The 128246-nt window shown below is 40.6% G+C and overlaps 1 protein-coding gene across 2 annotated transcripts; it reads left to right on the plus strand.

The window, feature by feature from the left end:
• Positions 1-28089: 28089 nt before the first annotated feature.
• On the plus strand, positions 28090-117729 carry JAM2 (junctional adhesion molecule 2). Of its 2 annotated transcripts, none has more exons than XM_066259100.1 (11): positions 28090-28440; positions 28681-28819; positions 89466-89528; positions 97988-98095; positions 99836-99988; positions 101885-102087; positions 105324-105423; positions 109879-109986; positions 112243-112258; positions 115011-115053; positions 117093-117729. In XM_066259100.1, the coding sequence occupies exons 2-11, from the start codon at positions 28753-28755 to the stop codon at positions 117123-117125; spliced, it is 894 nt and encodes a 297-aa protein (XP_066115197.1). In that variant the 5' UTR covers positions 28090-28440; positions 28681-28752; the 3' UTR covers positions 117126-117729. The 2 variants fall into 2 exon arrangements, with proteins under 2 accessions (XP_066115197.1, XP_066115198.1); XM_066259101.1 differs by having other exon boundaries at positions 28213-28361; positions 117093-117286.
• Positions 117730-128246: the final 10517 nt, after the last annotated feature.

Below are 128246 nucleotides of genomic sequence, written 5' to 3' on the forward strand. Positions count from 1 at the left end.
TCCCATGTGGCAGCAGCCACACCAAATCCGTCATTTCATAGTTTTGTGAACAGTGCAAGAATTCCCCTCCCATTTGCTCAGGGTTTCAAAGATGCTAATCCCTCAAACACATGTTAATATTGGATGTTCTTTGATGAAAAGAGACAGATATTCTTCAGCTTCTCCTTCAGCCTCCCGCCCCACTATTTCACAGCAAGAAAGCCTTTTAGACCACTTACAAGCTCCCTGAAGTTCTTATAGAGTGGGGTTTCATGGTTCCTGGGAATGGGATGAGAAAAGTAATGCTCTTTTTGTGAAACAAAATACTTTCCTCCACTTTATACGTAACATTTTTCTCATTTTATTTATTGATTTTAGAGATGGAGGGAGGAGTAGGAAGCATCAGTTCATAGTAGTTGCTTCTCATATGTGACTTGACCAGGCAAGCCCAGGGTTTTGAACCAGCAACCTCAGCATGCCAGGTCAACACTTGACCCACTGTGCCACCAGAGGTCAGGTAGGTTTTTTTCCCACTTTAAACACCTGAGTTCTCCTGTCTTATTCTTTACCCCTTGGCTATGAGATTTGCCTGTCCTCACTCCTCTCCCCACCTTCCAACCTTGACCTCCCTGGAGAATATACAGGCTGAGTCCTGATCACCCAAAAGCCACCCACATCCACTAACTCATGGAATGAATGCAGTATGGTGAGGGAATCAGGCCTAAGTTAGTTCCCAAATCTACTTCGTAACCCCATGACCTCATACAGGTTGAACCATGTTTACGTAACCATACTTTCGTTGATATATGCTTAAGATATTTGAAATATTTTCCTGTGGTAAACATCTGTCTATCTAAAATCTGTGCACTGATAATTATTTCTTCAGAAGGGGTTCCCAGCAGTGGAACTGTTCTATGAAGGTTATATGCATTTGAAACATTGATAGGTGCTGCCTGAGTGCCCATCAAAGCCATTAACATACAAGACAAAAGCAGCTCTATATTCATGCTGGATGGTGGTGGCAAATATTACCATAATGGTGAAGGACTACACTTTTCACACATCTTTGAATGTGTGACTGCGGTCCAAGGTCACAATCTCTATTTCACCTCTCTTTCTTCTTTCCCAGAAATACCTTTCTTGTCTTACATGCAAAGGGTTTTTTACTGTGGGCTGGCATTTATTTACCTGTTGGAGTCATCAGAAAAAATTCAAATTCAAGGCCAGTCATTTCAACTTCTTATCAATCTTTGGTTCAAAGGGCCAGATTTCATCTCTAAATCCAGTTGCGTATCTTCAGTTGGAATGAGTTGATCTAAATGAGTTGGGAAGAGCCTTATTCCCAATGCTTTTCTTTAGTTTTTTTTTTAAGACTTTATTTATTTATTTTAAAGAGAAGAGAGAGAGAGAGAAGGGGGGAGGAGCAGGAAGCATCAACTTCCATATGTGCCTTGACCAGGCGTGACCAGGGTTTTGAATCTGCAACCTCAGTATTCCAGATTGATGCTTTATTCACTGTACCACCACAAGTCAGACTCAGTGCTTTTCTTTAGATTTCTTCTCTCTTAACTGATTTTACATTCTTGGTCATTTTGTGTCGCACAGACCACAGTCTCTCTGGAAAAGTTCAGACATCGCAAACATGTAAAGAGTAAAGTATGAAAGTCATCTTTTCTATGCTTGCTGCATTCTGTGTCTATAGCTCTATAGCTCTATCTCAAATATTCTTATTTTTCAACACATTATTTACTACCTAACTTCTCCAATCTAACATTAGTTGGGTTATTAGGATAAATCTGCACATATAAGTGCCCAGGCTGTGAAATATAGGAACAACAGGTATAAAGAAATGGTAACTCCCTGAACAGTTCCCTCTGTGACAACTGTGGGAGTATTTTGATAACTGTTGGCAGCAGGACACTGCACATGATGTGGGGAAAGAAACCTTGGCATTCAAACAAGCAAATGGTTTGGCAACAGTTTATTAAATTTCTGCCATACTTGCAAATGCCAGTAACAATTTCTCAGACTGCAGAATTACTAGACATGACAGGTTTGAGAATGTGTCACAATTGTCATCAAATAAATCTGCCTTCAAAATTAAAAAGTGTATGAACTCTGAATATTTGTCACTATTAAAGCAGAAGTTCTCCTGGAGTTTATGAATTTAACTTGTGCATACTGAATGTTGCCTGGTCACAGAATTAGAGGTGAAGTAAAGGCATCTAAGTAAAATTATAATACAGTCCTACTGTTGAGTTTCTATTAGATTATTAAATCTTCTTTTGGCCAAAGATAATCCCCATTTCTTCTTAAATTTATAGCTGTAAATTCCCACATTAAAAAACATTTTAAATCAATAGCTACCTTTACACATTAAAGTACTAGAATAAGAAAAACAAACTAAAACCAAAGTTAGCATAAGCAAATAATAAAGATTAGATCAATTAAATAGAGAATAGAAAAATAAAAGATAAAAATTAATGAAACCAAAATTTGTTGATTTGAAAAGATAAATGGAACTGACAAACTTTTAGGTAGACTGGCCTAAAAAGAGAATACATAACTTACTAAAATCAGGAAGGAAATAAACTACTTTACTACCAACCTTATAGAAATAAAAAGGATTATAAGGAAAACTATGAGCAACTATATACCAAGAAATTAGATAACTTAGATGAAATGGGCCAATTCCTAGAAAGAGACAAACTACTCAAGAAAAAACAAAAAAATCTGAATGAGCCCATAAAAATTGAACAGGTAAAATTAGTCATTTTAAAACTTCCCACAAATAAAAAACCAGGTTCAGATGACCTTATTGTTGAAGTCTGCCAAACATTTGAAGGAGAATGAATAGTAATGCTTTACAAGCTCTTACAAAAGATAGGAGAAACAGGAACACTTTCCAACTCTAAATAAGGCTAAAATTACCTTGATGTCAAAAAACAGACAAAGACAAGAAGATAGGTAGAAAAATTAACAAAATATTTATTAATGGTGTGCCACAAGAGGCATACTGGTGTGATACAAAAGTTCTTAAAACCTGTACACCTGACTAGTCAGGGGTAATGACCTCTCTTCCCTTAAATTGTCAAATTAAATAATAATAATATTAACAGCCAACACAACAATAGCCATTCAGTGTAAATAAATTAAATCATTTACTTATTTTTTGTCAGATTGGCAAAAAATGTAACATTGTTTGGTGTGCCACAGAATTTAAGTGATTAACTTATATGTGCCATGAAATGAAAAGGGTTAAAAATTGCTGCACTGTATTAGAATAAAGAACAAAATAACAACATGGTAATCTCAACAGATGCAGAAAAACCAGCTGAAAAATTCCAACACCCTTTTTTAATTCAAAAAATAAAAAAACATAAACTAGAATTGAAGGGGACTTCCTCAACGTGATAAAGGGCATGAATAAAAATGCACAACTAATACACATGATGGTGAAAGACTGAATACTTTCACTTAAATCAAGAACAAGAAAGAATGTTCACTCCACTAATATTTAACATTGTACTGGAGGTTACATCCAGGGCAATCAGTCAATAAAAAGAAATAAAATCATGTAGATTGGAAAGAAATAAGTAAAACTATTTCTGTTTGCAGATAACGTGGTCTTGTATATAGAAAATCCAAAGTATTAGAACTAATAGAAGAGGACACAAAGGTTGCAAGAATCAAAGTCAGTATACAAAAATCAACTGTGTTTCTTATACTAGCAATGAAAATCCTGAAAATAAGATTAAATAAAATATTTCATTTGTAATCCATCAAAAAGAATAAGTAATTGAGCTACAAGTTTAGCAAAAGAAGTGTAAGACTTATACTCTGAAAACTACAAAGCCTTGTTGAAATAAAGAATTAAATAAATGGAAAGACATCCTATCTTCACAGAGCAGAAGACTTAATACTGTTAAGCTGGCACTATTATGCAAATTGATTCAAAGATGTAATATCTTCTCTATGAAAGTCCAACTGACTTTTAAAGAAATTGACAAGCTGATCCTAAAATTCTTGCAAGGAACCCAGAGTAGCAAAACCATCCTAAAAATAAAGAATGAAGTTGGAACACTCATATGTTGTGATCTCAAAATTTTCTACAAAGCTACAGTAATCAAGACAATGAGGTAATGGCATGAGAAGAGACATATAGAATAATGGAATAAATTGAGTCCAGCCTGACCAGGTGTTGGCACAGTGGATAGAGCATTGGACTGGGACATGGAGAACCGAGGTTCAAAACCCCGAGGTCACAGGCTTGAACGCAGGCTCATCCAGCTTGGGCATGGGCTCAGCAGCCTGAGTGCTGGTCCCTGGCTTGAGCATGGGATCATAGACATGATCCCATGGTTGCTAGCTTAAGCCCAAGGTCACTGGCTTCAGCAAGGGGTCACTCGCTCTGCAGTTAAGGCACATATGAGAAAGCAATCAATGAACAATTAAGATGCCACAACAAAGAACTGATGCTTCTCATCTCTCTCCTTTCCTGTCTGTCCCTCGCTGACACTCTGTCTGTCTCTATAAAAAAAAAGAAAAAAAAATTAAGGGTCCAGAAATAAACTCTTACATTTATGGCCAATTGATTTTTACAAATGTGCCATGACACAGTGAAGAAAGAATAATTTTTACAATAAATGGTGTTGGGATAACTGGATACCTACATGTAAAGAATGGAGTTATTGCCTGACCTGTGGTGGTGCAATGGTTAGAGCTTCAACCTGTAACTCTGAGGTTCCTAGTTCGAGGCCCTGGGCTTGCCTGGTTGAGAGACATACAATAAACAATCAGTGAACAACTAAAGTGAAGCAACTACAATCTCACTCCTCTCTCTCTTCCTCTCTCTCTAAAATCAATAAATAAAATATTTTTTTTAAATGGAGTTATTTATTGAGATAATTCCCATACCAGACATCAACACAAAAATTATACTTCTACTTCACAACATATGCAAAATTTAACTCCAAATGAATTATAAAACTAAATGTAAGAGCTAAAACTATAAAAATTCTTAGGAGAAACTATAGGAGCAAATCTTTTTTTTTTTTTTTTTCTTTCACTTTTCGGAAGCTGGAAACGGGGAGGCAGTCAGACAGACTCCCGCGTGCGCCTGACTGGGATCCACCCGGCATGCCATTCAGAGCCATTCCAACGCCTGAGGCAGAGGCCACAGAGCCATCCCCAGCGCCTGGGCCATCTCCGCTCCAATGGAGCCTCGGCTGCGGGAGGGGAAGAGAGAGACAGAGAGGAAGGAGAGGCGGAGGGGTGGAGAAGCAAATGGGCGCTTCTCCTGTGTGCCCTGGCCGGGAATCAAACCCGGGACTCCTGCACGCCAGGCTGACGCTCCACCGCTGAGCCAACCGGCCAGGGCCAGGAGCAAATCTTTTTGATCCTGAGTTAGGCAGTAATTCATTAAATAAGACTCCATAAGCACAAGTAACAAAAGAAAAAATAAATTGGACTACATCAAATAAATCTTGGTGCTGCAAGTCATCAAGAAAGTCAAAAGGCACCCATAGAATAGAAAAAAAAATTTTAAGTCATATACCTAACACAGACTTGTATGCAGAATACATTAAAAACACAATAACAAAAATGACAAAGTTCAATTTTAAAACAGCCAAATAATTTGAATAGCCTTTTCTCTAAAGAAGACATACAAATACCCAACAAGTTCCAGATCAGGCAGTGGCACAGTGGATAGAGCATTGGACTGGGACACAGATGACCCAGGTTCAAAACCCCGAGGTCACCGGCTTGAGCAGGGGCTCATCTGGTTTAAACAAGGCTCACCAGCTCACTGGCTTGAGGTAGGCGTCACTAGGTCTGCTGTAGCCCCCTGGTCAAGACACATATGAGAAAGCAATCAATGAACAACTAAGGTGCCACAGCGAAAAATTGATGCTTCTCATCTCTTTCCCATCCTGTCTGTCTGTCCCTATCTGTCCCTCTCTGTCTCTCTATGTCTCTGTCAAAAAAAAAGAAAAAAATATCCAACAAGCATGAAAAGCAATGAAAAGATACTCAACATTGTTAAACATCAGAGAAATGCACATCCAACCCAAATAAGGTATTACCCCACACCCATTAGGTTGGCTGTAAGTTAAAAGACAGATTTAACAAGTGTTGGTAAGGCCCAACTAGGTGGTTGCCTGGGACATGAGATCAACAGCTTGAGTGTGGGATCATAGACATGACCCCATGGTCACTGGCTTGAGCCTAAAGCACACTCAGTAAGGTCAGTTATTGTCATTGGGAGCGGCATCTACATGCCTTGAACTTCCTTGGACTGGGTGATTTCTCACTATTTCATGTGGAGGTGACCAATGTATATGATAAAATGTGGGTGAGCAATCTCCTTCAAATGCTGCTTGCTCTTTCTGCAGCTTGTTCTTGTCGGTAGCAGGAAAGGAGGCAACTATTCAATTACTTTGGACTATCGCCTTGTTCTTTGTTGTGGTCCTCTAATCGGCAGCACCACCAATCATTGGGGAGCCTGTTAGAAATGCAGGCACTCTGCCTCCCCGCAGACCCACTGGGTCAGAATGTGCATTTTAACAAGTTCCTCTGTTTATCCAGGTGCCTGGTAGAGTCTGAGAAGCACAGGTGCACAGTAGAATGCCCAATCCCACCCTCTGTTGGGAAATACTAAGATAATGTGTGCATGGGAAAAATATATGTAGACCCTAAAAACAGTTAAGTCCCCCACCCATTACTCTCAAGTCCACAGGTTTCTTTCTTAAAAGTCATCAATATTATTTTTTTAACTTAGAACTGGGTATCATTTATCTATTTGTATTTTGAGAAAGGTTTATTTTATTTACTTCCCCTCAGCAGGTGAAATCCCCATGAAGTTGTGTCCAGCTGTCTCGCCTCTCATCTGTTTCTTTGCTTTGCTCTTTTTCTCTCCCAAAGCAGGGGTGTTACAATTAGTCAGAAAGAGCAAGATAAAAACAATAAAGAGAAAGTTCAGCTTTTCTTCCCCCAATAAATTGGCCTCCCCACTCTCAGTCAAGCCTCTGTAAAATTAAACATATTTGGATAGTGATCATTTCCCTTGGAGCCAGTAACATAGTAAAGAGTTTTTTGTTAGGTTTTTTTTAAATCTATTTTACTGTTTTTCAAAGCCAGCAAGTTAGTATGGGGGAGAGAATACCAAATTAATTTGATACATTTTAGTTCTTTATTTATGAAGATGAGGTTCATTTTTTATTAACTTTGTTACATATTTGAAATTTTGAAATGTTCATGAAACATTTCAGCCATACAGAAAAGAAGAAAAAAATAACATACCAAATGTCATTTACCCACCTCCTAGGTTAACCCTTTGCCACATTTTCTCCTGTATTTTCCAAAGTATTTTAATAGAAGTTACAGATATTATGACATTTTTATAACCTCTATTTTGTCTGTGAATCTTTTTTTAAAAATGAAATTTTCTGACATAAAAATATGAATTATACTTAACTAAAACTTTTGAGGTTAAAACTGGAGAGATTTTGAATACCACAAAGCTTCCATTATTATTCTCATCACTTTTTCCCTACCAGCAGGGTACAAGGGGAAAGAACTTGGCCCTGTTGAATTGGTCCTGATACCAGCTGAGATGTTGTTTTTTGATGTTTCCAAAAGGGTTTTGACAACGGAAAGTAAAATTCTCTCTAATTCTAAGCTATTAGCAAAGACTCTGGTCAAGTTAGTCCAAAAGCCAAACCTCTCCTCATGGAAAAATGCTGCAGAAAGATTTGGCTATATACCAGTAGCTTTTTCTTAATCAAGAATTGCAGTCCACATATTAAAGATTTTGCATGCAGAAAGGAAAGGGGAGTAGAAAAGAGAAAAGTGATGTTAAGAGGGAGGTCACAAGAAAGAAAAAGAAAAAGAGAACACAGGTGGCCTTAAAACTTTAATTCAGCCTGACCAGACGGTGGCACAGTGGATAGAGCATTGGACTGGGACGCAGAGGACCCAGGTTTGAAACCCTGAGGTCGCTGGCTTTAGCACGGGCTCATCTGGTTTGAGCAAGGCTCACCAGCTTGAGCCCAAGGTCACTGGCTTGAGCAAGGGGCACTCAGTCTGCTGTAGCCTCCCACCCCCGCCTGGTCAAGACACATATGAGAAAGCAATCAATGAACTAAGGTGCCACAATGAAGAATTGATGTGTCTCATCTCTCTCCCTTCCTATCTGTCTGTTCCTATCTGTCCCTCTCTCTGTCTCTCTCTATCTCTGTCACACACACACACACCTCTTTCTTCTAGCTTCCTAGTTCCCTTTCTATTCTAACATGCTTGACTGACTAGGATAAAATTAAGTATGTCCTAAATGAGTTGTAAGAGAGAGTCAATGTGTGTGTGTGTTTTCAGTGGAGAAAGAAGAAAATCTACAATACCTGACCTGAGTACACGCTGCTTATTATATTGACAACTTTTCCGGCAGCGATACAATACGGTATTGTCATTAGACGATTTGCTTATTTTTCATTTCTGAACTTGAAGACTTAACCAGAAGAGTAGTCTCGTTGTGTCATTGAAAATGCCTTAAATGACATACTTGAGCTCGTTTTGTATTTGAGGAACCAATGTTCCGGAGGTGGCTTCTCTGGGGAAAAAGTGTTGTTTTGAGAATGACCCATGTATCTCCACTTCTGATTTTTAGTACTCCAGAATGTTTAGTCCCTATTCCAGGAAGGACTGACAAGGATGATCATTTCCACCAGGGCCTCTAACAACATCCCCCTATGAGGCATTTCCAAAGTCTCCCCATTCCCCATGATTGTGTTCACTGGCTGCAAGCCAGCAGATGAGCATTTGAACTTCTGTCCCCAGGAGGATTCCTAGCACTTCAGGGAACCACAGCTTGGCCGGCTTTATAATATTACACTTCCACACACACACAAAAAAAATATATATATATATTTTATATTATATTATATTATATTATATTATATTATATTATATTATATTATATTTATTATATTATATTATACATCACTAAGCAAGCCTTAAAATTTAGTGAAACATTGAGAGGATTTTAAAGGCTAACATATGAAAAAGGAAAAAAAAAGACTTCTCCAGAACAAAACATCAGTTTTGGCCTGTGTGGCGCACAGAATGTTGTCACTTTCTTTTCGGTTGTGAAACTAGTTGTGAATCTTCTCTTGCTCTTCCAGTTGGCTATTTGTCCTCAAGGCTAAAAAAGAACATTCTAGAAACTCTAAAACTATCACTTGGCTTAAAGGAGACAGATCCAGGAACACAGTGGAATTCCTAAGTCTTTGGAAGTGAAAAGGTATTATTCTGCTCCTTGTTCCTCCCACCTAATTTTTGCTGTAGCAAGGTAAAGCAAATTTATTCATGGTATCCAACCCCTTCCCAAAGATGGTCAGGATGAAAGAATGCAGTTGAGATGATGCTAAAAAAGTTATTATAGGTATACATTTGAAACCATGTCAATACATTAAAAATGTTTTAAGTTGTTTTAGGTATAGAATTTCATCAGTGTTAAGAATTTGATTATACAGCTTGGCCTGTGGTGGCACAGTGGATAAAGCATCAACCTGGAACACTGAGGTTGCTGGTTCGAAACCTTGGGTTTGTCTGGTCAAGGCTCATATAAGAATTGATACTTCCTGCTCCTCCCCTGTCTCTCTTTCTCTCTCTCTCTTTCTTTCTCTCTCTCTCCCTCTCTCTCTCTCTCCTCTACTAAAATGAATAAATAAAGTAAAATAAAATAAAAAAATAATTTGATGATGCAATCGCTTCTTGGCCTTTTGTCTGAGATCAAGTGAAAAATTCAATTCTGTAAGAAAATTAAAGGTTTGTGCAGATATATCAGAGAAAAATGTGTTCAGGATTCATGGTAAACAACAAATGAATGATAAGAAGCCTGTTTTTGCTATGTTTTCCTATTTATCTGCTTTCAGTGGGAGCACATACTGAATTCTGTACTTCAAAAGAATGTCTGAGGACTAGGCCCAAATAAAAAGGGCTACCATGGAGTCCATCTTGTTTTCTGTATCCCAAAACACATTAACCAAAGTGCAGAAACTGTTTTTAATTATGTATTTCTTTGTTGGCACAATGGAAGAAATATTCTCTTGGCAAACAGGTGGGGAATAGGATTCACCGCTCCAGACTCAAGTATTCCTGTTGCCAATTTGGCCATTTGAATTGAAAACTTCAAAAATGGCCCAACATTTTCACTCATCAACTATCCTGAGGAATAATCAGACAAGAATACAAATATATTAAAATGTGCACCACAGATGTCTTATTTTAAAATTCAATTTGCTGGAATAACATCGTCTAATAACATTATTTACATTTTAGGTATACAAGATTGTAATAATACAATATTGTTATTCACTCACCACTCGAAGTCTAGTCTCCTTCCATCACCATGTATTTGACCCTTCTACCCTCTTCATCTTTCCCCTCACCTCCCTTCCCTTCTAGTAACCACCATATTGTATCTATGAGTTTGGTTTTTGTTTGTTTGTTTTGTTTCTTGCTTTCTGTTTTATACCCCACATATGAGTAAAATCATATGATTCTTCTCCTTTTCCACTTGACTGATTCCACTATAATACTCTCAAGATCCACCCATGTTGTTGCAAATGACAATATTTCATCTTTTTAATGGCTGAGTGGTATTCCACTGTATATATGTACCACTTCTTTATCCAATGATTCATCAAAGTACACTTGTCTTGGATATTGTCAATAATTCTTCAATAAACATAATGTTACACATATCTTTATGAATAAATGTTTTCAAATTTGGGGGATAGATAGCCAGAAGACAGATTGTTGGGTCATATGGTAACTCTATTCTTATGTTTTGAGAAAATTCCATACTATTATTTTTGTATTTTTCCGAAGTGAGAAGTCGGGGACTGAGGGGGGACAGATTCCCACATACACCCAACTGGGATCCACCCAGCATGCCCACCAGGGGGCGATGCTTAGCCCCTCTGGGGTGTTGCTCTGTTGCAACTGGAACCATTCTAGCACCTGAGGTGGAGGCCATGGATACATCCTCAGTGCCCAGGCCAACTTTGCTCCAATGGAGCCTCGGCTGCGGGAGGGGAAGAGAGAGACAGAGAGGAAGGAGAGGGGGAGGGGTGGAGAAGCAGATGGGTGCTTCTCCTGTGTGCCCTGGCCGGGAATCAAACCCAGAACTTCCACACGCCAGGCCTACACTCTACTGCTAAGCCAACCAGCCAGGGCCTCTATACTATTTTCTATAGTGGCTAGGCCAATTTACATTCTTACCAGCACTGTGAGGACATTTTCTCCAACATTTGTTGTTTCTTGTCTTATTGATAAGAGTCATTCCAACAGGTGTGAGGTGGTATCTCATTGTTGTTTTGATTTTCACTCTCTTACAACTAATGATGTTAAGTGTTTTTTCATATATTCATTGGTCATCTGTATGTCTTCCTTGGAAAAGGTCCTCTCCCCATTTTTTTTTTTTCTGAAGCTGGAAACGGGGAGAGACAGTCAGACAGACTCCCGCATGCGCCTGACCGGGATACACCTGGCACGCCCACCAGGGGCGACCTCTGCCCACCAGGGGGCGATGCTCTGCCCCTCCGGGGCATCGCTCTGCCGCGACCAGAGCCACTCTAGCGCCTGGGGCAGAGGCCAAGGAGCCATCCCCAGCGCCCGGGCCATCTTTGCTCCAATGGAGCCTTGGCTGCGGGAGGGGAAGAGAGAGACAGAGAGGAAGGGGGGGTGGAGAAGCAAATGGGCGCTTCTCCTATGTGCCCTGGCCGGGAATCGAACCCGGGTCCCCCGCACGCCAGGCCGACACTCTACCGCTGAGCCAACCAGCCAGGGTCCCCATTTTTTAATTGTATTGTTTGTTTTTTAGTTGTTGAGTTGTATGAGTTCAGTGGATTGACTGACTTAGAAAGATGGTTAGAGGAGTGGTGGTAACATGGTCGTGTTGCAGAGTAAAGGCTTTAGATATACACAGAGCTGGAATCATGTCTTGTTCTGGGAATTGACTGGACCTCGTTGTAACTCATTTCCTTCATATGAAGAATCAAAGGAGCCTGACTAGGTAGTGGCACAGTGGATAGAGTGTCGGACTGGGATGCAGAGGACCCAGGTTCAAGACCCCGAGGTTGCCAGCTTGAGCGTGGACTCATCTGGTTTGAGCAAAGCTCATCAGCTTGGACGCCAGCTCGAGCAAGGAGTCACTCAGTCTGCTGAAGGCCCACGGTCAAGGCACATATGAGAAAGCAATCAATGAATAACTAAGGTGTCGCAATGAAAAAGTAATGATTGATACTTCTCATCTCTCTCCGTTCCTGTCTGTTCCTATCTATCCCTCTCTCTGACTCTTGCTCTGTCTCTGTAAAAAAAAAAAAAAAAAAAAAAATCAAAGGAGATAATGAAAATAGAGCCTTGGTGATGAGATATCCCTAAAGAGATATTTAAGCTTAAAAAATCATTAATTTTAAAAAGACATCATTGAGTGTTATAGACAGAATGTGTCCCCTCAAAATTCATATGTTGAAATCTTAATCTCAGTGTGATTATATTTGAGGAATGATTAGATCATGAAGGTTGAGCCCTCATGAATGGGATTAGTGCCCTAGCTACTCTCTTCCTGCCCTGTGAGGATACAGTGAGGAGCTGGTTTTCTGCAACTAGAAGAGGGCACTCATGGGAACTCAATCATGCCAGCAACCTGATCTTACACGTCTAGCCTCCACTCTATGAGAAATAAATTGCTATTATTTATACGTCACCCAACCTTTGTTATGGCAACTTGAACTAAGACATAAAGTTAGAAAACATACAGAACAATCATACCCTTGTCAAAGATAACAGATCTATATACATTCATCCAGTAGCCAAATATTTATTGAACATTGACTAATGATAAGCACTTTGTTAGGCAAAGAAAATAGAATGAGCCCAAAATTAGATGGATCCTGCCTGCTTGGAGTCCACAGTCTATGGCTGGTTACTGGTCAGTTGAGTGTAACTTGCCAGTTATGCCAGAGAGGAAGGGGGTTAACAAAAGCTGGTAATAGTAGGATTTGGTTCTGTTGGGAAGAGCGGGGACATTTCCGACATTTCCTAAAGAAATGTCTGTTGAGCAGAGACAGAAAGATGAGTCGGCCTTAACCAGGTGAGGTGGCAGGAAAAGAGAAGCAGTGCACATCAGCTAAGCACATTGAGGCTGGAAGTCAGGCAGGCACCCTTTAAAGGCTCATTCTGCCACTCGCAAGCTCTTGTGATTCTGGGCCTTTTGCTCAATCCCTCTGCCCCAGTGACTTCACCTGTCAAATGAAAATAATAGATTTCCTTATTTAATATGATTGTTATGAGGACAAAATTAGGTAATATGAAAAGTATTTAGCATATACCTAGCACAGTAAATACTCAATAAATGCTAGATAATACTAAAGGAAAAAGAGACAATGAAGATCCAAGTGCAAAGAGAAAACATCATATGCAAAAGCCCTGTGGGAGCATAATGGAAAAAAAGGAAAGAAACCATAATACAGAGTAGTCCCCTCTTATCCATAGGGGATGCTGATACCTTGGATAGTACCAAGCCATATATATATTTTTGTTGAGTTTTTTTTTCCTATACTTATATATCTTTTCATGTAAAGGAAGCACCTTATGGCTTCTTTAGGGCATATAGAATTGCCAGCATCACCATTCTTGCACTTTGGGGCCATCATTAAGTAAAATAAGGATGACTTGAGCTCAAGCAATGCAATACTGAGACAGACGATCTGATAACCCCAACGGCTGTTAAGTGACTAACCAGTCGGTTGCATATATAGTTTGGATACTCTGGACAGGGGATGATTCACATCCTGGGTGGTATGCAGAGGATGGTGAGAGGTTCATCATTCTACTCAGAGCGGCACACAATATAAAACTTATAAATTGCTTATTCTTGGAATTGTCCATTTAATACTTTCAGACCACAGTGGACTGAGGGTAATGGAAACAATGAAAAGCAAAATTGTGACAAAGGGGGAACTACTATATATTCTGCTTTGATTCTAAAAGCTGCTGGGAGCCACTGAAGGTTTTCAGCAATGGCACTCCAGCGCCCCCTCATTCTCCCTCCCCACCTTTGTGTTAATGCCCCACCTACCTATTCTGTTCTCTAGTACTTGTTACAGGGTCTTTCACATGATGTTCCCTTTGCATAGACTGTTCTTTCCTACAGTCTTTTCCTAGTTGCTTTGTATTTCAGCTCAAGTGTCTGTCACTCCATGAGAGAAGTCTTCCCTGACCTCCCAACCAGGTAAGCACCGTATAAATACCTCCCCTGTTATGCATGCTTGCTTTGCCTGATCGGTGTCTCTCCCCACCACCTAGATCTCCACAAGATGAGACATTGCCTGTGATTGCACATAATTGTGTCTCCAACCATTAGCATAGTGGCTGGCTGATGGCAGGTGCTTATTTCATACTGGATAATGGAAGATAGAAAGGATGCAAGAAAAAGAGGGACAAAAAAAAGTGGAGAAAAATGAGGAGGGTGGAGAGGTGATGAGATCAGTTCAATTTTAGACTTGATTTTAATTTTTAAAAATTTTAAATCAATTTTAATTGATTTTGAGTGATCTATCAAGGTACAGACATTCTATAAACAAGGAAGACTGATTTGGAGTAAAAAAAAAGATAGATCTAAGCTTGAGAGATATAAGGAATTATTAGAACATGGGAAATAAATGAGGCAAGGGAATAGGTATTAGCAGGGTCTTTGGAGGAAGGTGATTTGTAAATGTGGGCAAGTGACCAAGTCTCTGAATCTCCTTTATCCTTTAAAACAAGACAGAGAGACAGAGGACCCTATTGCAGCCAGCCAGATTCCCAAAACACGTTTCCCATCCCCTGGGCTGCTTTATACCCAGCTGGTCACTCAGAGTAACTGATCATGAGGAGATGAGGTTCTTCTACTGGTTTGGCATCTGGAGTTCACCAAGTACTAACTGATATCTCTCAGTTATCAATAGGATTATTAAAACATGCATAATCATACCTGGCCTCCTCACTGGTTGGTTGTTACAGAGATCCAAAGAGAAAATGCATATGAAGACATTTTTAAAACATCAAGTGTCAAACAGATGTTCATGACATTGTTATTACAGAGATCAAATGCCAACATTCAGGATGGCCTTTTCTTTCCCTAGAAGAGAATAAAACATTTTTTCAGATACCTTAGTAGCTAAGAACATGGGTCTTAGAAATCAGACAAACCTGGGTAGTTGCCTGGTCCTTGGTCAGTGCCTTTTCTTCCCTTCCCTTCCCTTCCCTTCCCTTCCCTTCCCTTCCCTTCCCTTCCCTTCCCTTCCCTTTCCTTGCCTTTCCTGTGAGAGGAGGGAAGGCAGGCACCCCAACCAGGATTCACCAGGCAACATCATCTGGAGTGAATGCTGGAATCAACTGAACTATCTCAGCACCCCGAGCCAATGCTCGAACCAACTGAGCCACTGGCTGCAGTAGGGGAAGAGGGAGAAAAAGGAGAGAAAAACAGACAGAGAAGCAGATGGTCACTTCCCATGTGAGCCCTGACCGAGAATCGAACCTGGGATGTCCACACAACGGGAAGATGCTCTATCCACTAAGGCCAGGGACTTAACTTTTGAAGCCTTTATTCTCATCAGTAAGATAGTCAATAGTATCTCCTCACAAAGCTGTTTTATTAAATAATGCCTGTAAGTGCTTTGCACAGTGCCAGGTATATAGTACTTAATAAATGTTAATGTTTAATATCATTGCCATTATCTTTTGGAGTGTTCTGGAGAGCAGTGACCAAGGGGAATAATCACTGAATCTTTCCTAAATCCTTTCATCATCTTCTCATCCACACTATATCACCTCATATCCAAGATGTTGAGTTAGATAGACTATAGAGCTCCCTTCAGCCCAAGGGAGAGTTCTTACCCTCCCCACTCACTCCATAAATAAGGACATATATTAAGTATAGTTGTCCTTGACAAAGGGTCTCTGGGGGGAAATCAGTTACAACTTGGGTCAAGTTATATATGAAATGGAAAATCATTCCCAGACGATGTAAAGAGATCTGTGCTGATTTGAGGACAGCACAGGACACAACTGGATCCTATCTTTTTGTGTGATCTTGATTTTCACCGTTTTTAGCCTCATCATCCTTAACTCTGGAGTGAAGGTTATGTAGAAAGGGGATAGGGAGTTAGAAATTAACTCATAGTTCTCCCCACTTTTCAGTGGTTATTCCATGCTTGTAGACTAATTGGTGCCTATCCATTTCTTTGTTTGTCCTTGGCAAATGTCTGTTAAATGCTAGCTCCTCCCCCAAGTAAATTCCATTTTAAAAATCATTTTCATATTATCTAATTCCCTATGAAATCTCTAATTGTCATTTAATAAAAAACCAATTATTGAGTCAATAGTAAAGGTGCTTTAACAAAATAAGAATGTATTAACTAATTTGCTGATTGCTGAACTTCATTTAATTGGCAGGTAGAGTCAGTCACCATAGTGATATTAAGTAATTTAGAAGAAGAGAATATGAAAAAAGGAATGTTCCTGCTTATAGTAATTAAACCAGGTGAGACTAATTTCTTTTTATTCTTGAAAGAAAGTTTTGAGCACCAAATTGGTGTAATGTACTTGAATAAAGACATCACTTAGAGAGTAACGAAGGCTACATGCTGAGGACTGTGAGCTTCTCTAAATAGGTTTACTTGTCTGGAAAGAACTGTGGTTTCAGCACAAGTAGGAGTGTGCTTGTGGGAACATCAGACTGGAGTGTTGAAATCAGGCTTATTCCAGAAACTGATCTGAGGACATAATGATGAGGGAAACACATGTAATGAGGATCTCATTAGTTAAATACCTGAAATTTTATCCATAGGAGTTTAAAATTGACATGAGAGACACTTGGGGATTGTGTGGTTTTGAAAATGACTTATTTTTTTCTCTTTTCTATAAATTGCAGAGTGTGGGCACACTTTCCAGCACCTTCTCCACACCCATGAGGAAAAATAACCCATCCAACACAGAAATATCAGATCTGAGAAGTTGTGAGAAGTCACTCCATTTAAACCAGCCCTTCTCTACATTGCTTGTTTGAGGCACTGTGCCTCGACACCTCTAACATTACTTGAAATTCAGAATTAGAGTGGGAGCAAAGAATAAAAAATGGTAAGATGTCCTAAAACACCAAGTCCCCATTTATGTTCGCCTGACAAAACTGCTTTTAGTGTCAAAGTGAAAGCAACTGTGACATGTGGCTGGTGGGAGAGGGACACTATGACCACGGAGACATGAACCGAGTTTAGAGGGACTCCCTATAACTTGTCCCATGCTCCTGGCGTAGGGGTTTCTGGGAGCAGAACATGAGTGGAGCCAGCTTCCAACCCTTCATTCATGAAATAGTACTTACTCCTGCTACTCCTTTTACCATCCTGCTGCTGCTGTTTGCATTCATTTCATTATGTTTTTATCTTATACATTAGTTTTATACTTTATTAACTAGACAACACAAGTCTGCAAATTTTTTCTGCAAGCTGATTTAACTCTTGCTTTCTTTATTGTTTAGGTGGTCGATGCTCTCATACTTATTAAATGTAGGAGACAATTCTCAATCTTTTTTTTTTTTTTTTTAAGCATTTGACACTAGAAACACCTGCACATATGGTTCCTGGTTCTCTCCTGGTTCCTCTCATACTTTTTTGACTGCTCTTTCTTGCATTCTTCCTATGGATCTTTTGTTTCAATTTTATCTGACTTTAATTTTTAGAGCAGTTTCAGGTTCTCAGCAAAATGAAGCAGAGAGTACAAAGATGTCCTATATTCTCCCAGCCCCCACACAGGCATAGCCTTGCCTATTATCATTATCACTCACCAGAGTGGTAGATTTGTTCATATACATTGGCATATCGTTACCCAGAGTCCGTAGTTTACCTTAATGTTCACTCTTGGTTTTGTACAATGTATGGGTTTGGACAGATGCATAATGACATATCTCCACCACTGTCGTGTTACACAGAGTAGTTCCGCTGTCCTGAAATTCCTCTGTGCTGTGCCTATTCACTCCTCCCTTTCTCTTGTTCCCTGGCAACCATCAATCTTTGTACCTCCATAGTTTTGAGTTTTCCAGAATGTTATCATATATATCCTGTTCAGATTTTTTTCTTCACTTACTACTAGCATTTAAAGTTTCCTTTGTGTCTTTTCTTGGCTTGATACCTCATATCTTTTTAGCTCTGAATATTATTCCATTTTCCACATGTATCCCAGTTTATCCACTCACCTACTGAAGGCCATCTTGATTGGTTCCAAGTTTTGGCAATTAATTAATGTATTTTGGCCATTCTAGTAAGTGTGTAGTGGTATCTCAATGTTTTTCATTTGCATTTCTCTGATGACATATGATATGAAACATTTTTCATACGCTTATTGCCATCTTCTTTGGTGAATTGTCTCTTAAAGTCTTTGGCCCATTTTTTCATCAGGTTATTTTCTTATTGTTGAATTTTAAGGTTCTCTATAAACTTTGGATAACAGTCCTTTATCAGCTATAGATTTGCAAATACTTTCTCCTAGTCTGTACCTTGTCTTCTAATTGCCCTCAACTTGTCCTTTGCAGAGCAGTTTTTAATTTCAGTGAAGTCCAGGGGGCGGGGAGGATGGAGGGAAAAGATTAAGAGGATTAAGAAGTACGAACTATCAATGATAAGAACCAACAGTCACGGGATGTAAAGCGCAGTGTAAGGTATATAGCCAATAACATTGTAATAACTATGCATGGTGCTAGATGGTACTATACTGAAAGTGGCAATCACTATAATTTAAAAACAACATTTTTTATTTTTATTTTTAAAATTTATTCATTTTAGAGAGTAGAGAGAGAGAATGAAGGGAGAGAGGAGCAGGAAGCATCAACTCCCATATGTGCCTTGACCAGGCAAGCCCAGGGTTTTGAACTGGTGACCTCAGCATTCCAGGTTGACACTTTTATCCACTGCACTGTTACAAATCAGGCCAAAACAAATTTTAAAAAATAAATAAAAATAAAAAGTTATCAACAGACCCAAGGTCATCTAGACTTTCTCCTCTGTTATCTTCTAAGAATTTAATAATTCTAGGTCTACGATCATTTTGAGTTAATTTTTGTGAACAGTATAAGGACAGTATCTTTTTTCATTTTTATTTTTTGCATGGGTTTTCTTCCTACCTCTCTTACTGCATTTATTTTCTTAGATTTAGCTCTAGATAAATATATTCACTTTGACTTTTTTTCTGATTGCTTTCATTTATTCACTCTCATGGCTTTTCCTATATTCTAGAAAGCTCCTTACATACCAGTCCATGGACTAGTTGCCTCAGAATCAGCCACGGAGTGGCCCTGGCCAGTTGGCTCAGTGGTAGAGCATCGGCCTGGCGTGCAGAGGTCCCGGGTTCGACTCCCGGCCAGGGCACACAGGAGAAGCGCCCATCTGCTTCTCCACCTCTCCCCCTCTCCTTCCTCTCTGTCTCTCTCTTCCCCTCCTGCAGCCGAAGCTCCATTGGAGTAAAGATGGCCCGGGTGCTGGGGATGGCTCCTTGGCCACTGACCCAGGCGCTAGAGTGGCTCTGGTCGCAACAGAGCGACGCCCTGGAGGGGCAGAGCATTGCCCCCTGGTGGGCAGAGCGTTGCCCCCTGGTGGGCGTGCCGGGTGGATCCCGGTCGGGCGCATGCAGGAGTCTGTCTGACTGTCTCTCCCCGTTTCCAGCTTCAGAAAAATACAAAAAAAAAAAAAAAAGAATCAGCCACAGAGCTTATTAGAAACAGTTTCACAGCTGCCCCTGAGATAAAAATTCCAGCCACTCAGAATTTTTACATAATTTTAAGTAGAATCATACTTAAGAATTCTAGGGGATTCTGAGGAGCCCACAACCTTGGCAATCATTGTTCTAGAAGATGCTGATGATATTTACACTTATTTAGTCAATCCTATCAGTTTCTTGAGCCCCAAAAGGGGAACATTCCCTTTTCCTTGACACTGAATAAGCCATTGTTACCAGATCAAAGGGGTCCATTTGCCTAGGCACATCAAAGCCCAATAAAACATGATCAGGAGTTTGTAGCCAAGAAAGTAAGTATTTATTAAGGAGATGGCACTAAGCCTGGAGTCAGAGGTAGCTCATGCTCAAAGACCTGACTTCCCAATGGCTTCTAGGGGATGGATATATGGGGGGGGTAATCATTAAACATGGTGATTAAAGGAGTTAGGGTGGTGGTCTTTACTGATTGGTTGGTACTTGGGAAGAGGATTATTATCGTTGCATCTGGACCTCATATTAGCCATGGAATTGTTATGTTCAACTTCACAAAGATTGTTTTGTAAGATCCTTCTGCTTTCCTGGGTCCAGTGCTAAAACACAACTGAGGCCAAAATAGTGTCTTTAGTTTGATTAAAAACACTGTCTCTATCTGTAGTCAGCAGACCCAGGACCTTTTCCCTAAGACTATTGGACACTGACCAGAACCTCAATGTCTGGAGGGCTTAATGATTAAACAAGGGAGAGGGATGTGGATGGTGTTGGGTGAGACCAGGAAAAAAAATCAAAATAAAGGGCCAGATTAAAGAAATTAGTATTTCTGTGAGGTTACATCATTTAGCATCTCTCAGCCTTGTTTTCTCATCTGTAAAAGAGAATGATAACACTTCTCTCTTCCTGAGTTGGGGGATTAGATATTGCACTATTCTGAGTTCATTATTGCGAAAGTGCTTAATAAAAACCAGCTGTTATTATTTTCCATCTGCCCGTAGCACTTATCATGTGATACTAGAGGTCCTTCCAGGTGAGGTTCTCTCCTCAAGGCTGTGAGCTTGTTAGCAGCAAAGACACAATACTGGCCCGACCAGGTGGTGGCGCAGTGGATAGAGCGTCAGACTGGGATGCGGAAGGACCCAGGTTCGAGACCCCGAGGTCGCCAGCTTGAGCGCGGGCTCATCTGGCTTGAGCAAAGAGCTCACCAGCTTGGACCCAAGGTCGCTGGCTCCAGCAGGGGGTCACTTGGTCTGCTGAAGGCTCGCGGTCAAGGCACATGTGAGAAAGCAATCAGTGAACAACTAAGAAGTTGCAACGCGCAACAAGAGACTGATGATTGATGCTTCTCATCTCTCCCCGTTCCTGTCTGTCTATCTCTGCCTCTATAAAAAAAAAGACACAATACTGTTCATCACTGTCCACCAGCGTTCAGCTATGCCAAGAGTAGTCAACCTTTTTATACCTACCACCCACTTTTGTATCTGTTAGTAGTAAAATTTTCTAACCGTTCACCGGTTCCACAGTAATGGTGATTTATAAAGTAGAGAAGTAACTTTACTTTATAAAATTTATAAAGCAGAGTTACAGCAAGTTAAAGCATATAATAATAATTACTTACCAAGTACTTTAATGTCGGATTGTCACTAAGTTAGGCAGAATAAATCTTTATAAAACAACTTACTATAGTTAAATCTACCTCTTTATTTATACTTTGGTTGCTCCGCTACCACCCACCATGAAAGCTGAAACACCCACTAGTGGGTGGTAGGGACCAAGTTGACTACCACTGGGCTATGCCATGACTGGGTGACGAATAAATAACTGAGTGAATCAGTATTCATATAGGATGTCATAGAATATTCTTTAAATATGTTTTTTGTGTGTGTGCATCTTTGGAGAGGAGCAAAAAAAGACATATAGTTGTGGTGAGAATGAGAAAAGAGGATGCCAACAACTTTTCTTGCAAACCATGACATCTTTCTTGTTACTGATCAGAAAAACTGTGCCTCTCTCCTTACTTGTCTGGAGTATGAGCTCTAACATTTTTGCCATTTTGACTTTCCTTTCTGGGAGCTAAGTATCAGTCCCTGTCACCAAGGAAACAGCAGAGATGCCTCATCCCTTGCAGTTCTGCATATCTCAACTCTAGTTGCCTTTGTCCAGTCAGCTAGCTAAATTCTTTCTGTGCCCACCACTAAATCAGCTGTCTTCTATAATCTATATAGAACCTTATTCATTAGTCTACCTGGCCTTTTATTATTATTATTATATTTTTTATACATAAAATTTTATTTTAATGGGGTGACATCAATAAATCAGGGTACATATATTCAAAGAAAACATTTCCAGGTTATCTTGTCATTTAGTTCTGTTCCATACCCATCAACCAAAGAGAGATCGTCCTCCATCACCCTCTATCCAGTTTTCTTTGTATCCTCCCCCTCCCTCCTCCCCCTCTCCCTCCTTCCCTCCCCCCACCTCCCATAACCACCACACTCCTGTCCATGTCTCTTAGTCTCGCTTTTATGTCCCACCAATGTATGGAATCCTGCAGTTCTTGTTTTTTTCTGATTCACTTATTTCACTCCGCATAATGTTATCAAGATTCCACCATTCTGCTGTAAGTGATCCAATGTCATCATTTCTTCTAGCTGAATAGTATACCATGGTGTACTATTTTATCCAGTCTTCTTATCCAGTCTTCTTTATCCAGTCTTCTATTTTTTTTATAGTGATAAAAAGCCTTTAAGCAAACTCTTGGCCAATACAGCAAGAATCCACAAAAGAGTAGTGTCCTTAACATGTTCACCAAGTCCAAGTTGGCCCCATCACCATGCCAAATCCCTAAAAAATGCAACCCAACCTCAGTTAAGTCTGTTAGGAGCTGTCACAAGGAGCAGGAGTGAGTCCAGGAAAAGTCCACATCCAGGAAAAGTCCGCATGGCACTGGAATTGTTGTCACTATTCTATACTTTGCAGCTCATGTCTAAGTCCCAATGACCGCTGCTTCTAGCTGGTAATGATTCAGGTAGACTGGAAAAGCCATCTGCAGCATGTGTGGATATGGAGCTTCTGTTCTCCTCTGCCTGGAGAGATGAGACCAGGTTGCTTTTCCCTGGAGCTCTGTGACTGTGGCATGGTAAAGAGAACCTTGGGATACACTAAGCTGGGTGGCAAAGGTAGATTCATAATACAAGTTGGCAAAAGGGGGAAAGAGAGCTCTAAATTAGGAGTAGGTCCCAGCCTGAAATATGAGTGGGGCATTGAGGTAGGAGGGATAAAGGAAACACTATATATTAAGCAAAGCAGCAGAAAATAGGATTATCAACACCACAACAGAGATCTTTGAGGGAAGAATAAAAAACCTGACTACTCAGGCAAAGCATAGTTAAGTGGCCCTTGTGCAAATGAGATCAGTTTACCTGCTTCTTGGAAGAAATACTCTAGGCTCGTCCACAGTGTCGTAGATGGGGCCGATGGCCCTGGGCACCTTCAGCCTTCAGTGGCAAACCCCAGCTTTCTGGGCAAGGTTAGGTCATAGGTGGCTGGAGCAGGGCTGGAAGAGACTGAACCCTCCCTTAGAGGGGCGAGAGGGAAGCCTACCTTCCAGTGTCCCTGTTTCCTCACAGCAGAGGCATGTAAGCCTGGCAAGCTTTAGCTCAATGACCTTCCTTTTCACTATTGAAGCAGGACCCAGGTGGCATCCTATGAGACTCCTTTGGGGTGTTGGAGCCTTTAACGGTGTATCCTAAAAGCTGGTAGTTCCCCTGATCTCTATTGGGCTTTTTCTGCCTCTTGGTATCTTAAAAGCCATTCTCAGAAGATCTCGCTGAGGGGTTTAAGGATCCCCATCCACCTATATAAATCTTTTCCATATATCTGGAGCTATTACAACAAATGAGATTGAAATAGCTATCAAAAAACTTCCAAAAAAGAAAAGTCCTGGGCCTGATGGCTTCACAAGTGAATTCTACCAAATATTCAAAGAAGAAATAACTCCTATCTTTCTCAAGCTATTTCAAAAAATTCAAGAGGAAGGAAGACTTCCAAACTCCTTCTATGAGGCGAGCATAATTCTGATTCCAAAACCAGGCAAAGACAACACAAAGAAAGTAATTTATAGGCCAATATCCCTGATGAACTTAGATGCAAAAATCCTCAACAAAATATTAGCAAACTGGATCCAGCAATATATGAAAAAAATCATACACCATGATCAAGTGGGATTTATTCTTGGGAGGCAAGGCTGGTACAATATTCGCAAATCAATCAATGTGATTCATCACATAAACAAAAGAAAGGAGAAAAACCACATGATAATTTCAATAGATGCAGAAAAAGCATTTGACAAAATCCAGCACCCATTCATGATCAAAACTCTCAGCAAAGTGGGAATACAGGGAACATACCTCAACATGATAAAGGCCATCTACGACAAACCCACAGCTAACATCATACTCAATGGGAAAAAATTAAAAGCAATCCCCTTAAGATCAGGAACAAGGCAGGGGTGCCCCCTTTCACCACTCTTATTCAACATAGTTCTGGAAGTCCTAGCCACAGCAATCAGACAAGAAAAAGAAATAAAAGGCATCCAAATTGGAAAAGAAGAAGTAAAACTATCATTATTTGCAGATGATATGATATTGTATATAGAAAACCCTAAAGTCTCAGTCAAAAAACTACTAGACCTGATAAATGAATTTGGCAAGGTGGCAGGATATAAAATCAATACTCAGAAATCAGAGGCATTTTTATACACTAATAATGAACTGTCAGAAAGAGAAATCAAGGAATCAATCCCCGTTACCATTGCAACTAGAAAAATAAAGTACTTAGGAATAAATCTATCCAAGGAGATTAAAGACTTGTACTCAAAAATTATAAAACATTGATAAAAGAAATCAGGAAAGATACGAATAAGTGGAGGCATATACCGTGCTCATGGTTAGGAAGAATAAACATCATTAAAATGTCTATATTACCCAAAGCAATTTATAAATTCAATGCAATACTGATTAAAATACCAATGACTGACTTCAAAGATATAGAACACATATTCCAAAAATTTATATGGAACCAAAAGAGAACACGAATAGCCTCAGCAATCTTGAAAAGGAAGAATAAAGCGGGAGGTATCACACATCCGGATATCAAGTTATATTATAAGGCCATTGTACTCAAAACAGCATGGTACTGGCATAAGAACAGGCACATAGATCAATGGAACAGAACAGAGAACCCAGAAATAAACCCACAGCTCTATGGACAACTGATATTTGACAAAGGAGGTAAGGAAATACAATGGAGTAAAGATAGCTTCTTCAACAAATGGTGTTGGGAAAATTGGACAGCTACCTACAAAAAAATGAAACTAGACCACTAACTTACACCACTCACAAAAATAAACTCAAAATGGATAAAAGACTTAAATGTAAGCCGTGAAACCATAAGCATCTTAGAAGAAAACATAGGCAGTGAGCTCTCTGACATCTCTCGCAGCAATATATTTGCTGATTTTTCTCCACAGGCAAGTGAACTAAAAGACAGGATAAACAAATGGGACTTTATCAAACTGAAAAGCTTCTGCACAGGTAAAGACAATAAGAACAGAATAAAAAGACAAACTACACAATGGGAGAATACATTTGACATTGCATCTGATAAGGGGTTAATAACCAAAATTTATAAAGAACTTGTAAAACTTAATACCAGGAAGACAAACAATCCAATCCAAAAATGGCAAAACAAATGAATAGACACTTCTCCAAAGAGGACACACAGATGGCCAATAGGCATATAAAAAAATGCTCAACATCACTAATGATTAGAGAAATGCAAATTAAAACCACAATGAGATATCACCGCACACCAGTCAGAATGGCGCTCATCAATAAAACAACACAGAATAAGTGCTGGCAAGGATGTGGAGAAAAGGGAACCCTCCTGCACTGCTGGTGGGAATGCAGATTGGTGCAGCCACTGTGGAAAACAGTATGGAGATTCCTCAAGAAATTAAAAATCGAACTGCCTTTTGACCCAGCTATACCACTGTTAGGAATATACCCCAAGAACACCATAGCACTGTTTGAAAAGAAGAAATGCACCCCCATGTTTATGGCAGCATTGTTCACAATATCAAAGATCTGGAAACAGCCCAAGTGTCCATCAGAGGACGAGTGGATTAAAAAGCTTTGGTGTATATATACTATGGAATACTACTCAGCCATAAGAAATGATGACATAGGATCTTTTACAACAACATGGATGGGCCTTGATAACATTATACTGAGCGAAAGAAGTAAATCAGAAAAAACTAAGAACTAGATGATTCCATACATAGGGGGGACATAAAAATGAGACTCAGAGACATGGACAACAGTGTTGGGGTTACAGGGTGGGGGGAGGAAAGGGAGGGGTTTGGGGGAGGGGAGGGGCACAAAGATCATGGCTTTTCAGCATTTGCCATATTCCCTCTTTAATCTATAGACAGACAGCAAATATTTACTTATGGTGTTTCCACTATAAAGACTGCTGTCCTAGGGACAAATGCTGAACTATTTCAGCAGTTCCTCCTTCTTCAAAGACTTATATGCCAACATAGAGCTCCATGTTTCATAGGACATACTCAAGCTCACTCCATGCTCCCTGGAACTTTAACACAAGGGAATGCCCTTTTTTTCTCTCTCTTTTCTTTTCTTTTTTTTTTTTTTTGCATTTTTTCTTTTATTTATTTATTTTTTGTATTTTTCTGAAGATGGAAATGGGGAGGCAGTCAGACAGACTCCCACATGCACCTGACCGGGATCCACCTGGCATGCCTACCAGGGGAGGAATGCTCTGCCCATCTGGGGTGTTACTCTGTTGCAACCAGAGCCATTCTAGTGACTGAGGCAGAGGCCATGGGGCCATCCTTTGTGCCTGAGGTGGCTTTGCTCCCGTGGAGCCTTGGCTGCGGGAGGGGAAGAGAGAGACAGAGAGGAAGGAGAGGGGGAGGGGTGGAGAAGTAGATGGGCGCTTCTCCTGTGTGCTCTGGCTGGGAATTGAACCTGGGAATTCTGCACACCAGGCCAATGCTCTACCACTGAGCCATCCAGCCAGGGCCTAGGAATGCCCTTGTTGATCAAGCTACCCAAAAGAAAATTATATGGAGCAACCATGACAGACCGAGCAAGTCAGTCTCATACTATTCATCACCAGAACGCTGCAGCCCGGTGTAAACAGTTTCAACTTTCTCGGGAAGCAGCAAGGCAGATTGGGAAATACTGTCCAAGGGGTCCTATATTGCCCCTTCATTTGGAGTTAACCCTCAAAGACCCCTACCAGGACAACTTTGGCAGATGGATGTTACTCATATACCATCATTTGGCAAACAGTCGTATGTCCACATTACAGTGGATACATATTCCGGATCTATAGTAACCTCTGTCAGAACAGGAGAGGCTGCTAAGCATGTTATAGCTCATTGTCTGTATGCATTGTTCTATTATTGGATTTCTTAAACTGGCTAAACTGAAAATGCTCCTACATATGGAGCAAAAGCATTTACTGTATTTTGTCATGCTTACAATCTTTAAAGTTAAGGTATTATTAAAGTGTACTCAGCAAACATTTTAAGGTCAATTTAAAAAAAAATTTAAAAGGGAGTAGTCATATCCTGGAACTCCTACGGGTCTACCATATCATGCTTTTTACTTAAAAAAAAAATTTACATTTCCTTTGAATGCTGATGAACAGGAGACACCAAATCTTTTTCGCCTGCAAACTACTACCTTCTTTCTTAGATCCAGCTAATAACACTGTTTTGTCTTTTACTGTTATTTTTAAGATGTCTAACTTTTTTTTTTTTCTTGGACCTCACCTTTTTTTCAGACCTGTCACAATAATCTGAAACGCACAATTTTTGGTCCCTAGGAGCAAATATAAAAATTGCCTGTTTAGCCTTTGTGGTGTGGGCAATATAAGTGCAGGTCAATTTTAAAGCATGCAACAGAGCATTCATAATAGGTTCTCTTTTTAAAAGCACAAGAGGCCAAAAATAAACTCGACAAAGGGCAGCTGTAGAGTTTTAACAAGTGGAAAACTCCACAAGCAGCAATTATGTAACTAGAAAAGAAACATGGTAAATATTTCACACTGCTGGATGAACTTCCAACTCTGACACGTGAAAAGCAAAGGACACAAGACACACCTTAGCTCCCCAAGGACCAAAATGCTTACACTGAGAAGGGGCCAAGGCTATCGCTAAAATCTGATACCTGCCTTCCAACATGAGTCTTGACACCTTATTTTTACCCTCGTATCCAAGGCAGAGTGGGCGAACCCCATCTCTCCAGAGCGCCTCTTTGGCGGCTTCGCTCCACGCCAGAAAATTTCCAAAAATCTCCACCTCCAGGCTGCAAACCCGAAAAGTTTTTTTGTGCTAAGGAGGTCAAGAGAGGAGTTGGAGCAAGGCGGGGGTGCCCCACCCCGCCCCCAGCCGCCCGCGTCTCCCGCCCCCGGGCTCCTCGCCCTGGGGACAGCTGGCAGCCCCGCGCAGGACCAGACACAAAGCCGATCAATCCTGGCTGCGCGCGGGTGGGGTACGACCCACCAGGGCTTCCCTTCCGCTCCTCGCTTCCTTCTGCCCCCTCATTAGAACCCAGCCGACATCTCGTCCAGGTTCCACAGCCCGCCCCCTCTCACCGCCCCTTTCCCCCCTCCAAGAAAGGCCCAGGCCCCCATCCCGGGGCTAGGGGAACCCTGCCTTAGGCTGCCAGCGGAGCAAGCGCTCTCGGCTGCGAGAAACTGACGTCGCACCAGGATCCGTCCCTCCCTTCACCTCTCCTCCCCTCCCCTCCCCTCCCCTCCCATATCCTCTCCTCTCCTCCTCCACGAGTTTCTGTTCCTCTCCGGCCTCAGAAGTTCAGAGCCCCCGGCTCGGCCTCCCGCGCTCCCCAGCCTCCAAGGAGCAGTCACCGTGGCCCTGCGAAGATGGCGAGGAGGAGCCGCCACCGCCTCCTCCTGCTGCTGCTGCGCTACCTTGTGGTCGCCCTGGGCTGTAAGTTGCTCGTGTACCTCCACTCTCCCACCCGCTCGTGCTGGGACCGGGTTCCTTAACCCTCCGGCCCGAGACCCACGCTCGCGTCGGGCTGCCCCCGACTCGGGGCGGGGGGTATGGGACTTTGCGCCCTGCCCGCGGGGAATCCGCGGTGCCGGCGGGGGCGGGGGCCCCAGGGCTTCGTTTTCTTGTCCATACCGTCTGATTTTTGTTAGTTCTAGAGACAATTAAGGGTCCACGCCAGCAGGTTCTTATCTTTTGGAAAAGTTGGGTTAAGTTTTCAAAGACGCAGGGACGTGATCAGAATTCAAAACTTACTAACTACTTATAAGATGCAGAGATCCCAAGATGGCATCACTCCGAGGCAGGGGCTGGCCACACAAAGTGCGGGAGGAGTGGGCAGTGTTGCAATTTCCTAGTCTTCTGAGGGTCCCCATCGTGCTGGGAATGTGCAGTGCACTTGTGGTGCTGGGGTGAGGGGAATCCGTGGCTGCTGAGCCCGAATTACTTTTATCCTCTCCACCTGCACATCTCCATTCAGTTGAAGTCTGGACTGGAGACTCCGGCCAGCAGCTGTGCCCTCAAGGGGACGCCCAAGGCGACGATTGTTAGAAAGACGCCGCCGCTGGATGACTGAGTAGCGGTTAAAAGGCAGGGACGTGACTACAAGCCACTACACCGGATGGTTCTAAACAGGATTTTCAAGGATTCTGGGCTAGTGAGATTTAAAATTCTGGGAACGTTTCCTATTTGGTTTTCTTCTCAACTTTTTAGAAAAATGGAGGAAATTATACTAGATGTTAAGCATTTAAGCAATGAAGTCCTTTTTCTTTCGTTTTTCCTTTTGGTCGTTTTTCTTTTTGCTTTCCTTTTTTTCTTTCTTATTTTTCTCTTTTTTTCTTAACAGAATGAGTTGCTATCACTATTCAAGTTCTGGTCATGTAATACTTAAAATAACCTGCCGGATGAGCATCTAATACAATAATAAAATGATTTTTCTCACTCTCTCATTGCCAAAGTGAGTATTGCTCAGCTCAACATGTTATGAGCTTTGTCCCTTAGAGAGGAAGGTGCAGGCTGTCTCAGTGAAGGGACACATACTGATATATATTACAGAAAATCAAACTGGGAAGGCGAGGCTTCACAATAAATCCATTATACAATTTTGAAATATCAATCGGTGTCATGTTGAACACACAGAAATAAAATGCACTAATGCTGAAAGGGAACAAAGAGGCAGGCTGGGGGAATTGTAACAAAATGGTGAGAAAGGTATGTATTCATTGACCATCCTAAATTTCAAATAATAAAGACTGTGACTTTAAAATTGTCACTAGTTAAAAAAGTAGAAAATAGTCTTGCTCTGCTAGTCTTATTTACTAATTGGAATAGAAACAATGCATACTAAGTTTGAAACTGTAGCCAAGAAACAACCAACACAGGCTTGGATGGACCCCTTTTTCAAGCTTTGGGCAAAGCTCACATTTTGGCTGCTCTAACCCTGACTGCTGTAGCGAATTCGTGTCGAAGTGTGTGGGGAATCTTTCTGTCTTGTTCCTGGGACAATGTCAGAGACCAAAAAGTCTGACATTGTATGAATATTTTCTTTTGTCTTTTTTAAATAAAAATTTTTATTTTATAACAGTTTAGGTTTAAAGAAAATTGCCAAGATAGTATAGAGAATTCCTATTATATAAAACCCACTTTCCCCTATTTTTAACAGTTTACATTAGTAGGATATGTTTATCACAATCAGTGAACAAGTATTAGTATATTATTAACTAAAGTCCACACATCATTTAGATTTCCTATATTCCTACCTAATGTCTTTTTTAGTTCCAGGATTTCATCTAGGATATTACATTAAATAATCATGTCTTTTTAGGCTCTTCTTAGCTGTGACAGTTTCTCAGAGTTCCCTTGTCTTTCTAGTGCCTTGACAGGTTTGAAGTGTTCTGGTGAAGTATTTTGTACAATGTTCCTCAGTTGGTATTTCTCTGTTGTTTTTTTCTTTTCTTTTTTAAAGATTTTATTTATTGATTTTAGAAAGAGGAGAGAGAGAGAAAAGGGAGAGGAGAAGGAAGCATTAACTTGTAGTAGTTGCTTTCATAGGTGTCTTGACTGGTCAAGATCTAGGGTTTGAATTGGTAACCTCAGCATTCCAGGTCAGTGCTTTATCTACTGTGCCACCACAGGTCAGGCTCTTTTCTTTTTTTAAAAAAAAAAAGATTTTATTTTTTGAATTTAGAGAGAGACAGAGGGCAGGAAGAGCAGAAAGCATGAACTCATAGTTGCTTCTTGAATGTTCTTGACCCGGCAAGCTTGGGGCCTCAAACCAGTGAGCCCAGCATTCCAGATTGACACCCTATCCATTGTGCTACTTCAGGATCTGGTTTTGTTTTGTTTTGTTTTTTAAGAGAGACAGAGAGAGGGATAGACAGAAAGGGAGAGAGATGAGAAGTATCAATTTTTCTTTGTGGCATCTTATTTGTTCACTGAAAACTTTCTCATATGTGACTTGACCAGGAGGCTCCAGCTGAGCCAGTGACCCCTTGCTCAAACCAGTAACCTTGGGCTCAAGCCAGTGACCTTGGGCTTCAAGCCAGCGATTTTTTGGGCTCAAGACAGCAACAATGGGGTCATATCTATGATCCCACACTCAAGCCAGCAACCCTACACTCAAGCTGGTGAGCCTGTGCTCAAGCCGGATGAACCCCTTGCTTAAGCCAGCAACCTTGGTCGAACCTGGATCCTCAGCATCCCAAGCTGACTCTCTATCCACTGTGTCACTGCCTGGTCAGTCAGTATCTGTTATTTTTATAACTAAACTTGAGTTAATGGGTTTTGGGGGTTTTTTTTGAGGAAGGTCACAGAAGTAAAATGGCATTTTCATCACCTCATCTTAAAGGTACATACTATGAACAAGACTTAATCATTGTTATTGTTAACCTTCATCATCTGGTTGAAGTAATATATATACATCAGGTTTCTCCACAGTTTACCCTATTTTTCCCCTTTACATAATGTATTTTTTTAAAATTGATTTTAGAGCAACAAAGAGAAGGAGAGAGAGAGAGAGAGAGAGGGAGAGGCATTCACCCAATTGTCCCACTTAGTTGTGAATTCATTGGCTGTTTCTTATATGTGCCCTGACCAGGAATTAAACTCACAACCTTGGCATTTTGGGACAACGTTCTAACCAACTGAGCTAACTGTCCAGGGTCTCTTTACTGTTTTGGGGGTTTGTTTGTTTGTTTAAAGAAAAGTCATTATGTACAAATCACAGTTCAGGAAAAAGAGTTATACTCCACATTCTTGAGGATGAAGTAGCTCCATAAATTATTTGGAATTCTTCTTTGGAGATGTGTCTACCCCCATCCTCATTCATTCATTCATTCACTCATTATTTTTACATCAGTGTGCACTTATGAACATTTATTTTATACTTTGGATTATAGTCCAATTTCATTTATTTTAGTGCTCAGATTATTTCAAATTGGGCCATTGGGATTTTTTCTCAGTTCGTTCCTGTGTCCCTTTGACATATCCCCATCACCACATACACACATTTGTTTTTAACATTTCTCTATTGTCTGGCACCATAAAATACCCCGGGCTAATCTTGTATATTTCCTGCTCCAGTCCTAGAATCAGCCATATCAAGGAACCCTGGTTCCTTTTATTGGAGAATGGTATTAAAAACCAAAATCTAGACAGTAGGTATTCTCACTGCTATTAGGGTGTTGTTGAAAAACAAGAATGCTTTTCACAGCTGAGTTACACTCTACATTCCTTACTATTTGTGATCTAGCCACTTCATGTCCAAATCCAAAAACAATGTATTAAAGGCTTATGTATATATCAGACACTGTTCTAAGGACTTTCTTGTATATTCTTTTTTTAAGGTCTCTACAAATGCATGATATAAAAAAAACAACTTCAATTTATAGTGACCCCAAGTCTCAGGAAAGTTGAGTTACTTGGCTAAGCTCATTTATTTAGCCTAGAAAGATGGAACTGGAATTTAAAGATCTGAGAATTATTCCATAAATAGCCAGACTTCTTATCTTTCTGAGTGATTAACCCTTTTGCCATCTTTATTCAAGAAAAGAATGAAATAGATTTACTGGAATTAGTGGCTCTTATGCTCTAATTATATACTCACCTTCTTAACAGTCACATATAACTGTACTTCTCTTTTATTTCATTCCTATAATGTATAATATCATGCTTATTCCATTCTCCCTTTTATTTGTTTGTCTTCTTTTGTAGTCTGAAAGATTCTTTTGTTGTTATTGCTGTTATTTAAACTATGCTTTCAGTGTCCATGTTGTTATATGGTTGTTGATCTGTGAGTTTAGTTGAATTATATTTTTATTTCTCAACAAAATGGAAGCTCCATAAGGGAGAGAATTTCTTGATGTTTGCTCACCACTCTAGGTCCAGTGTTGAGCAAAGTGCTTGATTAATAGTCAGTATAAATATATACCTATTGATTTGGTGGGAAGGGGATGAGGTGGAATAGGAAGAAATTGGAGAAATTAATAGTTATATTCTAAATCACAAAGCACTAAGTAGATGGGGTGTCAGTTTTCTCTGAGGTGACATTTAAGCTGATATCTCAAAAAACAAAAGAAGTGAATGTTTGGTATCAGGGCAGGGAAGGAGACTGTCATGCATTATGGGATCTTTCAAAGCCAAGGAGTTGAATGAATGAGAGCAGGGTGCTATTCTTAACTCTATGTGGCTGGTATTGTTGCCCTTAGAAATGAAGTCTTTTCACGGAGTCACAAGGAAAGCATTCCCAGGACCCACATATGGAAGGATAAGGTGCAATGGTAAGATTTATTATAGAAGCAAAATCAAAGGACTGCCCCCAGGTTCCCAATGTCTCATCTCTGTCTGTCCTGCTGTGGAACAAGTCCAGCCTTGTCATCATAAAGCCCAGAAGAAAGGCCAATATCCAAAGATTCTGTGCCATGCAAAGCTTAGTCCAGTTTAGTCACCATCCCCATCCGGCTAGGCTGTGCATCAGCTGACGTCAAGCCCAGCCCTGTGCTTGGAGCCTGTGCTGGGGCTGGGCCACAGGCAGCTGCTAGGGCCTCACACTGCTATGGATAGAGAACAAGTGGGAGTGAATGGAGCGTGTGTGTACGTATTACTGAGCAAAAGACAAAGCTTTGTTAAGCTTGGATTATATTATGTCAAGCTAGGGAAAGACCGGGTACTTTTTCAAATTAACCAATTTTCCTATCCTTTGTGGGCCCTCCCACTAACCAGTCCGTTTCCTAGATCTTCCAGGGTTCTGTGTCCCTTATTCAGTCTGACCTTTTCCCAGGCTAGGTTCCACTCTTTATGGTCCCCATCCTAGTTTCTACTGTGTATAGCCTCATAGTGGAAGGACCCCCACCCCCTGTGCCATCTTTGCTGCCACTGCATATATGCTTACCTCCCCCTGCACCATCTTGGGCATACGCCCAGCCAAGGAATCTCTCCTACTGTTTTTATTCTTGCTTTTGTAATGACCATCTTTCCTGCCCACTTGGTGTAGGTGGGGGTGGATGGGGGGTGATTAGGTCCTAAGGGTGGAGGATAAAGAGATCCCCTGGGGAGCCTGTGAATGTTCTAACTTCCTAGTGAAACAGGCTTATTATCCAATTCAGTTCCCTAGTTTAGTATGTTTAATAATATCTGATTTCCTTTGCTCCCTTCCTTTATTAATATCTAGCTACCTATGCTAACAGTAGAAGCTGGTCCTCAGATCTAGACCGGAACCCAAGCCAGGCAACTTGGCCTGAATCATTGGTAATCTCTCATCAGTTGGTGGGAAGAGTGGGGGGGGGGGGGAGGGTCTCTATATTCTGTAAAATCACTAGGTTCCTCCACTGTGGTGGAACTGACCCAAAACAGCACTCCAGGCAAGTAGGAAAATTCTGCCCTTTGTAAACATTGTTAAGAACAAAGCTTCATAATGAATTTGCTGAAGGGAACTGGTTCTATCCTCACATGATCTTATTATCTGATGAACAGAAAGGTCAAGTTCAGCTGGCTCCTAGACCTGATAACCCTTTCAAGACTGTGCCAGGAAAGACATTAAAAAGTCAAAATAAAACCATCACCATAAAGAGACCTGTGAGTTCCCTATGGCTAAGACTCACTGTCCCTCTATCTACATGAGCAGTTTAATGAGAAGAGCAGTATGAATGTACATATGTTGGCTCTATCTATGGTTTCCATGTCATTGGGTCCCTCCTGTGGACCTTTTGGGTGGAGATGATTTGGACTACAGATGTAAGAGAAGCCCCCATTGCTGGCAAGCAGCCTTGTCTTATTGAAGTCAGACCAGCAGAAAATGGTAAAGGCTGTTATTTAAAATATCAGTTCTTTTCATCTCATAACAATATAGGGGCAGTAATGCTGAGTGAGTACTTCAGTACCATTGTACTTGGGATTGATGTTTTGGGGAAGGTGAGGGTGAGGATTGAAAGGGGGACTCAAAATTGGGGTCAAGTGCTTTCTTTGGCAAAAGCAGAAAAAGAAAACTTAAAACTAGACAATGTTTTCTTGGAAGGTGTTAATTGTTACCAAGGCAAGTACTCAGAAAGACAACTCAGCTACATTAGTTTCTTATTTCTGTAGTAACAAATTACTGCACATTTAATACAACACAAATTTATGATCTTAAAGTTCCAGAGGTCAGAAGTCCAAAATGACCCTCAGTGGGCTGAAGTCAAGGCATGGGAAGGGCACCATTCCTTTCATAGGTTCTGGAGAAACTGTTTCTGTGCCTTTTCCAGCTTCTAAAGGCCACCCGTTCATGGTCCCATTCTTCCAGATTCAAAGCCAGCAACACCTGGCTGCCATACCTCTGGTTCTCTCGCTTCTGTCTCCCTCTTCCACTTAGAAGGACACTTGGTAATTACATTGAGCCCACCAAGGCAATCCTTGATAAACTATTCATCTCAAGTCAACTTGGTTAGCAACTTTAGTTCTGTCTACAATCTTAATTGCTATTTACCATGTAAGGTAACATATTTATAGGTTCCTGGGGGTAAGATGTGGATATCTTTTATTTTTTGAGGGACCATTATTCTGCCTACCACACCAACCCAAGTTGGATAAGCACAGTAGCACTGCAATGAATATTGTGGCCAAGAATATTCTAGATCCCATGGGGCAGCCATGATTTTTACCTTTAAATTATAATTCATAGCAGGGGTCCGGAACCTATGGCTCATGAGCCAGATGTGGCTCTTTTGATGGCTGCATCTGGCTCGCAGACAAATCTTTAATAAAAAAAATAGTAATGTTAAAAATATAAAACATTTTCATGTATTACAATCCATTCATTTCCTACCGCTCATGTTCATGGTTGTGGGTGGCTGGAGCCAATCACAACTGTCCTCCGGGACAACACCAAATTTTTATTGGATAATGCGTAATGTACACAGGTCGTTGTATGGCTCTCACGGAATTACTGAATTACCCAGGGCAGGTGGCGAGGACGCCCCTTTGCTTAGTGCTCCACAGGGTTTCCCCCTTTTACTTGCTTAATTGCTTAAAGTAGAGTGCAATGAAGGAAACTACTGGTGGTACATTTCTTAAGAGCCACCGCTAGCTTTATAAGTAAGGTCTCAGGAACTCTTTTATTCCATTCTAAACGTGCCGAACTGGCTTCTGAGGGATCAAGTATATATAATTGAGCAAACTTTCTTTTCCCGTCAGAAGGATGCAAAGTTCTAGTTTGATGGTAAACTTGACCATGAAGTCGAAAGCAATAAAGTCCTGGTCCAGGCAAGTCAATTGGTTTGTTTCCCATGGACGCAAAAGCAAACGAACTATTAATGGATCGAATGCTATCCATGTACTGTTTGCTATTTGGATGCTGATTAGTCAATAATTTATTCAAGAGTGGTGGATAATTCTCAGTTAGTGGAACTACAATGTTTCCATACTTGCAACATTGAGAAAATCCTCTTGCCACAGTCAAATCAATTAGTTTCTAACTTGAAGTTTAAGGACTGACAGTGTTCACATTTAATATTCATGTCACCAGAGGAATGCTCAAAAATTAAAGTTTCTCCGTTTGAAACTGTTTTAATCCTTTTTGCATTTCAGTCAGCATTACTCTGTCGGGGTTTTTTTTGCATTTTTCTCCTGCCTTTGTTCAAGGGACTCATTTTTTGAGACAGGCTTTTTTGTCTTGCATCTGAGGCAAGCCTTGTTTCTCTATGCTCATCAGTCTCATTTTGCCGAGAAAGATGCATTTGCTCTGCGACTGAAGCAAGCCTTGTCTTTCTCTGCTCAGTGGTTTCTTTTTGTCGAGAAAGCCGTTTTTATGCAGCTTTAGCTCCTTTTCTCTCCTCTTCAGTGCTGTATTTTCTAGGAGGCATTCTTAAAAGAAATTACGTTAAGACATAGTTTTTATGTAAAACAGATGATTGCCAATGCAAACAAATGTTCACCTTCCCCCTGACACGCTCAATTTGCATTCAGCCTTAAATTGTTTCAAAAGCAGATGATTGCCAATGCAAACAAATGTTCACCTTCCCCCCCTGACCCGCTCAATTTGCGTTCAGCTGTGGCAACTTCACCCCATTGGCTAGTACAGTTACGCAAGCAACCAATAAACTATCGGCGACAAACAGACACTTAAGCCGCATATAATAAAGATATATATATATATAATATATATATATGGTTTTTATGAGTTGTGCAGTATTTCAAATATCATAGTCTAGTGGTAAAGAACATGTCCTCTGATGCTGAACTCTACCTTCACTTTTTAGCTGTGTGATCTTGCACAAGTTCTTTATGTGGTAATCCCTATACATTTCTCCCACCCACTCCACCCAGTATGTTAGTTCCATCTAATCAACAGACACTTGTTTACACCTGATACTAACCAGGCACTTTGCTCACTACTCACTGGACAGTAGTAAACATCAAGAAATTTCTTGCCCTGGCCGGTTGGCTCAGCGGTAGAGCATCGGCCTGGCGTGCGGGGGACCCGGGTTCGATTCCCAGCCAGGGCACATAGGAGAAGCGCCCATTTGCTTCTCCACCCCCCCTTCTTTCTCTCTGTCTCTCTCTTCCCCTCCCGCAGCCAAGGCTCCATTGGAGCAAAGGTGGCCCAGGCGCTGGGGATGGCTCCTCGGCCTCTGACCCAGGCGCTAGAGTGGCTCTGGTCGTGGCAGAGCAACGCCCCGGAGGGGCAGAGCAATGCCCTCTGGTGGGCAAAGCGTCGCCCCTGGTGGGCGTGCCGGGTGGATCCCGGTCGGGCGCATGCGGGAGTCTGTCTGACTGTCTCTCCCCGTTTCCAGCTTCAGAAAAATACAAAAAAAAAAAAAGAAATTTCTTTTCTCGTGGTGGTTTAGGAAGAATTAAATGTGTGTACATGGGTAGCACACTTAGATTAACTGTTACTGATATTGTTAAAATTTGGGAACATTGTATTTAGGCCCTGGCTGGTTGGCTTAGTAGTAGAGCGTCGACCTGGCGTGTGGAGTCCCAGGTTCGATTCCCGGCCAGGGCACACAGGAGAAGCGCCCATCTGCTTCTCCACCCCTTCCCCTCTCTTTCCTCTCTGTCTCTCTCTTCCCCTCCGGCAGCCAAGGCTCCATTGGAGCAAAGTTGGCCCGGGCGCTGAGGATGGCTCTATGGCCTCTGCCTCAGGTGCTAGAATGGCTCTGGTTGCAACAGAGCAACACCTTAGATGGGCAGAGCATCGCCCCCTGGTGGGCATGCTGGGTGGATCCCAGTCGGGCACATGCGAGAGTCTGTCTGTCTGCCTCCCTGTTTCCAACTTCAGAAAAATACAAAAAAATAAATAAATAAATTTGGGAGCATTGTATTTAAACATTTACATTATCACTTATAATGGATTTCCTAGATTTGTGGTAGTCATAACCAAAGACATATAATGCACAGAGACATCCATGGGTACATGTAAGCAGGAAGCTTGTGAGGAATGACAGTTCCTTTCTGCCTGGCATGCAAGACAGGGAGGGCAAAAAGCAGCAACCAGGTGAGGAGGGCACATTTAGGATTTTGAATGTATCTTAAAGGCAAAGAGAAGCTATTCAAGGCTTTTAAACACTAAATATCAGTTAGATCTGCATTTCAAAAGAAGAACACAGTGGATAGAGGGTGAAGAATGGGTCTGATGGGGTGGGTTGGCAGTTGAAGTGGGGAAACCAGTCAGGTGCAATTAGAGTGGTCCAACAATTCATATTTCTTTTATATAGTTTATTGAAATATATATATATATATACACACACACACATACATATACAGTTAAACAATTAAAGATAATTGTCTTATGTTTGAAATGTAGTTAATTAAATTTAATCAGTGGTTTGAGGGAAATTACTCTGGCTTTTGAGGAATTTTTAAATTGTGTCTGCTGTGTTTCCAACTTTCTGTTCAGTTCCCAACATAAAAACATGACACAGTAGCTTTTGTGTTACTATTTATCTTCATTCAATTTTATTCTCTTTCCCACTTCTGGCCTTGTCTCCCTTCAGTATTAATTGTTTCCCAGTGTTAGCACTTATGTGGTTGGCTTTAAGGAAGAGCAGAGTGGCCATCTATGGTACTAAGTGTGTAAATACATGAGAGAGAGAGAGAGGGAAAAAGAGAGAGGGGGAAGAGAGAGGAGGAGAGACAGGTGAAAATGGGGGAATGTGTGTGCTCAAATGAATTCCTGCTGATAGGACCACAAGATCCTACTCTCAGCATCTTTAGGCTTCAGGCCTGTGAGAAGATTAAAAATGTTGTCTAGTTTGAATTATCTTAATTTTTTTATGCAGAGAACTATGTTGAACCTGGTCCCATGAAAGTTTCAAGAGCTACAATCTTAGCTCTCCACGACCTTGCCCCAAAAGGTCTTGAGCAGGTATCCTTGTTAGCTTGACAGGAGTTTCAGTTCTTCACTTAAGCGTCTTTTCTTTCCCTCTTTCTTCTGTCATTATCATCAAGAGGTTTTTTTTGTTTTGTTAGATTTTGTTTTGAGTTTTCAAACTTTCTCACGGGACAGTCTGGGACAGATTTGTCTCTATATCTATAAGAGATAGAAAAACCTAGCCGTCTTTCTTCTTTGTGTGAGGCGTTCCCAGTTTGCTTACTCACTCTCATTTTGTCACAACAGTCACATGCTGTTTTTAATTTTAGCTTTGCTCACACTGTAAAAATTTGGTACCTACTTTATTACAGACATAACCAAAGACAAAAATAAATTATTGTTCAGTGCCTTTATGTCATAGGAGAAGACCCAAGTCCATGAGGGCTTCCCCCTTCTCAGTTCTTATCCATCACTAAGAAAGAATTCTGGTGAGGGACAAAATGCAGTCAAGTGTTCAAGCAAAGCAAGCAGTCTATTAGAATACACTTGGCATAAACCACAAGCAGGCAAGTCAGCTAGTCTGAGCACCCTGTCTGTACTTTAACTGTAATTTTTAAGGGTCTCTCATGATATCAGGACAGGGTTTTAAGACTCCCCTCCCAGACATGGGTATCAGTACACAGGATCTCAAGCCCCACCTTTGTATCACTGGTTTTCCTTGTAACTGTTAGGACATCTGATTATCCTGTTTGGGCTGGTCTCAAGACTGCTGATGTTCCTAGTTTCGTGGGTGAAATAAATCCTTTTTATTTCCCTTTCCCTTTTTCTGCCCTAGTAGCTTTCTTATCCTGCTGAACATTTACTTACATGTTCAAAAATATGTATATGGTAAATTCAAACTGCACAGAAAGGTTATAAAATGAAAAGTATGTCTTCTTTCTAGCTCTCCGGCTTCTACTCCACTCCTCACAAGGAACTCACTCTTAAGGTTCTTGCATATAGTTCCAGAGAAATTGGGAGGAAAAATATAGTTGAGCATATATGATATCATTTCTTTAAAAATTAAAAATTACTCTGCTTGCTGTTCTGCACCTTTCAACAAGTCAAATTATGTTATATATACAGTGTGCCTGTAAAGTCATGGTGCACTTTTGACTAGTCACAGGGAAGCAACAAAAGAAGGTAGAAATGTGAAATCTGCACCAAATAAAAGGAAAACTCTCCCAGTTTCATACTATTCAGTGCAGTTCAATGTGGGCTCACGCACAGATTTTTTAGGGCTCCTTAGGTAGCTATCCCGTATAGCCTCTACAGACTTGTCACTGACTGATGGCCTACCAGAACGGGGTTTCTCTACCAAACTGCTGGTTTCCTTCAACTACTTATCCCACTGAGTAATGTTATTCCTATGTGATGGCGCTTCATTATAAATGTGCCAGTATTCACGTCGTGCTTTGGTCACGAATTTGAATTTAGTGAGCCACAGAACACACTGAACTTTCCTCTGTACCGTCCACATCTCGATTGGCATGGCCGTGGGCTGCTACACTCTATACACGGTGTTACATCATCATCTGTGCATGCACACATGCTGCCACATCATCCTACAGAAACTGGGAGGGTTTTCCTTTTTTTTTTTTTTTAATAACTTTATTTTTTTAATGGGGTGACATCAATAAATCAGGATACATATATTCAAAGATAACAAGTCCAGGTTATCTTGTCGTTCAATTATGTTGCATACCCACCACCCAAAGTCAGATTGTCCTCTGTCACCTTCTATCTTGTTTTCTTTGTGCCCCTCCCCACCCCCTTTCCCTCTCCCATTCCCCCATCCCCCCCCCCCGTAACCACCACACTCTTATCAATGTCTCTTACTTTCACTATTATGTCCCACCTACGTATGGAATAATACAGTTCCTGGTTTTTCTGATATACTTATTTCGCTTCGTATCATGTTATCTAGATCCCACCATTTTGCTGTAAATGTTCCGATGTCATCATTTCTTATGGCTGAGTAGTATTCCATAGTGTATATGTGCCACATCTTCTTTATCCAGTCATCTATTGATGGGTTTTTTGGTTGTTTCCATGTCCTGGCCACTGTAAACAATGCTGCAATAAACATGGGGCTGCATGTTTCTTTACGTATCAATGTTTCTGAGTTTTTGGGATATATACCCAGTAGAGGGATTGCTGGGTCATAAGGTAGTTCTATTTTCAGTTTTTTGAGGAACCACCATACTTTCTTCCATAATGGTTGTACTACTTTACATTCCCACCAACAGTGTATGAGGGTTCCTTTTTCTCCACAGCCTCTCCAACATTTACTATTACCTGTCTTGTTAATAACAGCTAATCGAACAGGTGTGAGGTGGTATCTCATTGCCGTTTTGATTTGCATTTCTCTAATAGCTAAAGAAGATGAGCATCTTTTCATATATCTGTTGGCCATTTGTATTTCTTCCTGGGAGAAGTGTTTATTCATATCCTCTTCCCATTTTTTTATTGGATTGTTTGTTTGTTTGTTGTTGAGTTTTATGAGTTCTTTGTATATTTTGGATATTAGGCCCTTATCTGAGCTGTTTGAAAATATCATTTCCCATTTAGTTGGCTTTCTGTTTATTTTGTTATTAGTTTCTCTTGCTGAGCAAAAACTTCTTAGTCTGATGTAGTCCCATTCATTAATTTTTGCCTTCACTTCTCTTGCCATTGGAGTCAAATTCATAAAATGCTCTTTAAAACCCAGGTCCATGAGTTGAGTACCTATGTCTTCTTCTATGTACTTAATTGTTTCAGGTCTTATGTTTAGATCTTTGATCCATTTTGAGTTAATTTTTGTACAGGGGGAGAGACTGTAGTCCAGTTTCATTCTTTTGCATGTGGCTTTCCAGTTTTCCCAGCACCATTTATTGAAGAGGCTTTCTTTTCTCCATTGTGTGTTGTTGGCCCCTTTATCAAAAATTATTTGACTATATATATGTGGTTTTATTCTGGACTTTCTATTCTGTTCCATTGGTCTGAGTGTCTATTTTTCTGCCAATACCATGCTGTTTTGATTGTCGTGGCCCTATAATAGAGTTTGAAGTCAGGTATTGTAATGCCCCCAGCTTCATTCTTTTTCTTTAGGATTGCTTTGGCTATTTGGGGTTTTTTATAGTTCCATATAAATCTGATGATTTTTTGCTCTATTTCTTTAAAAAACGTCATTGGAAGTTTGATGGGAATTGCATTAAATTTGTATATTGCTTTGGGTAATATAGCCATCTTGATTATATTTATTCTTCCTAGCCAAGAACAAGGTATATTCTTCCATCTCATTATATCTTTTTCGATTTCCCTTAACAATGGTTTATAGTTTTCATTATATAAGTCCTTTACATTCTTTGTTATGTTTATTCCTAAGTATTTTATTTTTTTTGTTGCAATCGTGAAGGGGATTATTCTTTTGAGTTCCTTCTCAGTTGTTTCATTGTTGGCATACAGAAAGGCTATTGACTTCTGTATGTTAATTTTGTATCCTGCGACCTTACTGTATTGGCTTATTGTTTCTAGTAGTCTTTTTGTGGATTCTTTGGGGTTTTCGATGTATAGGATCATATCATCTGCAAAAAGTGATACCTTTACTTCTTCTTTTCCGATATGGATGCCTTTTATTTCTTTGTCTTGTCTGATTGCTCTGGCTAGAACCTCTAGTACCACATTAAATAAAAGTGGAGAGAGTGGACAACCCTGTCTTGTTCCTGATTTAAGGGGGAAAGCCTTCAGTTTAGTGCCATTTAATATGATGTTAGCTGATGGTTTATCATATATGGCCTTTATCATGTTGAGATATTTTCCTTCTATACCCATTTTGTTGAGTCTTTTTTTTTTTTTAAATACACATTTTTTAATTATTTATTTATTCATTTTTAGAGAGGAGAGAGAGGAGAGAGAGACAGAGAGAGAGAAGGGGGGAGGAGCTGGAAGCATCAACTCCCATATGTGCCTTGACCGGGCAAGCCCAGGGCCTCGAACCAGCAACCTCAGCATTTCCAGGTCAACGCTTTATCCACTGCGCCACCACAGGTCAGGCTGTTGAGAGTCTTAAACATAAAATTGTGTTGTATTTTATCGAAAGCCTTTTCTGCGTCTATTGATAAGATCATGTGGTTTTTGTTCTTTGTTTTGTTGATATGGTGTATTAGGTTAACCGTTTTACGTATGTTGAACCATCCTTGAGATTCTGGGATGAATCCCACTTGATCATGATGTATTATTTTTTTAATATGTTGTTGTATTCGATTTGCTAGTATTTTGTTTAGTATTTTAGCATCTGTATTCATTAGAGATATTGGTCTGTAGTTTTCTTTTTTTGTGCCATCTTTGCCTGGTTTTGGTATGAGGGCTATGTTGGCCTCATAAAATGTGTTTGGAAGTATTGCTTCTTCTTCAATTTTTTGGAAGACTTTGAGTAGAATAGGAACCAAGTCTTCTTTGAATGTTTGATAAAATTTGCTGGTATAGCCATCAGGGCCTGGATTTTTATTTTTGGGAAGGCTTTTAATGGTTTTTTCTATTTCTTCTCTACTGATAGGTCTGTTTAGGCTTTCTGCTTCTTCTTGACTCAGTCTAGGAAGGTTGTATTGTTCTAGGAATTTATCCATTTCTTCTAGGTTGTTGAATTTAGTGGCATAAAGTTTTTCATAGTATTCTACAATAATTCTTTGTATATCTACGGTGTCTGTGGTGATTTCTCCTCTTTCATTTTGGATTTTGTTTATATGAGTTCTTTCTCTTTTTTCCTTGGTAAGTCTTGCCAAGGGTTTGTCAATTTTGTTGATCTTTTCAAAGAACCCGCTCCTTGTTCTATTAATTTTTTCTATAGTTTTTCTGTTCTCTAATTCATTTATTTCTGCTCTGATTTTTATTATCTCCTTTCTTCGGCTGGTTTTGGGTTGTCTTTGTTCTTCTTTTTCTAGTTCCTTAAGGTGGGAAGTTAAGTGGTTCACTTGGGCTCTCTCTTGTTTGTTCATATATGCCTGAAGTGATATGAACTTCCCTCTTATCACTGCTTTTGCTGCATCCCATAGATTCTGATATGTCGTATTGTCATTTTCATTAGTCTATATATATCTTTTGATATCTGCACTTATTTCTTCTTTGACCCATTCATTTTTTAAAAGTATGTTGTTTAGTTTCCACATTTTTATGGATTTTTTACCTCTTTTTTGCAGTTGAATTCTAGTTTCAAGGCTTTATGATCAGAAAATATGCTTGGTACAACTTCAATTTTTCTGAATTTGCTGATGTTGTTTTTGTGGCCCAACATATGGTCAATTCTTGAGAATGATCCATGTACACTGGAGAAAAATGTATACTCAGTCACTTTGGGATGAAATGTCCTGTAGATGTCTATCATATCCAGATGCTCTAGTGTTTTGTTTAAGGCCACTATGTCTTTGTTGATTCTCTGTTTGGATGACCGATCTATTGCCGTCAGCGGTGTATTGAGGTCTCCAAGTATGATTGTGTTTTTGTTTTAAGATCAATAAGTAGCTGTCTTATATATTTTGGTGCTCCTTGGTTTGGTGCATATATATTAAGAATTGTTATGTCTTCTTGATTCAGTGTCCCCTTAGCCATTATGAAATGGCCATTTTTGTCTCTGAGTACTTTTCCTGTCTTGTAGTCAGCATTATCTGATATGAGTATTGCTACACCTGCTTTTTTTTTGGATGTTATTTGCTTAGAGTATTGTTTTCCAGCCTTTCACTTTGAATTTGTTTTTTTTTATTTTTTATTTTTTATTTTTTATTTTTTTTGTATTTTTCTGAAGCTGGAAACGGGGAGAGACAGTCAGACAGACTCCCGCGTGCGCCCGACCGGGATCCACCCGGCACGCCCACCAGGGGCGACGCTTTGCCCACCAGGGGGCGACGCTCTGCCCACCAGGGGGCGATGCTCTGCCCCTCCGGGCATCGCTCTGCTGCGACCAGAGCCACTCTAGCGCCTGGGGCAGAGGCCAAGGAGCCATCCCCAGCGCCCGGGCCATCTTTGCTCCAATGGAGCCTTGGCTGCGGGAGGGGAAGAGAGAGACAGAGAGGAAGGAGGGGGTGGGGGTGGAGAAGCAAATGGGCACTTCTCCTATGTGCCCTGGCCGGGAATCGAACCTGGGTCCCCCGCACGCCAGGCTGACGCTCTACCGCTGAGCCAACTGGCCAGGGCCTGAATTTGTTTTTATCCTTGTTACTTAGATGAGTTTCCTGTAGGCAGCATACAGTTGGATTTTCTTTTTTAATCCATTCTGCTACTCTGTGCCTTTTTATTGGTGAGTTTAATCTGTTTACATTTAGTGTAATTATTGATACTTGTGAGTTCCCTATTGCCATTTTATATATTGCTTTCTGTTAGTTTTGTGTCTAGTTTGATCCTTCTCTTTCGTTTTTCTATCTTTTGTTTTTATTTGGTTGTATTCCATACATCTTTCCTCTGTTGCTATCTTTTTTATGTCATGTGCTTCTGTGGTGGTTTTTTCAATGGTGGTTACCTTTGAGTAATGAAAAGGGTCCCTACCCTGTTCATTGTAGCGAACTATTTTGTGAGTACTTCTGCACTCCATCGTCCTTTGCTACTGTTAATCTCCATCTTCTCCCCCTCTTTCTTTTTGTTGATGTCACAGTTTAAATTTGGTTTTATTGTGTTCTTCTTGGAGCTTTTACTTGTGGCTCTGTTTTTTGTTGTTTTTTTTTTTGTTCTTTGTATCTGATTGGAGAACCCCCTTTAGTAATTCCTGGAGTGGGGGTTTTCTGATGATAAATTCCCTCATCTTTTTGTATCGGTGAATGTTTTTATTTCTCCTTCATATTTGAAGGATAGCTTTGATGGGTATAGTATTCGTGGCTGAAAATTTCTCTCTTTCAGGACTTTAAATATTGGGGTCCACTCTCGTCTAGCTTGTAGAGTTTCTGCTGAGAAATCTGATGATAATCTAATGGGCCTTCCTTTATATGTTGTATTCTTCTTTTCCCTGGCTGCCTTGAGAATTTTTTCTTTGCTGTTGGTTTGTGTCAATTTCATTATGATATGCCTTGGAGTAGGTTTGTTGGGGTTAAGAAAACTTGGAGTTCTGTTTGCTTCTTGAACTTGAGGCTTTAGTTCTTTCCACAGGCTTGGGAAGTTCTCATCTATTATTTGTTTGAGTATGTTCTCCATTCCATTTTCTCTCTCTTCTTTCTCTGATATACCTATTATTCTTATGTTATTCTTTTTGATGGAGTCAGATAATTCTTGTAGGGCTATCTCATTTTTTTAAAATTTTTGAGTCTCTTTCTTCTTCTCTCTGTTGTGCCTCAAGTTGCTTGTCTTCTATTTCACTAATCCTCTCTTCTATCTGACCTGTTCTATTAGCTAAGCTTGTTAGTTTGTTTTTCAGCTCGTGAATTGAGTTTTTCATCTCTGTTTTATTTGTTTTTATAGTTTCAATTTCCTTGGACATATATTCTTTGTGTTCATTGAGTTGTTTTCTGATCTCCCTAAATTGCCTTTCTGTGTTTTCTTGTATATCTTGGAGGATTTTTAGGATTTCTATCTTGAATTCTCTGTCATTTAGCTCCAAGGTTTCCAATATATTAAATTTTTTCTCCATAGATTTTTCCTCATCTAGCTGTGTTACCTCTCTTTCTTTTGTATCCATAATATTCGATTTTCTCTTCCTTAATGGCATCTGAGTGTGGGTTTGTTGATAGTATTAATGAGATTTAATAAAGAATAAAAAGTTAAAAAAAAGTAAAAATAAATAAAATAAATAAAAAATCAAAAAGTTATTTTTTTAAAAAAAATTAATAATGAAATAAAAATAAAATAAAATAAAATAAAAATTTTTAAAAAAGGAAATTATTCCCCCCCTCCTTTTTTCCTCACCTCTCCTCTCCCCTCTTTCTTGAGAAAATCTTGTGGTGAACTGTGAAATATAACAAACAATGCCTGTGATGGAGGGCCTGAATTGGGGAAAAGTAATAAAGGGGCAAAAAAAAAAAAAAGAAAAAAGAAAAAAAAAAGAAAGAAAAAAAAGAGCGTATGGACCCACAAAAAGCAAATAAGGAAAAAATTTGGGTCAAGAATAAAATGATTTGCTTTTAGGTGTTGGTTGTCTAAGAGTTATGATGAGAGGAATAAGAGGAAAACGGAAAAATGGGGGGACAAGTTAAAAAATTACTATTGTATTTAGTGGAACAAGTACTAGATAATATGGAGAGCCAGGAATGGGAGCACTGCTAGTGAGTTAAAAAGGTGAAGTAAAAACCCCCCAAAGTGCCACAAACATAAGTTTGAGTCCCAGATAAGATAATTTGTTTGTTATTGAGGTTTGAATGAGAGGAGATGTAAAGGAGAAAAGAAGAAACTAATATAGAGGGAGAAAAGAAAGCGAGAGAGAGAAAAAAAGAGGGAACCACTAAAAGAAGAAAAAAGAGAGGAGAGAGAGAGTTAAGGGTTTTGGAGTGCAACCCTCATAGAGAGAAAGGAAGAGAAGAGAAAAGATAATGGGAGATGTAACACTTATGGGTAGTGTAGTTCAAGGAGAGGAGAGAGTAAGACCGGCAGAGAGTTAATTGGCCAAATTGGAGGAGGAAAAAAAAGTATCAAGAATGAAGATAAGAGAAACAAACGAACAAATATAATAAAATGGGATAGGTTATAAAGTCTGCAGATTATTCTTGATTTTGAGAGGTTATCTTCTTGCTTTTTCTTTTCTCTCCCTCTTCCTGGTCGGTGACTCTGTACCCCGGGTTCTGCCCCTTTGGCACGCTCAGGTAGAGGTTTGCAGTTGATAAGTCTCTATGGCAATGTCATGTATTGTGCTTTAGTCTCGTTGGCAGTCGGAGCTCATTAGCATTAATAGGCTCCGACAGTGAGAGAGTCCGTGTTCCTGGAGCCTTTCTCCTAGTCTTTCCTTCCTCAATTAGTATCCTGATAATCCAGCTAATGGGTTGTTGCTGCCTCTGTCTGGATAGTAAGAGGCTCAAAGAGCTGGCAACTCCCCTCTCTATTTCCACTCAGCACAGGGCTCTGGGTAAGGCTCAGTCAGTCAGAGCTACTAGCATATTCAGGCGGGCTTTCCGCCCACTCAAAGACCTCTGGCTCTGCCACTCTGTCCGGTAACATAGGCGGGCGCCCACTTCTGGGCGCTTGGAGGAAACTCTCACTTACTGCGCGCGCAGACCAGGATATCCGGCCAGCAGTCTCACGCTCTGAGTGAAACCCCCAACCGCATGGAAAAATTGCAGCGTTGGAATTGAGTCTCGCTCCGTCCCCGTGCGCGGCTTTTGCAAGGCGCTGGGGCGGCCTGAGATTCCGCTTTGGCCCACACAAAGGCCCCTGACTCTGCCCCTCTGTGCGATAACACAGGCGCGCACTGCCAAGGCACTCGGAGGAATCTCTCATTCACTATCTGCGCGCGCAGACCAGGATATGAGGCCGGCCGCGTTTCCCTCTGAGTGAAACCCCCTCCGGCATGGAAAATCTCCACCGTTGGAATTAGTTCTCGCTCCCTCCCGTGCGTGGCTTTCCCAGGGCGCTGGGGCTGCCCAGAGACTCTGCCCTCAGCCCACAGAAAGGCCTCTGACCCTGCCTCTCCGTGAGGCAACACGGGCACCCACTTCCGGGGCCTAGGAAGAAATCTCTCGCCCACTAACTGCGCGCACACCGACCAGGAGACCGGGTAAAATGGCCGCCCCACTTGTCTTTCTTTGTTTGGGTTTGGCGCGAGTGTTAGCTTGTATAGCCCGGGTTGCCACAGGATCAGTTTTTCCTCAGCTTGGATCTCTGTGCCACAGCCTGGTTCAGCCGTTTGTGCCGCAGTCTGTATCTATTCACCCCCTTTGCCCGCCTCAGTTTCTATATTCACAGTTACCAGAGAAAGCCGCCCTGTTTAGGTTAGTGAAGAAGGGGAGCATTTCTTACTCCCTATTTCCTTCAGGGTTTGGTTATATATTTAGCCAATTTTTCACTCGACCATACCTTTGGGTGTATTGCGAAGCATCTGGAGGCTCCAAGTATAGGTTTTTCTGTTTCATAGTTTGGGGGCATAAACCAGGGGTCCCCAAACTATGGCCCGCACTTCCGGAAGGGGCCATTTATCTGGCCCCCACCGCACTTCCGGAAGGGGCACCTCTTTCATTGGTGATCAGTGAGAGCAGCACATTGACCAATCCCATTAGCCAAAAGCAGGCCCATAGTTCCCACTGAAATACTGGTCAGTTTGTTGATTTAAATTTACTTGTTCTTTATTTTAAATATTGTATTTGTTCCTGTTTTGTTTTTTTACTTTAAAATAAGATATGTGCAGCGTGCATAGGGATTTGTTCATAGTTTTTTTTATAGTCTGGCCCTCCAACGGTGTGAGGGACAGTGAACTGGCCCCCTGTGTAAAAAGTTTGGGGACCCCTGGCATAAACAATACCTCAAGCATAAAGAGACAAAAATCTACGTGATCCAACATTCAATGAATCAATGAATTAACCTAGTACTTAATCTAATAATTTAAACATGCAGCAAGCCATACAAAAAAGAAAAAGATAAAAATTCTTCATAAGCTGATTGGGCCCATGGGATCTTTATTCTTTGGCTCTGTATAATGTTTTTGGTCCCAAAAGCAGTCAGGTTCTTTTGTGCCCCAGGTGTGTGTTTGTATATGTGTAAAGGAGTGAATATCTATGCTATTTTTAGTACAATATGTTTCTTTTTTGCAACCTCCTTCTTCTCTTCATTGTCGTCATTGTTTTAGTGTTTGCCTTGTGGCCACATGCAATTCTTCTCTGAAGGTCTGATTTCAAAATCCCTTACCTCTTCTCAGAAGCCTTCCCAACTCATTCTTCCTTCAAAGCCCAAGTCTACGGCATGTTGGACTCCCAGTGGTCTTGGTGTGTTCCTGGTTCTCTTATGGCACGTTTTACTTGTGCATCTCCCTGCATTGTGAATTTGTTGAGGGCAGAGACAACACCTGCCTTTGTGTCTCAACAGCAGAGAGGGTGGCGGGCCTGCAGACAGACCACACCTAGGAAACACAGAGGATACACCCAGTGGACTCAAGTGGCCAAAACCTTTTACCCAGACAAAATGAGAAGGCAGAGAAATGCAACACAAATGAATCAAGAGAAATCCCCAGAAAAGGACCTGAATGACTCAGATATAACCAAATTACCAGATGCAGAGTTTAAAATAACGATTGTCAGGATGCTCAAAGATACTAGAACAACAATAGATGGTCATTACAAACATGTAAATAAAGAGATAGCAAATATAAAAAAGGACATTGAAATAATAAAAAAGAATCAGTCAGAAATGACAAATACAATATCAGAAATGAAGAAAACAATGGAAGGAATTAAAACCAGGATGGATGAAGCTGAGAATCAAATCAGCAAGTTAGAGGACAAGATAAATAAAGGCACTGAAGCAGAGCAGAAAAAAGAAAAGAGACTCAGAAAGTCTGAGGAAACACTAAGAGAGCTCTGTGACAACATGAAAAGAAATAACATCCACATCATAGGGGTTCCTGAAGAAGGAGAAAGAACAAGGGATAGAGACTTTGTTCAAACATATCATTTTGAAAACTTCAGTCAATTAAGGCAGGAAAACATCTCATAAGTTAAAGAAGCACAGAGAACTCCATTAAAGAGAAAACCAAAGAAATCTATACCAAGACACATCATAATTAAAATACCAAAGCTAAGTGAGAAAGAGAAAATATTAAAAGCTCCTAGAGAAAAAAAGACTATCACCTACAAAGGAGCCTCCATAAGGATGACATCTGACTTCTCAACAGAAACACTTGAGGCCAGAAAGGGGTGGCAAGAAATATTCAAAGTAATGCAGAACAAGAGCCTGCAACCAAGACTGCTTTATCCAGCAAGGCTATCGTTTAAAATTGAAGGAGAAATAAAAAGCTGTCCAAAAAAAAAACAACTCAAGGAATTCACTACAACCAAACCAAGGCTGCAAAAAATGCTAAGGGGACTGTTGTAAACAGATCAAAGGAGAAAAAGAATATAGCAAAAGAGGAATACAGTTTTAAAGAATAAAATGGCAATAAACAATTACATATCAATAATAATCTTAAATGTAAATGGATTAAATGATCCGATCAAAAGACATAGGGTAGCTGCGTGGATAAGAAAACAGGACCCATACATATGCTGTGTACAAGAGACACACCTTAAAACAAAAGATGCACATAGACTGAAGATAAAAGGATGAAAAAAATTATTTCGCGCAAATGGAAATGAAAAAAAAGCTGGGGTAGCAATACTTATATCAGACAAAATGGACTTTAAAACAAAGACTATAGTAAGAGATAAAGAAGATCACTACATAATAATAAAGGGAGCAATCCAACAGGAAGATATAACCGTTATAAATATCTATGCACCTAATATACTAGCACCTAAATATATAAAGCAGACTTTGATGGATTTAAAAGGTGAGATCAACAGCAATACTATAATAGTAGGGGATTTCAATACCCCACTAACATCACTAGATAGATCCTCAAGAAAGAAAATTAACAAAAAAAAACAGCAGACTTAAAAAACATACTAGATCAACTTGATTTAATAGATACCTTCAGAACCTTTCACCAAAAAGTAGCTGAATATACATTCTTTTCAAGTGCTCATGGTACATTTTTTTTTTTGTATTTTTCTGAAGCTGGAAATGGGGAGGCAGTCAGACAGACTCCCGCATGCGCCCTACCGGGATCCACCCGGCATGCCCACCAGGGGGCGATGCTCTGCCCATCTGGGGCGTCACTCTGCTGCAACCAGCGCCATTCTAGCACCTGAGGCAGAGGCCACAGAGCCATCCTCAGCGCCTGGGCCAACCCTGCTCCAATGGACCCTTGGCTGTGGGAGGGGAAGAGAGAGACAGAGAGGAAGGAGAGGGTGAGGGGTGGAGAAGCAGATAGCCCCTTCTCCTGTGTGCCCTGTCTGGGAATCGATCCCAGGACTCTAGCATGCCAGGCCTATGCTCTACCACTGAGCCAACTGGCCAGGGCCCATGGTACATTCTTAATAGACCACATGTTAGGGCACAAAAGTGGTTACAACAAATTTAAGAAGATTGAAATTATAGCGAGCACTTTCTCTGATCACAGTGGCATGAAACTAGAAATCAACCACAACAGAAAAACTGAAAAATACTCAAACCCTTGGCAACTAAATAGCATATTATTAAATAATGAATGGGTTAACAATGAGATCAAAGAGAAATTTAAAAATTTCTAGAAACAAACGATAACAAGTATACATCAACTCAAAATTTATGGGACACAGCAAAAGCAGTTCTGACAGGGAAGTTCATAGCATTACAGGCATACCTCAAGAAGATAGAAAAGCTCAAATAAACAACTTGACCCTGCATCTAAAAGAACTAGAAAAAGAACAGCAAGTAAAGCCGAGAGCTAGTAGAAGGAAGGAAATAATAAAGACCAGAGCAGAAATAAATGACATAGAGGCTTAAGAAACAATACAGAGGATCAATGAAACCAGGAGCTGGTACTTTGAAAAGATAAACAAGATTGACGAACCTTTAACCTGACTCACCAAGAAAAAAAGAGAGAGGACTCAAATAAATAAAATTAGAAACGAGAGTGGAGAAATGACTGACACAACAGAAATACAAAATATTGTAAGAAAATACTATGAAGAATTGTATGCCAAAAAACTAGACAACCTAGATGAAATGGACAAATTCCATGAAACATATAATCTTCCAAAAATTAATTGGGAAGAATCATAAAACCTAAACAGACCGATTACAACAAATGAGATTGAAACAGTTATCAAAAAACTCCCAAAAAATAAAAGTCCTGGGACTGATGGCTTCACAAGTGAATTCTACCAAATATTCAGAGAAGAACTAACTCCTATCCTTCTCAAGCTATTTCAAAAAATTCAAGAGAAGGAAGACTTCTAAGCTCCTTTTATGAGGCGAGTATAATTCTGATTCCAAAACCAGGCAAAGACAACACAAAGAAAGAAAATTATAGGCCAATATCCCTGATGAATTTAGATGCTAAAATCCTCAACAAAATATTAGCAAACTGGATCCAGCAGCCATTCATGATCAAAACTCTCAGCAAAGTGGGAATACAGGGAACATACCTCAACATGATAAAAGCCATATATGACAAACCCACAGCCAACATCATACTCAATGGCCAAAAATTAAAAGCAATCCCCTTAATATCAGGAACAAGGCAGGGGTGCCCCCTTTCACCACTCTTATTCAACATAGTTCTGGAAATCCTAGACACAGCAATCAGACAATAAAAAGAAATAAAAGGTATCCAAATTGGAAAAGAAGAAATAAAACTATCGTTATTTGCAGATGATATGATATTGTATACAGAAAACCGTAAAGTCTCAGTCAAAAAACTACTATACCTAATAAATGAATTCAGCAAGGTGGCAGGATATAAAATTAATACTCAGAAATCAGTGGCATTTTTATACACTAACAATGAACTGTCAGAAAGAGAAATTAAGGAAGCAATCCCCTTTACCATTGCAACCAAAAAAATAAAGTACCTAGGAATAAATTTAACCAGGGAGATAAGACTTGTACTCAGAAAATTATAAAACATTGATAAAAGAAATCAGGGAAGATACAAACAAGTGAATGCATATACCATGCTCATGGTTAGGGAGAATAAACATCATTAAAATGTCTATATTACCCAAAGCAGTTTATAAATTCAATGCAATACCGATTAAAATACCAATGGCTTACTTCAAAGATCTAGAACACATATTCCAAAAATTTATATGGAAGAGAACACAAATAGCCTCAGCAATCTTGTAAAGGAAGAATAAAATGTGAAGTATCACACTTCTGGATTTCAAGTTATACTACAAGGCCATTGTACTCAAAACAGCTTGTTACTGGCATAAGAACAGGCATATGGATCAATGGAACAGAACTGAGAACCCAGAAATAAACCCACACTTTTATGGACAACTGACATTTGACAAAGGAGGTAAGAGCATACAATGGATTAAAGACAGTCTCTTCAACAAATGTTGTTAGGAAAATTGGACAGCTACCTGCAAAAAAATGAAACTAGACTACCAACTTACACCATTCACAAAAATAAACTCAAAATGCATAAAAACTTAAATGTAAGCTGTAAAACCATAAGCATCTTAGAAGAAAACAGGCAGTAAGCTCTCTGACATCTCTCGCAGCAATATATATTATATTTGCTGATTTATCTCCACAGGCAAGTGAAATTAAAGACAGGGTAAACAAATGGGAGTATATCAAACTAAAAAGCTTCTGAACAGCTAAAGACAATAAGAACAGAATTAAAAGACAAACTACACAATGGGAGAATACATTTGACAATACGTCTGATAAGGAGTTAATAACCAAAATTTATAAAGACCTTTTAAAACTCAACACCAGGAAGACAAATAATCCAATCAAAAATGGGCGAAAGAAATGAATAGACACTTCTCCAAAGAGGATATACAGATGGCCAATAGGTATATGAAAAAATGGTCAACATCACTAATCATTAGAGAAATGCAGATTAAAACCACAATAAGGTAGCACCTCACACCAGTCAGTATGTTGCTCATCAACAAAACAACACAGAGTAAGTGCTGGCGAGGATGTGGAGAAAAGGGAACCCTCCTACACTGCTGGTGGGAATTTAGACTGGTGCAGTCTCTATGGAAAACAGTATGGAGATTCCTCAAGAAAGTAAAAATGGAACTGCCTTTTGACCCAGCCATCCCACATTTAGGAATATACCCCAAGAACACCATAGCACTATTTGAAAATTAGAATTGCACCCCTATGTTTATGGCAGCATTGTTCACAATAGCGAAGATCTGGAAAGAGCCCAAGTGTCTGTCAGTGGTAGAGTGGATTAAAAAGCTTTGGCACATATATACTATGGAATACTACTCAGCCATAAGAAATGATGACATCGGATCATTTACAAAATGTGGATGGACCTTGATAACATACTGAGCGAAATAAGTAAATCAGAAAAATCTAAGAACTGTATGATTCCATACATAGGTGGGACATAAAAATGAGACTCAGAGACATGGACAAGAGTGTGGGGGTTACGGGGTGGGGGGGAGGAGAAGGAGGGTGTTGGGGGAGGAGAGGGGCACAAAGAAAACCATTTAGAAGGTGACAGAAGACAATTGAACTTTGGGTGATGGGAATGCAGCATTATCAAATGTCAAAATAACCTACAGATGTTTTCTCTGAACATATGTACCCTGATTTATCAATGTCACCGCATTAAAATTAATGTTTAAAAAATCCAGACCAAAATATAACTATATCAAGTTTCAAATGAGTTTGCAATATGATTTAATTTCCATAGTTCCTTTAACCCTGAAGACCTCAAAGCTGTAAGTTTTCTCTAGAGATTGGTTGTTGGGAAAGAATGAAAGAATTAGAGGCAGCCTGGAGCCTGTGGCGGCAGCCTCTGCACAGGGGCAGTGCAGGCGTGTGTGTCAGAAGCTGCTTCCATGCCCGACAACATTTTCCCCAAATATGCTTCGAATTCATGAGCAAGAGAACGTGGTGTTGATTGAGGAAGGCATTTTCCTTCCCCTCCCATTCCATGACCTCTTAGTTTGTGGAAGAAAGATTGAACCATAATCCTCTCATAGAATTTATATTGAGAGTACTAATAATGAACACATTGAGTCTCTCTCAGTTCTGTCATTTCTTATGTTCAACTATTTATCGTCAACAGTGAGATAAGTTATCTCACCAATGAGTATGTTGAATATAAATATTTTCTTTTCAGAGGACAGTAGATTCTCATCTTTTACCTAAACCAATATGGGAGTTGCATCTTCCCTGACAGGGTGACTCGGGGAATATTCACACTGACTGGGATGGTGGGCAGAATCACCTTCACTTTTTAAGTTGATTAGATTTATAAACTATATTTCTAATTATAGTTATTTGACAGTGTAACTTTAGGATTGACTTTTGCAGGAATTATATTCCTTAATTCTCATGTTAACATCCCTGTGCGGTACCTAGAGCTATTATTATTAGTTTCATAGATAAGAAAGAGGCTTAGAACATTTTTCAGCATGCACAGGCAGGACTTGGAGAAGTTAGAACTGCTGACTCCAAATCTTTTTTTTCCTATATGAGAAATAGGATACTTGAAAAGTGTAAGGAAAGATATAAGGCTGAGGAGATTTTAGGGCAAAGAAAAACATTTTTGGGTGTTCACTTCAAGAAAGCCCAAGGAAGGGAGAAAGGAAGTCTCTATCTTGTTATTTATAGATTTAGAGTCAGTGTGCAGTAAGGATAACTTTTTGTCATAATAAGAAAATAATCTCAATGTTCTGTTCAGAATGTGGATAGTTTTAATTATTTTAATGCGTTATTAAAATACTTTTGGACATTTAGTTTATTTGCAGTGTGGTTGTCTCTTAATATATATAAATGCCTTCTACATTCAAACTTTAATTGTAAGCTGTAAGCCTGTGATAAATATTGCACAATATAAAAATATTATTTAAATAAATGGAAAAAATATCCAAACATGAGCACCTCCAATTTTGTGAGGGACTTGCTATCAAGTTTAGCCACCTTAACAGCATCACAGATAATTTAAAAGGGAAGTAAGAAAAAGTCCTGCCTGACCAGGTGGTGGCGCAGTGGATAGAGTGTTGGACTGGGATGCCAAGGACCCAGGTTTGAGACTCTAAGGTTGCCAGCTTGAGCGCAGGCTCATCTGGTTTGAGCAAAAGCTCACCAGCTTGGACCCAAGGTCGCTGGCTCGAGCAAGGGGTTACTCGGTCTGCTGAAGGCCTGCGGTCAAGGCATATATATAAGAAAGCAATCAATGATGATTGATGCGTCTCATCTCTCTCCATTCCTGTCTGTTCCTATCTATCCCTCTCTCTGTCTCTGTAAACAAACAAACAAACAAAAAAGTCCCCATAAATTTTCTGGCCTTTTTTCTGAAAGCTAATACTAGAAGAAAAACATTAATTTGTCTTAAGCAAAAATAAAGATTGTTATATATTATGCATTTCATAGATTTTGTATTTGTATTATTTTTTTAAATTGATACCTATTGCCCTGGCCAGATGGCTTTGTTGGTTAGAGCATCATCCCAAAACACAAAGGTTGCTGGTTCCATCCCTGATCCAAGCACATAGAGGAACAAATTGATGTTCCTGTCGCTTTATCTTCCTTACTCTCTTGCTAAAATCAATAAATAAAAGGTTTAAATTTCTGTGTGTTATCTGATAGTGAGACACAAGGAAGTTTTATCTTTTAGCTAATTTCCTTGGCACAGTTTTGTAATTTCTTTTGTCTTTTACTGCTTTTCAACTTTAGTGTCCATGGAAACAGGAACAGTCAGAAAGTATTTAGGACTCATTCAGAATATTGAGTCAAGGATTCTTAATTAGGCTTCAGGCACTTATAGCTGAGTTAATGTGAGTCTCTGTGTTATATCTTTGAACCTGTAGAAAACTGGGTTATGATTTCACAATAGGTTTGCATTTTCAAATATTTTTATTAAAGATTTGGATCGGAGAGCTTTAAAATCATTTAAAAGTGTGGTAGAACATAATTGAACAAAATGAAGTATGTTTAGGCATACTATTCTTGACAGATAAGGAGACTTAAGAGACACCAGTTATCACTGGTAGTCATCAACATTGGTTAAATGTTTCTTAGCTGAATGTTATCCTCTAATATAGCATATTGTGAGTAGGAAGAATTATATTGGGCTTCGATTTAGAGCAGTGAATAACTAAAAGTCAAGAGAGGTAAGACAGAAAATAACAGAATTGAAAAGCCTCCAAACTGTACAAAAAATGTCTTGAATAAATCCTGTGTCTCCAACATCACCTTTGTACTGTTGTTGTGTTGACATAAGAAACATGCAAACCTGTAGAGAATTTTTAAATTTTATTTTCTCCAAACTGTCAACAATTGCAGTGAAGCAAAATCTAAATGGATTGAGAAAATGCTCCCAGGGAATGGCAGTTTTTCATTTATTTTGTACAGTAGAGTCAAAGGAGGAGACATAAAGTGGCATTACAAGAAGTCCATTGGTCTCTGGCCAGTTGGCTCAGTAGTAGAGCATCAGCCGGGTGTGTGGATATACTGGGTTTGATTCACGGCCAGGGCACACAGGAGAGGCCCATCTGCTTCTCCACTCTTCCCCCTCTCCTCTTTCTTTCCCTCCCACATCCAAGGCTCCATTGGAGCAAAGTTGGCCCGGGTGCTGAGAATGACTCCATGGCCTCCACCTCAGGTGCTAGAATGGCTCCAGTTGCAGCAGAACAACAACCCAGATGGGCACAGCATCACCTCCTAGTGGGCTTGCCAGGTGGATCCCAGTTGGGCGCATGTGGGAGTCTTGTCTCTCTGCCTCTCTGCTTCTCACTTCAGAAAAATACAAAAAAAAAAAAAAAGAAAAAGAAAAAAGGTCCACTGGTGGTAGAGTAAAGGGGTAGGAGAAAGCAAAATGGGAAATCTCTAGGAGTGGTTTAGTAAGATGGAGAGACACTTCTTTTACATTGGTGGGGATGGAATAGTTAACATTTTTAGCACCTGGACATGGTGTGTGGGCAATAAGGTAACAATGAGAAGTTCCCTGGTCTCCTGCTCTGAGGTGATGGGAGACTGTGCCCTAAGGGTTCTACAAAAGGAGATTACTCTGACATTTCAAAGTTATATCATCTTAGATGCAAAAGACAACAGACAGGTTCACTTAAAAATCGACCTTTGGCAAGGAAGTTAGCAGGCCTACGATGGACCTGCTCTTCTAGGAATTTTTATGTTCAGACCATCCTTTGTGGTTCCTTTTGGTCTCTAAGTTTGTAGGGTCCACCATGCAGGCCTTTCCTGAGCTTGTCAGGTTTAGTATTGACCCCTTTTTTGCCCACAGTCATGAGAACCACAAGTACAGTCAGTAGACTATAATGTAGATCATAGATTTTACTCTTATATATTAACTTTATGCTCATGTAATATCAGCTGTGTAAGTGGAGAAAACTCCATTTATAAACAAAGCTTTCAAGTATCTGTTAGCTGAGAGTGTGTTCAAGTAATTCATTAGGGAACTCCCAACCGGAGAGGTGTCACTGCCCCAAGCGGTGCTGTGGGGTTCTGGTGGACATATTTGGTTATCACATTGATAGGTGGATACTATACCTTGCTGGGCAGGAACCAGTGTTGATAAATTTTTGTGTACAAGATGACATTGTAAAGTAAAAAATTGCCATGTGTCCTTCATCCTTCATCCTCTATGACTTTCCCAAGTCCCACTGCATGTTCATGTAAGTGAGGACTTTATAACTGTCTCAGCCTATAACTTACATTCTTTTACCTTAAACACAATTTTTTTTGCACAACCTTAGTATATAACTAAATATGCAAGTTTCTGGTCTAATATCAAAGTAGCTCTAATTTTTATTTTTCTGCACCATTTAAAATGGCTTCTTGTCCTTTTCTTTTAAATCTCTTTAACTTCTAAGTATAGATTCATATCTGACTTCTTCATTGTATCTTAGTGTACTCATGTATAAGCATTTATAAATTAAAATATATATTATTTCACTATAAATGTAGTTCTTTTATTTCTCTTTAATATTAAAGAAACATTTAGTTTTCCAAATTTTATATCTATATACGTACATGCGTATATATACACATATAAAAATAAAATGATATATTATACTGGGGAACAATTTTTTTTCATTTCCTGTTGCATGAGGTTTTAGAACTGTTTCTATATACTTCTGCATCGCTGATTCCAAATCTGAAATCCATTTTTTGATGCATGCTCTAGTTTTTATGCAATTTTAATACCTTTTTGTTACAGTTAATGGCATGCATTTGTTTTTAAATTGAAGTTAAAGGGCAACAACTCTTGGATTGAACATAACCACAAGGCAATTAATGTTTTACAAACATCACTTTTACATAATTGTAGTTGTTTTTAATTTTTTCTTTTTTTAAATTAATTTTTAGAGAGGAGAAAGAGAGAGAGAGAGAGAGAGAGAGAGAGAGAGAGAGAGAGAGAGAGAAGGGGGAGGGAGAAGCAGGAAGCATCAACTCCCATATGTGCCTTGACCAGGCAAGCCCAGGGTTTTGAACCGGCGACCTCAGCATTCCAGGTTGATGCTTTATCCACTGCGCCACTACAGGTCAGGCCTGTAGTTGTTTTTAAATATAAAAAAATTATCTGATAAAAACACACTCTTATTTTGTTTTAAGATTGAATCATGGCTTCTTCGAGTAGACGTAAATGTAAGAATAGTCCTGACACCTTCTGTTATATATGTGGCTGTTACACACTTCAACGTCAAAGGTTCAATATTTCATCATTTGTGATACGAGCATATATTGTCTATTTTCAAGTTCCCCTTGGCTATCAAGACAAGAATTGGGCTTCTCATATTGTATGTCATAATTGTGAGGAAATGCTTCATGACTGGACAAAAGGAAAATGCAAAGGAATGCCTTTTGGTATTCCCATGGTTTGGCGTGAACCTAAGGACCACAGCAGTGGCTGTTATTTCTGTCTGATCCATACAAAGGGCATCGGCAAGAAAAAAAAGCATATGATCACATATCCTAATATTCCTTCAGCAATACGACCTGTCCCACACTCTGAGACACTCCCGGTTCCAGTTTTCAATGCTTTTTTTTTCTTCTTCTAAGGACGAAGAAAGTGAACATGGTGATCAAGTGTGTTTTGATAAGATGCATGAGGAAATGGTTGTAGAATCTGAAGAGCCTTCTTCTGATGCCAAGCAGTCATTAACCCCTCAGCAGTTTAGCCAACCAGAATTGAATGACTTAGTAAGAATGACATAAAAATTGTCCTCGACTTTCTGAAGTATGAGGAGCATAACTGGATCATTTGTGTGAATCTTTTTTTTTTTTTTTTTAAATTTTTAATAAATTTTTATTAATGGTAATGGGATGACATTAATAAATCAGGGTACATATATTCAAAGAAAACATGTCTAGGTTATTTTGTCATCAAATTATGTTGCAAACCCCTCGCCCAAAGTCAGATTGTCCTCCGTCACCCTCTATCTAGTTCTCTGTGCCCCTCCCCCTCCCCCTAACTCTCTCCCTCCCTCCCTCCCATGTCCTCCCTCCCCCCCCCACCCTTGGTAACCACCACACTCTTGTCCATGTCTCTTAGTCTCATTTTTATGTTCCACCAATGTATGGAATCATGTATTTCTTGTTTTTTTCTGATTTGCTTATTTCACTCCTTATAATGTTATCAAGATCCCACCATTTTGCTGTAAGTGATCCGATGTCATCATTTCTTATGTCTGAGTAGTATTCCATAGTGTATATGTGCCACATCTTCTTTATCCAGTCTTCTATTGACGGGCTTTTTGGTTGTTTCCATGTCCTTGCCACTGTGAACAATGCTGCAATAAACATGGGGCTGCATGTGTCTTTATGTATCAATGTTTCTGAGTTTTGGGGGTATATACCCAGTAGAGGGATTGCTGGGTCATAATGTAGTTCTATTTTCAGTTTTTTGAGGAACCACCATACTTTCTTCCATAATGGTTATACTACTTTACATTCCCACCAACAGTGGATGAGGGTTCCTTTTTCTCCACAGCCTCTCCAACATTTGCTATTACCTGTCTTGTTAATAATAGCTAATCGAACAGGTGAGGTGGTATCTCATTGCAGTTTTGATTTGCATTTCTCTAATAACTAATGAAGCTGAGCATCTTTTCATATATCTGTTGGCCATTTGTATCTCTTCCTGGGAGAAGTGTCTGTTCATGTCCTCTTCCCATTTTTTTTTTTTATTTTATAATTTTATTTTTTTAATGGGGTGACATCAATAAATCAGGATACATATATTCAAAGATAACAAGTCCAGGTTATCTTGTCGTTCAATTATGTTGCATACCCACCACCCAAAGTCAGATTATCCTCTGTCACCTTCTATCTTGTTTTCTTTGTGCCCCTCCCACCCCCTATCCCTCTCCCATTCCCCCCTCCCCCCCGTAACCACCACACTCTTATCAATGTCTCTTAGTTTCACTATTATGTCCCACCTACGTATGGAATAATACAGTTCCTGTTTTTTTCTGATTTACTTATTACGCTTCGTATCATGTTATCAAGATCCCACCATTTTGCTGTAAATGTTCCAAAGTCATCATTTCTTATGGCTGAGTAGTATTCCATAGTGTATATGTGCCACATCTTCTTTATCCAGTCATCTATTGATGGGCTTTTTGGTTGTTTCCATGTCCTGGCCACTGTGAACAATGCTGCAATAAACATGGGGCTGCATGTGTCTTTACGTATCAATGTTTCTGAGTTTTGGGGATATATACCCAGTAGAGGGATTGCTGGGTCATAAGGTAGTTCTATTTTCAGTTTTTTGAGGAACCACCATACTTTCTTCCATAATGGTTGTACTACTTTACATTCCCACCAACAGTGTATGAGGGTTCCTTTTTCTCCACAGCCTCTCCAACATTTGCTATTACCTGACTTGCTAATAACAGCTAATCGAACAGGTGTGAGGTGGTATCTCATTGCCGTTTTGATTTGCATTTCTCTAATAGCTAAAGAAGATGAGCATCTTTTCATATATCTGTTGGCCATTTGTATTTCTTCCTGGGAGAAGTGTCTATTCATATCCTCTTCCCATTTTTTTATTGGATTGTTTGTTTGTTTGTTGTTGAGTTTTATGAGTTCTTTGTATATTTTGGATATTAGGCCCTTATCTGAGCTGTTGTTTGAAAATATCATTTCCCATTTAGTTGGCTTTCTGTTTATTTTGTTATCAGTTTCCCTTGCTGAGCAAAAACTTCTTAGTCTGATGTAGTCCCATTCATTAATTTTTGCCTTCACTTCTCTTGCCATTGGAGTCAAATTCATAAAATGCTCTTTAAAACCCAGGTCCATGAGTTGAGTACCTATGTCTTCTTCTATGTACTTACTTGTTTCAGGTCTTATGTTTAGATCTTTGATCCATTTTGAGTTAATTTTTGTACAGGGGGAGAGACTGTAGTCCAGTTTCATTCTTTTGCATGTGGCTTTCCAGTTTTCCCAGCACCATTTATTGAAGAGGCTTTCTTTTCTCCATTGTGTGTTGTTGGCCCCTTTATCAAAAATTATTTGACTATATATATGTGGTTTTATTTCTCTCTTCCCATTTTTTTTTATTGGATTGTTTGTTTGTTTGTTGTTGAGTTTTATGAGTTCTTTGTAAATTTTGGATATTAGGCCCTTATCTGAGCTGTCGTTTGAAAATATCAGTTCCCATATAGTTGGCTGTCTGTTTATTTTGATATCAGTTTCTCTTGCTGAGCAAAAACTTTTAATTCTGATGTAGTCCCATTCATTTATCTTTGCCTTCACTTCTCTTGCCATTGGAGTCAAGTTCATAAAATGTTCTTTAAAACCCAGGTCCATGATTTTAGTACTTATGTCTTCTTCTATGTACTTTATTGTTTCAGGTCTTATATTTAGGTCTTTGATCCATTTTGAATTAATTTTAGTACACAGGGACAGGCTGTAGTCGAGTTTCATTCTTTTGCATGTGGCTTTCCAGTTTTCCCAACACCATTTGTTGAAGAGGCTTTCTTTTCTCCATTGTGTGTTGTTGGCCCCTTTATCAAAGATTATTTGACCATATATATGTGGTTTTATTTCTGGGCTTTCTATTCTGTTCCATTGGTCTGAGTGTCTATTTTTTTGCCAATACCATGCTGTTTTGATTATCGTGGCCCTATAATATAGTTTAAAGTCAGGTATTGTAATGCCCCCAGCTTCATTCTTTTTCCTTAGGATTGTTTTGGCTATTCGGGGTTTTTTATAGTTCCATATAAATCTGATGATTTTTTGTTCCATTTCTTTAAAAAATCTCATAGGGATTTTGATGGGAATTGCATTAAATTTGTATATTGCTTTGGGTAATATGGCCATTTTGATTATATTTATTCTTCCTATCCAGGAACAAGGAATATTTTTCCATCTCATTGTATCTTTTTCGATTTCCCTTAACAATGCTTTGTAATTTTCATTATATAGGTCCTTTACGTTCTTTGTTATGTTTATTCCTAGGTATTTTATTTTTTTTGTTGCAATCGTGAAGGGGATTATTTTTTTGAGTTCGTTTTCTAATATTTCATTGTTGGCATATAGAAAGGCTATGGACTTTTGTATGTTAATTTTGTATCCTGCGACCTTACTGTATTGGTTTATTGTTTCTAATAATCTATTTGTGGAGTCCTTCGGGTTTTCGATGTATAGGATCATATCATCAGCAAAAAGTGATAGCTTTACTTCTTCTTTTCCGATATGGATGCCTTTTATTTCTTTGTCTTGTCTGATTGCTCTGGCCAGAACTTCTAGCACCACGTTGAATAAGAGTGGAGAGAGTGGACAACCCTGTCTTGTTCCTGATTTAAGGTAGAAAGTCCTCAGTTTTATGCCGTTTAATAGGATGTTGGCTGATGGTTTATCATATATGGCCTTTATCATGTTGAGATATTTTCCTTCTATACCCATTTTGTTGAGAGTCTTAAACATAAAATTGTGTTGTATTTTATCAAAAGCCTTTTCTGCATCTATTGATAAGATCATGTGGTTTTTGTTCTTTGTTTTGTTGATATGGTGTATTACATTAACCGTTTTGCGTATGTTGAACCATCCTTGAGATTCTGGGATGAATCCCACTTGATCATGATGTATTATTTTTTTAATATGTTGTTGTATTCGGTTTGCCAGTATTTTGTTTAGTATTTTAGCATCTGTATTCATTAGAGATATTGGTCTGTAGTTTTCTTTCTTTGTGCCATCCTTGCCAGGTTTTGGTATGAGGGTTATGTTGGCCTCATAAAATGTGTTTGGAAGTATTGCTTCTTCTTCAATTTTTTGGAAGACTTTGAGTAGAATAGGAACCAAGTCTTCTTTGAATGTTTGATAGAATTCACTAGTATAACCGTCTGGGCCTGGACTTTTATTTTTGGGGAGGTTTTTAATAGTTTTTTCTATTTCCTCCCTACTGATTGGTCTGTTTAGGCTTTCTGCTTCTTCATGACTCAGTCTAGGAAGGTTGTATTGTTCTAGGAATTTATCCATTTCTTCTAGATTGTTGTATTTGGTGGCATATAATTTTTCATAGTATTCTACAATAATTCTTTGTATTTCTATGATGTCTGTGGTGATCTCTCCTCTTTCATTTTGGATTTTATTTATTTGAGTTCTGTGTCTTTTTTCCTTGGTGAGTCTTGCCAAGGGTTTGTCAATTTTGTTGATCTTTTCAAAGAACCAGCTCCTTGTTTTATTGATTTTTTCTATAGTTTTTCTGTTCTCTATTTCATTTATTTCTGCTCTGATTTTTATTATCTCCTTTCTTCGGCTGGTTTTGGGTTGTCTTTGTTCTTCTTTTTCTAGTTCCTTAAGGTGGGAAGTTAAGTGGTTTACTTCGGCTCTCTCTTGTTTGTTCATATAGGCCTGAAGTGATATGAACTTTCCTCTTATTACTGCTTTTGCTGCATCCCAGAGATTCTGATATGTCGTATTTTCATTTTCATTTGTCTGTATATATCTTTTGATTTCTGCACTTATTTCTTCTTTGACCCATTCATTTTTTAGAAGTATGTTGTTTAGTTTCCACATTTTTGTGGGTTTTCCCCCCTCTTTTTTGCAGTTGAATTCTAGTTTCAAGGCTTTATGATCAGAAAATATGCTTGGTACAATTTCAGTTTTTCTAAATTTGCTGATATTGTCTTTGTGGCCCAACATATGGTCAATTCTTGAGAATGTTCCATGTACACTAGAGAAAAATGTATACTCTGTCGCTTTGGGATGAAGTGTCCTGTAGATGTCTATCATATCCAGGTGTTCTAGTATTTCGTTTAAGGCCACTATATCTTTATTGATTCTCTGTTTGGATGACCGATCTAGAGCCGTCAGCGGTGTATTGAGGTCTCCAAGTATGATTGTATTTTTGTTAGTTTTTGTTTTAAGGTCAATAAGTAGCTGTCTTATATATTTTGGTGCTCCTTGGTTTGGTGCATATATATTAAGGATTGTTATGTCTTCTTGATTCAACTTCCCCTTAATCATTATGAAATGACCATTTTTGTCTCTGAGTACTTTTTCTGTCTTGTAGTCAGCATTATTAGATATGAGTATTGCTACACCTGCTTTTTTTTGGGTGTTGTTTGCTTGGAGTATTGTTTTCCAGCCTTTCACTTTGAATTTGTTTTTATCCTTGTTGCTTAGATGTGTTTCTTGTAGGCAGCATATAGTTGGATTTTCTTTTTTAATCCATTCTGCTACTCTGTGTCTTTTTATTGGTAAGTTTAACCCATTTACATTTAGTGTAATTATTGACACTTGTGGGTTCCCTACTGCCATTTTATAAATTGCTTTCTGTTAGTTTTGTATCTAGTTTGATTCTTCTCTTTTGTTTTTCTATCATTTGTTTTTGTTTGTTTGTATTCCATACTTCTTTCCTCTGTTGCTACCTTTTTTAAGTCAAGTGTTTTTGTGGTGGTTTTTTTAAGGGTGGTTACCATTAAGTAATGAAAAGGGTACCTACCATATTCATTGTAGTACCCTATCTTATAAGTATTTCTGCACTTCATCATCCTTTGCTACTGTTAATCTCCATCCTCTCCCCCCTTTTTTTCCTTTGTTGTCACAGTTTAAGTTTGGTTTTATTGTGTTCTTGGTGGAGCTGTTACTTGTGGTGTTGTTTTCTTTTGTTCTTTGAATCTGGTTGGAAAACCCCCCTTAGTATTTCCTGGAGTGGGGGCTTTCTGTTGATAAATTCTCTCATCTTTTCTGTATTTGTGAATGTTTTTATATCTCCTTCATACTTGAAGGATAGCTTTGATGGGTATAGTATTCTTGGCTGAAAGTTCCTCTCTTTCAGGGCTTTAAATATTGGGGTCCACTCTCTTCTAGCTTGTAGAGTTTCTGCTGAGAAATCTGATGATAATCTAATAGGCCTTCCTTTATATGTTGTACTCTTCTTTTCCCTGGCTGCCTTGAGAATTTTTTCTTTGTCATTGGTTTGTGTCATCTTTATTATGATGTGCCTTGGAGTGGGTTTGTCGGGGTTAAGAAAACTTGGTGTTCTGTTTGCTTCTTGAATTTGAGGCTTTAGTTCCTTCCACAGGCTTGGGAAGTTCTCGTCTATTATTTGTTTGAGTATATTCTCCATTCCATTTTCTTTCTCTTCTCCCTCTGATATACCTATTATTCTTATGTTATTCTTTCTGATGGAGTCAGACAATTCCTGTAGGGCTTTCTCATTTTTTATTATTTTTGTGTCTCTTTCTTCTTCTCTCTGTTGTGCCTCAAGTTGTTTGTCTTCTATTTCACTAATCCTATCTTCAATCTGGGCTGTTCTGTTAGCTAAGCTTGTTACCTCGTTTTTCAGCTCGTGAATTGAGTTTTTCATTTCTGTTTGATTTGTTTTTATAGTTTCAATTTCCTTGGTAATATATTCTTTGTGTTCATTGAGTTGTTTTCTGATCTCCCTATATTGCCTTTCTGTGTTTTCTTGTATATCTCTGAGTATTTTTAACATTTCTATTTTAAATTCTCTGTCATTTAGCTCCAAGGCTTCCAATATGTTAAGTCTTTTCTCCATAGATTTTTCCACATCTATTTGTGTTACCTCTCTTTCTTTTGTATCCATAATATTCGATTTCCTCTTTCTTATCGGCATCTGAGGGTAGTCTTATTGATAGCACTAATTAGAATTAATAAAGAGTAAAAAGAAAAAAAAAAAAAAAAAAAAAAAGGGTAAAACACCCCACAAAAAAAAACAGTAATAATTTATTATTTCCCCCTTTTTTTCTCTCTTCTCTTTCCCTCCTCTCCCCTCCTCAGGGAAATATCGTGCCTATAATGGAGGGCCTGATTTGGGGTGAAGAGTTCAAAGGGCAAAAAAAGGGAGTAGGGACCTACTAAATGCAAAAAAAAAAAAAAAGGAAGAAAATCTTAGACAAGCATAAGATGATTTGCTTGTAAGTGATGGTCAACTAAGAGATATAATGAGAGGGATAAGAGGGAATCAGAAAAAAGGACCAAAAAAGAATAATAAAGAAGAAAAATAAAAATAATAAGTAAAAATCTGTTTTATTAAGTGGAGCGAAGAGTAAATACAATGGAGACCTTGGGTTGGGAGGACCCAAAATGCCACAAAAATAAACAAACAAGAGAAAAAAAAAATAAAAACAAAAGCAAAAAAGAGAAATAAAGCCAAAAAAAAGCCTTGAGTCCCAAATTAACTAATTTGTTCGTGATTGAGGATTATATGGGAGGAAAGTAAAATGAGAAAAGAAAAAACGAATAGAAAGGAAAAAATAAGAAAAAGAGAAAAACGAAGGAAGAAATAAAATAGGAGGAGAAAAAAACAAAATAAAGCAAGACAAAAAAAAAACAAAAGAAGAGAGAGTGAGAGTTAAGTGTTTTGGAGTATAACCTTAAAGGAGGGTGAGGATGAAGAAGAAAAATAAAATGCAACACTCATGGGTAGTGTAGTTCAAGAAAGGGGAAGCATAAGATGGGAAGAGAATAGAAGGACCGAGGTGGAGGAAATAAAGGCAAAAAGATAGAAGAAACAAACAACAACAACAACAAAAAAAAAAAATTAGTGGATCAAGTTGTAAAGTCTGTGGGTTTTTCTTGATTTTGAGAGGTTAACTTCTTCCTTTTTCTTTTCTCTCCCTCTTCCTAGTCGGTGACTCTGTACCCCAGGCTCTGCCCCTGTGTCACTCTTAGGAAGGGATTTGCAGTTGATGGGATTCTATGGCAATGTCATATAATTGGCTTTAGTCTTGCTGGAAGTAAAGGCTTGTTGGCGTTTGCAGGGTCCAACGATGAGAGAGTTTGCTTTCCTGGATTCTCTCTCCTAGTCCCCCCTTTCTGAATTAGCAGCCTGGTGATCCAGCTATAAGGCTGCAACTGCTTCTGCCTGGGGAGTAAGAGGCTCAAAGAGGTGGGAAATCCCCACTCTATCCCCACTCAGTGCAAGGCTTTGGGAAAGGCTCTGAGAGTCAGGGCCTCCAGTGTAATCAGGCGGGGGTGGGAGTCAATTGTTGTCAAGGTGACTGTTCAGCGCCTATCATTTAGTTGGACCTCTCAACCCAGGCTTTCCACACTTTGTAGCCTGTTTTTGCAGGGAAGAAGAGGCACTAGTCTCTGCTTACGACTAGTGTAGTATAGACCTTATTATCTGCCAAGTCCTTCTTGTTAGCGTTTATCCCTGAATATGGAGGCTCTATCAATCAGAAGTTGCCCCCGCCCCTTTAGCGAGAGGCACTAAAAAATATCACGCCTCTTGTCTTGGATCGCTGAACTGAGAGAGATCTTATCAATTAGAACCGAGGGTGCGCAGATTTTATGGGTTAAGCTAATTTCAGTGATTGGGTCGCAGCTGTGTTTCTGAAGGTGTTTTAGGCTGCCTGCGCGCGCCCCTCCCCCAACGCTTGATTGTTAGCTTGAATGGCTGAGTGAGGTGCCCCGCCCATGGAGAGAATCTCCCAAGCCTCTCCTGCTCGCCCCGCCGCTGGCGGCTGGACCGCACCAAGCGCAGGATAATGGAGCCCCCTGGGTGTGCGGGCCAGTAGGGCGCCCTGGGCGCGTGGAATGCCCAAGGCACGCGCGCGAATGTGGCGCTCCGGGCACCGGTGGCCGGCGACCCCCACTCGCAGTGTGCGGGCCTCTGGGAACGTCAGCAGTACTCAACCGGACCGGCCCGCGCGCGGCGGCTCGTGGCAGCCGCTCGTGGTGGCGGTTCGCGGGGGTTCGCGGGGGTTCGCGGCAGCTCGCGGTCGGCCGCTCGCAGCGGCTTGCGGTTCCCAAGTATATGGGCTGACTCACCACAGGCGCACTCCCTGGCGGCTTGAATGAGCGTCGCTGTGGTAGCTTCCTCCACACCCTCGTCTCTCAGATTCAAGTGATAACAGTCCTTTTGCTTTCAGTTTGTGTGGAACTCCGGAATGCTCCGAGGATAAATTTTTCTGTTTCTAGTTGATAAATTTGTTGTGATTTAGGGGAGAGCTGTCGGACGCGCTTCTCACGGCGCCATTTCCGTGACGTCACCTCCAAGTCTTCTGTGTGAATCTTAAAATGGTAAATTTTCTGCTAGGACAACAGAGAGGTTTCACAAAATATCCTTGCTTTCTGTGTTTGTGGGATAGCCAAGCTCGGAAGAAACACTGGACACAGAAGGAGTGGCCAAAACGAGAAGCTCTGGAAGGAAGGATGCAAAATATTGTGAATGAACCTGTAGTTAATCGAGACAGGATCATTTTCCCCCACTTCAAAACAAACTTGGCTTAATGAAGCAGTTTGTTCAGGCTTTGAATAGAGAAAGTGAATGCTTTCAACATATTATTTCTGCTTTTCCTGCCTTGTCTTTCAAGAAGATAAAAGCAGGTGTATTCGATGGAACTCAAATTGAAACCCTCATATGTGATGAAGAATTTGCTAGGAATATGAATAAGGAGGAGAAAGCAGCATGTCAGTCTTCTGTAGCAGTTACAAAGAACTTCTTTGGCAACAAAAAAGCAGAAAACTATGACCTTCTGGTTCAAAGGATGCTGTTGGCTTTCCGCGACATTGGATGTGACATGAGCGTTAAGATTCACTTCCTCTTCTTTAGCTATTAGAGAAATGCAAATCAAAACGGCAATGAGATACCACCTCACACCTGTTCGATTAGCTGTTATTAGCAAGTCAGGTAATAGCAAATGTTGGAGAGGCTGTGGAGAAAAAGGAACCCTCATCCACTGTTGGTGGGAATGTAAAGTAGTACAACCATTATGGAAGAAAGTATGGTGGTTCCTCAAAAAACTGAAAATAGAACTACCTTATGACCCAGCAATTCCTCTACTGGGTATATATCCCCAAAACTAAGAAACATTGATACGTAAAGACACATGCAGCCCCATGTTTATTGCAGCATTGTTCACAGTGGCCAGGACATGGAAACAACCAAAAAGCCCATCAATAGATGACTGGATAAAGAAGATGTGGCACATATACACTATGGAATACTACTCAGCCATAAGAAATGATGACATTGGAACATTTATAGCAAAATGGTGGGATCTTGATAACATGATACAAAGCGAAATAAGTAAATCAGAAAAAACCAGGAACTGTATTATTCCATACGTAGGTGGGACATAATAGTGAAACTAAGAGACATTGATAAGAGTGTGGTGGTTACGGGGGGGGAGGGGGGAATGGGGGAGGGAAAGGGGGAGGGGGAGGGGCACAGAGAGAACAAGATAGAGGGTGACGGAGGACAATCTGACTTTGGGTGGTGGGTATGCAACATAATTGAACGACAAGATAACCTGGACTTGTTATCTTTGAATATATGTAACCTGATTTATTGATGTCACCCCATTAAAAAAATAAAATTATAAAAAAAAAAAAAGATTCACTTCCTGGCCCTGGCCGGTTGGCTCAGTGGTAGAGCGTTGGCCTGGCGTGCAGAAGTCCTGGGTTCGATTCCCGGCCAGGGCGCACAGGAGAAGCGCCCATCTACTTCTCCACCCCTCCCCCTCTCCTTCCTCTCTGTCTCTCTCTTCCCCTCCCGCAGCCGAGGCTCCATTGGAGCAAAGATGGCCCGGGCGCTGGGGATGGCTCCTTGGCCTCTGCCCCAGGCGCTAGAGTGGCTCTGGTCGCAACAGAGCGACGCCCCGGTGGGCAGAGTGTCGCCCACCAGGGGCGTGCCGGGTGGATCCGGGTCGGGCGCCTGCGGGAGTCTGTCTGACTGTCTCTCCCTGTTTCCAGCTTCAGAAAAATACAAAAAAAAAAAAAAAGATTCACTTCCTGAACAGTCACCTTCATAAGTTTCCCAAAAATCTTGGAGCTGTTTGTGATGAGCAGACTACTGCTGGAGCATCAAACGAGATTGTCCTCAACAAGTACACAAACGCAAGAGCTTCAAATGCAAGTTTTTGCCTGAATAGAATTTAAATAAGTTTTCAGCAAATTTTATGATTGAAATAAGTGTTTTAATATGTTCTACTTTGAAATTGTAGACAAATTATGATGCAATATCTTTTAGTATATTAGTGTATTTACTGCATTATATAAATTATTATATTTTCACAAAGATGATGCCCAAGAAGACATTCTACTTCATTATATTCAACTAAATGTTGAAAATTTTACAATGAGATGAAAACCTAAAATCTTAAATTGCAAAAATACTGTAGCTTACAGAGAAAAACTAATGTCATATTTGAGATCAGCACACTCGAATAAGGAAAAAAAAGTGTTTTTGTGGATGCAACAAAAATTTTGTTCCCCAGTGTTATCTGTAATCTTGTCTTAGGACAGTAAAGGGGGCATCAAAAATTTATACTGTTGAGAACCAACTAATTGGTTGACTCTTACAATTTGTAACATCAAGTATATGTTTAACTTTTTGTTGAAGCAAAATATGAAAATTGATTCTGCATAATAGTGTGATAAACTAAATATTTTTAGTTTCAAATTGGCTGTTTCAAAATCTTTCATTGTTTAATCTTGTGCTCATCTCTTAATTTAAAAAATTAAGTATAGCACTTTATATTCTATTTCCATTTTCTCCATAATTAACTTCATTTCCATTCATTTGACAAATACTTCTTATCTACTACACATCCAGCATTAGTTTGGCCCTTGGGATATTGGTAAAGAAAATCAAGACCCCTGCACTGAATTAATAAGTACATAGTATATATAGTAAGTTAGAAGGTAATAAGTGCTATGAAAGAAAGAAATATCAAGGCAGGATTAAGGGAATCAGGAGTTTGGAAAGAAAAATGTCGGATGAAAGCAAGGGTTGCTATATTAAATAGAACATTCAGAGTAGACTTCATTAAGGAAGTATCTTTTGAGCCATAATGAAAAAATGAAGGAGTTAATAGACACCTGAAGGAAGAGACTTTCAGACAGAGGAAATACAATGCCCTGTTTTGAGGATGAATGAGGAGGCTAGTGTCCCAGGAGCAGAGGGAGGAAGAGTTGAGGAAAGGAGGTCTGAAAGGCAATGAAGCCAGACTGTATAGGGCCTTCTAAGCAAAAGAGTTTTTATCTTTATTCTGGGGGAAATCGAGAATTCACCCAAGGCTCTGAACAAAAGAGCACATGATCTGGTTTAGCATTTTAAAGGATTATTCTAGTGGAAGTGTTGAGATTCGATATTTAGAGGGTCTGGGTAGAGTACTAGGCCTGTCAGGATTCTACTGCAGTAATCTAGGCAAGAGAAGATAGTGCTCAGACCATGTAATAGCAATGGAAGTGGTGAGAAGTGGTCTAGTTCTTGGTACATTTTGATGGTAGTACTAGCAAGATTTGGATATGGACTGGTAACTGGAATCATTAAGGGTAACTGCAACTGGAATCATCTGAGGTAGAGGGAGGTGGGCAGGTTTAAAAAGAAAGATGAGGCTTGGACATAGTGTTCAAGTAATGGGTTTGAATAAGCATTTGAATGAGTCCAGTGTTCAGCAGAGACATCTAGATTGGAGATATACATTTGGGAGTTGTTAGCATTTGTTTAATGTAACCCTAAGTGGTCATTCTTTATTTTTACAGTCCATCCAAATACATGATTATTGTGGAATCATTTATAAAGCTAAATTTACTTCACCACTGCGTAAAAAGCCAAGTGGAGTTAGGGGAGAGGGATAAGAAGCAAATACTGATAGATCTACCATATACAGGAACTAGGCTAAGAAATTATGTACTTTATTTAATCTTTACAGTCCACAGACAGCATGTTTAACTTTGTCTCACCTAAATGAAAAACTAAGGTTTAGAAGGTTAAGGCGATAGCTTGCCCTTGGTTGTGTAACTAGTAATTACACAGGATCTTAAAGCTATTCAGGTCATTTTTTCTTTATCAGTTATGACTTCTTGGAGACAAAGAATAATTCTGATTTCATCTCTAATAGACTTAGGCTACATTATCATGGACTACCCTTTCCTTGCCCATCTGTACTTTAATGTTTTTTTTTGTTTTATTTCATATAATATTTGGTCAAAGAAAATGAAAATGGTGTTGGTGGTACAGTACTATTGAGTTTTTATCCAGTGGGTCAGTTCTGATACTTTCTCATCAAAAACTGAAGTGCTAAGACTGACTCTGCATAATTTCAAATTTCCTGCTTGATTCTGTCCCAAATGCAGTCATCCTCATGTGATACAAGAACACAATAAACTGAGGCATGAAATAGAAACAAAAGCAGGGTCACAGGGAACAGATGGACAGCTGTCAGAGGGAAAGGGGAAGAGGGGACTAGATCAAAGAGGGTGAAGGAATTAGCCAAAAAATATAGCACATATTTGCAGACACCAGGATAGCAGTAGCCAGAAGGAAAGAGTGTATGGAGGTAGGAGGAAGGGGAGAAAAGAAGAGAAATGGGGTGGGAAGAGACTTTGCATAGGGCATGGAAAGCTGTGTTATGGTGTGTAGAAGGTGTTATATTGAGTAGGACACTGAAACCATGTCAATACAATAAATTTTAAAAGTTTAAAAAAGACATCAAAACAGCCATTTTATCTGAATTATGCTATGACAATTAAACTTTTGCATGCCATATTTGGACACAAATATCTTTGTTCATCTTTTTAGTATGTGACCTGAAAAAGTTTCAAAAATTGTATCTCTAATAGCACATACTCATGGTCTGACCATTTCAGCAAGCAGCTCTGATTTGAATTGTACAGTGTGTTCGTAAAATCATGGTGCACTTTTGACCAGTCACAGGAAAGCAACAAAAGGCAATAGAAATGTGAAATCTGCACCAAATAAAAGGAAAACTCTCCCAGTTTCATACCTATTCAGTGCAGTTTGATGTGGGCTCACGCACAGATTTTTTAGGGCTCCTTACGTAGCTATCCCGTATAGCCTCTACAGACTCGTCACTGACTGATGGCCTACCAGAAACGGGGTTTCTCCACCAAACTGCTGGTTTCCTTCAACTGCTTATCCCATCGAGTAATGTTATTCCTATGTGGTGGTGCTTCATTATAAACGTGCCAATATTCACATTGCACTTTGGTCACGGATTCGAATTTAGCAAGCCACAGAACACACTGAACTTTCCTCTGTACCGTCCACATCTTGACTGGCATGGCCGTGGGCTGCTCCGCTGTATACACGGTGTTATGTCATCATCTGCACATGTGCACATGCTGCCACATCATCCTACAGAAACTGGAAGGGTTTTCCTTTTATTTGGTGCAGATTTCACATTTCTATCGTCTTTTGTTGCTTTCCTGTGACCGGTCAAAGGTGCACCATGACTTTACGGACACACTGTATGTATGCAGTTTGATATAACAAAAATACCATACACCAGGTGGCACAAACAACAAACACTTATTTCTCATATTTCTGGAAGCTAGAAGTCTGAGATTAAGGCCCTAACAAAATCAGTGTTTGCTGAATCTGGTTTCTTGGTTTCAGACTGCCAACTGCTCATTGTGTCCTCGCATGGCTTGGAGGGCGAGAGAGCTCTCTTGAGTCTCTTGTATAAGGGCACTAATTGCATTCATGAGGGTGCCATCCTCATGACTCAGTCACCTCCCAAAAGCCCTGCCTCCTAACATTGGGGGTTAAGGAGGGGCGAGGGCACAAACATTTAATTCATAATGCTGATGTCCATTAAACTGTTCCTTTTACTGATCTTGTTGACTGACCTAAAAAATTGCATTGTGTTAGGTCACAATTGGATTTAGTAGGACCAGTTTTGAAGTAAAAGAGTCAGAGAAGTATCTTTACCAAAATAAAAGGGAGATTATAGTCCTTGGATTTAGAACAACCAAGAAATCGGGGTAACTAATTCTGAGCAGTCTTCCTGACAGTTGTAAAATACAACCATTAAGCAATGCCAAATCATTGTTTTGATAGTCTGCCTTCAAAATAAATGATTCTTGTCCCTTTAGCTTCCTGAAGACTAATCAAAGGAAACATGAAGCAACAATTAGCTGGAGGATTTCCCTTAGTTTTCACATCTCTTCTGGAAACATTTATGGTAACAGAAATGAATTAAAAATACATGTATGAAACATAAGGGCTAAAGTTCTTTCTTTTTGTTTGTGTGTGACAGAGACAGAGAGAGACAGAAGGACAGATAGGGACAGACAGGAAGGGAGAGAGATGAGAAGCATCAATTCTTCCTTGTGACACCTTAGTTGTTCATTGACTGCTTTATCATATGTGCCTTGACGGGGGGGGGGGGGGAACTACAGCAAACTAAGTGACCCCTTGCTCAAGCCAGTGACCTTGAGCTTAATCTGATGACCTCGGGGTTTCAAACCTGGGTCCTCCGTGTCCCAGTCTGACGTTCCATCCACTGCGCCACTGCCGGTCAGACAGGGCTAAAGTTCTTATGAATCATCATTAAACAGGAGAATTGAGAAATAAAATTCATATGACTCATATTTTAAGAATTGCAGTTTGAGGCTTGACCTGTGGTGGCACAGTGAATAAAGTATGTTGACCTGAATGCTGAGATCTCTGATTCAAACCCTGGGCACATATGGGAGTTGATGCTTTCTGCTCCTACCCCCTTCTCTCTCTCTTTCTCTCTCTCCTTTCTAAAAAGATGAATAAATAAAATATTTTTAAAGAGTTAAATAAAAAAAGGAATTGAAATTTGAGAGAGAGCTAATATCTGTAAGCAAGTGAATGCTGAGTTGTTGGTCATATAAAATCTTTAGTATTATAGGCCCTGGCTGGTTGGCTCAGCGGTAGAGCATCGGCCTGGTGTGCGGGGGACCCGGGTTCAATTCCCGGCCAGGGCACATAGGAGAAGTGCCCATTTGCTTCTCCACCCCCACCCCCTCCTTCCTCTCTGTCTCTCTCTTCCTCTCCTGCAGCCAAGGCTCCATTGGAGCAAAGATGGCCCAGGCGCTGGGGATGGCTCCTTGGCCTCTGCCTCAGGCACTAGAGTGGCTCTGGTCGCGGCAGAGCGACGCCCTGGAGGGGCAGAGCATCGCCCCCTGGTGGGCAGAGCTTCGCCCCTGGTGGGCATGCCGGATGGATCCCGGTCGGGCGCATGCGGGAGTCTGTCTGACTGTCTCTCCCTGTTTCCAGCTTCAGAAAGAAAAAGAAAAAAAAAAATCTTTAGTATTATAAAGGTTGAACTATCAGATAATAGACTCTGGAGACTGCTTTATTGTGGGTGGGGTGGTCAAATCTAGAAAACTAAATAAGCTCAAAAAGGAGAAGTTCATAATTCTGTGCAGAGATGGATTATTGGAAGCCATAAGAAAAATTAAATTAAACTTTTCATTCTTTCAAATTTTAGAAAATGTGCTTGTATCACTCGGCCTGTGCCACCTCATCACAGAGCCTTGGGAGGGGCCTGTGCAGGTGAGGACCTCAAAGCCTGAGCCTCTGAAATTCCTGGCCAGTCTGCCTCCCTTTATATGTCTGCTCATTATATTTATAACACTTCTAATCCAGGAAAGATTGAAAACATTAGCAGAGCTCTGTTTTCATTTGAGAAATGCAAAGATAACTTCATCTGCAGTTTATCAGTTTAACAAATTGGTGATCTTAGAGAATCTTTTTGATACTTTTTATACTCTGTGAAACACAATTTGTATTTATAACTGCATGTTCATGCTTTCAAAAAATAAATACTTTTGGTGTATTAAACTGTTATGATTCCCAAAAGTCACTTAGTGAGGCCAGGAAATAAACTTCTGAAGGTATAAAATATAGAACAACCTTCTCTGCCCTGTGGGGGTGCAGGGAGGGCTTAGTAGATGGTAGAGTGCTATCTTCTCACATTTGTTGCCTAAGTGGATTTATAAATATCAGATGACTGTGGAGTAACCACTTCAGTCTTCCCTGAGCCACTTAGGCATCTGTGTAGCAGCTGTTAGAGAACGTTTTGTGCAGGGATTCCCAGATTCCCACACCTTGAGATTCAGAACCAGAGACCAGAACCCAGGTTCAGAAACACTTTTAGCTATTTGCCCAGAGCTGATTAAAACTCTGGATAAGTGATTCACATTGCCTACTCTAAAAAAATACAAAACAAAAGGAAATGACAAATATATTAATATGTTAGTTTCTGCTGAGAAATATAACTATCAAATATTGGCAATGGTTTTGAACTTTTAGTCTTGAAAACCATATTGAGGTCAGGGGTTAGAATAAAGGGCAATGAATGAAGAGTCTTAAATTAAAATGTTGTCAAGCTCTCAAAGCTTGATGCACCATCTCCATTATAAGGATGTTGCCTGAGACACAACCCACACCACAGGAGACAGTGAGGAAACACTCTCAGGTTTGTTCTTCTTCATCTCTCCCCTCTTAGCGCTCTTCACCGTTACATCACGTGTCTATTTTGGTGTCTGACATCTGTAGTAACGATTTCTTATTTTACACTAATAAAGGTTTAAGGCCATTATTTCTTGGCACCTTAATCTTAGCGAGAACCAGTTGGAACATAGAATGGTCAACAACCATGCCTTCCATTGAGTATGTGATTCTTATTGGCATCAATGTCGGACAATGACATTTCTTCATTTTGTCTTGAGAGGCTACTGGATCTGAGTTGACTGTTATCATCTATTTAAAATCTATAGTTCTTACCACTGGTAAAATAATTTTACTTGGCTGAGATTGTCACTTGGAGAATATCAATGAAAGTTCTCAGAAAACTGAAATGGTTTCTTTTATTTCCTACTAGGGACTACCTGGTGAGAAGTTCAACCACTGATGGCCTTCCAGTCTATTGGCCACCATCAAACATTTAAAGATGTGCTGTAGGGCATTTCTTTGAAATTTTTGAGAATTTATTTTACTGTAAGAAGTTCTATCACCCGAAAATTTTAATTGTCCAGTTGTCTGAGTAACAGAATACCCTGGAAATTTCTCTAAATTTATGAATACATGTAACTTATATGAAAACAACTTTATACTCAGTTCTGGAACACCAGTCAACCTTCTTGTACTCAAATGATTAAAAAAAAAACCCAGAAAAGATGAGGGGGAATAAAACTTCTCTGCAGTTTACAATAAACATACAAGGTTTATTCAAATTAGTTTATTCACCATAAACATTTGCCCATGAACATTTTTTCTGTTAAAAATGGCAATTGGTTATATACTCTTTAAAATGATATCTTTGCAACCCTAAGACTTGAAAATGGATGCGAAGCCATCTGCAGAGTGTCTGGCAGTATCGTGTTTGGTACTACTTTCTCACAAAGCTGTGCACTAATTTGAGAACAGCTGTGGAGAGGGGGATTGTCTGTGGAGCCAGAATAACTTGATATAGATGCATATCTTGGCTTCCCTGCTTTCTGGCCCTGTGAAATTGAGCAAGCTACTTGACCTCTTTCAATCCTTAAATCTGTCAAATAAGGTTATTAACACTGTGGAGTCACATTTTACCTAGAAGTTAGGTTCTTAAGGGGAAAATTTATTCATAGTCAAATCACCCTTAAATTCTTTCGGCCATTATTAACTCACCAGGACATCAGCCACATGGGTAGCTCAGAAGTTAAACATGTCTCTTATTTTTCCTTGTACTTCCATGTGGCTTCCCTTTCTCTGAAAATAGGGTATCAACGTCTTATTAAGAGGAAGGGCTGGGTTGGGGAGAAGGGTGAAAGAGGGGCAGATATACAGTAATAGAAAATGATTTGACTTTGAGTGAATGGGTATACAACATAATAAACAGTTTAAATGCTATAGAAACGTTTACCTGAAACTTATGTACTCTTATTGATCAATGTCATCCTGTTAAATTGAATTTTCTAAATAAAATAAAAAATTTTTTTAAAAAGAGGAAGGGCCATGCATGACCCATGGTAGCGCAGTGGATAAATCATCTACCTGAAATGCTGAGGTCTCCTGTTCAAAACCCCAGGCTTACCTGATCAAGGCACCAATGAGAAACAACTACTACTGAGTTTAAGCTTCCTGATCCTCCCTCTCATCCTTTCTCCCTTTCTCCTCTAAAATCAACAAATAAAATCTCTAAAAAAAAAGGGAGGAAAAAAGAGGAAGGGCCAAAATGCCCAGTTTGAGAGACTAGAAGGACATGTCTTATCTGAGTATCTGTTTCACTCTTCTCCTGTCTCTCTCCACCCACACTCTCTAGACCAGGGGTCCCCAAACTACAAGCCGCGGGCCACATGGGGCCCCCTGAGGCCATTTATCCGGCCCCTCCACACTTCTGGAAGAGGCACCTCTTTCATTGGTGGTCAGTGAGCATAACACAAGATGCATCCGTATCCTGTGCTCCTGGAGTACTGTATGTGGTGGCGCCGCAAAGCGCGGCATCGCTTATGTACAGTACTACTTCCAGTGACGCAGGACGCTCGCGTCACGGCTCTGGAAGCGCATCATATCACTTGTTATGGCTAGCAGTGACAAATATGGAACGGGACATTGATCATCTCATTAGCCAAAAGCAGGCCCATAGTTCCCATTGAAATACTGGTCAGTTTGTTGATTTAAATTTACTTGTTCTTTATTTTAAATATTGTATTTGTTCCCGTTTTGTTTTTTTACTTTAAAATAAGATATGTGCAGTGTGCATAGGGGTTTGTTCATAGTTTTTTTTATAGTCCGGCCCTCCAATGATCTGAGGGACAGTGAACTGACCCCCTGTGTAAATAGTTTGGGGACCCCAGCTCTAGACCTACTATAGTTAAATGATAGTGAAATAGAGGAGTATAGTTTCTAACTCTTAACTCCTACCTCATTGGGTTACTTTCTATCTATATAATATTTATCCATAATAAATACTGGGTGGCATTATTTTGTTACTGCTAGCCTTGTGCATCTTTCTCACAGTTGTTAGTATACCAGTGATTATCAAAACCACATGGCTATTAACTTTCATTTTTGAAAATTTATGAAATAATTTATATCCATCCAGGTTTTATAACTTGCTTGTGTTGTGTGCATAGTAGTCTCTAATGTGTTTTAAAATCAAACAAACAAAAAATATTTTTCTAACACGTCAGTTTTTGCTAAGTATAATTTTAATTAAAAGCGTTCATTTAAACAACACTTCTATAGTAAATTTTAAAATTGTGGTACTATAAATAAGTATTTCTTTTTAGTCAAATTGAATTATTTTAAGTAAGTGATAGACAAAAGAAGAACTTTTGTTCTAACAGTTGGGGAGGGAAAGAAATACAAAGGCCTCACTCGACTTGCCTGGGAGTTGTTGGCAGTCATGAAAACAATCATCTCTAAGCCTCGTTTTATGAACTTCTGCCAGCGATTCTGGCATCCATCCATAACTATAAAAGATGTTTTGTAGCTAACTTGAAAACAATTGTTGACCTCAACCAGCAGACGTACATGACAATATTTTTTCCTATTTAACTTGTTCTGCAAAAGTGAAGAAAAATAAAAAAACAGTTCAAGAAAGCAGCCAACAGAGACTACTCCTAACATCTGTTAATGAAATATTGATACAAAATCCAACATTTTGTTTTCATAAGAAGAGCTATTGAGTGCAAGTTTTAAAAAATTAAAACTGAATCCCAAGACTAGAAAGGCTGAAACAAGGTAGAAATATTTTAATAAATAAATAGTTTCTCTTAAAGATTTAGAACTTTCTCTTTGATAAGTTCAGCATAGGTAACCAGACATTTTAATTACTTTTACTTTATTAAAAACAAACCTTGAAGTAAAAAGAATGAGAGGAAGGAAGGTGGCTAGGAGAAGATACTTCAAATCACAGAAATAAGTATTCAGCCCCCAAGAGACACTACCTATTTATTCATTCATTAAAAGTAATCATTTTAATTTTTTTAAAAAATTTTGCCTTTATAGTTTTGCCAATTCAACTAATTCTCACTTTTTTAGGTGTCTGGGAAACCTTAATAAAACTTGAAGTTAATGGAAGTTATTTTACATAGATATTTAAAATGATTTGAAAATTTAAGAAGTTCCTCAAAGGAACTTTAAACGAGTAGAAAAATTGAAAAGGAGGAAAGTGATTTAACCTGGTTCTGATCTTCCAACCTCAGATTGAACTAACATTTGCCTCAAATGAAAGAAGGCCCTGGCCCCTGAAGAAAAGAAACACTCTCACTGGGCACTGTGGTGTTTGAAAAGCTCAAAGATATGATAAGTAAATGGAACATAGATCATCTTTTTATAGTTTTCTCAGATTTTTTCCCTTTGCTGGTTTCTAGGGAATATGTCTTCATTTGTTTTGTCTAAAAGGTACGGAACTCATTTAAAAATGACAAGCAACACCAGTCCTAATTGGAGTCTCTTTGAAGGCATAATTTACATGTTAAAAAAAAAAGAGAGACACTTTCAAAACGTGCTTTGAAAGTTTTACAGAATAGCCCCTGGGCAGTTGACTCAGTGGTAGAGGTTGGCCCCATGTGTGGATTGCCTGGGTTCGATTTCTGGTCAGGGCACACAGCAGAAGTGACCATTGGCTTCTCCACCACCTCCCTTTCCCTTTTCTCACTCTCTCTCTTCCACTCCAACAGCCATGGCTTGATTAGTTCAAGCAAGTTGGTCCCAGCCACTAAGGATGGCTTTGTGGAGCCTGCATCTCAGGTGCTAAAAATAGCTTGGTTGCTGAGCAATTGCTCCAGATGGGCAGAGCATTGGCCCCAGACAGGGGTTGCTGGGTGGATCCTGGTTGGGGCACATGCAGGAGTCTGTCTGTCTGTCTCTCTCTCCTCCTCTCACTAAAAAAAAAAAAAAAAAAAAAAAAAAAAATGTTTTACAGAATAATGTTTGAAATCAAAATCACTGGCAAAAAAAAATTTTCATATTATTTAAATGTCAGTAATAATGCAACAAGAACACGCAAGGATCTGTCCTTCTTCCCACTCACTTAGAGGAGTCTGCTTGGCCAGCCTAGTCCCTTCTTTTCCTCTGCTCTCTGAAAATCTGAAAAACCAGGAGGAGAGGAGAAGTGGAAAAGAAAGGTACAAGGGGTTGGGGTTGGAGGTCAGAGGAACACAGAACATATATTGTGGTATGTGAGAGAAGTGTATGGAAAGGAAAAAAGGATATTTTAAAAAGTTGCTTAGACCCTCTTCATGGTTTTTAAAATCATAAACAAAACAATTATTTTGAAATTATTCCGTGGTGGCCCAGACACTTCTCTAAGATGGAGCCACAGGCTCATTGCTCTGTACAAATATATTTACAGTTGTCAATGAGAACAATCAGCTCAGTCCTACATTCTTCACATAGACACCAGATGTGCCAGTTTCCTTAATGAAGATGTTTACAAATTAAAAATAGAGAACCCACATAGTTAACTGATGTTTGACAGGGGAGCTAGACATTTGAGGTCTGTAGATTTTTGAATTGGTTTTTTTGTTTGCTTGTTTGTTTTTTTCATAATTAGACTTGCTTCTAAGGAAGAGAAAAAAAATTAAGAATAGCATGTACTGCTTAGGAGTGATAAAGTCTAGCATAGTGAAAGACTAATTTGCATGTCCATGTACATATAAATAAATAAGTCAAAGAAAAGATGCTATGTTTTATGAAAGATTTTCCTCTCCTTCCCAGAAGCATGAAACATTATTTCATAGTTAAGTTCTGGTGGGACTTTCTCATAGGAACTTTCAAAATCCTTGAAATTGTGGTTCTTTGCTTTCCTTTAATCTGTCTGTTTGTTTATTTCTATTCCTGGTTCTTCAAACTGTTGGCAGTGGTGAAAACAGCACCAGGTGTTAGACCAGTGGAGTCAGGCTGGGCCAGTCAGCAACCCCAGTACTTGAGTTCTGGCTGAGAAAGAGTTCAGAGACTCAAATTGTAATAGAAAGTTTGTTTAGAAAGTCACAGATGTAGAAGAATTGAGCGATAGAAGAAATAGGCTAGGAAGCAAGTATCACAGGCAAAAGAAGGGTTGTTGGAGCTTAGGAGAGAGAAGGGTAAAGGTAACTCATCCGGGGGTGGGCGGGGGGTGGAGAGAGGAAAGGTAATGGTGCTGGTGTGCTTCCTGGAGGGGGAGCCACACTGGGTCCTCTGTCTTTTTTTTTTTTTTTTTTAATTTTTAAAAAATTTCTATTTATTTATTTATTTATTTATTTATTTATTTATTTATTTATTTTTACAGAGACAGAGAGTGAGTCAGAGAGAGGGATAGACAGGGACAGACAGGAATGGAGAGAGATGAAAAGCATCAATCATTAGTTTTTCATTGCGCGTTGCAACACCTTAGTTGTTCATTGATTGCTTTCTCATATGTACCTTGACCGCAGGCCTTCAGCGGACCGAGTAACCCCTTGTTGGACCCAGTGACCTTGGGTTCAAGCTGGTAGGCTTCTGCTCAAACCAGATGAGCCCATGCTCAACCTGGTGACCTCGGGGTCTCGAATCTGGATTCTCTGCATCCCAGTCCGACACTCTATCCACTGCGCCACCGCCTGGTCAGGCTGGGTCCTCTGTCTTGATAGTATTTTTCTGGAGGTCTCAGGGAAGAATCCCAATAGAATATTCATCAGTTTTCTGGTTGTGTTTCTTCAGGGTCCTGATTGGTCAGCACCAGGGCAGGCAGTTATTAGTCAATACAATTGGTCCTGTTGTGGCCATGGCATCACTTGCCTGGTTTTGCTGCTTTTCTGGGCCTGGAGCTGAAACACAACAGAAGTCTAGATGTTTTCCCTAGGAGTAATGCTTAAGGTAGTGGTTATGCAAGCACCAGCTTGGGAGTTGCATAAGGGCCACTCTTCAGGCCCCTTGTTTCTCCTCCAGAAGGTCTACCGCACGACTAGCAATATGCCAGGGGAGGAAAGGTCAAGTCATGAACTGCATGACCAGCAATACGATAGATCAGAGGGTCTGAGCCACATGACCAACAATAAGCCAGAAGAGAAAAGATCACCCTGGGAACAAGGTCCTTGTTTTCCCATTGCAGGCATCTGGGGCTTTCCAACCTGATGACCTGTACCTGGCCCGTCGTTCTTATTCTGCTCATATCTAACTGCATACTGCAAAACCAACCAGGTTGTAAGTCTAGAGCAGTGGTTTTTAGCTGGTTATGATTTCTCCACTTCTGTCTTTAGGGGACATTTGGTAATATCTCGAAACATTTTTGATTGTTATTAATGGGGATGGTGTGGGAGGGGGGATGCTACTGAAATCTACTGGGTGGAAGCCAGGGATACTGCAAAACATCCTACAAGGCACAGGACAGCCTCCACAACAAAGAATGACCCAACCCAAAATGTCAGTGGTGTCAAGATTGAGAGACCCTGGTCTAGCACCTCCACTCGAAGATTACCTTATTGTCCTGCTTCCCCAGTCACAGAATCTGCTTCAGAGCCTGTCCTTTGCCTCCATTATAACCACCAGTTCCTCAATCTATCCCATCTTCATTAGACCTATGGACCTTTCCACCTGACCTCTTTGTTAATGTGAACTCCTTCCACATAGTTCAGCTTTGGTGGACATTATGTGGGGCCCAGTATATATACGTATATAATACATCTTGAGGGCTTTGGGTATAGACTCACTGAGTTCAAATCCCAGCTTTACCACTTACTACTTGTTTAACAAGGGCCAAGTTTCTTACCCTCTCTGTGCCTTTGTTTCCCCACCTGAAAAAAGTGAATAAAAATGGTACCCTACTATAAAGAATTGCTGTAAGAGTTAAATAAGTCATCATTTGTAGGCCACTGGGAATGTTGCCTAACATTCTTAGTAAATATTATCTATTGTTCCTTTACAAGAACCCATTAAGATCCATGTTTCCAACTCACTATCTCATAAAGCTAGAAGGTATGATTTTTTTCTTAAATGTTTGTGTAAGCTATGAGTTTTTTCCATTTCTCTCATGGCTAAGGTCTCTAAATGTGGCAAAGCAGGAAGTACCCTGCTTTTCTCTCTCTGGTTTTGACTACCTATATCCCTGCCTAAAGCAAAAAGCACTTGGCTGCACAAAAGTTTGGGCGAGGGCACATATTCCAAAACATTGTCCTGTATGACACATAGTTCTCAGTCTATAGATGGAAACTGATAAATAAATAGATGGAATGATGTTAAACAGATGGGCAGCACTTGAGTTTCTGGGATGAGTGACCATGCGGATTGTGGTACTTTTCACTGTGTGGGCTTTATGGAAAGAAAACACAGTTTTGAGGTAAGTATATGAGTTTATTTTTGCTGTAAGTTTGTGGTTCTTATAGGAAATGGAAATATAAATATCCTGTAGAAAGAAGAGTTTACAGATTTAGTATCAGGAGAGAAATTAGAGCTGGAGATACAGATTTAGGACTTTTGAGCAAATAAATGATAGTTGTGTCCATGAGAGCATGACAGATCATATAGAAAGGAGTTAGCTGAGTCAGAAAAGCAGTTTCTGGGCAGATGGGTGGGAAGAATGAGGAGAAAGAACCCACAGGGTGGCAGAAAGAAGAATAGGAGAAAGGTCACACAATCCAAGGAAGTCGACAGAGTCAAGTGTCATAGAAAAATCAAGTAAGATAAACACTGAAAACTGTTCATTGGATGGCAAGAGAAAGTTTGTTTTTGCCTTGATGAAAACAAAGTCTGTAGATTTTAGGAAGACAAAAGACAGATAATAATGTGAAACAGCATCTCTAGTAAACTGTAGAAATATATTCAAGAAATAACCTTCATTAGATTTTTATGATCAGATTAATTTGGTCTTAGGTTATTTCACATATGATTTTTTTTTCATATATGATTTTAGGGGTGAATAATGAAGGTCAGCAGTTAGATTGTTTTACCTAAATTGTTCACCCAAGAAAACAATAAGAATGCTTTGTATTCTGATGGTAATTAATTAACTCCAATACAGTATTGTATACTGACAACACCTTCTACAAAGAATTGCTTGCCTTCAGGAAACCTTCATTTACTGGTTTGATTTGACCCCATTTACTAGATTCCTGTCATTAGTATACAATATAAAGTGGTATTATTTATTTGTTAAACAAACATCATGCCTTGCTTTATGCCAGGCATTGTTCTATGTGTTTGGACTATATCAGAGAATAGAACAAGTAAAAGACTTTCCATAGTAGCATTTGTAGTTCAGAGATGTATACTTATAGGAAGTGATTTAAATTCTTTTTAGTCCTGGCTAAAGGACTAAAAATAGCCCAGTTGGTTAGAGTATCATCTTGATATGAAAAGGTTGCCAGTTCAATCCCCAATCAGGGTACATACAGAAACAGATTGATGTTTCTGTCTCTCTCTTTTCCTCTCTCTCTGATATCTATAAGTAAAATTTTTAATTTTTTTTTTTTGTATTTTTCTGAAGTGAGAAGCAAGGAGGCAGAAAGACAGACTCCCACATGTGCCCAACCGGGATCTACCTGGCAAGCCCACTAGGGGGCGATGCTCTGCCCATCTGGGGCTTTTGCTCTGTTGCAACCTGAGCCATTCTAGTGCCTGAGGTGGAGGCCATGGAGCCATCCTCAGTGCTCGGGCCAACTTTGCTCCAATGGAGCCTTGGCTGTGGGAAGGGAAGAGAGATAAAGAGAAAGGAGAAGGGGGAGGGTAGAGAAGTAGATGGGTGCTTCTCCTGTGTGCCCTGGCCGGGAATCACACCTGGTACATCCACACATCAGGTTGATGCTCTGCCACTGAGCCAATTGGCCAGGGCCTAAAAAAATTCTTTTTCTTTTTAAACAGTCATTAAACTGGACTGTAGAATGACATCCATACGACAAAGGCCAGGGCCTAAAAAAATTCTTTTTCTTTTTAAACAGTCATTAAACTGGACTGTAGAATGACATCCATACGACAAAGTGATACACGTGCATATCAACAATTGGTTGTTCAAGTCTTTGTCTGTTCAGGAGGTATATGAATGTCTAATAATTATGTTGTATACTGAAACTAATAGAATATTATATGTCAACTGCAATTGAAAATGCATTTTAAAAAATGTAACATTTAGCACACTAGTTCACTCTAAATACTGAATTTTATAAAATAAAAATATGTATGAGCTATTTTTAAAATGAAAATTTTATATAAAATTATGGAGATGATGATATCACCATCATCATCATCATTACTGTATAACTATTAGATCACATTAGCCACCATAATCACCACAATGGCTCATTTCCACATGACGTAAGTATAGTTGGATAAGTTCACAAAGCAATTTACCAAATTTCCCCATGTATAAGATGCACATTTTTTCTAAAAATTTGGGGTCTAAGAACTAGGTACATCTTATACAGTGGTTGTACATTTTTTACTTGCATTTCCTGCTTTTTCACGCTTGTTGAGGAGTTGTATGAGTTTTATGATGAATATACTGGAGTTCAGTAACTTTATATGTAGTACTTTTTTTTTTCTTCAAATTTCAGGCCCCAAAATTAAGGTGCATCTTATACATGGGATTGTCTTATACATGGGGAAATACAGTATACCCCTAAATAAGGTGCTAAGAATTATTTTTATTTGGAGAACAACACCCTGAGACACTAGATTACATATTAGCTAAATTAAGGACGGGCACTCTTACTTAACAATCAGGCTTGTGAGAGTTTGTTTTCTGTGGTGGGGTTGGGGGGGGTCCTAACAGATTTATAGGTTCTGTTTTGGGAAATGCTTAAAGGGTTTCTTTTAAGAAAGGAAAGAAAATGGAAGAGAAATATAATGATTTGGCTTGGTGTTTCTTATTGTGATACTTTAAAATTGTGTTATGAATTATGTGAAACTGTCACCAAACTTGAGGCCAGTTTTCTTCAGTATTTCCATTTAAACATTTAAAAATGACCTTATGTACTATTTTAATTGTCCTATCTGTTTTAATCTTCCAGATCATAAGACCTGTGGAGTCTCTGCCCCAAAAGACCAAGTAATCACAGCAATAGAGTATCAAGGTAGAGTACCTTACTAATTTTCAAGGGCTGTGTTGTTTAAATGACTCAAGCGTATGACGCATGTGATGTTATCTTCCTATGTGTTCCATCTTCTACCCCAGTGATTTTCAACCTTTTTTGAGCTGCGGCACATTTTTACATTTACAAAATCCTGGGGCACACCACCTACCAAAATGACACTCTAACACAGTACATATTATACATATAGTTAATAATATAGTTTCTAAATGTATTTATACTCACTTAGTGTGAAACCTGGGCCTGTTTCGATGAACACAAAAGGAATATCCTGGCAGGAATGGTAGAAAGACACACACGAAGCTCTTCCTCAACAGTTCTCAGTCTCTCTCTGTTTTTAGTTTTTATCGCAATCAAGCTTGAGAAGCTCAGCTCACATAGATATGTGGTTGAAAACAGGAGCAATGTCAAAATAGCTTTGTTGGCCAGAATGGGGAACTCCTTGGCAACAGATAACCAAAAACTGTCCAAAGGAAGATCAGCAAACTTTAGCTTTAAAGTTAGATAACATTGTGATGCATTGTATATCACCCTCTGCGGGGGCCTCTTTTAAAAAGAAAAAGGTCAAATATCTATATATACCATCAAGATAGACATAACCAGCTGAGGCTGAGGCTTCATCTAGTGGTGGCAACATTTACCTCCAGTCCTGACCAGGATTAGAAATCGGGACGATAGGGAGGAGTAGCAGCTTCAACTACTCGCCGCGGCCACACAATGACAAGTGTGCGGCAGCCCTAGTGGGGACCTTCCTGGGTGTGGATGAGAGGTGGCCTACTATTGGTTCATTGCTAGTGATCGGGATGAATTTTAGAAGATGATTGGTCAGTGAGCATTCCCTGTGCCTCCACTCTTCCTGTTGCTGATAGCTGGAGGGATTGTGAGGGGAATGTTTATGTTCGGATGAAGGCGGCTGGCAGCGGCCGGATAAATAGCCTCTGCAGGCCGTATCTGGCACGTGCAGGCCATAGTTTGGGGATCCATGTTTAATTTCCCCATGGCACACCTGACCATGTCTCACGGCACACTGGTTGAAAAACACTGCTCTACCCGACCTCACACTAGTTCTTCTGCCAATAAAATGCCATTTCCACCTTGGGAACTCTGTCTCCACCTCCTCTGGAAATTTTGGAACTGTGATTAAAAAGCTAATGTACAAAGAAGGTCTCTTATTATGTAAATCATCTGCAACAAAGCAAATTTAATTTGTGAAACTAGGAAATGGAGATCTTGCAAAGTTTCCAGCCAGCTAGATATGGTAAATGGAAATTTACACTTTAAACCTCATGCTATTTAATGTATTTAAGATGACATTAATATAGCCGGTTTGGGGCTGCCATTTTGCTGTTTATTTTAGCTTCTCTGAAATATTTACAAAGGAGAGTTGATGTTTAATTGGTATAAAGTTTCAGTTTTGCATGATGAAAAACTTCTGGAGATTAGTTGCACAACAATGTGAATATACTTAGCATTACTGAACTGTACAGTTAAAAATTAAGATGTAAAATTATGTGTATTTTAACCCAATTTAAAATTTTTTAAAGGTTCTCATAACCAAAAAATTTTAGAGGCTTTATAAGTTCCCTTCTAATATTGACCATCCACTATTTTTCTGAAGCATCTTTTACCTAGAACACAATAATATTAGACAAATAAAGAAGAATGACTGTCTCTTAAATGTGATACTTGTTTAGAAGAGACTGTAAACAATTAAGAAACAAGACGTGAATGTCTGATTCCTCTTCTTCAGGCATGTCTTAGGTTCCTGGAGTTGAAGAGTTACAGATTTTAAGGAAAGACACAAAGATTATAGAAAAGGACTGCAGTGGGGAGGAATTAAATAAATTAGTATTTAAGCAGTACTTAGCACATTGTGTTATATGTGCTTGTTCAGTAAAAATATGCTATAATAAGAGTCAGCCCATCATTCAAAAATAACATCACTAAATAACAAATAACTTAAGTATTTAGGAAGTTCTAATATTTTACATAATTAAGCTATAAAATAGTCACTCATATTATAGCTTGGTTTTAAGTGGGGAGAAGCGGGAAGAGGAAATTAGTGATTGGGAGCAATTTGGGACTATGGAATGCACTTACAGACAGATACACAGGGCTAGGTGAGATGCCAAAGACAGTGCAAAGGCTGAAAGGGGGAGCTCAGTGAGGGGAGATAGGTCAGTATATTTATGAGGGACAAAGGAAGCTTTTACTTTCCTGGAAGTTTCCTTAGTTATATATTACTTTTTAAAAAACTTATTGAGGTGAAATACATATAATATAAAATCCAAAATGAACAGTGTAGTGGAATTTAGTACATTCACAGTGTTGTACAACCACCACCTCTATGCAGTTTCAAAACATTTCCATAGCTCCAGGCTAAAACTCCATACCATTCACATTACTCTTTAACGCATGTTTTGTGTTTACTATAGGAAATCTTTCTATAATTTATTGCAATCAAATATTAGTCTTGCTCCCAAATATGTATTTTCTATCTTTCTGTTTCACCTCTCTCTGCTCCTTTTAATTAAGAAATCCATTTGATTCCATTTCATATGTGCCCCAATCATTCCAACATTAAAGCAAAAATGAATTTCTGTCTACTTCCCCATTTTAGTTTTAGGATGTTGTAAGACGTAAGATAATTTCACTTGCAGCCTAAAGTATTTTATGATTTCTGTATATGTGTCTTCCATCCAGTTCATTCAGCTTTTTGTCCCTACACGTCTGATGTCAGTAGATCATGACTTAGTTCCGTCTTTTTGCTGCTTCTAACACTTCCCATAGTGCTAGAATAGACTAAGACTGAAAAGAGGGCGGCTCTGTCCAGCTTATAAATTATGTGAACAGTCTTACGTAGAGAGTGTCCAACCCTGCAAGCAATAAATCAGGGTTTAATAGCATGCTTTTCTCCACAGCAATAATCTCAACTAATTCTTTATAACTACTTTAGTAGTATCCATTCTCTTCTTGCATTATATATAAGATTTTAAGTTTTTGGGTTTTTTTGTTTTTTTTTACAGAAACAGAGAGAGAGAGTCAGAGAGAGGAATAGATAGGGACAGACAGACAGGAACGGAGAGAGATGAGAAGCATCAATCATCAGTTTTTCGTTGAGACACCTTAGTTGTTCACTGATTGCTTTCTCATATGTGCCTTGACCGTGGGCCTTCAGCAGACCGAGTAACCCTTTGCTCAAGCCAGCGACCTATGGTCCTAGCTGGTGAGCTTTGCTCAAACTAGATGAGCCTGTGCTCAAGCTGGTGACCTCGGGTCTTGAACTTGAGTCCTGCACATCCCAGTCAGACATTCTATCCACTCTGCCACCGCCTGGTCAGGCATTATATATAAGATTTTGATGATTTTTAACTTAAGCACAGAGAATAAAATCAGAAGATCAGCAGTACAGAATCCTCAAAAAATTAAAATTCTCAGTATAGCAAAAGAGTTATTGTGAATGCTTTATCAAAACAAAGAATTACCTTTTCTCAATGCAAATGAAACACTTTTTGGCAATAAAATAATCCTCTTAATGTAAGAACTCAGTATATTTTCTGTTTCAATATCCCTTATTTTGAGAAAAATATAATTTATCTCTATGTTACTTTCCTTGCTGTCTCAAAAATAACATTTTAGTTCAAATCTGAGTGATTTTTAGGTAAATTTGTGATGGCATAAAGTGTGGATTTCTGTCATGTCAAGGCAGGTTTACAGCTATAACTAAGAGATGTTACTATGTATGAAAGTGATAATGACCATTTATGGAGCATATACTATATACAAAGTACCAGTGGTGAGATTAAAATAATTTAACAACCGATTCTCTGCCCTAATGACCATTGTAAGTATAAAAAAATATATACCAAAAGGTAGTTTATCATTTTATGCATTTAATATTTAAACAAAACCTGGCCAACTGGCTCAGTGGTAGAGCATCGGCCCAGCATGGGGAAGTCCTGGGTTCAATTCCCGGCCAGGGTACCCAGGAGAAGTGCTCATCTGCTTCTCCCCCTCCCCCCTCTCCTTCCTCTCTGTCTCTCTCTTCCCCTCCCACATCCAAGGCTCCCCTGGAGCAGAGTTGGCCTGGGTGCTAGGATGGCTCCATAGCCTCCACCTCAGGTACTAGAATGACTCTGGTTGCAATGGAGCAATGCCCCAGATGGGCAAAGCATCGCACCCTAGTGGGCATGCCGGGTGGATCCCAGTCGGGCGCATATGGGAGTCTGTCTCTGTGCCTCCCTGCTTCTCACTTCAAAAAAACACAAAAAAATAAATAAATAAATAAAATAATATTAAAATAAAAACAATGAAAGGGCACACAAAACTAGATTGTTATAAGAGTTTTAAAATATTAATGAAAATATTAAATAATACCTGATAAAAAATAATAAAACTTTTATTTAAGATATTTCCGTATTGCTTTTTGATTGGTGGCCTTACTTGCAATTTTCTTCACTTTTATCTGAACATCATCGGCTGTATGATTAATCCGTGTATGTGTGTGTGTGTGTGTGTGTGTGTGTGTGTGTGTGTGTGTGATAGAGACAGAGAGGGACAGACAGACAGGAAGGGAGAGAGATGAGAAGCATCAACTCTTCGCTGCAGCACCCTAGTTGTTCATTGATTGCTTTCTCATATGTACCTTGACCGGAGGGCTACAGCACAGTGAGTGACTCCTTGCTCAAGCCAGTGACCTTGGGCTCAAGCTGGTGAGCCTTGCTCAAACCAGATGAGCCCACGCTCAAGCCGGCAACCTTGGGGTTTCGAACCTGGGTCCTTCGAGTTACTTTACCTAAAACTAGAGGAGTCTCATACCAATTAATTCACTGGTATATTGCTCAGGCTAAGAGTACTATCACTTTGATTTTCTGAACATGTCAGTTAGAGATGTTAAGTTAGGTGGCCAGGGTGTGGGTAGGTGGTGGAAAGAGGCAGCAACCAACTTTTCACTGTAGGAGTAGGATCCCATTCCTTTACCTATGGACAGAATAAACATTACTACAGGCACTTAGAACACACTGCTGTACAAATGAATGTTAAAAAAGAGTAAGGAGCCTGACCAGGCAGTGGCGCAGTGGATAGAGCGTCAGACTGGGATGCAGAGGACCCAGGTTCTTGACCCCAAGGTTGCCAGCTTGAGCGCGGGCTCATCTGGTTTGAGCAAAAGCTCACCAGCTGGAACCCAGGGTCGCTGGCTCAAGCAAGGGGTTACTCGGTCTGCTGAAGGCCCGCGGTCAAGGCACATATGAGAAAGCAGTCAATGAACAACTAAGGAACCACAACGAAAAACTGATGATTGATGCTTCTCATCTCTCTCTGTTCCTTTCTATCCATCCCTGTCTACCCCTCTCTCTGACTCTCTCTTTGTTCCTGTAAAAAAAATAAAATAAAATAAAAAGAATGGCCTGACCTGTGGTGGCACAGTGGATAAAGCATCGACCTGAAAATGCTGAGGTCACCGGTTCGAAACCCTGGGCTTGCCTGGTCAAGGCACATATGGGAGTTGATGCTTCCAGCTCCTCCCCCCTTCTCTCTCTCTGTCTCTCCTCTCTCTCTCTCCCTCTGTCCCTCTCTAAAAAATGAATAAATTAAAAAAAAAAAGAATGGCTCAAAAAAGAGTAAGGAATGTAAATTTGTGATTTCCACACTGGGCAGCTGCCCAGGTGCCCACCTTAGAGAGAACCCTGATTACAAGTGCCATTTTAACAACTGGTTCACCAAACTCAACAAAAAATTAGGTATTGGTTCTGCCGAACTGGTGCGAACCGGCAGAGTCTCACCACTGCAAAGTACCATGTGCTCCAAAGTGTATAAACACATCATCTCATTTAATTCCTACACAACTTTACAAGATGAGTACCTATCTTTTTATTTTTACAATACATATGTGAATATAATGTTAAAAAGTAAGTTAAGTAATTTGTACAATATCAGAGGTCTAACTCCAAAGCCTGTGCTTTAAACTATGTACTGTGATGGTATAATAGATGCAGAATTATGCTGGCCTGGAATGTTGAATTTGGACCGAGAAGAGAAAGGAGAGTCCATGGTAGTGGGCTTTAAATTTATTTGGTTCTTTATTCTCCTTTCCTTGAAGCACTCCCAAAGAACCACATGGTGAATTCTAAATTCAAATTCTAGGAAATTCTAAATCAAATTCCCAAAAGTTCTAAGTTTCTTCTCTTAAGTCTCTGGTCAGATGTCACCTTCCACTTGAGGTGAACTCTGATACCTTGTTTTTTTAAATCACGCTCCTGTCCCCTGCATTCCCATGCCTCCCGTACTCTGAGCTACTCTGGTTCCATAACCCTTTTCACCTCCTGCCATGCTATATAATTTGCTTTATGGTGTTTCTTGTGTGACTGACCCCCTACACATTGTAAGATTCAAAACAACAGAGATCCTTGTGTCACTCACTAACAGCTCCAGATCAATGCCAACACACAGTAAGTACTCAGTATGATTTAGAAAGTTGGACAGACCATTTCTCCATGGTTTACTCGGTCAGCCTCATTCTCATGAGGCTGGAGCAGCATCAGCTGCATTTAGGAAATTCATTGGTTAGATTTTCAAATATAATTTCTGCAAAGGTTTCCCATAGAGCAATGAGGATGGAAATTAGGAAGACTTCACCAAGAGGGGTGTGTATGTGTGTATGTGTCTAGTTAAATACGTAAAACAATAGAGTATAAGTTTATTCCTAAGACCTAAGAGTGTGTGCTAAAAATGAGTGTGGGTGTGTGTTTAATTGTTGGAAACTCAACAAAATACGGGAAGGAAACCTATCTAAAACTCAAGACTCCGGAAGGTCACCACCCATGCTCCTTAATCAACAGAATAGAGCCGTGTTTCCTCAGACAAGGTCCTCAGCACACATTTGCTTTCGCGGTGGAATTGTAAACATGTCTGTAAAATGATGTCTCTTTGTAACGTAGATCCTGCTTTTAAAACTTTAGTCATCTTTGAAAACAATTTTATTTTTTCCCTTGCCTTTCTTTGTCCTACTTTCTATTTTCCATTACCTTTTATTCTATTTCTATATTTCTAGCAATACATGTGGAACTTAAAAAAAAATTAGAAACTACATATTACAGAAAAAACAATCATAATTCTACCAAACAGAAATCATCACTGGGTTAATATTTTCACACATATTTACACAGACTTTTTTTCATAGCTATGTGTATATTTTTAATAAAACCCAGGATAGTATTTTAAGTATTAAATAATCCACCATATCATGAAATATCCAGAACTTTTTTTTAATGAATGTCATTAAATCTGCTTAACATCAAAATCTGAAGTATGTGAAGAATTTTAACATAATTTATCTGGATTGAGGTAAGGGGTAAGAATCAACAGTTTGTTAGAAGACAATATTGGGTTTGAATTAATGTGTTCATTGACAAGTTGATCACAGAAGGGTTCTGAGTGAGAATGTATTCTGTTGAGGGAACATTGTGGGGTTCATGGCATGGCCTGGGCTGGACTTAGTGCCTCTCTTTGGCACTAGGTATGAAGCACTCTCTGCCTACTTCCATCTTGGTACTCATCACATTAGAATGAAATTACATTATCTTATTTACTTTTTTTTCCAGACATAAAATCCCTGAAGAATCCTGCAAAGAATAAGATAAATAATCACTGCCACCATTTTAAAGTACTTACTCTGCATATATTATTGTATTTGAAGACTCAAAAAATTTGAGATACTATCTTATTTTACAGACAGTAACTAATGCTCAAGAACCAGGGAAAGTAACAAAATGTTACACAATTATTATATGGAAGAACTATAATACTTTCAATTTACTTTTGTGTTAAGCCAACATGATACATGTTGAGGTAATTTATGAATGAATAAATGATTGAATGAATGAATGATTGAATGAATGAATAGAAATATAAAAGAATAACTTAAAAATGTTAAAAATTGGCCCTGGCCAGTTGGCTCAGCGGTAGAGCGTCGGCCTGGCGTGCGGGGGGACCCAGGTTCGATTCCCGGCCAGGGCACATAGGAGAAGCGCCCATTTGCTTCTCCACCCCCCCTCTCTTTCCTCTCTGTCTCTCTCTTCCCCTCCCGCAGCCAAGGCTCCATTGGAGCAAAGATGGCCCGGGCGCTGGGGATGGCTCCTTGGCCTCTGTCCGAGGCACTAGAGTGGCTCTGGTCGCAACAGAGCGACACCCCAGAGGGGCAGAGCATCGCCCCCTGGTGGGCAGAGCATCGCCCCTGGTGGGCGTGCCGGGTGGATCCCGGTCGGGTGCATGCGGGAGTCTGTCTGACTGTCTCTCCCAGTTTCCAGCTTCAGAAAAATACAAAAAAATAAAAAATAAAATTTTTTAATTAAAAATGTTAAAAATTCATTGTTTAATTAATTAAGTAAAATATAATTTCAGAGGGACAATTACCAAATAATTATTTTTGTTGATGTTTCTAGAGGCTGTCCTAACCTGTAAATACCCAAAGAAGACCATGGCCTCCAGGTTAGAGTGGAAGAAGCTGGGGAAGAGTGTCTCCTTTGTTTATTATCAACAGGCTCTGAAAGGTAAGAGTTGTGAATCCAGACGAGCAAGAGGACAATCACCAAGCACAGCTCAGATCCTTTAGTCCAGTGGTCCCCAACTTTTTTGGGCCACGGACCGGTTTAATGTCAGAAAATATTTTCACGGACCGGCCTTTAGGGTGGGACGGATAAATGTATCACGTGACCGAGACAAGCATCAAGAGTGAGTCTTAGACGGATGTAACAGAGGGAACCTGGTCATTTTTTTAAAATAAAACATCGTTCAGACTTAAATATAAATAAAATAGAAATAATGTAAGTTATTTATTCTTTCTCTACGGACCAGTACCAAATGGCCCATGGACTGGTACCGGTCCGTGGCCTGGGTGTTGGGGATCACTGCTTTAGTCGATGAGGACAAGACATGGCTGACTACCAAAAAGGTGTTTCTGTACCTGTGAGATGGAACCAACAGTGAGTGCCTGAGACCTTGAACACAGCCACAAAAAAGGGAAGTCCCTGGCCCCTTCATTTCTCAGCTCAGTTCCTGGAGGGTGTAAAATGAAATCATTTTTCTAGCCTAAGTGGATTCAACTCTCAAGAGAAAGGAGGACAAGATGGTGCTGGGTTGAGATGGAGAGTCACTGCCCAGTTATAAGAACTTCACCATATTTTCGTATCTCCATTGGAAAGCCAGGCCATCACTGAAATGCTTAGGGAGTTAAGACTTATAGGAGGGTAAATATAACTACCTTTATCTAGTGCTTTTTTTGTTTTACATTTCTACTCTCTATTCTTCCTATTGAATATGTGATGAGCTTTTGATTTAAACTGTTGATAGTGATGGATAAAAGAAATACTATGATGAGTACTATTAGCTGGGTGATGGGTACAGTGAGGTCCATCTTACTAATGTACCACAGGGTGCTGATAATATAGCTGTCTTTACTTGAATTTTCTACACTAGCCAATTCTGGTACCTAAATGTTAAACAAAATGCTGTATTAATTCCATACACATGACTATCAAAAACTAACCACAAGAATGCTTTTAAAGACGCCCTCACCTTTTCTTTTGTGGAGTATCATACGGGTCACCACACAGCACAGAAAGTTACTGTCCCAGCTAATTTAACTAGGTTCTCCAGTATCTTTTTGAAGGCAGGAATGTTTTCTAAGCATACTGGCAAGGGTGTATGTATAGGAATATGGAACCAAATGGTCTTATGTGAAGAATATGTCATTCTAAAAAAAAAAAAGTTTGGCCTGACCAGGCGGTGACGCAGTGGATAGAGCGTCGGACTGGGATGCGGAAGACCCAGGTTCGAGACCCCGAGGTCACCAGCTTGAGCGCGGGCTTATCTGGTTTGAGGAAAAGCTCACCAGCTTGGACCCAAGGTCCCTGGCTTGAGCAAAGGGTTACTCAGTCTGCTGAAGGCCCGTGGTCAAGGCACATATGAGAAAGCAATCAATGAACAACTAAGATGTCACAACAAAAAACTGATGATTGATGCTTCTCATTTCTCTCTGTTCCTGTCTGTCTGTCCCTATCTATCCCTCTCTCTGACTCTCTCTCTGTCTCTGTAAAAAATAAATAAATAAATAAATTTTTTTAAAAAGTCTGAAATAGCAACACCCATATGCAATTTTTAAAGTTTTTTTAAATTGAGTTTATCAATAGGAAAATAAATGCTTTGGCTACCGAGAAAAGTGACTTGCAGAAGGTAGTATATTGGAAGTTACTTGCATCATTATCAACATCATTGTCTTCTTTTTCTCAAAGGTGATTTTAAAGACCGAGCTCAGATGATGGACTTTAGTATCAGGATCAAAAACGTTACAAGAGCCGATGCTGGGAAATATCGTTGTGAAGTTAGCACCCCATCTGAGCAAGGCCAAACCCTGGAAGAGGATACAGTCACTCTAGAAGTATTAGGTGATGTGTTTGTATCTGTGCAATTACTGCTGTTCCCACTCTCATCCCTATCACTCAGCCCTGGGGACAATGAGGCGACTCGGGCCCTAGTCAGCAAAGTAACAGGACCATCAGTGCCACCTTTCTTGCAACGTCTTGACTATTTCTCACTTCACCTCATTGGCTGATCATTGACTGACCATTGACTGATGAAATTTTACTATTACTAATTCATTATCATGAAACCTGTCTTTATTTAAGATTCAGGTAAATCCTAATGATCGTACACTGTCCGTTGGAGCATTTTTCCCAAGAGTTGTTTTTGTAATAGCTTTCAGCATATGTGGTGTTTCTCCTACCACATAAAATAGTATCACATGAGGTGATTTTTTAAAAAGCAGTAAAACAAAAAGAGCAGAGAAATTATCAAAATTATTTGGTAAAGTAATCAGCATTTGTTGTCAGGCCCTTTCAAATACAAAATCTTACTTAATTTTCACTGACAGTCTGATTTTCCCAGATGAGGACATAGAATGTAAATGATTTTCCCAAGACCACACAGCTAGTAAGTGTATGGACAAGGGTTTGGATCCAGGTGGGGTTAACTCCAAAGCCATTATGGTTGGTTACTGCAAAAATTGCAGATGGATATCAACAACTCATGATTCCTGTTGGTAGAGGAATATGATCTCTGCTCCTTCACATATGCTATTATAAACTACCAAGCAAGGGCAATAAAATCACTCCTTTTTCTATGTAGTCCAGCCTCTTTCTAAAATACTAGTGGTGTATTAGTATAAGAGATTCAGAAAACCTTGCGGGATAATTCTTCTGTTGCTACATGTCAGTGATCACAGACTTAGCAGCATAAACCCCACCCGTCTGTTAGCTCACAGCGCTGGAGATGAGAAGTCTAGTGGGACAAGGCAGGGTCCCCTCCCAAGGATTCATGAGGCTGAAATCTGCCGTCTAACAAGAGAATGTCTAATCATTCTTGTGCTTTGAATATTTGACTTTCCCTTTTGTGATCAGCCAGAAAAAAACACTTTTAAAGGAGTCAGTGATTAGGTCAGCCTTGATCATAAAGATCGTGGATTTGGGACCTTAACTGTATCTCCCAAGTTCCTTCAGAATGGTACGAAAGGTACCTAAATCAGTACTTCATTGAACAAATGAGAGGAAGTATATATAAACCAGGGCTGGGGGACTTGAAGGACCATCTTAGAATTCTGTCTACCACTTAGAATTCTGTTTTTTCCTAGATTTAAGTTATTTTGCAAAATATAGTTTACAAATCCCTGGAACCAGACTAACCCTAGCTCAGGTATGCTTTCATCTGGCCAGTTCAAGGCAGAACAAGATGTTAGTTTTAGTACTGGGCCTGAGAAATATACTCAAGTTTGACTTCTTTGGAATACAGTTGGTAATCAAACATTAAAACCATTGGTGAGGGGGGAAAGTAGAGATTAGAGATTGTTTTTCTAAGGAAGAATAGTTACATTAGCGAGCATAATGCTTGCTGTTATAATAGAAAAGCATCCTCAGTGAGCAGCTTAACATAATAGAAAGTTTCCATGTAGGTCAAGTCCCACTGGTGGGGGCAGTGATTGCAGTGGTGGAGCTATATTATCTACTGCATGAAATTATTAGACACCCAACTTCATGTAGATGTATCTTCAATACATGGCTTTCTGAGGTCACCATGGGTGTTGAGACCTACTTGGTGGTGGGAAGGGGCTGGGGAGCGAACGACTGGAGAATCATACGGGAAGCTTTTATGGATTCATGCAAGGAGGCAGTAGGTCTTTTGAACACATAGCTAGTCTCTGTCACAGGTGTTTGATAAATCTTTACTTGGCTGTTAAAATTTTTGTTCAGCTTATAAATAACCAATGCCATTTGACTCCCACCCCTCAGTGGCTCCAGGAGTTCCATCATGTGAAGTCCCTAATTCTGCCCTGAGTGGGACTGTGGTAGAGCTGCGATGTCAGGACAAAGAAGGGAACCCAGCTCCTGAATACATATGGTTTAAGGATGGCACCCGTTTGGTAGGGAATCTAAAACTTGACACCCAAAGCACCAACAGCTCATACACCATGAATACAAAAACTGGAACTCTGGTAAGGTCATTGCAAGCCTTGGCCTAATAACTGCTCTATATTTGGTGGAGGGAAAAATTGTTGGAACTAAAATGATGCAGGATAGAGGTTTGATCACATTGCTTGTTAAAGGAAAGGGCAGCAGAGAGGGTGGGGGTACATGCAAGGAGCCATGAGGGGAAGGACTGCTACAGGAGGTGGGAAGACACACACAACCAGGAGCGGAGCACACAGAGGTCTGCACAGTGACCTGGGACAGAGCCAGCCTGATTCCTGATGACCAGGTCGTTCACGCCAGCTGCCTTCCTGGCCTGGAAAGGTACTGTATTTCCCCATGTGTAAGACGTACTTTTTAAAAAAAATTTTGAGGTATAAAAACTGGATGTGTCTCATACAGTGGTTGTAGATAGATTTTTTACTTGCATTTCCCACTTTTTCGTGCTTGTTTTTGTGCTCATTGTTGAAGACAGTGGTTTGTCATCAGACACAAATGAGGACAAGCTAATGGATGGGAGTTTTGAGAGTGATGAGAAGTTGTATGAATTTTATGATGAATAAAACTTGAGTTCAATAACTTTATGTAATACCTTTTTTCTTTTTTCAAATTTCAGGCCCCAAATTAAGGTGCGTCTTATACATGGGGAAATCAGTAGTTAAGTACAGTCTCATATTTACAGTATCAGGGAAATGCACAAAATTTCTTGGGGGGGGGTGCCCTTACCTCAGTGCCAGCCATATAGGAATAGTGACTGTTGCCAACCTAGGATAGGATATCTGTCATTAGGCTCTTCTGAAACTAGATCAACAATTGACTCAATGTCTTTAGATTTTTTTCCAGATTTTCTGACTGATTAAAAAACCTTCCTAGGAATACTGATGGAAACCTATGCATATGCTCTTTAAAGTTAAGGACAATTTTTTGTCTCTGACTTTTCAAAGTAGGGTTGAAAGTAAAAATAAAGATCATTAAGCTTAAAACTTTATTTTTCATTCAAAGAAATACAACATGTCAGTTTAAAAATGTCTGATTTCCAGTAATGCAGAATCACTACCATAACCATTAAAAAAAACTTAAAGGCATGGTGCCTGACCAGGCGGTGGCGTAGTGGATAGAGCGTCGGACTGGGATGCAGAGGACCCAGGTTCGAGACCCCGAGGTCGCCAGCTTGAGCACGGGCTCATCTGGTTTGAGGAAAAGCCCACCAGCTTGAACCCAAGGTCGCTACTTGGTCTGCTGAAGGCCCACGGTCAAGGCACATATGAGAAAGCAATCAATGAACAACTAAAGTCTTGCAACGCGCAATGAAAAACTAATGATTGATGTTTCTCATCTCTCTCTGTCCCTGTCTATCCCTCTCTCTGACTCACTTTCTGTCGCTGTAAAAAAATAAAAATTAAAAAATATATATTTAAAAAAAAACAACTTAAAGGCATGGTAATAATAATTTTGATGAATTTTAAAAAGAGGGTATAATATTTCCTTTACACCTTTAATCTGTAAATACATAACATTTAAAACTGAGATTCTGTAGCTCATCTCTCTCCCTTCCTGTCTGTCTGTTCCTATCTCTGACTCTCTGTCTCTGTCAAACAAACAAACAAATAAATAAAAATGAGATCCTCTGGTAAATGACAAAGCTTATTAATAAAGTGGCTATATAACAAAGCCTATCACTGGGTGTGGCTCCTCCCCAAGGAAGGCCATGCTCTGGCCCTCTGGGTGTTAGCAGGCTCAAGTCAGCAGGTCCAAGTGACTTTACACTGAGAAATTGGGCAGAAAACTTGCCTCACACTTAGCTATATTTAGTTTTCAAATTTATTTTTTCTCAGAGCAGGTGATTAAAACCCCAAGGCCAGTCTGAAATGATATAGATTCACTTTTGTCAGCCTCAACCTTTGAAATATCTTTTTAAGTATTCTGGCTTTTGGGAGAGTGAGAGATAATTCCATAGAGTTAAAACAAACGAAGAAAAGCTTCAATCCCACCACTTTGAAGTATACAGAAAGGAGAAGTAGGTGGGTGGTGGGTAAAGAAAGTGAAAGAGGGAAAGGAGTCAACAAAAGCCTTGGCTATTTTTAGGAACATAATATTGCATGAAGATCAAAGACCACGGGGTTGGGGGAGTGCTCCTTAGAGATTCATGGCTCTCCTGGGTGCCTTCAGCAGTGACCACTGTGGGACCGAACGGGTGACAGGAAGGCACTAAAAGAATGATTCTGAGGACCCTCTTACCCTTTGTACTGGTCCCTGCAGTACCCTCTTACTGAGTCCAGGACCACTGCATTCATTCCTCCTTCCCTCCCTCCCTCTATCCTTCCTCTCCCTCTTCTTTCCTGACTCTGGCCTTCCCTCCTTCTTGTCTTCCTTCTTACCTGTCTGCCTGACATTCAGCCTTCCTTTCAGTCTTTTTCTTTCTATATGTCTGCCTCCCTCCTTCTCTTCCTTCCTTCCTCTTTTCCTCAAGGGGATAAAACTACTAATAGCAAGTGTGAAATCTATTATAGCCAAGTCTTACCTTTCAGTTGCTTTAGCACGGAGTGGAAGGGGCAAGGGTTGGACTTCATGTTTTCAAAATTTTCAAAAATTTTAAAACTGACAGAATTTAGAATCCTATGAACTACACCAATTTTGATTTTCTCGGGCTCCACATTGCTTCCTGGTAGGAACTCTGGTTCTTCAGAGGAGGTATTAATATTTGCTACTGCCCTGAATACACTATGACTTCAGAAAGTGTAGCAGTCCTTTTAGGCCAAGGAGGCGTTCATTTATAAATGGTGTTAACTAGAATTAGAAATACCTAGAAAAGTTAATACTACAATGAACTATAAACTCTAAGAGATTCCCATGCTCTTGTAACTGTACTACTTTCACAGTGCCATACACACACAAAAAAGGACACTTCATAAGTTTTTTTCTGTCAAACTGGAGACCTAGCTATTCACTCCTGCAGGCTTGGAAAATTTTTGAATTCACAGTTAAAGTATAAGATCTTAAGTCATTGAAAAGGAAGGAGTAACTTTAGGCAAAAATTCAAGGGACATGGTTATTTTAGGAGTCTACTTACAGATTTATTGCTTTAAAAATGCATTTGACTTTGAGTTGTAGGCATACAACAGAAGTCAACAGTTCAAATGCTATAGAGATGTTCACCTGAAACCTATGTACTCTTATTGGTCAGTGTCACCCCGTTAAATTTGATTTCTAAATAAATAAGTAGATAAATAATACTTTTTTTTTCCCTTTCACAAAATTCCAGCAATTTAACACTGTTTCGAAACTGGACAGCGGGGAGTATTCCTGCGAAGCCCGTAATTCGATTGGATCTCGCAGGTGCCCAGGGAAACGAATGCAAGTAGGTAAGCAGAAACATGGGGAGGAACATTTAAATGGTTTTCAGTTAGAAGGTGCAAGTAGTTGGGTGTGGAAGGAGCCAGGGGTGGAAAAGAGCTAAATGTTTGGGAGGATGAACTGCAGGGAATGTTTAAAACTACCTTGGCATGAAAGGTGTACTGTTTTCAATGCATCTTCCAAACAAGCCAGGAATATTGAGCATCATTACACTTTACAGATTTTTAAATAATAATTTTCCAAATAATTGTTTTGACACTGCTCATGAGAGCAATCTTCTTTCAGACAGTAGCTAAGTGTCTTCTAATCACTCAGGGTCAGGGACTTGGTATGGGAATTTGAATTCCAGCTCTGCCACATACTAGCTACACTGTTGAGCAAATTATTTAACTCTGTGCCTTGGTCTCCCCAAACTGGAGTAGTAATATACCATCTTCATGGGGTTGTTATGAAGGTGAAAATAACAGTTGAAAGTGTTAGAGTAGTACTGGCATATTGGGAGCACTCTGTGAGTTTGACTGTTTTACTTGTTATCAGGTTGTTGTTAATTTTGTCCATCTTCTGAAATACTATGCTTAGTCTTATTGCAAAATAGGCTCTCAAAAAAGACTTATGGAATATAATTATGGATCTAGGTTGCTATAAAAAGTAGCTGCCATATATTATGTTACACAAAATAAACTTCTTAGAATACAGTAAAATTAATGGTTAAGAATCCAGATTATATGAGTTTCAGAATAAGCATATTATTTTTTATCTTATTTTTAATAATTTAGTTTAATTCTTCCTTGAAAACCATGTGTTTTGAAAATGATTGTGTAATAGAGAGGGTTAAACTGAGATAGCACCCAAAGGACTAAATGTCACTCAGGAGGGCTGCAGCCTGAAGCAGAATACTGAGGGTTCTTATTGGTTCAGGGGTCGTCCTTAGGTTTGTGGGGTCAGAAATTCATTTTTCAGTGTGCTTAGACATGTACAGATAGATATATGTCCAGTAATGTGTATTGTCTATGTACAGTTAAACTCAGCATTATTTTCTGAAGAAAATATAACTCTGCCCTGGCCGGGTGGTTCAGTTGGTTAGAGCATCGTCCCAATATGTCAAGGTTGTGGGTTCAGTTCTCAATCAGGGCACATATAAGAATCAACCAATGAATGCATAAATAAGTGGAACAACAAATCAATGTTCCTCCCTCTCTTTTTCTTTTTCTCTCCCTCCCTCCTTCTCCCTTCCTTTCTCTCTAAAATCAGTAAATAAAATTTTAAAAATTAAAGAAAATATGTAATCTTATTAGACTTCAGGATATCCTAAAGTATATGCTATTTAATGATATATTCTAATTTCCATATGCAAGTTTGAATTTCCAGTGTTTTTTAAATTCATGGATACATATTATCCACCAAATTTATTCAGGTGTTGACATTGATAGTCAAACATAAACATTAACTTAAATTATTAAAAACTATCTTTCTCAATGCTGCTTTGGAATTATCATTAGGAAAATTCAACAGAACCTGTTATAAAAATTAAGACAATTCAATGTTTTCCTAACTTATTCACATACTAACTCATGGTGTTTACTGTAACCTTGTATCATCTATTACTATTTATTTCTTTCTTTAAATGGTCATGTTTAATTTAGCCCGTTTTAGCCACATCTTAACAAGTAATATCTGTGATGTTATGGTTTTGACATCCTAGTTACATTTTCCTAGCATGCAGTAAATAAATAAATTAATAGTTTGTGTTTTGTTAGTGATACCACTTTAATTTGAACATGATTTTCACATAAATATTCTTTCTGATTTAAGTTAGTTTAAAAGTTAAAATTTGTTTAATGTTCATCCATAGTTCCTAAGTATTTCATGCCTTTAATTTGAAATTTACATAATTTGAAATACATAAAAATTCATGAAATCTGGTATTCAGTTATCATTTTGAATTATCATGAATAACTTGTAACCAAAAGCAGAATCTACTCATTATTCTAAAGTTCCTTTTGAAGTATAGAAAAAAGCTAAATCATGAATTTGCTGATTATCCTAAAAAAAACTTACAGAATTTTAGCAATTTGATTCCTTTCCTTTTGTTTAGAATAAGGGTGACTTCCTTTTGTAGTGTCTTTTTTTAAAACAAAGAACACAAAATATTTTCATGTTTTGCAAAAGTTTCTCTTTAGTGAAGCATAAGGTGGTTGTATAATGTGTCAGTATCCCACAGTAAATGGCAAGGAAGATGAAAACAACTTACCTCCACCTTACAAGCCTTATAGCTTTCATTTCATTAAGGAAAATAAAATAAAGTTTATACCATGACTTAAAATTTAGAGGGTAATACAGTTTGACTTCTGTCTGCTTGTTTTGGTCAGAACTTGCTTTTTGGTTGAATCCTTCATAGATGTCAAGTTTATTGACAAACTATAGGACAGTTTCTTGTCATATAATATCCCTTAGTTTGAATCCTTCATAAATGTCAAGTTCACTGACTGCTACAAAGAAAATAGTAGGCACATTTTAGTTCTTAATTTTCCTGATATTATGACATATGTGGATTCCCCTCCCCTTCTCTGTTTTCATCCAAATAAATCAATAGCTAGATCTCACTGACCTCCTAATGCTCAAGTAAATACAAACTGAGTTTATACTAAGCAATAATTAATGTTTTCTGGTCAAATTCTGTTTTCTGTTCTCAGCCTTTTGAAAGATTTGTCATGTTTCCTTCAAAATACAAGTTAGTATTTCAATGGTAACAGAAAAAATTAATAACATACTTGGCATAAGGAAAAAAACCTAGAGACAGGATGCTTTTATGAAAAACAGAGTCACAGATAATATTTTTTTTAAATCTTTTCCAAAATATGCATTGCTTTAAAATATCTGAAATTACTGATGAGAAAAATGTTTCCTAATATTTTCTCCAAATAATGTGGTTATATGCTAATCGATACTTGCTTTTGAATATGAAACCTCTTCGAGGAATTGCTCCTTTAAAAAGCATAGGTGGCTCTGGCCTGGTAGCTCCTTTACAGCATTGTCCCAACATACCAAGGTTGCTGGTTGGATCATGGTCAGGGCACATATAAGAACAGATCAGTCAATGTTCCTGTCTCTCTCTCTCTCCCCCTTCCTCCCTTTCTCTCTAAAATCAAGAAAATAAACATTAAAAAATAAAGAATTAGCCAATGAATGCGTGAATGAGTAGAACAACAAATCAGTTTCTCTCCCTTTCTTTCTAAAATGTAATTTTAAAAAAGCACAGATACCTTACATGTTAATTAGTACATAGGAAGTATCTAAATGACAGAATAATGTGGCTCATGAAATCCTTGTGGACAAGATGGAGAAATATGATCCAACTTAAATGTTGCATGGATTCACAAATAGTTGGAGTCTACATCCAAAATATGTAGGGAGGTGTGTAATAGCTTGTTGCATAATTTCTTCTCTAACAAAGTCATGTTCATCATCTTATTAATGACTTGAGAGTATTTTTGATGCAATTCAAAATTGCAAAAATATTAACCTTGAGAGGTTAATAGTCTAATTCTTAGGCAACAGAATCAGAATCCAAAAACAAAATAAAAACAAACAAAAACCCTCAGAGATTGATGACATGGTAGTGATTTCAAACTTGGGTCAAAAAAGTTCAGTTGTATTAGGTTAGAGGAGAGATTAATAGCAACAGGAAGAAACTTTGGGGGAATTGAATTCATTTTGAATTTAATAGAATGAGTGTTCAATGGCATATATACATTTGTACACACACCCACACAAGCCTATATAAATTCAAGTATGTTTCTGACACTTAGTTTTATAGATTAGCAGTGGTATGGGCTTTCTTTGAGGTTGAATGAGTTTTCCATTATTTATGAAATTGATACAGATGATGATGTAGAAGAATTTTAAGTAAAATTTGGGGGGGCGTGGTAGAATACTTGTATTCCCTGAACTTTGAAGATCACTTCTAATCTGATATTTAATCTCATGAATTATTACATCTCAAATTGAATGCAAGAGAATACCATACATGTTATTTCTGGACCTTTTATAACTTAAGTCATGCCAACCATAGTTTTGCTTATACTTTCATTCAATTTTGAACCATATCCCAGAAGTGAGTTAGTTGAACAAAGCTTCAAAACCATGAAACACTCTACATTTATGGTATAGCTGCAAACAGGAGCTTTTTTGAATATTTTTAAACTAATCTTTTTATATATATATAATTTTTTAAAGACTTTATTCCTTTTTTTTTTTAGAGAGGAGAGAGAGAGAAGAAAAGAGGGAGAAAGAGAGAGAGAGTAGGGGGAGGAGCAGGAAGCATCAACTCCCATATGTGCCTTGACCAGGCAAGCCCAGGGTTTTGAGCCAGCGACCTCAGTGTTCCAGCTTTTTGAATTTTTTTAGTTTAATTACTCCCTCTGTTTGACATGAATTTACACATGATTTATTTTGGATTCCAGACGACCTCAATGTAAGTGGCATCATAGCGGCTGTCGTAGTCGTGGCCTTAGTGATTTCAATTTGTGCAATTGGCGTGTGCTATGCTCAGAGAAAAGGCTATTTTTCAAGTAAGTGCATTTCACCCTTTGCTAGACACTTTCTCTTATGAAGTTCTAAAAAACTCTGGAGAATGCTTTTCATTGCTTTTTCTGTAGTAGAAAATATCCTCGATGACATGCAGGTGAGTGATGAAGCACCTTGGCAAACGTAGGGAGGAGAGGCAGAGCCGCCTCAGCCCAGCATTCCTGGAGACACCGCGGAATACGCAGGAGGCTCCCTGCGGGGCACAGTGCAGCAGACCGAGACAGCCACCGGATGGATGTTTGTAGTACCTCATGTAGGGAAGAGCCTTTTAAGCTAGGAATTGTGTGTCTCAAGTGGTAAATTAATTTTTAGCTTTATGATAAGAAATTTCATTGAAATAAATCTGTCAACTGTTTTATCAATGGAGAACAGTGGAATGCTGAATGTCAAATTTAGCAAAACTGGGCCCTGGCCGTTTGGCTCAGTGGTAGAGCGTCGGCCTGGCGTGTAGAAGTCCCGGGTTCGATTCCTGACCAGGGCACACAGGAGAAGCGCCCATTTGCTTATCCACCCCTCCCCCTCTCCTTCCTCTCTGTCTCTCTCTTCCCCTCCCGCAGCCGAGGCTCCATTGGAGCAAAGATGGCCCGGGCGCTGGGAATGGCTCCTTGGCCTCGCCCCAGGTGCTAGAGTGGCTCTGGTCACAGCAGAGCGACACCCCGGAGGGGCAGAGCATTGCCCCCTGGTGGGCGTGCCGGGTGGATCCTGGTCAGGCGCATGCGGGAGTCTGTCTTGACTGTCTCTCCCGGTTTCTAGATTCAGAAAAATAAAAAATAAAAAAATAAAAAATTAGCAAAACTGTATTTAGGAGAGAATTGTTTGGTGAAAGCTAGAAACGTGTTATACTAGAGTTGCTTCTGGAGATTAATACTTCTTTATGTTTAGAACTCTTGTAGTCCTAAACCCCCATTTGGTGGTACATTTTATGAAAATGTGTGAGCTTGAAAAAGAATATTTTATTCTCTTAATGCATTTTCTTTCTTCTTAGTCTTTAAAATTATCTGAGAGCTCAAAAGCCCTAGAACTCCATCAAGTCCGTTAGGAATAGTGTATAAAGTAGAATTTTTGATACAGTAATATATAAATTTACAATATAAACTAGTTTTAGATCCACTGTTTCACAGTGAACATTAAATTTTTTGCTATTGTGTACATTTAAATTCCCCATTGTATTCTTTTTTTATTATTAATTTTAATTTATTGTGTTTACATAGAACATAGATTCTAGTGTTGCCCCGAATGCATCACCCCTCCCCCATATTCCCTTCAACATCTCCCTTGCCCCCCTCCCCATAGGGTGAACATTAATTTTGGAGTTTAGATTTAAAAAATTATTTTATACCAAAATAAAACAAATTTAAAAGGGGTTTCTAGTAATACCTATAAATAGATATTGTCATAAACTGTTTCCATAAACATGGTTTCAAGGATATTATTTATAATAAAGAATTGTTCTGTGAATGAAAAATACTCTTTATATGGTACTACAAATCTAGTACGGAATAATTTTAGGAATGGAATCTGCTGAGTCCCCCTGCTGGTCAAAAGTGAAAGTACAAACAAAACATTGTTCAGTCAAAATTCTTGTCATCTTTATCTCTGCTTTTGTACAAAGATTATATAAATATTTTTTGAAGATTTGCCAAACAATTTTTTCTTTAGATACTGAATTAAAGATTTGACTTGGGTATTAGTAGTTCATTACCTAAGAATGTTACTACCATTTTCATCTGGCAGAAAATCTTATCTAAGAGAATCATTTTCTTGAACTTGAATTTCAGACAGGACAAATCTGGCCTCCTGTTTTTTGTGGCCCCTGAGCTACAATGGTTTTTCCAAATGAACATTTGCAATCTAGTTGAAAATAGAGAGCACTAACTTTGAATCCTAATTAAGAGAAATATTATCTTCCCCCAAGAATTCATTCTTATATGTAGTAGACACAAGACTTTATTATTATATTTAAGATTTTACCAATAAAAATTTTGGAAGTTTGTTTTCTGTCATTATATAACTACCTATGATATCTCTCCAGTTTTACCTCTTGGCCCACAAAGCCTAAAATATTTGCCATGTGACCCTTTACAAAAAAAGTTTGCCAACTCTTGATGTAGAAGGTACAAATATCAGCAAGTGAGACTCAAGACTGAGAAAAAGAAATTAAACTTAAATTGATTTTTATGTGAATCCATATCATGCCCTGTTAACTCTCATATTAATGACATGTACCTGTTCTTTTGTAGAAGAAACCTCCTTCCAGTAAGTATACTTTCTTACAATGCATGCCTTTCTCCTGTATCTACAAATTTTCTGTCAATTATCTGTTTAAAGTCAAAAGTGGGAAGTTGAGTTATTTGTGAAGGTTTTTAATCCTGGGGGAAGTGCCTGTGTCTCAAATTCATCAAGAAATATGTCCCACCTCGGGCCTCTTCCTTACTTGCCAATGATGTTTAATTGCCCAAAGAAGTAACACATTCATTGATTTGACTTAGTAGACATTTCCATAGTACTACCTTAAAAATATATTTGTCATCATTTGCTTATTTGAGATTTTTCTAAATAAAATTTTACTCAACAATTATTTTTACATTTAATTAAATGCTGATTCTATACCCAACATGTCTTAGGGAGTGATGATACAGCAGTGAACGAAGCAGAAAAGCCCCCCTGCTTTATGAAGCATACATTCTAGTAGAGAAGAGTGGGAAGTAATCAAATGTGTAAACTCTGCAGTATGATAGGTTATAATAGGTACTATGTAGAAAAACAGCAGATAAGAGAAGAGAGAACCACAAGGTAGGAGTGGAAATAGTTTTTGTCTACAGCTGTGGTTAGGGAATGCCTCACTGTTGAGGTGGCATTTGAAAAAGAGCTGAAGGGACCAAGGGAGCAAGTCATGTAGCTATCCATGATAAGAATGTCCAAGCTCCCGGGAGAGAACAGATGGAAAGATCTTGAAGCCAGGTATGCCAGGAGTATCTGAGAAACATCAAGAGGATCATGTAGCTGGAGCAGAGTGAGGACAATAGAAGAGGTGATGAGTGCACAGATGTAGCAGCAGCCGGATTATATGGAGCCCCTTCTAGACAGTTGTTGAGGAGGTTGACTTTGGTTCTGAGTAAGATGGGCAGAGGGGAAGCATCATCTTAATTCCAAAAGGTCACACTGACTGTATATTGAGAATAAACTATGAGGTGACCAAGGGTGGAGAAGGTAGAAAGACCAGTTGGGAGACTACTCAGTAATCTAGACAAAATGGCAGCTAGTTTCAAAGCAGTGGTATTGGAGATTTTGAGAAGTGATAGTATTTTGGATATATTTTTAATAATTTATTGATTGATTTAATGTGAGCTCTGAGAAAAAGAAAAATCAAGGATGGCTCCAAGGCCATAAGAAGGATGGTGTTCCCATTTACCAAGTGTCCAAGATTTCAAGAGGAGCAGGTTTGAGAGTTTTGAAAGGGGCAGGTGAAGAGGTCTGGAGTGTTTTGGAATTTTACGATCTGACATGCCTGTTAAACTTTCAAGTACTAGTGGTAATCAGTGAGTAACTGGATGTATGAATCTGGAGTTTGGAGAAACATCTTAACTAGAGTTAGAAATTTAGGCATCATTGATGCATGAACCTGGATGAGATAGATGACCAGAGTCCCCAGTTTATGTGCAACTGATTTATGACTGTCCTTGCATGTGTGGAAATGGCAGACCCAACCTTTGAGTCTATGGGCATTCCCTTTTATACTCAGCTGCCATGGTTTCAGATGTTTTGTCATCTCAATCTTTTGAAGGCTTAGCTGCCATTGATTTCCTGTCCCCAGACCTGTTGCTCACCACTGGTCTCTGAGCCTCATAAAATTTCAATAAAAATCTAGCATGAGGTCCAAGTTATCAGGACTAATGATAGCAAAAGGAGTAAATTCAGAAAAGAGCGGTAGTCTGATGGTATAGCCTCCCCCCTCACCCCACCCAAATCCTTGTTAGGATTTCCACTTTTATTGAATAAAATGGAAAGTAACTTAGGGTTTTGAAGAAAAAAGCTGGCACTGGTGAGGTGTGGGGGGTTAATCTTCCCTTCAATCACAGTGTTTCTATTAATCCAGGTAGTAATGTGTGAAGCAGTACCATGACTCCTATATACCTCTCCCATTTATCAAATCATGGCCCCCCAAATTTGTTGGATAATGAATTAGATGCTGTAATAGTTTGCTAGAGTTGCTATAATAAAGTGCCACAAACTGAGTGGCTCTAACAACAGAAATTTATTTTTTCACAGTTTTAGAGACTAGAAGCCCGGGATCAGGGTATTAGCAGAATTGGTTCCTTCGGAGGGCTGTGAGAGAAGCATCTGTCCCAGACATCTTTCCTTGGCTTATAGATAGTCTTTCCCTGTCTTCACATCATTGTCCTTCCTTGTCTGTGTTAGTGTCTCAATTTCCTTTTCCTATAAGAATACCAGTCATATTGGATTAGGGCCCATCCTGATTACCTCATTTTAATTTAATTACCTATTTAAAGACGCCATCTCCAAATAGGGTCACATTCTGAGGTTCTGGGACTTGGGACTCAACATTTGAATTTGGGGGTGGGAGGGTCATAGTTCATCCTATAACCATAGTCACCACATAAAACTTTCCATGGAAAAAGTGAGATTTGAGATTATAATCTCAAACTTTAATAATGATGTCAAATGTGACTAAACTGATAAATTAAAAGTTACTAAATCTCTGTTCTGTATATATATTCCACAAAAACTTTAGTATAGGAACCCTAGGCTACAACTAGACACACAGGCTTCACACACAGAGATACTTTGTTGCATGGTCTTCTCTGAGAATACTATCTATAAATATAAGAAGTTTAGTTGGTATTTCAGGCTTTTTTAGTATCGGACTACAATAAATGTTCATCTTCCTGTTGAGAAAATGTATGGAGGTAACATTAACTGAAAGAGGGTATGTGTTTCTGAATTGGAAATGATGTAATAAATGTTGCCTTTTATATTCCACAAACAGGAAGAGTAGTTCTGCATCTAAAGACACTACAATGAGTGAAAATGTGAGTATTCTTTTTTTTTTTTTTTTTTTGTATTTTTCTGAAGCCAGAAACGGGGAGAGACAGTCAGACAGACTCCCGCATGCGCCCGACCAGGATCCACCCGGCACGCCCACCAGGGGGCGATGCTCTGCCCCTCCGGGGCGTCGCTCTGCCGCAACCAGAGCCACTCTAGCGCCTGGGGCAGAGGCCAAGGAGCCATCCCCAGCGCCCGGGCCATCCTTGCTCCAATAGAGCCTCGGCTGCGGGAGGGGAAGAGAGAGACAGAGAGGAAGGAGGGGGGGTGGAGAAACAAATGGGCGCTTCTCCTATGTGCCCTGGCCGGGGATCAAACTCGGGTCCCCCGCACACCAGGCCGATGCTCTACCGCTGAGCCAACCGGCCAGGGCCAATGTGAGTATTCTTAAGGCATATTTATAGAATGAATGTGTTTAGGGGATAGACAAGGAAGTAAAGTAATTGTGTGGAAGTTATGAATGTTCACTTTTAATATACTTTGTACTAGTGTCTATTGCTGGTCCTTAGAAGGCACTAAATACATGTTAGCTTCTGTCTCTGTCTGCGGTGGCATGACAAAACTGCCTGGCATTTTATAAAGCAAGGAGGTTTTCTTACACCGTTATTTTTACTTAAAATGTTTTCTATTATTAGTCACCCTTTTAATATCAGTAAGGCTGGCATTATCTACTCCATTTTATAGATGAGGAAATTAACACCCACACTCTCATAGGCTCTCTGTGGCAGAGCTGGAAACCAGGCACTGCCGTGTTGTCAGCTTGACCACGCAAGTCATTTCTGCAAATCCGTGGTCCCAGAACATTCTTTGGGTTATTTAAAGCATTTAGAAATTTTAAGGATATAGAATATCTCTGCTGTTGCTACAAGGAACATCTTAGAAATCCTTGAAAAGGTACAATTATTATCGAACTTAGATGGCTAAGGGAACTTAATAATTTAGACGTTGGGACCTTCAAGTAACTCTACATTCATAAACACTACAGTGAAGCAATAAATACATTGCTCAGACCTTGTAACTCTTTGGATGGATATTCAACTTTCTAGATTATTTTTCAGAAATACAGTGTCGGGAAAGAGGTTTCCAATGTGTCTCAAAGCCTAAGCCCTTTCTTTAAAAATGGCGCACTGGTTCTCTCAGTTCCTTAGTACTCACTCTATGGCAGGAATTCTTTTAGATTTTCTTTCACTAGAATTTAGGATAAATCATGGACATCAGTGTTTTAAAAACTTAAGTGATTCTGATAGACACTGATATTGAACACCCACAAACTGTTCTATAGATATTTTTCTTTCAAAGTTTTTTTAAATTGCCTACTCCAGAAAATGTCAACCACGGAAGTCATTTTATTTTGTAGTTTACTATACAGAAAGCATACTATTCTTTAATAAGCAGATAAGCAGTATGTAACACTCCACCTTTGTTCCTACCATTTGTGGAAAATATTCTTTGAATGTAAAATAAAATAATCTCATCCTACCAAAAGTTAGTGATACTTTGTGGCTGAGTTGAAAGAGCAAAATACCTTTTACTAATTCTTTGTCTTCCTCTGAATTGCTCTCATCAGAGAGCGAGAGTCTGCAGTTCTAGTTTTGCCGTAAAACAGGGTTTCTCAACCTTCACACTATTGAAATGTTCTTATAATTTTTATGTAATGAACTTTTATAATTCTATATAATTCTGAGTTTTAGGGTGCTGTCTTGTGCATTGGAGAATGCTTAACAGCACCCCTGACCTTCATTCACCCACTAGATGCCATAGTATACCCCTAGCAAACAAGGAGCAAGCAAGCATGTTCCTGCTCCAATCCCATTCTTATTTATTTAGTCTTTAAGCACAGTTTCAAAGATCATGTCTCCTAATATTTCATTATTAAATCCACATAAAATAGATTTAATTATATATATGGTGGTTTATCTGTAAGATTTTCATAGTGAATTTAGCTTTCTATTTATAAGATTTACATATTTCTTTAAATATAAATTAACATAGTATATTTAAACTTTGTTTTTTTTTCTTTTCATAGGATTTCAAGCACTCAAAATCCTTTATAATTTAAAAGAATTCTGCTTTTGAGATACACCATACCACAGTTGTTAAACAAGTTATTAAAAGATTTATAAAACTCTGCTTTGTCTTACATTTGCAAAGAGGCGCAGAAGGAGATGAAATGGGTATTTCATTAAAATTTGTATGAGCACTAAATCACTTAAATTCTTATTTTAATCAAATAGTTCTTGGCTTCTGGTCAAGATGGCAGTATAGGTAAATGCTGTACTCGCCTCCTCCCATGACCACATTAAAATTAAAACTAAATTGCAGAACACCCATCATTGAAAACTGCCTGAAGTTTAGCTGAACATAAGTTCTATAACTAAGGATATACAGAAGCCACTTCAGTCTGGAAGGAGGGGCAAAGACATAGAATAGGCTGGTCCCATACCCACTTGTGGTGGTTAAAAATCAGAAAGGATATCTTGGCTGCAGAAGTCCCTGCTAAGGAACGAAGGGTCCCAGCCCAGGGTTCCAGAGCTGGAAAGAGAAGTCCCCATGTGAAAACCAGCAGGAACTGTGGCTGAGTGTGATGGGAGAGCTGCTGGAGTCCCAGGCTTTCCTCTCAAAAGCTCATGCATGGATGTACTGGGACTAACTCACTGAGCTCCAGTGCTGAGACAGCAGCACAGAAGAACATACGGGGAGGAACTGAATTTTCTGGCATTAGAACAAGAGCTGGAGGAGCAGCTTTTTCTCAAACAGAGGTGCTGGCAGAGGCCATTGTTCCTTTGATGAGCCCTATTCCCACAGAGCCAGTTCTGAGTGTAATCTGAGCTTACGCCAACCTGGCTATTCCTGTTTTCCCTCTGACCCTGCCTATCCAATTTTCAGGTTTACTCAAGCCATTTCCAGTGGGTTTTGAATACAAAAAGCCTGTCTTGGCTCATGTTGAGAACTATCCTAAAATCTCTCAAAGGTTTGCAAACTCCATAAAAGCAGAATCTAGTCTTGATGGGCCCTGTACCTCATGCTAAACAGCTCCAATCCTGGCGCTATTAACAACCAGACTCAATTCACAGCTTAGCCTCTCCCAGGCATCACCAAGCCAAGCACAAATGGCAGTCCTCTACCAGTCACATTGTAGCTCACAACAAGTGACCCTGGGCATGGCGCAGGCAGCTGCTGATTTGGGCCTATACCTCACAAGAGCCCACAGAACTAACCTAGTGGCCAGCATTATTCCACACCAGCACCACACAAGCACCTCCACAGATGGCACTTTAGTCCACGCCACAGCACTGCACAAGCACCACCACAGATGGCACTTTAGTCCACGCCAGAACACTGCCCAAGCACCTCCACAGATGGGAATTTAGTCCACAACACAGCACTGCACAAGCACCTCCACAGATGGCACTTTAGTCCACAACAGAGCACCGAACAAGCACCTCCACAGATGACACATTAGTCCACACCAGAGGACCGCACAAGCACCTCCACACATGACACTTTAGTCCACACCAGAGCACTGTCCAAGCACCTCCGCAGATGGCACTTTAGTCTATGCCAGAGCACCGCCCAAGCACCTCCACAGATGACACTTTAGTCCACTCCAGAGCACTGCCCAAGCACCGCCACATAAGACACTTTAGTCCACACCAGCACTGACCAAGAACCCCATAGATGACACTTTAGTGCACATCAGAGCACCACCCAAGCACCTCCACAGATGACAATGTAGTCCACAGCAAAGCACCTCCACAGGTAAAACTTTAGTCCACACCAGAGCACCTCCCAAGCACCTCCACAGATGAAATCTTAGTAGACACCAGAGCAACGCCCAAGCACCTCCAGGGATGGCAGTTTAGTCCACGCCAGAGCACTGCCAAAGCACCTCCACAGCTGACACTTTGGTCCACACCAGCACCGCCCAAGCACTTCCAGAGATGACACTTTAGTTCACACCAGAGTACCACCAAAGCACCTCCACAGATGGCAATTTAGTCCAAACCAGAGCACCACCCAAGCACCTCCACAGATGGCACTTTAGTCTACGCCAGAACACCGCCCAAGCACCTTCACAGATGACACTTTAGTCCACGCCAGAGCACCGCCCAAGACCCTCCACAGATGACACCTTAGTCTACACCAGAGCACCGCCCAAGCACCTCCACAGATGACACTTTAGTCTCCGCCAGAGCACCTCACAAGCACCTCCACAAATGAAACTTTAGTCCACACCAGAGCACCGCCCAAGTACCTCCACCGATGGCACTTTTGTATACGCCAGAGCACTGCCCAAGCACCTCCACATAGGACACTTTAGTTGACACCAGCACCGCCCAAGCACCTCCACAGATGACACTTTAGTCCACACCAGCAACGCCGGAGCACCTCCACAGATGGCACTTAAGTCCACAGCAGAGCACTGCCCAAGCACCTCCACAGGTGACACTTTAGTCTACGCCAGAGCCCTACCCAAGCACCTCCACTGATGGCACTTTAGTCCACGCCAGAACACTGCCCAAGCACCTCCAGAGATGACACTTTAGTCCACACAGAGCACTGCTCAAGCACCTCCACAGATGACATTTTAATCCACTCCAGAGCACTGCCCAAGCACCTCCAGAGATGACACTTTAGTCCACACAGAGCACTGCTCAAGCACCTCCACAGATGACACTTTAGTTCACGCCAGAGTACCTCCCAAGCACCTCCACAGATGGCACTTCAGTCCACACCAGAGCACCGCCCAAGCACCTCCACAGATGGCACTTTTGTCCACACCAGAGGACTCCCCAAGCACCTCCACAGATGGCACTTTAGTCCACACAGAGCACCGCTCAAGCACCTTCACAGATGACACTTTAGTCCACACCAGAGCATTGCCCAAACACCTCTACAGATGACACTTCAGTCCACACCAGAGCACCGCCCAAGCACCTCCACAGATGGCACTTTTGTCCACACCAGAGGACTCCCCAAGCACCTCCACAGATGTCACTGTAGTCCACACCAGAGCACCGCCCAAGCACCTCCACAGATGGCACTTTAGTCCACACCAGAGCACCGCCCAAGCACCTCCACAGATGGCACTTTTGTCCACACCAGAGGACTCCCCAAGCACCTCCACAGATGGCACTTTAGTCCACACAGAGCACCGCTCAAGCACCTTCACAGATGACACTTTAGTCCACACCAGAGCATTGCCCAAACACCTCTACAGATGGCACTTTAGTCCACACCAGAGCACCGCCCAAGCACCTCCACAGATGGCACTTTTGTCCACACCAGAGGACTCCCCAAGCACCTCCACAAATGTCACTGTAGTCCACACCAGAGCACCGCCCAAGCACCTCCACAGATGGCACTTTAGTCCACACCAGAGCACCGCCCAAGCACCTCCACAGATGGCACTTTAGTCCACAGCAGCACCACCCAAACACCTCCACAGATGGCACTTTAGTCCGCACCAGAGCACCGCCCAAGCACCTCCACTGATGTCACTTAAGTCCACACCAGAGCACTGCCCAAGCACCTCCACAGATGGCTCTTTATTTTACACAGAGCACCGCTCAAGCACCTCCCCAGATGACACTTTAGTCCACGCCAGAGCACTCCCCAAGCACCTCCACAGATGGCAATTTAGTCCACACAGAGCACCGCTCAAGCACCTCCATAGATGATACTTTAGTCCACGCCAGAGCACCTCCCAGCACCTCCACAGATGGCACTTCAGTCCACACCAGAGCACCGCCCAAGCACCTCTACACATGGCACTTTAGCTACTCCAGAGCTCCGACACAGATGACACTGTAGTCCACACCAAAGCACCTCCACAGATGGCACTTTAGTCCACACCAGAGCACCGCCCAAGCACCTCCACCGATGGCACTTTTGTCCACACCAGAGGACTCCCCAAGCACCTCCACAGATGGCACTTTAGTCCACACAGAGCACCGCTCAAGCACCTTTACAGATGACACTTTAGTCCACACAAGAGCATTGCCCAAACACCTCTGCAGATGACACTTCAGTCCACACAAGAGCACCGCTCAAGCACCTCCACAGATGTCACTGTAGTCCACACCAGAGCACCGCCCAAGCACCTCCACAGATGGCACTTTAGTCCACAACAGAGCACCGCCCAAGCACCTCCACAGATGGCACTTTAGTCCACACCAGCACCACCCAAACACCTCCACAGATGGCACTTCAGTCCACACCAGAGCACCGCCCAAGCACCTCCACAGATGGCACTTTATTCCACGCCTGAGCACCTCCCAGCACCTCCACAGATGGCACTTTAGCCACTCCAGAGCTCTGACACAGATGACACTGTTATCCACACCAAAGCACCTCCACAGATGGCACTTTAGTCCACACCAGAGAACTCCCCAAGCACCTCCACAGATGGCACTTTAGTCCACACAGAGCACCGCTCAAGCACCTTCACAGATGTCATTTTAGTCAACACAGAGCACCGCTCAAGCACCTCCACAAATGTCACTGTAGTCCACACAGAGCACCGCTCAAGCACCTCCGCATATGGCACTTTATTCCACACGGAGCACCACCCAAGCACCTCCACAGATGGCACTTTAGTCCACACCAGAGCACCTCCCAAGCACCTCCACAGATGGCACTTTAGTCCACACCGGAGCACCGCCCAAGCACCTCCAAAGATGGCACTTTAGTCCACACCAGCACCACCCAAGCACCTCCACAGATGACACTTTAGTCCACACCAGCAACGCCGGAGCACCTCCACAGATGGCACTTAAGTCCACAGCAGAGCACTGCCCAAGCACCTCCACAGGTGACACTTTAGTCTACGCCAGAGCCCTACCCAAGCACCTCCACTGATGGCACTTTAGTCCACGCCAGAACACTGCCCAAGCACCTCCAGAGATGACACTTTAGTCCACACAGAGCACTGCTCAAGCACCTCCACAGATGACATTTTAATCCACTCGAGAGCACTGCCCAAGCACCTCCAGAGATGACACTTTAGTCCACACAGAGCACTGCTCAAGCACCTCCACAGATGACACTTTAGTTCACGCCAGAGTACCTCCCAAGCACCTCCACAGATGGCACTTCAGTCCACACCAGAGCACCGCCCAAGCACCTCCACAGATGGCACTTTAGCCACTCCAGAGCTCCGACACAGATGACACTTTAGTCCACACCAGAGCACTGCCCAAGCACCTCCACATATGACACTTTAGTCCACACCAGAGCACCGCTCCAGCACCTCCACAAATGACACTTTAGTCCACACCAGAGCACTACCCAAGCACCTCCACAGATGGCACTTTTGTCCACACCAGAGCACCGCCCAAGCACCTCCGCATATGGCACTTTATTCCACACGGAGCACCACCCAAGCACCTCCACAGATGGCACTTTAGTCCACACCAGAGCACCTCCCAAGCACCTCCACAGATGGCACTTTAGTCCACACCGGAGCACCGCCCAAGCACCTCCACAAATGTCACTGTAGTCCACACCAGAGCACCGCCCAAGCACCTCCACAGATGGCACTTTAGTCCGCACCAGAGCACCGCCCAAGCACCTCCACTGATGTCACTTAAGTCCACACCAGAGCACTGCCCAAGCACCTCCACAGATGGCTCTTTATTTTACACAGAGCACCGCTCAAGCACCTCCCCAGATGACACTTTAGTCCACGCCAGAGCACTCCCCAAGCACCTCCACAGATGGCAATTTAGTCCACACAGAGCACCGCTCAAGCACCTCCATACATGATACTTTAGTCCACGCCAGAGCACCTCCCAGCACCTCCACAGATGGCACTTCAGTCCAAACCAGAGCACCGCCCAAGCACCTCTACACATGGCACTTTAGCTACTCCAGAGCTCCGACACAGATGACACTGTAGTCCACACCAAAGCACCTCCACAGATGGCACTTTAGTCCACACCAGAGCACCGCCCAAGCACCTCCACCGATGGCACTTTTGTCCACACCAGAGGACTCCCCAAGCACCTCCACAGATGGCACTTTAGTCCACACAGAGCACCGCTCAAGCACCTTTACAGATGACACTTTAGTCCACACAAGAGCATTGCCCAAACACCTCTGCAGATGACACTTCAGTCCACACAAGAGCACCGCTCAAGCACCTCCACAGATGTCACTGTAGTCCACACCAGAGCACCGCCCAAGCACCTCCACAGATGGCACTTTAGTCCACACCAGAGCACCGCCCAAGCACCTCCACAGATGGCACTTTAGTCCACAGCAGCACCACCCAAACACCTCCACAGATGGCACTTCAGTCCACACCAGAGCACCGCCCAAGCACCTCCACAGATGGCACTTTATTCCACGCCTGAGCACCTCCCAGCACCTCCACAGATGGCACTTTAGCCACTCCAGAGCTCTGACACAGATGACACTGTTATCCACACCAAAGCACCTCCACAGATGGCACTTTAGTCCACACCAGAGAACTCCCCAAGCACCTCCACAGATGGCACTTTAGTCCACACAGAGCACCGCTCAAGCACCTTCACAGATGTCATTTTAGTCAACACAGAGCACCGCTCAAGCACCTCCACAAATGTCACTGTAGTCCACACAGAGCACCGCCCAAGCACCTCCGCATATGGCACTTTATTCCACACGGAGCACCACCCAAGCACCTCCACAGATGGCACTTTAGTCCACACCAGAGCACCTCCCAAGCACCTCCACAGATGGCACTTTAGTCCACACCAGAGCACCGCCCAAGCACCTCCACAGATGGCACTTTAGTCCACACCAGCACCACCCAAGCACCTCCACAGATGACACTTTAGTCCACACCAGCAACGCCGGAGCACCTCCACAGATGGCACTTAAGTCCACAGCAGAGCACTGCCCAAGCACCTCCACAGGTGACACTTTAGTCTACGCCAGAGCCCTACCCAAGCACCTCCACTGATGGCACTTTAGTCCACGCCAGAACACTACCCAAGCACCTCCAGAGATGACACTTTAGTCCACACAGAGCACTGCTCAAGCACCTGCACAGATGACATTTTAATCCACTCGAGAGCACTGCCCAAGCACCTCCAGAGATGACACTTTAGTCCACACAGAGCACTGCTCAAGCACCTCCACAGATGACACTTTAGTTCACGCCAGAGTACCTCCCAAGCACCTCCACAGATGGCACTTCAGTTCACACCAGAGCACCGCCCAAGCACCTCCACAGATGGCACTTTAGCCACTCCAGAGCTCCGACACAGATGACACTTTAGTCCACACCAGAGCACTGCCCAAGCACCTCCACATATGACACTTTAGTCCACACCAGAGCACCGCTCCAGCACCTCCACAAATGACACTTTAGTCCACACCAGAGCACTACCCAAGCACCTCCACAGATGGCACTTTTGTCCACACCAGAGCACCGCCCAAGCACCTCCGCATATGGCACTTTATTCCACACGGAGCACCACCCAAGCACCTCCACATATGGCACTTTAGTCCACACCAGAGCACCTCCCAAGCACCTCCACAGATGGCACTTTAGTCCACACCGGAGCACCGCCCAAGCACCTCCAAATATGGCACTTTAGTCCACACCAGCACCACCCAAGCACCTCCAGAGATGGCACTTTAGTCCACACCAGAGCACTGCCCAAGCACTTCCACAGATGACACTTTAGTCCACACCAGCACCGCCGGAGCACCTCCACAGATGACACTTTCCTTCCACACCAGAGCACCGCCCAAACACCTCCACTGATGTCACTTAAGTCCACACCAGAGCACTGCCCAAGCACCTCCACAGATGGCTCTTTATTTTAAACAGAGCACCGCTCAAGCACCTCCCCAGATGGCACTTCAGTCCACACCAGAGCACCGCCCAAGCACCTCTACACATGGCACTTTAGCCACTCCAGAGCTCCGATAAAGATGACACTGTAGTCCACACCAAAGCACCTCCACAGATGGCACTTTAGTCCACACCAGAGCACCGCCCAAGCACCTCCACAGATGGCACTTTTGTCCACACCAGAGGACTCCCCAAGCACCTCCACAGATGGCACTTTAGTTCACACAGAACACCGCTCAAGCACCTTTACAGATGACACTTTAGTCCACACCAGAGCATTGCCCAAACACCTCTACAGATGACACTTCAGTCCACACCAGAGCACCGCTCAAGCACCTCCACAGATGTCACTGTAGTCCACACCAGAGCACCGCCCAAGCACCTCCAGAGATGGCACTTTAGTCCACACCAGAGCACCGCCCAAGCACCTCCACAGATGGCACTTTAGTCCACACCAGCACCACCCAAACACCTCCACAGATGGCACTTCAGTCCACACCAGAGCACCGCCCAAGCACCTCCACAGATGGCACTTTATTCCACGCCTGAGCACCTCCCAGCACCTCCACAGATGGCACTTTAGTCACTCCAGAGCTCTGACACAGATGACACTGTAGTCCACACCAAAGCACCTCCACAGATGGCACTTTAGTCCACACCAGAGAACTCCCCAAGCACCTCCACAGATGGCACTTTAGTCCACACAGAGCACCGCTCAAGCACCTTCACAGATGTCATTTTAGTCAACACAGAGCACCGCTCAAGCACCTCCACAAATGTCACTGTAGTCCACACAGAGCACCGCTCAAGCACCTTCACAGATGACACTTCAGTCCACACCAGCACAGCCCAAGCACCTCCACAGATGGCACTTTAGTCCACACCAGCACCACCCAAACACCTCCACAGATGGCACTTCAGTCCACACCAGAGCACCGCCCAAGCACCTCCACAGATGGCACTTTATTCCACGCCTGAGCACCTCCCAGCACCTCCACAGATGGCACTTTAGCCACTCCAGAGCTCTGACACCGATGACACTGTAGTCCACACCAAAGCACCTCCACAGATGGCACTTTAATCCACACCAGAGAACTCCCCAAGCACCTCCACAGATGGCACTTTAGTCCACACAGAGCACCGCCCAAGCTCCTCCACAGATGGCACTTTAGTCTACGCCAGAGAACCGCCCAAGCACCTCCACAGATGACACTTTAGTCTACGCCAGAGCACCGCCCAAGCACCTCCACAATGACACTTTAGTCCACACCAGAGCACTACCCAAGCACCTCCACAGATGACACTTTAGTCCACGCCAGAGCACTGCCCAAGCACCTCTAAAGATGATACTTTAGTCCACACCAGAGCACTTCCCAAGCACCTCCACAGATGTCACTTTAGTCCACGCCAGAGCACTACCCAAGCACCTCCACAGATGACACTTTAGTCCACGCCAGAGCACTACCCAAGCACCTCCACAGATGACACTTTAGTCCACGCCAGAGCAATTCCCAAGCACCTCCACAGATGACACTTTAGTCCACGCCAGAGCACTGCCCAAGCACCTCTACAGATGACACTTTAGTCCACAACAGAGGACTGCGCAAGCACCTCCACAGATGACACTTTAGTCCACACCAGAGCACCGCTCCAGCACCTCCACAAATGACACTTTAGTCCACACCAGAGCACTACCCAAGCACCTCCACAGATGGCACTTTTGTCCACACCAGAGCACCGCCCAAGCACCTCCGCATATGGCACTTTATTCCACAAGGAGCACCACCCAAGCACCTCCACAGATGGCACTTTAGTCCACACCAGAGCACCTCCCAAGCACCTCCACAGATGGCACTTTAGTCCACACCGGAGCACCGCCCAAGCACCTTCAAAGATGGCACTTTAGTCCACACCAGCACCACCCAAGCACCTCCACAGATGGCACTTTAGTCCACACCAGAGCACTGCCCAAGCACTTCCACAGATGACACTTTAGTCCACACCAGCATCGCTGGAGCACCTCCACAGATGACACTTTCCTTCCACACCAGAGCACCGCCCAAGCACCTCCACTGATGTCACTTAAGTCCACACCAGAGCACTGCCCAAGCACCTCCACAGATGGCTCTTTATTCCACACAGAGCACCGCTCAAGCACCTCCCCAGATGACACTTTAGTCCACGCCAGAGCACTCCCCAAGCACCTCCACAGATGGCAATTTAGTCCACACAGAGCACCGCTCAAGCACCTCCATAGATGATACTTTAGTCCACGCCATAGCACCTCCCAGCACCTCCACAGATGGCACTTCAGTCCACACCAGAGCACCGCCCAAGCACCTCTACACATGGCACTTTAGCCACTCCAGAGCTCCGACACAGATGACACTGTAGTCCACACCAGCACCGCCCAAGCACCTTCACAGATGACACTTTAGTCCACGCCAGAGCACCGCCCAAGACCCTCCACAGATGACACCTTAGTCTACACCAGAGCACCGCCCAAGCACCTCCACAGATGACACTTTAGTCTCCGCCAGAGCACCTCACAAGCACCTCCACAAATGAAACTTTAGTCCACACCAGAGCACCGCCCAAGTACCTCCACCGATGGCACTTTTGTCCACGCCAGAGCACTGCACAAGCACCTCCACATAGGACACTTTAGTTGACACCAGCACCGCCCAAGCACCTCCACAGATGACACTTAAGTCCACACCAGCAACGCCGGAGCACCTCCACAGATGACACTTTCCTTCCACACCAGAGCACCGCCCAAGCACCTCCACAGATGGCACTTAAGTCCACAGCAGAGCACTGCCCAAGCACCTCCACAGGTGACACTTTAGTCTACGCCAGAGCACTACCCAAGCACCTCCACTGATGGCACTTTAGTCCACGCCAGAACACTGCCCAAGCACCTCCACAGATGGCACTTTATTCCACACAGAGCACCGCTCAAGCACCTCCACAGATGACACTTTAATCCACGCCAGAGCACTGCCCAAGCACCTCCACAGATGACACTTTAGTCTCCGCCAGAGCACCTCACAAGCACCTCCACAAATGAAACTTTAGTCCACACCAGAGCACCGCCCAAGTACCTCCACCGATGGCACTTTTGTCCACGCTAGAGCCCTGCCAAAGCACCTCTACATAGAACAATTTAGTTGACACCAGCACGGCCCAAGCACCTCCACAGATGACACTTTAGTGCACACCAGCACCGCCGGAGCACCTCCACAGATGACACTTTCCTTCCACACCAGAGCACCGCCCAAGCACCTCCACAGATGGCACTTAAGTCCACACCAGAGCATTGCCCAAGCACCT

Source organism: Saccopteryx bilineata, chromosome 2 (genome assembly GCF_036850765.1).
Source record: "Saccopteryx bilineata isolate mSacBil1 chromosome 2, mSacBil1_pri_phased_curated, whole genome shotgun sequence".
In the NCBI taxonomy this organism is placed as follows: Eukaryota; Metazoa; Chordata; class Mammalia; order Chiroptera; family Emballonuridae; genus Saccopteryx; species Saccopteryx bilineata.

Excerpts from the sequence above, each read along its gene's own strand:
- JAM2 (XM_066259100.1), top strand. The coding sequence starts at position 28,753 with ATGGCGAGGAGGAGCCGCCACCGCCTCCTCCTGCTGCTGCTGCGCTAC. Across the intron at positions 89,529-97,987 it reads CACAGCAATAGAGTATCAAG|AGGCTGTCCTAACCTGTAAA; the intron begins GTAGAGTACCTT and ends TGATGTTTCTAG. Across the intron at positions 99,989-101,884 it reads AGTCACTCTAGAAGTATTAG|TGGCTCCAGGAGTTCCATCA; the intron begins GTGATGTGTTTG and ends CCCACCCCTCAG.